The sequence below is a fragment of the Ornithorhynchus anatinus genome, chromosome X1, assembly GCF_004115215.2.
Source record: "Ornithorhynchus anatinus isolate Pmale09 chromosome X1, mOrnAna1.pri.v4, whole genome shotgun sequence".
Lineage (NCBI taxonomy): Eukaryota > Metazoa > Chordata > Mammalia > Monotremata > Ornithorhynchidae > Ornithorhynchus > Ornithorhynchus anatinus.
In genome coordinates this window covers 44,109,048-44,231,817 of record NC_041749.1, presented here as the reverse complement: position 1 = coordinate 44,231,817, position 122,770 = coordinate 44,109,048, and the positions used below count along the sequence as shown (strand labels likewise).

The following is a 122,770-nucleotide window of genomic DNA, read 5'->3' as shown; positions in this document are numbered from 1 at the left end:
AGAGCCCGCAAGGAACAATGCCGCTTACCCTCTCTCTTCCTGGCGGTCAGGTTCCTCCAGGGCCCATCTCAGGAATGGCTCCTTTGTCCCACGAGGCTTTCTGGGCCAGGGGTCGGCAGGAGGGAAGGAACAACATGCTCCGAGCCCTCAGGGAAAGGGGAACGGGTGGGGTGGATGTGGACTGTGCTAACAGCCTCTCCGGGAAAGGATTCAATCAGCATCCCTTGAAAATGACCTCCCACCTTAGGTCCAGGTTCCACCGCCCCCCCTGGCCCTGCCGAGGGTGTATGGACCCTAGGCAGGCCCCAGTCAGAGCCTCCCCCGATCGGGCCCCGACACGCTGCAGTATCTCTGCCAGGCAAGCCTAGCCGATCTTCGCTTGCCTGCCCTCGTGGCATTTAAACAATTACAGATGCCCTTGGTGGAAATCGCCACCCATCCTGCATACACATTGCTAATCGATCGCAAATGTCAGAAAAATGCTGAATCGCTCTCACCTGAGCTGAGGCTGAAACGGCATAAATGACAGGCAGGTAAGCCGGTCACTCCCGCCTGGCCTTCGGCACGGGCTCCGGGCCGGGCTCTCAGTTTGGCACGGGGATGCACGCCCACTGCAGTCTCGGACTGTCAGACGAGCAGGTTCTACTGGGCCGTTTGTAAATTCTGCCTCTAGTTCAAACAAGCAGGTTTTACTGGGCCGCTTATAAATTCTGCCTCTGGTTGGGTTTTAGTGGAGCGTGACCTCGCCGGGAAAGGCATTAGCTCCCCTCGGTTCCATTTAAGAAAGTCATTCTGTGCTTGAACGTGGGAGTGGTACTCCAGTGAAGCCCATCTTATGGCAAAAGTCCACTCAGATGGCCATCAGCTCAATGGGAGTTGATGCGCCTGGGGAGAGGGGTTTTGGAAGAGTCTGACAGGATTGACGTTTTTAAAAACAAATTTCTCTATTACCATCATATCCACCAGTAGCTGCATGGCCTCGTGGAAAGAGCATGGGGTTATTAGAGGCCCTAGGTTCTAATTCTGGCTTTACCAGTCTATCCCCTTGTGACCTTGGGCAAGTCACTGACCTCTGTGCTTCAGTTTTCTCAACTGTAAAAAGTAAGGATTCAATTCCTGTTCTCCCTTCTATTAAGCCCCATGTGGGACAGGGACTTCGTCTGACCTGATACCTTGTATCTACCCCAGCACTTAAAAAAGTGCTTGACACATAGTAAGCGCTTAACCAACACCATAATAATAATTAGCAGAATGTTTTTCACCCTTGCCATTCCTTGCTACTGTAAAATTGTCAGTGCACAAAGTCAATCAGTGGAATTTATCGAATGCTTACTTTGGGTAGAGCACTGTAGTATGATGCCTGGGAGAGTGCAATTCACAATCCCTTCCCTAAAAGAACTTACTCAAGGTTCCAGGAAGGCTCAGACAGAGGCTGGGAAAAAGGAGCTGCACGCTTTCAGTCGATCAGTGGTCTATATTGAGCACTTATTGGAGGTTCTGCCCTCTAGACTTGGGAGCACTTGTGGCCAAGGAACATGTCTACCAACTCGGTTGTATTGTGCTCTCCCAAGCACTTAGTTCAGTGTTCTGCACGGAGTAAGTGCTCACTATGTACCATTGATCGATTGATTGCAGAGCACTGCGTGTTTAGCACAAATGATTCCTCTCTACACTGGACTGGCACCCATGAACTTGTGAACCTTGTTTGCAAGTTTAGACTCTATGTGGAAAGAAGATTTCCTAATTCTTAGTATTATAGCTAAGTGGTGTAATGATAACCGACGTTATAGCAGAACTGCCTTGGATCTGTCTCCCCTCATTCCCTACACCTTCCAGAGCTCAAGGAGAAATTAGATGGAAAACACACACCATCAGTGGAAAAAGATGATGGGTGGTTAGACCTGCATTTGAGTCACAGCTCTGCTACCGGTCCATTCTATGACTCTGGGCAAGTCAACCATTTCGGGCCTTGGTTTCCTCACCTGTAAAATGGGGATAAGATACCTCCCTACCTCTTAGGTTGAAAGTCCCATGGGGGAAGGGACTGTGCCCAATCTGATTACAGTGTATCTGCCCCAGGGCTTAGCAGAGTGCTTGGCACATGCCAATGTTCCCTGGAAGGAAGACCAAAGCTAGGAGAGGATCTTCTGCTCCTGCCCCATCTGTACCCTCCCTGGAATCTGGGTCTCCTCTGAACTAAGGCTTTCCCTGTGCCTGGTTTGGGGTTCTGTCCATTTCTGTGGCCCTGCCCTTCAGTTTGTACTCAAATCTTTTTCACAAGATTCTCTGGGCCCTGGAAGGTACAAGACCACTAGAATTTCAGGGGCTGTGGCACTGAGACTGGGGAATGCTCCAAAGCCCCTAGACCCCTATTCCGACTCCCGGCCGGCCTCGCAGTGTTTGGAAAAGCCAGAGACACCAAGCTGAGGCCTGAAAAGTTTCCTCTGACCCCACCCGCCTTCTGTCTGGCTTTCAATCTGTCTGTGCCTGGGTCTCCCTTGGCCCCCGCTGCCTGCCATCCTCGAGGCCCAGCCTGACTTCTCTGGGCTGAGTAGAAGAGCGGGAGAGCAGGATGCTCTCACGTGCCATTTTGTGGTGGCATGCCGACTACTGGTGATCCTGAAGCATTTCTGAGTTGAGGGGAGGGTCCCCTGGCCTGGTGAGGTGGGGAGGTGGGTGTTTGCTGGCTGCCGTCAGCTGTGCCAGAGCCCCACCCCAGAACCAGGCCTTGAGCCTTTGGCTGAAGGGGCCACTCTGCTCAGAGCAGGGCAGCGGCAAACCTTTTCCTCATTGGAGGTCTGTCGCTCCCCACCCCGGGGGCTGTCCGTCCCCCACACGCCACCCTGTGACTGTGAAGAAGGAAAATAGGAACTGGCCCAGCTGGAGTCATCTGCTTAGTCACATGGGCGGTGTCTGGGGCCGCTCGGGCCGTGGGAGGAAGAGCAGCTGTGAAGGCCAGGAGACGGAGCTAAGGAAGGAGGAGGGGTGCCCCGGCCTGCCGAAGCCTCTGGCTCAGCACCACCACACCCCCTTCTTGCCCACCCCGGGACAGGCTCTCCACAGGAAAGAGGTGGGGCACCCAGGCCTGCCGAAGCTTCTGGCTCAGTCAGTCTGTCAGTCAGCCAGTCAATCGTAGTCACTGAGCATTTACTGTGTGTAGAGCACTGTAGTAAGCACTTGGGGTTCAGCTTCCCACACCCCCATCCTCCCCATGGGAAAGATGGGTCCTGCTGTGAGGCAAGCATGTGGCAGAAATGGCCACGGGCAGATCACTGGGAGCTGGCTACTAATCGAGTCCCAGAAAAGGAGACCATTAGCCCTGGATCTTGGAGCTGGATGGAGTGGCACTGGATGGGTACCACTGAACGGGTACCTCTGGATGTGTGCCGGTGCCCAAGAGGATAGCAGGGTGGTGGCTGGGAGAGTAGCAGGGGATAAAGGGAGAAAGACTGAGAGAGATCGGGGGGAAGGAGTAGATGGGAAATGACCGGCGGCATGATCCTCGGGAGGAGGGTCAGCTCCAGGATCAGAAGGGTGGCCTCGGGTCTGGGAGTCAGAGAGCCTGGGTTCTAAATCCCAACCGTGCCACTTACTTGCTGGGTGACCATGGGCAAGTCGCTTCATTTCTCTGGGCCTCAGTTCCTTCATCCGTAAAATGGGCATTAAGACTGTGAGCCCCATGTGGCGTGGACTGCATCCAAACCGATTATTTCACATCTAGCCCAGCGCTCGGTACAGGGCCTTGCACACCGTAAGCATTTGACAAATACCGTTTTTAAAAAATATTGTTTTGCCTTGCCCATCCATAGAAAAAGGGGCTCCCGGCTGTATCACGAAGGTGTTCGTTGTAATTATGGCTTTTATTAAGCGCTTTGTAGGTGCCAAGTTCTGGAATGGATACAGGCAATCAGATCGGATCCAGGCCCTGACCCCACAGGGCTCACAATCTAAAGAATAGGGAGAGCAGGCATTTGATCCCCATTTTACAAATGAGGAAACAGGATCAGAGAGGTTCGGCGTCTCACAGAAGGCCAAGGCAGAGCTGGGATTAGAACCCAGCTCTCAACTCCCAGCCCCATGCATTTTCCTCTAGAGCCCAGTGCTTCTCTATGGAATCTCTCAGCTACTGCCCTGGAGCGTGTATGAATTTATTCTGGGTGAAAGAAGAGGAGGAATACTGCTTATTTCCGCTTTGATTTCCAATATCATCCCCATAAGCAAGGGTAGGCTGGTAAATGAGAAGTGTGTGTTGCTAAATCAACTGTTTCTATCAATCAATCAATGGCATTTATAAAGCCATATATTGTACTTAGCCCTTGGTAGAGGACAATCCGGTAGAGTAGGTAGACATGGTCCCTGTCCATGAGGAGTTTACCGACTAGAGGGGGAGACAGACATGAAAATAAATTACAGATGGATCTGTACATAAAAGTTGTGGGGGTGGGGGGAAAATTAAAGTGCTTAAGGGGTACAGACCCAAGAGCATAGGTGATGCAGAAGAGAGGGCAAATAGAAGCGAGGGCTACGTCAGGGAAAGCCTCTTGGAGGAGATTATTATTTTAGATAGGATTATTCTCTCTCCTCTCATTTTCCTTTCCCTTTATCTTTCCCACACAAGGTTTCTTGGTTCACACAAGGTTCAATCTCGGGAGCCAGAGGAACGACTCGAGCCTCACCCCTGCGCATGGATTGGTATACTTTATTCACCTCCTCTACACTGTGAGCTGGTGTGGGCAGGTAATGTGTCTACCATCTCCGTCATTGCCCACCCACCTCCACATCAAATAGAAACGCTCGACTACAGCTTTAAAACCCTCAATCACCTTGCCCCCTCCTACCTCACCTCACTACTCTTCTAGTGCAACCCGGCCCTGTAACGCCAACCTACTCGCTGTACCTCGATCTCATCTATCTTTCAGCCAACCTCACGCCCACATCCCGCCTCTGGCCCGGAACGTCCTCTGTCATCAACTCCGACAGACAATTACTCTCCCTGGCTTCAAAACCTCACTGAAGGTACATCCCTCCTAGAAGCCTTCCCTAACTTCCTCTTTTCCCATCCCCTTCTGCGTCACCCAGCCCCACGGCACTTACATATATATATCCATAGTTGATTTATATGAATGTCTGCCTCCCCCTCTAGACTGTAAGCTTGTTATGGGCAGGGAATGTGTCCATTATATTGCCTTTTACTTTCCCAGGCACTCAGTATTCATCCAGTCTCATTTATTGAATGCTTACTGTGTGCAGAGTGTGCTGTACTGCGTGGCTCAGTGGAAAGATCCCGGGCTTGGGAGACTGTAAGCCCATCAAACGGCAGGGACTGTCTCTATCTGTTGTCGACTTGTTCATTCCAAGCGCTTAGTACAGTGCTCTGCACATAGTAAGCGCTCAATAAATACTATTGAATGAAAGGTCATGGGTTCTAATCCCGGCTCCGCTGCTTACCAGCTGTGTGACTTTGTGCAAGTCACTTCACTTCTCTGGGCCTCAGTTACCTCATCTGTAACATGGGAATTAAAACTGTAAGCCCCACGTGGGACAACCTGATCACTTTGTATCCCTCCAGTGCTTAGAGCAGTGCTTGGCACCTAGTAAGCGCTTAACAAATACCATCATTATTATTACTACTAAGCGCTCGAGAGACTACAATACGGCGAGAAACAGACACAATCCTGGCCCATGATGAGCGGACGTACGGTAGTGCCCGGCGCCCAGTAGGGGCTCAGTAAATACGGTTGAATGATTGTTACATCGTACGCTCCCAAGCTCTTAGTACAGTGCTCCAACCACAGTAAGCGCTTAGTAAGTACGATCGATGGATTGATGGAGAGCTGCAGCTGATCGACTCCTTCTCGAATCTGTGGCTTGTTTGGAGTTGGCTGGGGTGAGTGCGATGCTGGGTGAAGACCCGTCGCCACGAGGTGGCGCTGTTGCCCAGATTTCCCCGAGGCCTGGGAGGGGGCCGGGGGGGGGCCGGGGGGGGGCGGGGATGGGGGGACCTGGGATGGGGGGGACCTGGGATGGGGGGGTGAGAGGGGCCTGGGAGGGTCTTGGGGGGAATCCACAGCCCTGGGTAGGGATTGTCCACCCGGAAACTCCTGGACAGTGAATTCATCCTGGGGTCGAAGGGCAAGCCCCATCAATCCGTCAATCAGTCATACTTAGGAAGCCTGTCGTCTGCCCACCATCGTACTAGGCGTTTAGGAGACTGTAATAACAATAATGGCATCTGTTAAGCTCTCACTGTGTTTCGAGCACTTTAGCGCTGGCCGGGGGCATCCGGCCAGCAAATCGGGTCGGACACAGTCCCCTGCCCCACGTGGGCCTCATGATCTCAATCCCCATTTTACAGATGAGGGAACTGAGGGAAGTGAAGTGACTTGCCCAGCAGACACGTGGTGGAGCTGGGATCAGAGCCCATGACCTTCCGACTCCCGGGCCCGTGCTCTATCCCCTTACGCCATGCTTGTATCTCTGCAAGAACGAGATAAGTGGCGTGATCTAGTGGCAAGATCGTGGGTCAGTCAGAAGACCTGGATTCTCATTCGGATTCTGCCACTTGCCTCCTGGGTGACCTTGGGCAAGTCACTTACCTCCCTTGTGCCTCATTTTTCTCATCTTTAAAATGGGGATTGAGGCTGTGAGCCCCATGTGAGATGGGGACTGAGTCCAACCTGATTTGCTTGTATCCGCCCCAGTGTTTAGTACAGTGCCTGGCACATAGTAAGTGCTTAACAAATAGCATCATTAAAAACCTTTTTCTCTCCACCTTAGACTATGGTTCAGGGGCTGTGTTTGACCAGACCATATTGCTTTTCTCCCCAGCATTTGGGGCATGTAGTCCGCACTTAACAAATAACACATTTAATTATTATATAATAGAATAGACATAATACCTAATAATAATATCGTGGTGTTTGTTAAACACTTACTCCGTGCCAAGCACTGTACTAAACAATAGGGTACAGTCATGGTAATCAGGTCAGTCAAGTCCCTTTCCCTCATGGACTCCTAATCCAAGGGGAAGAATAGAATGTAAATAATATCTCTAGTTTGGAGATGAGGAAACAGAGGCACAGAGAAGTTAATTAACTTGCCTAATGCCCCAGAGCCTAGAAGGAGCGGAACCAGAATTAGAACCTAAGTCTCTTGGTTCTTGGACCCATGCTCTTTCCACTAGTCCATGCTGTTTCTCCCTGCCCTCAAAGATACTACAATCTAATTGGGGAGACTGGCACTAAAGTAAATTGAAGATTGGAAGAAGTAATACAATATAATTGTAGTATTTGTTAAGCTCTTCTTATGTGCCAAGCACTGTACTAAGTTTAGGGGTAGATTCCAGATAATTGAATTGGACGTATTTCCTGTCCCTCCTAGGGCTCGCAGTAGAAGTAGGAACCTGAACAGTATTGAATCCCAATTTTACAGATGAGGGAACTGAGGCACAGAGAAGTTATAATGGCTTACCCCAGGTCAGGCAGCAGACAAGTGGCAGGGGTGGGTTTAGAACCCAGGTTCTCTGACTCTCAGGCCTGTGCTCTTGCACTAGCCCCAACTCTCTCCTCCCATTCCTGTCCAAAAACTTCAAAAACCTCCAAACAGTGCCCATTCCTCTTTTCATCAAGCAGAAACTCTTGACCATCAGCTTTAAGCTTCTCAATCAGTTCCTCCCTCATACTTATCCACTTTCCTCTCCTACTAGAACTCAGTTCTCACTCCCTGCCCATCTAAAGTAACCTATTCATTATGTCTTGTTCTCATCTACTTTTTGCTCATGCCTGGAACTCCCTCCTCCTTTACAACCAACAGGCAACAGTTCTGTCCATCTTCCAAGTCCCTCCTGAAATCACGTCTCTTCCAGGAGGCCTTCCCTAATTAATGTATAATCTCCCAGTTTTATATCCTCTGCCTCCCACTCCAGTTGCCTCCTAAGCACTTATGTAATAATTGATAATTGTGGCATTTGTTAAGCGCTTACTATATGCCCAGCACTGTACTAAGCACTGGGGTAGATACAAGACAATCAGGTCCCCCATGGGGCTCCCACTCTAAGTAGTCTAAGTAGGCATTGCATCCCCAATTTATAGGTGCGGGTACTGAGGCACAGAGAAGTGAATTGACTTACCCAAGGTCACACAGCAGACAAGTGGCAGAGCCGGGATGAACACCCAGATCCTCTGACTCCCAGGCCCGGGATCTTTCCACTAGGCCACGCTCCTTTCCCAGTAATTGATTCAGCGCCTCGATCGGTGTGGTAACGCTTCAGATGGAGAGGAAGGGCAACTTCTGGAAATGTTGTGGAAATGATCATTTTAACCAACCAAACCCCTCCTGCTGTTTCCCTTCGGGCTGAAGCCAAAAAGGAATCTGTCACGGGGAAAGAAGGGTGCCGGGTGCCTCAAAATCAGGGGTTGTAGGGGAAAGGGAATTTTCAAACCTTTTTTTTTTTTTTGGTCTAAGTCACTATGTTAAAGGTTTTCCTTCCCACAAGATGGAAAAAGTAGAATCGATATTTGCCGTCATCCAGATTTGGTTTTGGATCTCCCTGCGGTATTGCCGAGTGCATCTAGGGCATTCGGGGAGAGGAGGGTTGTAATCCCAACCCGGCAGGTGGAATTGATTAGGGCAGCCCGGAGTTTCCCTCCCTCTAGATGCGAGGGGCTTTTGCAAGTAAACACGGCTGCCAGCTCAGCAAAAATGCAGAGACCCTGTTCTTCAGACAATTTCATTTCCCTGTAATAGCTTTCCAGCTATTGACTTGACTCCTCTATTATTTACATAAATATTTCCCACAGAACTGAGGCTCCCCTTGCTATCTTGCCTGCGCTCCTGATGGCAAACTAATGGGCTTCTAATGTCCCCATTAGGTCACTGACATCTGGCAGAGACCCCCACTTCCTTCCTCCCCTCCCCCCCCCAAAAAAACAAACCCCACAACACCTATCTGTCATAGCCAAGGGGCAGAAAGATCTCAAATACCTGTGTCCAGAAGCGTCCAAATCATATTCTGGGGTTATTAAACTGCATCGACTGAATCCATTCTCTCCAAGGAAATGGGTTAAGCCTGCGACACCTTGTTTGCTGGGCTTAAGGGGAACTGTTTTTAAATAGCCAATTCTCTTCCTCCACTCTATTTTTTTTTCCATCCAAGGGCAGTATTTTCAGTCGATTCGATTAGGGGGCAGGAGGTTTCCAAACAGACCCAGGTATTGGTGAATCAAGACCTTTGTTTTTTCTTTTAAGCACTAAACAGTTATTTCCCCAAATTCTGAACTGTTTCCTGCTGGGCCAGACACAAAGATTCTAAATTTGCTGGGAAGATTGGGAGAGAACCAAATTACCAAGAGAAGCACGCAGACTTGGGAGTCAGAGCACTTGGGTTCCATTCATATCTCTGCCAATTGCTTGCTGTGTGACCTTGGGCAAGTCATTTCACTTCTCTGTGCCTCAGTTTCCTCAACTGTCAAATGGGGGTTAAATCCTACTCCTAGTTAGACAGCGAGCCCCATGCAGGACAGGGACTGTGTCCAACCTGATTGACTTGTATCTACCCCAGCGCTTAGAATAGTGTTTGATATGTAGTATGGTATTTACAGTTAGTAAATACCATAAAAAGAAATGTTCCATTTCTGTCTTTGCCTGACCCTTGGGTCAGTCCCTGCCTCAGGAAAATGGTGAGGAACGGCCTCGTGTTGCCTCAGAATGCCGAGACAATGTGCGGCTGAAGGCGAGACTGCATCCATGATGTCTCACACACTTATAATCAATCAATCAATTGTATGTACTGAGTGCTTCCTGTGTGCTGCAGCACTTGGGAGAATACAGTACGACAGGGTAGCTTACAAGGAGTTTACAGTCTTACACTGTGACCGTGAAATACAGTAATAACAAAATAATAACAATAACTGCAGTATTTGTTAAGCACTTACTACATGCCAAGCACTGTACTGGGGTAGGAACAAGATCATCAAGTCCCACACGGGGCTCACAGTCTCATTAGGAGGGAGAACAGGAGGAGGGAACTGAGGCACGAAAAGTGAAGTGACTTGCCCGTGGTCAAAGAGAAGACAAGTGGTGGAGCCAGGATGAGAACCCCAGTCCTCTGACTTCCAGGCCTATGCTCTTTCCACTAGGCCAAGCTGCTTCCATACAGTAATGTCTCTTTCTGGACCCTGTCTTCCCATGACTCCCAAGGGGAGTCATGATTGAATTGAACTGAATTGAATTGTGCCTGCAGGCTTCCAGAGAAGTCCTGGAAACATCTGTAAAAGGACTAGGAAGGTGCTTAATATGAGAACAACATTAAATCTCTGTTCTATTGGACACTGAAGGGAGACGGGCAAGGAGGAGCATAGGGAAGCGAAAGGCCCACACAGGAGCTATCCTTTTCTACTTCAAACACCAGGTCTGAGACCACCTCTTCCAGGAAACCTTCTTCATGTGTTTTATGATATCTGTTAAGCATTTACTCTGTGCCAGGCATGGTACTGAGCACTGGGGCAGATACAAGTTAGGTTGGCTCAGAGTCTTAATCCCCATTTTGCAGATGAGATGACTGCAACACAGAGAAGTGAAGTGACTTGCCCAAGGTCACCCAACAGACAAGTGGCAGAGCCAGGATAGAACCGAGGTCCCTCTGACTCCCAGGACTGTGCTCTGTCCACTAGGCCCTGCCCCTTCTGGAAGAAGGCACCTGGAAACACGAACTGGTTTGGTTCCACAAACAAATAATGAGGCGTAATTATATATTAGGCAGAGATGTTAATCAAATGTGACCTAGTTCCTAAAAGCCTCTTGGAGCAGGAATAAGCAATTTCCAAATTTCATTTTTAATCAATAATCTCTACTTCCTGAGGTGCTTGTTTTCAAGAGTGAACAAATAGAAGCCTCTTGGGGATAGAGCGCCATCTGAATAGCAATCATAGGCTTAAAGCTCACTGTGGACAGGGAATATTTCTAACAACTCTGTTATACTCTCCCGACTCCTTAATACAGTGTTCTGCACACAGTAAGTCTCGATAAATACGTTGATTGATTGATAGACTTAATGAATGGGTCTTAAATCACCACTCACCTTTAGCCTGCAAGCTTCTTGTGGGCAGGGATCGTGGCTACCAATACCAATTAACTCGACTCTAGACTGTAAGCTCGTTGTGGACAGGGAATGTGTCTTATATTGTACTCTCCCAAGTGCTTAGTACGGTGCTTTGCACACAGTAAGCGCTCAATCAATATGACTGAATTAATATTGTATTGCACTCTTCCAAGCACATAGTAAAGTGTCCTGCACACAGTAAATGCTCTATACCATTTGTTGACTGATGATTGATCGATCCAGGCCTCGTCTCCCCCTTCCTTAATCTTCCATCTCCATTTACTACTATTACTAATAATAATAATGGCATTTGTTAAGCGCTTACTATGTGCCAAGCACTGTTCTAAGCATATTTACTAAGTACCAGTGTATTCAGAAAGTAGGCAAACACCCACATATTACATTATGAAAGCCCACCATTATTTCTCCATTGGGGCATCTCTGACTCAAGCCCTATCTTTGGGGAAGTTTTCCCACTCACAAGTAGCATGGGGTTATATGTAGTAAAGTTCCCCCTTCATAATTCTCATTGGCACCACACTATGGCTAATGAGCCCTTAAAGGAAAACTCCAGTAATTACTCTTTCCACTGTGGCTTCATAAATATTTACTGTTTCAGTAATCTGCACTGTGTAAGACTATTTCTGCCCAAAGAGATGGGGAAGGAAGGGGGTCAGAGAGAGAGTAATGATCAATGTGTTTGTCCCAGGGGGAGTTTGAGTTTGAGGAAAAAAATGAGTTCTTGGGGTGAATTAGCCACTGTCTTGAGAATCAGCGTGGCCTAATGTAAAAAGTCCTGGGAGTTGTAGAACCTGGATTCTAATTCTGGTTCTGCCACTTGCCTTCTGCATCGCCTTAGCCAAGTCACTCTACTTCTTTGTGCCTCCATTTCCTCATCTGTAAAATGGGGATTCAATTCCTGTTCTCCCTCCTACTTAGACCGTGAACCCCAAGTGGGTCAGGGACTGTCAGACCTGATTCAATCAGCTCGGCCCCACCCTATGTCACCTCACCTCTCCACACTAATCTCCTTCTACAGCCTAACCTGCACTCTCCACTTACTCACTGTGCCCCGATCTCGTCTACCTCGCCCCCGACCCCTTTCCCACATCCTCCCCCTGGCCTGGGACTCCCTCCCCCTCCATATATGCCAGACCACCACTCTCTCTACCTTCAAAGCATTACTAAGGTCACATCTCCAAGAAGCCTTCCCCAATTAAGTCCTCTTTTCCCCGGCTCATTCTCCATTCTGTATTACCTAAAAGATGCTATTTCTATCTAATAATAATGATAGTACTTGCTAAGCACATAATAATAATAATAATGGCATTTGCTAAGCGCTTACTGTGTGCCAAGCACTGTTCGAAGCGCTAGGGGGGATACAAGGTGATCAGATTGTCCCATATGGGGCTCACAGTCTTAATCCCCATTTTACAGATAAGGTAACTGAGGCCCAGAGAAGTTAAGTGATTTGCCCAAATTCACACAGCTGACAAGTGGTGGAGCCGGGATTAAAACCCATAACCACTGACTCCCAAGCCCGTGCTCTTCCGCCTGAGCCACACTCCTTCTCAGCAGCTTCTCAGCACTGATCTAAGTGCTGGGGTAGGTACAAGTTAATCAGGTTGGACACAGTCCCTGTCCCACAGGAGGCTCACAGTCTTAATCCCCATTTTCCAGATGTGGGAACTGAGGCCCAGAGAACCGAAATGACTCATTCAAAGTCACACAGGAGACACATGGCAGAGTAGCGATCAGAACCCAGGTCCTTCTGACTCCCAGGCCCGGGCTGCAGCCACTAAGCCACCCTGCTTCCTGAATCGACTTGCTTAATGTCACCAGCAGACAAATAGCAGAGGCAGGTTGAGAACCCAGGTCCTTCTGACTGCCAGACCCACGGTCTACCCATTAGACCGCACTGCTTCTGAGAGCCAGGATCATAATGGGGGTAGGGAGACGAAGCATCAATGGGAGGATTGCCAGGAGGGGCTGGAGCTCTTCTGCTCACCCACCCATGCTCAGTAAGTATTACTACTTAAGGAGTTCACATTTTATCACCTAGAAATAACTTAAGAAATACCAAAATTAATCCATTAAATTTCCTAGCCATTCTTGACTGCTCTGTCTTGGATTTTCTGACGGTAGTCATTTTAGGACAGCACTGTTTTCATTCTTCTCCCCTAGAGACAAGACACCGTGACCAGGCTTTTTCTCTGGGAAATTGAAAATTGGGTCTAAATTTAGTTTTCAAAGCAGTTTTCAATAGATTAAGCTACATCAACTCCCATTTCAAGAGATTTACCTTTTCCAAAATGGAGGGCCGCCCGCCCCCGCACACCCAACTCCGGGATTGGCAACAGAAGGAAGGTGCGGCTATTTGAACTCCATTAACCCCTCCAGGAAATGTGGTCACTTCCTTCTTGAGGGCAGTGAAGGCAGCAAGCTTTAGGTGAGCTGACCCATGCTGCCTCGTGCCTCTACCAGGGTGGGAGCCAATCGATCAATTGTGTTTATTGAGCGCTTACGTGTTACTGTGTGCAGAGCATTTGTACTAAGCGGTTGGGTGAATACAATAACAGAATTTGTAGATGTGTTCCCTGCCCACAAAAAGTTTACAGTCTAGTAGGGGAGGCAGATATTAATATAAATTATGGATATGTACATAAGCGCTGTGGGGCTGGGAGGGGGGATGAATAAAGGGAGCAAGTCAGGGTGATGCAGGAGGGAGTGGGAGAAGAGGTAAGGAGGGCTTAGTCACGGAAGGCCTCTTGGAGGAGGTGTGCCTTCAGTAAGGCTTTGAAGATGGAGAAAGTAACTGCCTGACGGATATGAAGAGGGAGGGCGTTCCAGGCCAGAGGCAGGATGTGGACGAGAGGTCAGCGGGGAGATAGACAAGAGTACAATATGATAGAGTTGGCAGACCCACTCTATGCACACAATGAGCTTCTGGTCTACAGGTGGAAGACAGTCGTTAATATAAATAAGTAAATCATGGATTCCCCATCTCCCCTGGCTCCTCTGTAGGTGGAGAAATGTGAACCAGCATCTCTCTCCCGCCAGCCGAGACGTACACCCACCTCGGGCTCTTCCCCGTAAGTTTTCAGGACGTGCTTCTGGTGAAACGGGTGAGGCAGACCACCTACCCCGCTCCCGCCTTATTCGGGAGGCCTGATCCCCTCAGGCCAGGAGCTAGAGTGAGCCAACTTGAATTTGACCTCTTGTCTTGCTCTGCCTCTGGTGAGGATACCAACAGCCACTGAAAGCAGGTGGCCTCAGTGGGCGAGAGAAGCCAGGATGCTGGATAACTCCCAAACTGGACAGGCGGTCCTTGACTAATCCAGACTGGGCAGTTTTCTTTTACTAAGTTGGGTGGGACGAGTAATGCTCAATTATGAATAATGCATATGCAGCACCGGTGACAGGTGAGGAAGGGTCCCTGCTGAAGATCTAAACTAATAGATGATGGTGGTATTTAAGAGCTTACTATGTGCTGAATGTTGTACTAAGCGCTGGGATAGGTACAAGGCAATCAGGTTGGACACAAGTTCCTGTCCCACATGGGGCTCTCAATCTGAGGGGGGAAGGAGAACAGGGATCTTATCCCCATTTTAAAGGTGAGGCAATGGAAGCACAGAGAAGTTACGTGACTTGCCTGAGGACACGGAACAGGCAAGTGGCAGCGCCGGAATTAGAACCCAGGCCTCCTGCCTCCCAGGCCCGTGCTCTTTTCACAAGGCCACAAGGCTTCCCTATGAAACTACAAACCAAAGATTTCCTCCTTTCCCAGTTCAAAAATAAGGGACAAAAAGATAACTCTTTTGCACTGAAGTTATGTATTTAACAGTTTTACATGTAATATTTATATATAAAAAACCTGTAAGTGCTTTTCTCCAATTTAAAAATCTAAAGAATTCAAAAATAAGGCATTCAATATTTGAAAAAAGTACAGATTTACAAAATGTGTATATTCTGTCATGAAAACTCCACACCAACATTATACACTTGGAAAAAAAATACAAACAGGATATATTACAAATTTATGTAGCAATAACTTAGTTCAGACCATGCAATAAAAAGTACATTAATCAAGATACACAAGCTTTTAAAGGTTCTAAAATGAAGGGCGTTTTTTATACTCTTTTTGCAGACTCATTAGGTATGCAAATCCTTAAACCTGTGGCACTTAAAATTTCCGGTGGCCTTCCTTTCTATTGGGAGTTAAATTATGCACAATGACGAGGAGGATGAGCAGAGCGGTCGGCTGTCCATTAAGAGTCATTCCAGCTTTGTTCGACAATAGCTGAAACTCTCTTTTCGTACTCCCGTTTATTTTCCTGATAAAGCTGGGCCGCCTGGCTGTTGGCAGGGCTGTTGGGATTCGGTTCGTCCAGCAGAGACTGAGGAGGAGGAAGAGCATGAGGAGGAGGAGGAGGGAAACAAAGGGCATAGGGTTAAAGTCAAATCTGATTCTGGGCATCCAGGTGGCCCGGAAGACCAAAGGCAGCAGGAAACAGATTCTGGGGAGGGGGACGAGATGGTTTCAGGCCTAAAACTGGCTCCAGTCTGATCGCTCTAGGAATCTGCCTAGAAGCCGAGAGTCAAAGGGGAGGGGAGATGCTCCCTGCTTATGGAATCCAGCCGACCCACTTCAGCTTCAGAAAGCTAGTAATAATCATCATGGTACTTGTTAAGCGCTTGCTGTGTGCCACGCACTGTTCTAAGCGCTGGGTTAGATACAAGTTAATCGGGTTGGACACGGTCCCTGTCCCACATGGGGCTCACTGTCCTAATGCCCGTTTTACAGATGAGGGAACTGAGGCAGAAAAAAGTGAAGTGACTTGCCCAAGGTCACACAGCAGACATGTGGCGGAGCTGGGATTAGAACCCAGGTCCTTCTGACTCCCGGGCTCGTGCTCTCTCCACTAGGCCACGCTGCTTCTGTTCGAGGGGGCCCAGTTGGAAAATCCCGAAGACCCTCTCGCGCTTCGGAAGCCATCTGAATAGAAGGGACAGCCCAGCGCCCCAAGTTTCCACGGCTTGGGAAGGAGCCGATACACTGTTAAAGATACCCCAGCTATAAATAGCCGCGTAAACATTTTAAAGGTTAAACCCTGCTACGGCGTTGATTCTCTTCAGTTTCTCTCACAACAATGTCTTCTGAGCAGTGAGCTAGGAGGAAGCAGGCCAGGGTTTGGAATAGAGCGGGGCAGATGAATTATAACAAAGGGAGGCATTCGATTCTGCCCTATGTGTTTTCCCTCTAGGCCGCTAGGGAAATGGAAAATGTCTTTCCGACGACGAGACTCCGTCTGACTAGAACGCGATGCGGCGTCTGAGACACGGCTGGTGTTTCAGCCGTGCGTGGGGTGTCTGATGCAGGGTAAGTATCAAGCACAAGTGCTGCTTAAGGCAGGGTTTTCACAAAAGGCAACGTCAGCCTTCTAGGACAAATGGAGGTACTGGGAGAGGTTAGGCTGTAGAGGGGCTATTAGCCACTCCCATCCCCTCTCAGTCAGGAGAACCGGCCACCCCCAGTGAACCCGCTTCCCAAAAGAAGCACAGTTGCCTTGCCCGCCACCTTCCCGCCTCCTTAGAAAAACCAGGGAGGCCTCAGCGTTTCCCCGTCACCTTCGGTTGTCCCTCCCGAGCCCGGGAAACCATCTGGTAGCAAGGGATCTGTGCCCACACACTCCACTCAGGGAACCCTCTCCTCGACTCCATTTTGCCGCTGAGGCCGGAAGGATGGTCGCTTACCTGAATCGAAGTTAAAATAGAAGACACGTCATACGTTGGGCTCCAACGGTTCTGGAGGATATCTAAACATATGCTTCCGTCAGCATACACTGTGAACACAGCATTGAAATTGGTTAAGCATTCGACCTCCTCTCTCCGAGTCAAGCTCCTGTGTTCCCGGGGTGGCGGGGGAAGAGGGAGGAGGGCCCTGCTGCCGACGCCAGGTCAGCGGGGCAGCTCTAGAGCTCACAAGTGCCCCTTGACGGGGTGCTCGGGATCCCGCTTTCCCGGGGGTAAGGGGGGTAGGTATCGTGGAGGGGTTCTCCCGTTGCTGTTGCTCTGGCGAGAGAGAGAAACTGAGTCTCAAAGTCTTGTGGCTGCTGAAGGGATTTGCCAGGCAGAGGGGAGAGGGCCCGGCAATCCAGAAGGAGCCAAAAGGAAGTAAGCGGGCAGGGGAAGGTATGGAGGAAAACATGAATTCTGACAGCAGGAGGACGTTGAAGGATAGAAAAGTTATCCTCTGGCTCAAAAGAAACTTTTTGGAATGAATTGCTCTTGAGCTCTCTATTCTTGATTGGGAGAATGGGGAAGGGGTGGAGGAGGGGGAAAGAGAGACAGACACAGGAGACCCTCCCAGGTTAGTCAGCAGCTAAAACTCAAAATAAAAACCTCCTAAAATATGAGCTGATCCCTTCTCCTGAAAGGTAATTAGCTCTGATATTTATCAAATGCTTACTGAGGTAGCCAGTACTGTGCTAAACACTAGGGTAGATAGGAGATAATCAGATCAGGCTGGGAGCTCACAGTCTATGAAAAAAGGAAAAGAAAGGCAGGGCGGAGACTTGAAGTTTAAAACCCAGGAAGTCTTCAAAACGCACTCTTGCACAAGCACGAGAAAAGACTAGGGAACCTCTGCTTTCTTTGGGTTCGTAGCCAGGCTGGTCCCCCTTAGAACTCAGTTGGGATTCCAGACAGAGGTGATGCGGGAAAGAAAGGGCAAAGACTGAGGGTCCCTGGAGCACATCCTTCAATACATCGGGATCCTTGGATCCCAGTTCTCCCTCCTTAGACTGGGAAGCCCCATGTGGGACAAGGACCCTGCATCCACCTCGATAGCTTTCCTTGACCCTAGCGCTTAGTAGTGTTTGCCACGTACTAAGCACTGAGTAGCACCATCATCATCACCACCATTATCACAGTGGCTCCGAGCAGTTCCCCAGAGGATTGAAGAGGGAGGTGGGGTTCGACCTTCCCAGGATTTTCAGAGCCCGTCGAAGAGTTGTTACTTACCATTCGGATGAAACATCTTTGATAAAAACCTAACAGTGGGAGGTTTATTCGGGTACTCTTCGGAGAATTCGATTACTAACTTAAAGGTACCTGAGGGGGAGATTGAAGGAAAAAAGAATAAAAAACTCAACCAAACAATTACTGTGAGATTGGGATCAAATGTTTCAGGTTCAATGGTGTTCACTGGCGGTTTCCCCAACGGAGACCTCTTCTCACCCTCTGCCACAAAGAGAGGCTGGTGGGGTGGGAAGGGAGTTTAAGCTAACCATCGACTTCGATGGGTGCCACAGCCAAATTTTCACAAGACGCCAGCATTCCCACTAGAATCCAACAGCCCACTTCAGATCCTCATTTCCCAAGAGGGTAGGATATTATACGCTTTAAACGCCACCCTTCCTTTCCCATAGCCCTCCACTAGAAGAGGAGGGCACCCAGTTGGATGAAAAGTGGGTGGCCTTCCCCCAGACCCAAACATCGGGAAAGTCATCACGGGGTCAGACCAGTGGTCCATCCGGCCCAGTGTTCTGTTTCCAACAGTGTCAGCAAAGGATCTTTATACTCTATTATTTCCCTAATTCAATTTTACGTCCACCTCCCCCTGTAGAATGTAAGGTACTTACGGCGAGGGATTGTGTCTACCAACTCTATCACGCTGTACGTTCCCAAGCGTTACTTAGTTCAGTGCTCTGCACACAATAAGCGCTCAATAAATACCGCCGATTTACTGATTGAAAGGATGCTTGGCGGAGCAGTGTGATGGACGGCTCTCCGGGACACCCAGCTACCTGATCAGATGAACCATACGCCATCCCTGACTTCACTTTTTTTAATGGTATCTGTTACGTGCTTACTATGTGCCAGACACTGTACTAAGTGCTGGGGTAGATAGCAGATAATCAGGTTGGACGTAGTCCATGTCCCACCTGGGGCTCGTCTTAATCCCCATTTTACAGATGAGGTAACTGAGGCCTGGGGAAGTGAAGTGACTTGCCCAAGGTCACACGGCCCAAATGGCGGAGCTGGATTAGAACCCAGGCCCCATGTCCTCTGACTCCCAGGTCTACACTCTGTCCATTAGGTCATGCTGACTTCCTTCTGCTAACTGATTAGGGCCCTCGTTCTCATGGATTTAATCCAACCACCTACTATGGGACGAGGCTTCCTCTTGTTTGCTTCAAACCTACCACTTTTAACTTCAGTGAGGGTCCCCTGGTCCTCCAGTCAGAAGCCTTGGGGAACAACACGCTTACGCACCGTCCACACCCTTGACGATTCTGGAGATTTCAAACCTGTCCCCTCTCGGCCGACATCGTTCTAGTTTGGAGGGCTCTAATCTTTAGATCGAGCCTCCAGGGGCAGCTGCTCCAGCCTCCGTCCTCCCTCGGCCGGCCTGAGATGGGGTCTCTGCCTTTGTCTCTTCAGAAGATAAACTCCTTGAAGGTAGGCCCAACTCACTTTTGTCCTCTAGACTGTAAGTTCCCTGTGGGTAAGAAACCTATCTACCAAGTCTGTGGTGTTGTATTCTCCCGAGTGCTTAGGACAGTACTCTGTGCACAGTAAGTGCTCAAGAAAATACCACTGATTATCAGCTCTCTCTGCCGTGGCCATGCCGTGTCTGTTCGGAAGAGGTCAGGTTGCGAACAGGGAAGTTGATCGGATGAGCCAGGTGATATGTCAAGGCGGAGATGCTCCTGCAGAATTTTGGGCTCAACAATAGCCCACAGCAAACCAAACTATCACACTGCTCCCAGGGGACGGCTACACCTGAAACAGGTCGACTTAAGAATGCTTGCACCTGGGCAAGTGTCCTGCGGCCATCTTCCATACCATGGACTTCTACAAGCTGCTTTCATCCCTCCCCCGTCCCCAGTGAATAAGCAAACCCACTCTGTAGACTCTCTTTGGAAGCCAGATGACGTTTGCCTTTGCCTCCGCTGAGAGATTAGAAGCTCCTATTGATTGCAGACTGTAAACCCTTTGCCAGATTATGTTACAGGCCTTCCGTTTATGGCACTCTAAAATCTCTAGACTTCCTTGTTGACTTTTTACAATTTGGGATCTTTCCAAGACGCCCAACTCAGACTACCGGCAAATCAGTCCAAGGGCGATATTTCTTCACGCTGGGGGCCCAAGGTGTTGACAAGCCAGTCCAAAGGAAGATAGGAGAAATAGGGAAACAAGGAAAGATGTGTTCTGGACCTCACTCTCTCCTCTCTGCAGCATCATGGGAGAAGCTGGAGATTTCTGACCGTGCTAATGATTTTGGTAGCGTTTTCCCCTTCTATGTCATTTTTTAAATTTTCGCAGTAAGTAGAAAAATGAAAATATCCCCCCTTGCCATCGGGAAGAAAACCCATGTGCTGCCTGAAGATTAACTTGATGAGTCTGGTTGGAGAATAGGAGGAAATTTTACATTCCCCTTGCTCTTTGAGAAAAACACTCCACAGATTCATGTGTGAGGGAGAAATGTTAGCTGCCACTTAGGAGCGCGAAAGGCTATCGCTGAGGAAAAATATTCCCTACCAAGTGCCTGGCAGGATTTGTTTCAAAACAAATTCTCCCCCATGCTGGACCAATATAGACAGCCAAGTAAAGAACATGGCCAGCTTCACGGTGTTTATCTGCGGGACATCTCCAGCCCGTTACCAGGACGGCTAAATATAAACCATTCACGAAATGGCCTCTGCCTCCTAGGCTTACAGTCCGGTCACAAAGGGGGGAGTTGCCAAGAGGGTCTGTTTCACCCAGAACCCGTTCGGGAGAGAGCCTCTGGGGCGTTGTTTTAGTCTTCTCTCGAATCGCCTCGAAACGCTGCCGGCATCAGGGAAAGGTTCTACGCAGGTTGCGTTCAGGGTAAAATGCTCCTCTTTAAACATTCTGTGTGTGCGTTGGGAACGGCGAAGGAAAGAACTGAAGGACCACTTACCATCCTCAAAAGGCGTCCCTTCCGGCCTGCAAGCAAATGGAGACAGCTCCAATTAGAAGTGAGTCCGCTTCTGTTCGGGTGGGGCCAGGGGGAGGCGGGAAGGGCACTCAAGAGTCCAAAATCATAACTGAGCTTGTTGCGAACAGGGAACGTGTCTACCAACTCTGTTGTATTGTCGTTCTCCCAAGTGTTTAGTACGGTTCTCTGCACAGGGCAAGCACTCAAATTTGATTGACTGACAACTGTGGCACAAGGTTGACTCTTCCAGACTTGCAGAAACACGCAAGAGCTTCCTGCACTGGCTTCACTGGAATATGACGGGTGCAGTAATGGTATTTACTGAGCACTCCACTCCGAACAAGGAACTCTACTAAGCCCTGGGAAAAGTCCAGCCCGAAGAAATGATGTTTTCTCAAGGAACTTAGCTCAGCATGTCCGGGGTGGCACCTTGGGTCCCTTCCTATATTAGCCCCAACTTTTCCTTTATCAACCACTTTTTAAAATGATATTTAAGTGCTTCTGCTATGCTGGGGTAATAATAACTGCAGTATTTGTTAAGTGCTTACTATGAGCCAGGCTGGGGTGGAGACAAGCAAATCGGTTCAGACATGGTCCCTGTCCCACACGGGGCTCACGGTCTCAATCCTCACTTTACAGATGAGGAACCTGAGGCACAGAGAAGTGAAGTGACTCGTCCAAGGTCACAAAGCAGACAGGCGGAGGGGCAGAGATTAAAACCCAGGTCCTTTTAAGGCCTAGGCATGTGCTCTATCCACTAGACCATGCTGCTTCTACACAGCCTTCCCGAGAGGCGCCATGGGATTTCATTTCGTATCAGATGCTCAGGAGCAGAGAAGGCCTAAAGGACACACAGCTGTACCATAGGACAGGTTTTCGCTCAACAACTTGGGAGTTAGGGAATTTTCTTCTGCCAACACAAGACTGTTTGGGCTCAGCATGCCACATTAACTTGAAGGTGGCATTGGGACAGGTGAGTTATGAGGTTTCCTTGTCCCGAGGTTCTGCAAGAACACCTCCCTCCACCCTGGCCCCACTCACGTGAGAAACGGGTGAAACTTAAACCCACATTTAAAATTTGGCTTTGCTAGAGGGCTCTGCTGAGAGGGAGAAATTTCCTGATTTCACTTCATCAAGATAATGCCTCTGGAATCCGTCATGAGAAACGGAGGAATTGAGAGATCTGTGCTGATGGGCCTTTCAAAAAAAATGGGCTCCCAAAATTCAGGTTTGTCTACAAAAGTCAAATTGCCTTCTTTTTTCCATTCATACCACTAATATTTCAACAGCCCAGGCTGAGAGAAGGCAGTGTCTACAGCTGCAACAGACCCCCGGGGAAAAATTCAAAGATTTGGATTTGAAAAATCCAAAATGGATAAAACTAGAAGAAAGGACAATGGACTAAACCAGTGCCGGAGGAAATGGAAACAAATTTCAAGGTAAAAATGGATATTGCAGTCTTGAATGTGTTAGGTTTCAATAACCTAAGATGTGTCTGGAAGTGTGAGGACGAAGTACAATTTGTACAATTATTTCTCATGCGGTTTCAAATGGAGTCATTCATTGACAACAGAATTCCACTCTAAACTACGCTGGGCTATGAGGCACTGCATCTGTAGCGACTGCATCTGCAGACATATTTAGACTCTTCCTGGAATGAAGAGCTCTAATCTTCCTGCTTTTAAGCTTTCCTTCAGTTAGCCAGTGGTATCGACTGAGCGCCTTCTGTGTGCTAGGCACTGAACTAAGCGCTTGGGAGAGGACATCACGAGCAAGATCTACGTTTCCAAGCTCACAATCTCTGCCTCCTGGTCCCTGCTGGATTCCAGCCTGGTTCAGTACATGGAACTGTGCTGCTTCCTGCACAGAACCTCAACTCATCCATACATCTTCACTCTGTTTCACACCATTCCCCAATTTTTCTTGGGTGCTTTTCCCCAGTCAGTCACCACTACCACCACGAGGAAATTCACCAAATAAATCCCATCAGAAACCCAACACACACAGAAACGTTCTCACAATCAACCACAGTACGGCCAGGATTCCCCCCAACCCACCCACACCCTCCCATCTATAGCAAGGTACAGCCCTTTGACCTCTTTCTCCAGTTCTAGATCTTGACATGCATAAAAACCCTGCTGCTCCCTTCTACTCACCCAAAGATAACTGCGTTCCACTGCATGATGTTGTTCTCCGACGGCGCACCGCTGACACCCACTGGGGGGTCCTCTTGCAATCTAGGAATTCCAAGTGACAAGACACAGTTCAACCTTCAAAAGCCCGAGGGGTTTGCCATGAGGCGACCCTAAACAGATGTCCTCCAGCTCCAGCCATCTAAGTTTCCCTCGACTTGGAACCAATCAAGACTACCAACCGACAAGACTCAAGATTACGATGGAGGTGTGCGCGGGCCCACCCGCTATCTCCTCCATTTAAAGGAGGGCTCAAGGAAGCAATGTGAGTTCTCCATGACTTCCCTACTCAGTGGACGAACAGTAAAAGTCTTGTGCCCCTCGAGGACTCGACCGGATCAACATGCACTCGAAGATGGACGAGGACAAGTGCCATGCAGTGGGGCAGCACCGGCGCTTGCTGCCGGGCGCCTTCTGGGGCGGGGCAAATGTCGCCTCCGGCCACCAGGCAAGGTGGAAGAGAAAGTCACGAGCGGCCACCACGGCAAATGGAGACAGCGCCGCTCCTCAACCATACCGCGAGTCGCTCGGCTCGATTCACAGGAGGAAGAGGAACTGGCTTCTACTCGGCTCACCACAGAGAAGACACCGCATAGGTCACGTGACAGACAGACAGAGCCTCCACAAGGTGCCTATGTCCCACCTTCCCTTTTCATCTCGTCCCTGTGCTCTGGTTTCAACGAACATAAAAGTCAAGGCTAGAAAGCCCGCGCAGAAACATCCCTGATTTTGGAAAGGAACCTGCCTCACGATCCGGTTCTTGGGCAACCAGCTGCCCCCAAGGGCAGAACCAAGTCTTCTCCGCTCCTACGGTTTCTCGGCCAACTTGCAAATTTAATCTGGCATAGGTGAGCCTCGAGTGGGTCGGGAAGCCATTTCCCCTTTGGCGAACAGAATGACCAAAGCGGTGCGGTGTGACCGTCTCACAGGGAGTCAGATTCTTGCGCGCAGAGATTTGTCTCCTCCATCTACTGCACTCTCCCGAGCGCTGAGTCCTGGGCTCATGCCCAGTGGTAAATTCCGGTCTCTCACTTAAAAGGCATGACAACCCAGTTGTGCGGCAGGGCGCCTGCGAACCCCAAAGGAGGATCCCAGACCCACGTCAAGCTAGAGGACAGCCTTCCGGCCGGTAGTCTCCCAAACGTGGCGGGCCTCCTGTCGGAGGTGAGAACGAGGGGCGTCTCTCTGACCTTGAGGAGTGAAGTCAAAAGTGGGAGTAATGAAGAAACTACTGTTTTCTGCCCCACTTGTGCCCGAGGGTTGCAGCGGGGCAAACAAAACCGAGCGCCTTCAATATACTGAAGTTTCCGTTCGCCTGACGGCAAGTACTTTCGGCTTCGAGACGGTCAACGTCGGGACAGTCGGTCTCCCCTCAAGTCTCGACATATCGCAACCCGAGTCCACTCAGGAGTAAGTCCCGCCGTGATCGGAATGCTACTTTCCACAGTAGTTTCCGAAAATCGACTTCTCGTTACGTTCAAATTCCCAGGCTGCTGCCGACACACCGGTTCCGAGCTTTCGGAAGCACTACGGAGAAGTCGATTTGAATCCCCCAATTAAGCTGGGCCCGGGGCAAGTGAGAGATGGGATGGAACTGAGATCAAACCTGGAAGGTTTCCAGGGCTGGACTACTCAACATGGAGCATCTATCATTTTGAGGGACCAAAATGCATATGCCGGTTTAAAAAGATTGATATTTTACATCTGAGAAGCATCACGGCCTAGTAGAAAGAGTCCGGTCTTGGGAATCAGAGGACCTGGGTTCTAATTCCAGCTCCACCACTTATCTGAGAAGCAGTGTGGCTCAGTGGAAAGCACACGGGCTTGGGAGTCAGAGGTTGTGTGTGGGTTGTAATCCCGGCTCCGCCACTTGTCTGCTGTGTGACCTTGGGCAAGTCACTTCACTTCTCTGTGCCTCAGTTACCTCATCTGTAAAAATGGGGATTTAAAAATGTGAGCCCCATGTGGGACAATCTGATTACCCTGTATCTACCCCAGTGCTTAGAACATAGTAAGCGCTTAACAAATACCATAATTATTATCTGCCATGTAACCTGCCTTAGTTATCGCATCTGTAAAACGGGGATTAAGATTGTGAGCCCCAAAGTCGAACACGGGCTGTGTCCATCCCGATAATCTTGTATGTACCCCGGCGCTTAGTACGGTGACTGGCACCTAGTAAGCACCTGAACGCCACAAGAGATTTTACGAGCAAAATCCAGAATTAGCAATACCGATAATACATTACGTCTATTATTTCGCTATTGTCTGAAAAAGGCCTAGTCAGCGTGCAGTTTCCAAGCGAGAGGAGCTGCCGTGAACAGGGAGGCCCTGCAAACCTGAATCCTGACGGTAAATTCCCTTCGCTGCGAGAATCACCGGCTCAATCAGAGAACTCTGCTTTAAAAAACCTAAAGGGGTCTCCAGTCAGAGAAGGGTCGAGTTTCGACCCACTGCAATCACCGCGAGTAGTTTGAAGGCTGACTTAAGAGGGAAGGGGGAGGGCGGAGATTTCGGTCCCGAAACTGAGTTGGGGTTTGGGGTTCAACTAGGTGAGTGGCTTCAAAATGGGCAAGTTTTCCCGGGCCTTGGAAGTGCTTCTCTTAAAACGAGGCCAACGAAAGGGGAAAGCTAGGTTCGGCAGGCCGGTCCGGCACCTCCAGGTGTCAGCAAAAGGTAAACACAAACCTTGGGAGGTGGCAATCTCCCCCTCTCCCCCCTCGCTGAACCCCGACAACGCCCCCCTAAAAGGGGGGAGGACGAAAGATGGCGGCTCAGTGGCAAGAGCCCGGGCTGGGGAGTCAGAGGTCGTGGGTTCTAATCCCGACTCCGCCGCTTGTCAGCTGGAGGACTTGGGGTGGGTCACTTCCCCTCTCTGAGGCTCAGTTCCCTCATCTGGAAAATGGGGATTCAATCTATGAGCCCCACGTGGGACAACCTGATCACCTTGTATCGCCCCCCCCCCCCCCCAGCGCTCAGAACAGTGCCTGACACGTAGTAAGCGCTTACCAAACGGCATCGTTATTAGGTGGGGGCGGGGGGGGGGGGCGCGTCCGTCCCGATCCTCGGCCCCCGAGGAGGCTCCGGGGGCAGCGGAGTCGTTCCAGCCTATTTGCGGAGCGCTTCGGCACTGTACTGAGCGCTTGGGAGAGTCCGGCAGAGCAGCCAGAAAGAGTGAGAAGCCGGGCCCGGAAGGAGGTGGCAGTGTGTAGGGGCTGCGGCCCGGGGCAGCTCCGGGGCACATCCTGCGGGGTGGGGGGACGGACGGGGGGGACCCTCCCCCATTTCCCGGGGGGGGGGGCTGAGGAATTGTGACCTCCTTCTTGATGGGATGGGGGGGGCAGCGTCCTCCTTCCCCGCCCCCACCCGGGCAGAGCCTGGGGGGGGGGGGAGAGCGGAAACCCTCCCCCCCCCCGGTGGGCGGCTCTCTGCTCCCGCGCCGGGTCTGCAAGGGCTCAGTGGGACAGTGGGGTGCGGGGGCGCCCTGGGCGGCCGGCCGGCCCTCCCCCTTGCCCCGCGCTGAGGTCCGGGGGACAGTTACCTCTTGAAGTCCCGCATCAGCCTCCTCCTGGCCGGGGTAGACATGATCCCCCCGCCGCCGCCCCGCGCTCCGTCTGAGAGAAAAGAGTCCCGCTCCCCCCCTCCCCCGGCCCGGCCCGGCCCGTCCCGGCCCGCCCCCGAGGCTCCGCGGAGGATGACTCCGCCTTCCTGCGGCCACCGCCCCCGGCTCTGCACAAACAAGGCCGCACCGACTGCTCCCTCCGCCAACGCCGCTGCCGCCGCCGCCGCCGCGTCGGAGATCCCTCCGCCCGCCGACCCAACCACCGCGTCACGGCCGGGGGGGGGACGACGACGAGACTCCGCCTTCCGCCTCCCTCAAACCCGGCCGGCTCCTGAGCCCCTCTCCTCGCCCGCCCCGACGCGCCCCTCGAGGGACCCCTGAGCATCGTTCTCGGTTGGGCTGCCTTTGGGGATGCGCCCCCGCAGAGAACACCCCGTCGGGGTTCCCCCTCCTCCCTTTTGGATTGGTCCGGGCGCAGGCGCTAGCCCGGCGCCCGACATTTCTCGCCAGAGGGCGGGGGCGGGGGGGGGGGGGGGAAAGTGAGTGACGTAAGACCACGTGACCCCCTCCGCCTCTGTCAACAATCCACCTCCCTAAGGGAGGGGCCGAGCCACGTGACCCCGTGACGCAGGCAAGCCGGGTCACGTGGCGGGGCGGCCCCCAGTTGAGGTCGCCTCCCTGGTGGTCGACCTCGAGCTGCCTCTCTTCCGGGCCTGTTCATCTCCCTCCCGACACACCCCGGCGGAGGGAAACGAGGATTCGAGATCCTTTTCTAATTGAAATCCTTTAGGGGGCTCTTGCAACGAAGCTGCAAAACTCAGCTCTTCCAGGAAGCCGGCCCCGCCGCACCCCTCTGGCCAAGCGATTCATTGGTTCGAGGGGCTGTACTGAGCGCTTACTGTACGCGGGGCACTGTACTGGGTGCTTGGCAAGTGATTGTCCCTTCTGTGTCTGCTGGGTGACCTTGAACAAGTCATTTCACCGCCCTGCGCCTCAATAGCCTCGTCTGAGAAGCAGCGTGGCTCAGTGGCAAGAGCCCGGGCTTGGGAGTCAGAAGTCATGGGTTCGAATCCCGACCCTGCCGCTTGTCAGCTGTGTGACTGTGGGCAAGTCACTTGACTTCTCTGGGCCTCAGTCACCTCATCTATAAAATGGGGATTCAGACTGTGAGCCTCACGTGGGACTACCTGATTGCTTTGTATCTACCCCAGCGCCTAGAACAGTGCTCTGCATAGAGTAAGCGCTTAACAAATACCAACATCATTATTATTATCTGTCAAACGGGGATTAGGACCGATAACCCCATGTAGGACGGGGACTGCGTCCAACCCCATTTTTTTGGTACCCAACCCAGTGCTTAGTACATTCCCCAACACATGGTAAGTGCTTAACAAATACCACAATTATTATTATTATGAGCAAGTATGTATGTATTATTGGTCACACAGCCTATGGCATTCATCTATGTTTTTTTGGTTTTGATCGTTTCTTCTTGTACCCTCATTGATTCATCCAGTTTTCCCCCTTCTGCCTGTCCCCCCCCCCCCCACTAACCTCTCTACTTTACATCTCTTTCCATCCCTCCTGCCTCATCCTGCTCTTTCTGCCTCTCCATTACCGATACGTTTCTCTTGGCCTTCTCTTCTGGGCCCAGAGAGCCCTACAGCTCTATCTCACATGCTCCTGGCCTAATCCCAGTAGTGCTACACACACAGTAACTGTTCAATAAATACGATTGGAATTATCAGTGGTAGTATTTGAGTGCTTACCGTGTGCAGAGTAAGTGCTTTACTAATTGCTTAGGACAGAAGAGTACCGCAGAGTTGGCAGACCAGTATCCCTGCCCACAAGGAGCTTACGGTCCGAAGGGGTGTGCAGACATTAAAATAAATTGTAGATATATACATAAGAGAGATGAAGGTGGGGTGAATATAAGGGCTTAAAAGGTACAGATCCAGGAGCATAGATGAGAGAGTGCATCACTTATGATGATGATGTTATTTAAGTGCTTACTATGTGCCAAGCACTGTTCTAAGCACTGGGGTAGGTATAAGGTAATCACAATCACAATCACAATCTTCATCCCCATTTTCCAGATGAGGTAACTCTAGGCACACAGAAGTTAAATGACTTGCCCAAGGTCACACAGCAGCCAAGTGGTGGAGCTCAGATTAAAACGCATGTCCTCTGCCTCCCAAACCTGTGCTCTTTCCACTGAGCCAAACTGCTTCTCAATAACAATAAACGGATGCATTCCCTGCCTATAACAACAACAACAGAAGGAGAAAGATATTAATATAAATAAATTACAGATATATACATAAGTGCTGTGGGGCTGGGCAGGGGGATGGATAAAGAGAGGCGACACAGGAGTGGGAGAATGGGAAAGGAGGAAGTAGGGAAAGCCTCTTGGAGGAGATGTGCCTTCAGTAAGTCTGTGAAGCAGGGCAGAGTAATTGTCTGTCAGCGTTGGTAGAGCACGGGCCTGGAAGTCAGAAGGACCTGGCTTCTGATCCCAGTTCTGCCACTTGTCTGCTAGGTGACCTTGGATGAGTCACCTCACTTCTCTGTGCCTCAGTCCCCTCATCTGCAAAACTGTAAGCCACATGTGAGACAGGGATTGTGCCCAACCTAAATAACCTGAATCTACCCCGGTGCTTAGTACAGTGCCTGGCACAAAGTACATGCTTAAGAAATACCACTAAAAAAATTTCCTAGTGCTTGAGTATTGTGTTCTGCAAAATGGCTGCTTGAGGAGCCCACAAAAGAGACGTAGAATGAGCAGAGAGATTGGAGGAGAACCAAGAGAGGACAGTGTCAGGGAAGCCGAAGAAGGATAACATTTCCAGGAGAAGGGGGTGGTCCACAGTGTCAAAGGCGGATGAGGGATCGAGGAGGATTAGGGTGGAGTTAGAGGCCACTGGATTTGGCAAGAAGGAAATCTTTGATGATCTTTGAGAAGGTGGTTTCTGTGGAATGAAGGGGACAGAAGCCAGATTGGAGGGGGTCAAGGAGAGAACGAGAGGAGAGGAACTTGAAACAGCGGGTTTAGACAACTCACTCAAGGAATTTGAAGAGGGGTGAGAACTGGAGGGAGCCATGGGCTCAAGGGAAGGGTTTTTTTAGGAGAGGGGAGACATGGGTGTTTTTCAAAGCAATATCAAACATTCAATGAAAGCAGTGTATGAAAGCTGAGGCCAATATCATGAATGGGGGGGGTGCCCAATAAAGCTTCAAAGATATGATGCTGATCCCGCAAAGCCCGTGAATGTTAGGGGCAAGTGAGGGTAAGAACAACAGAAACCTTGGAGGGGAGGTGCCTTGATAAACTTTGGTGTACTCCCCTCCCATGTGCTTCCAGGGACCCCCGCCCTCTCCTTCCTTTCCGCACCACAGCTGCATCCTCTGCCAACTCCAGCCCGTGGCCCCGTGGGTTCCCAGAAGCCTCGTGGAATGGACCTTTCCTAATTTATTAATTAATTATGGTATCTGTTAAGGACTTACTTTATGTCAACAACTGAGCGCTGAGATCAATCATGTGGGACACAGTCCCTGCCCTATATGGGGCTCCCAGGCTAAGTAGGAGGGAGAACGGATATTGAATCCCCATTTTATGGTTGCAGAAACTGAGGCCCAGAGAAACAAAGTGACTCACCCAAGGTCATACACCAGTCAGGTGGCAGAGCCCGTGGCCTTTCCTCCAGTTCAGAATGTCGGAAGCTGAACTCAACCAAAGGTCAGGGACAGGACACTGCAGGCCCTCAGGACCAAGGACTTCCCCATGACCTCCCCATCCCACCCTCTACTCACCACATCCCCAACTCCTGCTCTCGCCACCATGCCCAACTTCCATCCCCAGCAATGAACCCCTCCTCACATCCCCGCTCATCTCGGGGTATCTTCTGCCACCCCCAGCCCACCTCTCCAGTGAAATGTGGCCCATGGCAGCCTGGCTTCACTGTGGACAAACTTCTCTTTATCTTCGACCAGTTCCCCGACGCAGTCACTGCTCCTCTTTGTCACCACCAGACCTGGCTTCCTCAACGTCCCCCTATCGCTTCCCTGGGGGTGGGGGGGGGGCTTCACTTCCCGAGTCACTGGGAAAGAGGCACGAGACAGCCCGGTCCTCGCCGTCCAGTGCCGCTCTGGCCCCATCCCAGGCCTCCCCACCCCGGACCATCTCTTCATTCATTCAATCGTATTTAATGAGCGCTTATTGTGTGCAGAGCACTGTATTAAGTGCTTGGAAAGTACAATTCAGCAACAGATAGAGCCAATCCTTGCCCATAACGGTCTCACAGTCTAGAAGGGGGGGAGACAGACATCAAAACGAGTCACTAGGCATCAGTAGCATCATTATATATAAATGGAATTATAGATATATGCCCATTATTAATAAAAAGTCAAATTATAATTATAAATATGGACATATATACACAAGGGCTGTGGGGCAGGGAGGGGGTTAGAGCAAAGGGAGTGAGTCGGGGTGACAGGGAAGGGAGGAGGAGCAGAGGAAAAGGGATGCTTAGTCTGGGAAGGCCTCGGGAGGAAGTGAGCTTTCAGTAGGGTTTTGAAGTGGAGAAGTGTGCTAGTTTGGCAGATTTGAGGAGGGCCTTCCAGGCAAAAGGGAGGAGGTGGACCAGGGGTGACGGCGGGACAGGCGAGAACGAGGCACAGTGAGAAGGCTAGCACCAGAAGAGCGGAGTGTGCGGGCGGGGCTGTAGAAGGAGAGAAGGGAGGTGAGGTAGGAGGGGGCAAGGGGATGGAGAGCTTTGAAGCCAATAGTGAGCAGTTTTTGCTGGATTCAGAGGTGGATAGGCAACCACTAGAGATTTTTGAGGAGAGGGGTGACATGCCCAAACATTTCTGAGGAAAGATAATCCGGGCAACATAGACTGAAGTGGGGAGAGGCAGGAGGCTGGGAGATCAGAAAGGAGGCTGATCCAGTGATCCAGTCGGGATATGATGAGTGATTGTACTAACGTGGTAGCGGTTTGGATGGAGAGGAAAGAGCAGATCTTGGCGATGTTGTGAAGGGGAGATCTGCAGGTTTTGGTGAGGGATTGGATGTGTGGGGTGAATGAGAGAGCGGAGTCAAGGATGACACCGAGGTTGCGGGCTCGTGAGTCCGGAAGGATGGTAGTGCCGTCCACAGTGATGGGAAAGTCAGGGAGAGGACAGGGTTTGGGAGGGAAGATAAGGAGCTCAGTCTTGGACACGTTGAGTCTGGCGGGCAGACATCCAGGTGGATACGTCCTGAAGGCAGGAGGAGATGCGAGCCTGGAGGGAGGAAGAGAGAACAGGGGAGGAGATATAGATTTGGGTATCATCCTCTGAAGCCCACATCACTATCATCTACTTCCCGCTCCTACTTCTAGTTACAGTGATCTACCATCCCACTGGCCCCACCTTCGGTTTTCTGAGTAGTTTCGATGCCCTGTTGACCTTCCTTCTCTCCTCCTCCCCTGCATTGGTCCCCAGCCACTTCAACAACCAGTGGACGTTCCTGAAGAGCCCTTGGCCTCCCGCTTGGTCTCACTCTTCAACTGTGCCTATCTCCTGCTCCACCCCACCTCACCTCACCGACCCAGAAACCCGGCCCTGATCTGCGTCTCACCACCACCATATCGAATCTCAGCAACTCTGAAGAGACCCTTCTAACCCATCTTTTCGGCCATATTCCCTACTTCCACCACCCACCGCTAGACTGTTCCTCCCCCAGAGACCTCTGACACCTGCAACCCCAGCCCACTTACCTCAGGACGTCGTGCTTTATTTGAATCCCCTTCCCAATTGCCCCCCATCTCTCGTGTGCGGATTCAGCCCTTCGACTCCAGCCTCTCCATCGAGCAATTCCCTCAGCCCGCTTTCCTTCTATCAGGGATCAGTGGAGATGGTGCAGTTGGCAGAAGTCCAGACATCAGGACAACTTCAGTCACTTCAAATTCATTCTTACCTGCTGTAACTCTGCCCTCTCTTCTGCTCAACAATCTGATTTCACCTCCCTCACCGTCGCCCGTGTGCACAGTACTCACTTACTATTCCATCCTCACCTCACCTGCACCCAATCAGCAATGTGTGCAGAGCACCGTACTAAGCATTTGGGAGAGCACGGTACGACAGAGTTGGTGGACACATCCCCTGCCCACAATGAACGTATGGTCTAGAGGGGGAGACAGACTTCCAGACTTCTAATTCTCTCCTGACACCCCCAAGCTCACCCCTTTTGCTTGCCCTTCATGACCCTGCCCACTACTTTGTTGACAAAATCCAAATCAATCAATCAGTGATATTTATTTATTGGGAGAATATAATACAAAGGAGTGGATAGTTGTGTTCTCCATCGACAAGAAGCTTACAGTCCAGAGTCCGAATCGTTAGGCGTGAGCTCCCCCCAGTCTCCCCCTCTCCTCCCGAGTTCCACCCACTCCCACATTTACTCTTTCACCTTTCTTGGTCATCTCTAAAGGGAAAATCTCCCAACAGCTTTCAGAATGGCCCACCACTCCCTGGTGCTTTGACCCCATCCTTTCCTACCTCTTAAAAGCCTTTCCTCGTATTTTTTTCCCGTCACCGCCATTTTCACCCCCTCACTCTCTAACTTCTTCTCATCTGCCTTAAAATAAACCCATGTCTCTTCTCTCCGAAAAAACCTCCCCCCGGCCCCAAAGCACCACTTCCTCCTCTCTCTCCCTCCACTCTGGCCAAGCTTCCTTCAACTTCTTCTCTTCCAACTCCATCCCTGATCCCCTACAATTAAGTTTCTGTCTCTTTCACGCCACTGAGACCACCCTCTCCACGTTCAATCAAGAGCACAGGCCTGGGAGTCAGGGAAAAGCCCCCCTTTCCCTCCACATCACCTCGCCCCAAATCGCTCCCTTTGCTCTACACCCCCTCTCTCTGCCCCACGGCAGTCATGTATATATGTACGTATCTATTATTCTGTTTATATCGATGCCCGTTTACTTGTTCTGATGCGTAGATATCTATCATCCCATTTATTTATATCGATGTCTGCTTACTCATTTTGATGTCCGTCTCCCCCCTTCTAGACTGTAGGCCCGGTGTGGGCGGGGATGGTCTCTCTTTATTGCTGAGTTGTACTTTCCAAGCGCTTAGTGCAGTGCTCAGCACACCGGAGGCGCTCAATAAAGACGAATGAATGAATGAACGAACGAACGTGGGTTCCAATCCCAGCTCTGCCACTTGTCTGCTGGGTGACCTTGGGCAAGTCACGTCGCTTCTCTGGGCCTCCGTCTCCTCATCCGTAAAATGGGGATTAAAAATGGGAGCCCTCTGTGGGACGGGGCCCGGGTCCAACCCGATCACCCTGTATCCACTCCAGTGCTTAGGATGGCGCTTGGCACGTGGTAAGCGCTTAACAACTACGGCAATTAGTATTATTATTCCTCCTAATTGGAGGGAAGTTATACGTCATTTTATAACGTATAAACCCAGCCCGCCCCATCCGACCGTATCGGTGTGAAAACGGAAGACCCAAGGCCGCTTGGTTCGAGGGGTGATTGACAGCAGCCTCGCTGATGGAAAAGCTTCAGGCAGGCCATCGCCGCCTGACGTTCCCGCCCCGTCACGTGCCTCCCTGCGCGCGCGCTCTCTCGGCCCTCGCCCCCCGTCACGTGTCCGCCCTCCTCGCGCGCCTGCGCTCTCTCGGCCCTCGCCCCCCGTCACGTGTCCGCCCTCCTCGCGCGCCTGCGCTCTCTCGGCCCTCGCCCCCTCCCCCCCCGTCACGTGTCTCCCCCTCCTCTCCGCCCGCCCGTTTCACGTCCCATTGTTCGCTCGGGCCGTCTCCCCGCCGCCCTTTTCCGCTTCCACTTCCGGGTGAGGGGGCGCGGGCGGCGCCGTTGCCATGGTAACGGGCGGAGGCGGGAGCGCGCTGGGCCCGGCCGGCCGGGCAGCGGCGGGGAGAGAGGCGCCGCCGGCCAGGTCGACGACGGGACGGGGCCCCCCGGGACTCCCCGGGACCCCCCGGGACCCCCCGGGACCCCGGCGACCTCCCCCCCAGACACACCCTCGCATACACCCCAGCATTTGGGCCCCGGAGCCCCTCTGGGTGGGGAGGGGGCCGGACAGCGGACAGTCAGTCCATGCTATTCACTGAGCGCCAGCTAGGTGCAGGGCGCTGCACTAAGCGCTTGGGAGGCAGTCGTATTTTCAGGAGTCTCAAGAACTTCCTTCCATCAGTGGTATTGAGCGCGCATCAATAATAATAATGATGGTATTTGTTGAGCTCAGTGTGGGATCTATCTTAATTCATCAACTGACTAATGATAGTATCTGTGAAGCTCGTTGTGGGGATTTGTTGAGCTCAATGTGGGATCTGTCTTAATCAATTGATTAATAATAATGTCTGCGAAGCTCGATGTGGGATCTATCTCATTCATACATTCAATGGTATTTATTGAGCGCTTACTATGTGCAGAGCACTGGACTAAGCGCTTGGAATGGGCAAATCGGCAACGGATAGAGACAGTCCCTGCCCATTGACGGGCTTACAGTCTAATCACGGCCTTACAGTCTAATCTATCTTAATCAATTGATTAATAATAGTATCTGAAGCTCGATGTGGGACCTATCTTAATTGATTAGTAATGGTATTTGTTAAGCACTTACTATGGACCAGGCACTGCTCTAAGCGCTGGGGTAAATACAAGGTCATCAAGTCGTCCCACATGGGGCGCACAGTCTCAGTCCCCTTTTACAGATGAGGGAACTGAGGCACAGAGAAGTGACTCGCCCAAAGTCACTCAGCTGATGTGGCGGGGTGGGGATTAGAACCCACGACCTTCTGACTCCCAAGCCCGTGCTGCTTACCACAATCAGTAATGATGCTGGTATTCGTTAAACACTTACTATGTGCCGAGCACTGTTCTAAGCGCTGGGGTAGATACAGGGTAATCAGGTGGTCCCACTTGAGGCTCACAGTCTTCATCCCCATTTTACAGATGAGGTAACGGAGGCACCGAGAAGTCAAGTGACTTGCCCAAAGTCACACAGCTGACAGGTGGCGAAGCCGGCATTAGAACCCATGACCTCTGACTCCTAAGCCTGTGTTCTTTCCCCTGAGCCACGTTGCTTCGCTGTGTACACAATCAGTACAGCGCACTGAACTAAATTCATTCAGTAATGTTTATTGAGCGCTTACTGTGTGCAGAGCACTATACTAAGCATTTGGGAGAGTACAATTCAGTGCTTGGAAGAGTAAAACAGAATTAGAGGCCCGTCCCCTACCCACCACGTGTGCCCATTTATAACCGTTTCTCTTTTTCCATGAAGAAATAGGACCCAGGCTTGAAAATGGAGATGTACGAGACCCTTGGAAAAGTGGGAGAGGGAAGCTATGGCACAGTCATGAAGTGTAAGCATAAGGAAACCGGGCAGATAGTGGCCATAAAGATATTTTATGAGAAACCAGAAAAATCTGTGAACAAAATTGCAATGAGAGAAATAAAGTTCCTAAAGGTTTGCTTCTTTTGCTTTAATTGCTCTATAAATCAAAAGAGAAATTGCCGGGAAAGAAAATTTGCATCGTTATTAGGATATATCAATAATTCAAGCACTATTAAACGCAATAGAAGGAAAACAGGTTTCACGCCATGCCTATTTTATTGCTGAACTTTTACGATTTTAAAGCGATAAAACCTTTGGAAATAGGTTTTAATGGAAAGGTAAACGATGTGTCTAATCCTTTTGAATCTGAAGCCCCTTCATATGATTCGTACATAGACTGTAAATATACATGAAGCTGTTTTAACCTAAAAATGTGGCCTATTCTATGAACCAGGTGTCTTTACTAACGTCACTGATGTTAAAACAATTCCTAAACACTCAACAATGCATTACGTTCCCTAGGATGGAGGAAAAAGAAAAGAGACCTCCTCGAAAACTTGCTTCACGGTGTTTGCCCCTGTTTTTATTTAAGAATGATTTAACACCGACTGTCCCATTTGGATAATCTGGACTTGGTTTAGTTCAGACTATAGCGGCAGTGCCTGCCCACTTTAAACAGATCTAATCTCTATACTGTAAATTCACTGTGGGCAGGGAATGTGTCTGTTGTTGTACTCTCCCAAGCGCTTAGTACAGTGCTCTGCACACAGTAAGCACTCAATAAATACAATTGAATGAATGGTCCATGTGGTTCTCTGAATTCATCTAATACTAAGAAATTCAAATATAAAATAAATTCTTATTGAGCACTTACTGTGTGCAGCGCACTGTACTAAGCACTTGTATGTAACCTCTGCCTACTTTATAGATCAGTAGGGCTTAACTTACATTCATCTGTGGACATGGTTTGCCCAGGCCAGTGGGTTAATCCCAGAATTATAATGGATGTGAGGGCTTCTTTGATATTTAATTACTGCATTTGTTTTATGAGTGAACTGCCCAGTGCTGTGTTACTACAGATAAGTTATTACTGCTATGCAGTCTTGATGGTGATCTACATTTACGTTTTATCCAGTCTCTTCGGGGCTCTTCAGTCACTTTGAAAACATGATACATTTGAAGTATGATAGGTGTGTGTGGGGAAATATGTATTGTCAAAGTTGTGGCTGGTAATATAAAAAATGTTAGTCTCCAGGTTTGGCTTTCCTATTTTAATTAGGATCGTAACTCGTTATCAGCAGAGTGCTCAAAATCCCTCTTCTGATTTGACTGAAGTTCAGCTCACTGGATTTTAAAATTTAGTTTCCTGTAAACTATCATTTAGTGTGTCATTGGAGAGTCCTGAGCTCTCTGCTGTCCACCATCAGCTCCCAACTTGTGCTGTGATTTGATGATATTCAGAAAAATGTGGCAATGATGAAGCAGCGTGGCCAAGTGGAGAGAGCATGGGCCTGGGAGTCAGGAGGACCTGGGTTCCAATCCCGTCTCTGCCACTTGTCTGCTGTGTGACCTTGGCCAAGTCACTTCACTACTCTGGGCCTTCAGTTACCTCATCTGTAAAATGGGGTTTAGGACTGTGAGCCCCACGTGGAGCCGGGGCAGTGTCCAACCTGAGTAGCTTTTATCTACCCCAGTGCTTAGTGCCCGTACAGTGCCTGGCATGTAGTAAGCGCTTAACAAATACCATAAAAAATAGGAAAAGAGATGTGATGTGATAAAAATGCTTGCAGACAGTAATACGGACATTTATTAAGTGCCTACTGTGTGCCAAGTAGAGCTAAAACAATCAGATTTAAACTCCACCCTTGTCTCTTGCAGGACTCACAACACAACCTAAAAGTAGTGAGAGCAGGTATCTTATCCTCAATTTATAGATGAGTAAACTGAGGCTGTATCTTATCCTCAATTTACAGATGAGTAAACTGAGGCTCACACGTTAAGCCCCTGACAGAACGGGGACTAGAACTGAAATCAGTTTACGCCCCTGTCCCCATGCTCTTATTCATTCATTCATTCATTCAATAGTATTTATTGAGCGCTTACTATGTGCAGAGCACTGTACTAAGCTCTTGGAATATACAACCAGGCCACACTGCCTCCCTCCAACATCTTGCTCCCAAGACCCTTGATTTTTTTCCCCCCTCAGATGACTCACCTGGGATCTTATTGAGCTGCCATTAGTTAATTTTTCAATTTTTTTTTTTTTGCTATATGCAGAGCACTATAGTAAGTGGTTGGGAGGGTATAATGCAATAGAGTCCTTTAACCCTATCACTGCTCTCGTCTTTCATATAAGAAAGACTAAGCAGGAAGCCAGTGACATCCCTAAGTTTGAGAAGGTAATTCTGCAGCGTCCAAAGACTTCGTAATGTCAGCTTGGTGTCTCTGCACTACACCCAGATCTTGCTAACCTAGGGTTCAGAAACAGGAATAAAAAAGGACACTGGCATGGGGATTTGGGAATGTTTATCTATCAGTCACCTTAAAAGGACTTTGAGAGAGAAATTGCAAAATGCATCAGTTGAGAGTCAGTGGAAAAATCCATGACATTTGCCAACCAGAGTAAATCCAAGGTTTTTGCTGTTCTATGTTTAATAAACTTATGAATGCAATCTTATAAATACATCCACCTTTGTTCAGTTGAGTGTAATGTAAAACTCAACTATTTTTTGGAGAAGGAAAAAGGAGAGAATAGGACAATTAAACCCAGTTTATCTCCCTTAGAATGCATATAGCTTTACCTTTTGATATAATTCCAGAACAATGTTTTTTATAGAGCAAGAAATCCCAACAATAAGCCCAGGACCATTTTAAAGTACAATAAGGTGTCATCCTGAATGTTTTATTTCTAAAGTCATTCTGATAAAATTAAACCCTGTAAGCATCTTTCCCCCAACCCCACAAAAGGTTTTCTGTGAAGGAAACCGATGTCTGCAACTGTCTCATTTTTCCAATAATAGCTGAACCTTGGAATTAATTAGGGAGTTGTGGCCAGTGACTCAGGACCATAAATCATCCAACATGGATTTCTGTTTGTTTTAATTGATGTCCACTGTAAAATCCTGAAATAATTTTACAATGAGGAGTTTTAGAACTAAGGAACAATTTTAGAAATCTTTTATATCATCCCAAGCTGACCCAGAGTTCTCTGTATTTTTTGGACAGTGCAGTAAGGCAAGGCCACCTCTCTCCAGCCCCAAAGATAAGTACTGTACACATGCTGTCATTCAGTTCCTACTGCGATCAGTTCGCTCTTTCAATTGTATTTAAAGCGCTTACTGTATGCAGATTACTGTACTAAGTGCTTGTGATCAGTTGCAATTAAATGCCCAGTTGACTGATGGAATAATGTGTCCTAGGGAAGTTCTAGATGATCTAGAGTCACAGAAAGCCAATTATCCAGATGTTGGCATGCCAAATAGACTGATTTACACTCCCCTCCCCCCGCCAAAAAAAACACCCCAAACTTATTCTGGGTGATTAAAGAAAGTCCTAATATCTGAATCTTTTGGGCCCGCCCATCTAAAATAACTAAGCCCAGTATTGTCTGGATATGCACATGTACCTGAAATGGTATCATTTCAAATAGTTGGGAGAATCATCATTCAGAGGAAGTTGCTTCATTTAGCTGGTTGCCCAAGATGTACAAGATAAGGTGGTTTGTGTTTCCTTTCTGTTGCTCTTTAGAATTTAGGTAATGATGAGCCTGTGGTAATTCTGCAACTTGCTTATCTTTTGTCCTTCAGAGGTAAAAGGAATTAAATGTTTTGCTCTTGGGCTGGGTAAAATCCCGGGCAGTGTTTGGGCATCACCATTCCTGATTCCTTTTAGAACGGTAGAGGTTCTGAAGCTTTTTCATGCTGTCCTGTTGTTGTTAAGAAAAAGATCTTTGTACTTAAAAATCATTTCCAAGAAATGGCACTCATTATTTTTTTCTTTTGTCAATAGCAATTTCGTCATGAAAACCTGGTCAATTTGATTGAAGTATTTAGACAGAAAAAGAAAATTCATTTGGTGTTTGAATTTATTGATCACACAGTTTTAGATGAACTACAGCATTACTGTCATGGATTGGAGAGCAAACGACTTAGGAAATACCTTTTCCAGATCCTTCGAGCTCTTGAATTCCTTCATAATAACAACGTAAGTACTACTGAGAGAGCGGAGAGATCAGATGTTTAGAATCAATAGAATTTCAGAGACTTTTAAATGGTTTTTGTTAAGCGCCTGCTATGGACAGGCACTGAGTCCTCGGGTCCACATGAGTCCACATGAAGCTCATAGTCTGAATCCCCATTTTACAGATGAGGTAACTGAGGCCCAGAGAAGGGAAGTGAATTCCCCAAAGTCACACAGCAGATAAATGGGGGAGCTGGGATTAGAACCCAGGTCCTTCTGACTCCCAGGCCTGGGCTATAAGCCACACTGCTTCCCGTGCTTCAAGAGACTTGAAATTAGTGGAAATTCATCTATTTGCCTAAATGTCATACTGAGAGGAAGCGGTGTAGTGAAGGGGAAGGAGTGGTGCTTTTTTTTCCTATAAAAAATGATCCCCGTTAGCTTCTGGATCCAAACTTAAAAAAACCCTCCTCCTCCTCCTCCTTCCACATAGATTCTCTTAGCCTACAGGTTTGCTCTCCTGCTGTCAACTGTTGTTGCTGTTTGTCGGGGACTTGTGATACATTACTCACCTCCTTCCATTAATATGGCACAGAAATGCCATTCCCATGCGCGCCTTCAGAAGTGAAAGTTCTGGAAAACTTTTGCCTGAGGTTACTTGGCTTCTGGCATTGGTTCTTTTTCCTTCTTAGTTTTGATTTGGGGGAAATTCCCTTAACTTGCTCCACCTCCAGGGATAAAAGAGAGATGCCTTAATAGTACTTGTCCTTTACCTGTCTCACAGGAGTTGGGTTGGTGATATTTTAATGTAAAAATATTGGTTTGGGATTTGCTGCCTCTTTTCACCCCTCAGCCCCACAGCATTTATATACACACCCATAATTTACTTATTATATTAATGTCTGTCTCCTCCTCTAGACTGTGAGCTCATTGTGGGCAGGGAATGTGTCTGTTTATTGTTGTATTGTAGTCTGCTTAGTACAGTGCTCTGCAAACAGTATGCACTCAATAAATATGATTGATTAAAAGATGTTAAAATGGGGATTTATGGGCAGCTATTTAGACTCCTTGGACTAAAGGCACTACAGTTGATTGCAAAGTATGATTATTCTAGTTCTTCCCTCCAGCATATCCTACTTGGCTTGTACACACCAATGCCTTTTCCTCATTGGTAACAGTTTTCTAAGTAAACTCGGTCAAACATATTGTTTCCAAAAGGCTAAAAGAAGCGTGTTATTTTGAGCCCTTAGAACAGCTAATTGTTTCAGAACGATTTCCACCATTATTGGAGAATATGGAGGAAATCCAGGCATCTAAACTAAGGCTTTCAAAAATGATTACATTAGAATGAAGAAAGTGTCTGTGGCCTGAATGTAAAGAAATTGCATCTCGTAGCTTGCATCTGTTCCAGCGCTTAATACAGTGCCTACTGTGTAGAAAGCACTTAAGTACCATTTTTTTTTACAGAATTAAACAATGGTATTGTGTGCTCACCGTGTGCAGAGCACTGTAATAAGTGCTTGAGCCAGTACAATACAAAAGAGTAGGTAAGATGCAATCCCTGCTGAGAAGGAGCTCACAGACTAGCGGGGAAAAGAGACACGAAAAATAATTACAGATAGATAATAATGATGGTATTTATTAAGGGCTTACTATGTGCCTTCTTCTTATGGGGCTGGAGGAGCAGGGGTGACTATCAAAGTCAAACCAGATCCAGTTTCTGGGCACTGCCTTGATCTTTGATTTTGGAAGTTGAACTCAATTATATAAGCTATTTTAAAACAAATTACCAATCTTAGAGAAAATCAAGGTCAATCAATTGATTTGTGTGCAGGCAAGATGCAGTCAGGCTGTTAAACCAGTTGTCGCGGCTTCCATCTTAACCATCCTAAGATAGCATCCTCAGCCCATAAGCTTGTTTGTAAGGGTCCAGGCTAGCAACCAGTTATCTCCACCTTGCAGGGTTGGCAGTGGTTTTGATAACCAGCTGAAATGTTTAGCTCCCTGTTTCTTGGCAGGCTGCCAGGACATGTGCAGCATCAGCTCTTTGAGAAGCTGGCGTGCTAGGCAAGGAGAGAGAGGCGGAGAAATGAAGGGACATTTAAGTGGCGTGCCAGGGAGGGCTAGGTGGGGGAAATGGTTTGGCCCAAAGCCTTGGGCTTTGGCTTCTCCCCCGTAGCCAAGGGCAAGTTTCTTAGGAGGGAGGGCCAATGGTGCCTCATTCTGCTGAGTCTGGGAATGAGACTGGGGAAGGAGGTGGGGCTGGGATGGGCAGAGATGGTGACAGCAGCAGCCACATTGATTCATGGCCCCAGGAGGCAGATCACTGCCGTGGTCACTTGGGAAATAAAACAGACGTAAAACACTTGGAGAGGCAAGATGGCTTGGTTACCTTTAGCCCGGGAGCCAGGTGAGTAGTCTGTGGGATGTACAACTCTCATGCTTTCCCCGGGACTGTGAAAATTTGTCTTATAAGGAGAAATCCAGTTCACACCAAGACCTCTTGGATTATTGGCTTTGAAGTGCAGCTCCAAATCCTCGTGTTTAAAATCTGTCCTGCCTCTAACTTCAAACAAGCCTGGTATATCTACCTATGTATCTGTGGATGACATTTGTTGAGCCCTTACTATGTGCCAGGCACTGTACTAAGCACGGAGTGGTTACAAGCTAATCAGCTTGGACACATGGGGCTCAGATTCTTAATCCCCATTTTACAGATGACGTAACTGAGGCACAGAGAAGTTAAATGATTGCCCAGTGGTTGCCCAGCAGACAACTGATAGAGCTGGTATTTTAACCCAGGTCCTGACTCCTAGGCCCATGTTCTGTCTTTTAGGCCAAGCTGTTTCTCCTGAGACCCTGTGGCCTGCAGTGGGGGTTTAGATGGGAGGGAGAGGAGGAAGCTGTTCGTTTACTTATTTTGATGTGTATATATCTATAATTCTATTTATGTATATTGATGCCTGTTTACTTGTTTTGTTGTCTGTCACCCCCCTTGTAGACTCTGAGCCCACTGTGGGCAGGGATTGTCTCTATTGCTGAATTGTACTTTCCAAGTGCTTAGTACAGTGTTCTGCACACAGTAAGCGCTCAATAAATACGATTGAATGAATGAATGAATGAGCTAGGTGTTAGAGAGCTTGAGGTGCTCTTTGACTGTCAGGTCACCAGTTTTCCTGGACCTCCTTGAGGCATAGCAGTGCATTCTTCACAGGTGTGGAAGGTCGCTGGCCCATACAGAAACATGGCAGGTTGTTTTAGCTTCTGAGAGTTTACAAGCATCTGAGACTGATGACACCGAATCCATCCCTGAATGATTTACACAATGCCATGTGGTTAAAAAAACATTTTTTGTACCTGGTCAGCCTTTGTATATTGTCAAGTTGTCTTAGCAGCAAGATGCTTAATTCATGGTATGCCTAATGGTACCTAATGGAACCTAGTTCATGGTAAGGGTATGCCTAATTCATCCTCGAAGATTTTAACATTTTGAACTTGTGAAAGTGGATGAGGGTGGAATTGGGCAAATTTGCCTAGACATCAAAAGTGGAATTTCCTTATGAAGGCGTTGCGTTTAAAATTGGAATCTGTCTCATGCCATGCTTTGGCTTAAAAAGGAATGTTCACCTACTCAGTTTGCGGCACTTTCATAAGCAGACTCAGTGAGAACCACATTTGACCGCATACAATTCCCTTCGTCTCCTTTATTTTTCCGGCATGTAAAGGCTAACTTTATGTTCTATTTTCAGTGTTTCCAGAAGGATTGCTATTTTAAATCTGAAAAGATAAGGTCCCAGAAGAAAGCTCAGGTTACAAATAATAGGTACAAATTACAAAGAATACAGAGAAGCAGCATGGTGTAGTGAGTAGAGCATGGGCCTGGGAGTCAGAAGGTCATGGGTTTAATCCCACTCTGCCACTTGTCTGTTCTGTGACCTTGGGCAAGTCACTTCATTTCTCTGGGCCTCAGTTACCTCATCTGCAAAACGGGGATTGAGACCGTGAGCCCCACGTGGGTTAGGGACTGTGTCCAATCCGATTTGCTGGTATCCACCCCAGCGTTTAGTACAGTGCCTGTCACATAGTAAACACTTAACAAATGCCATTATTACAATTATGTGATAAAGCACCCACCTCAAAGAGTCCCCAAGATGCTGTCTGGAAGAGGGAGAATGATATTGGTTTCAGGTCCTTGCCTTGGCCAGCAGCCAAAGAGTGTCCTGGGAAGGTGCGTGGGTGGACTGAAAGCAGTGATGGGAAAGGCGACTGAGAGGAAGAGAGAGAATGACTTCTTAAACAGGAATTGCTGCTAACAGATAGAGGTGGAAGTCAACGTAATATCAGGATTCCAAGGTCTCGGTTCAAACTTGTCTCGGCACCTCTTTTTAAGGACAGCAGCATAGTGTGGTGGAAAAAGGACTCAGCCGGGAGTTAGGACACCAGGCTTTATTTGAAACTCTGCCACTGGCCTCCTGTGTGACCTTGGCAAGTTACTCAACCAAATTGATCTTCAATTTCCTGTAAAATGGGGATAGTGTGGACCTTTTCCTGCAGCTCACAGGGACGTTGCGAGGTTAAATTGAGATCATCGATCTGAAAGAGCTTTGGAAAAATAAAAGCAGCGTGGTCTAGTGGATAGAACATGGGCCTGGGAATCAGAAGGATCTGGGTTCTAATCCCAGCTCTGCCACTTGTCTGCTGTGTGACCTTGGGCAAGTCACTTGACTTTTTTGGGCCTCAGTTACCTCATCTGCAAAATGGGGATTAAGACTGGGAGTCCAATGGGGGGTTGGGCTGTGTCCAATTGATTAGCCTGTGTCTACCCCAGCTCTCAGTACAGTGTGTAGAACGTAGTATACACGTAACAAAAAAGTGCAATTAAAAAACAAACTGCACGGACTGGGACTTATCTTCAAGAGAGCATAGGTATCCATTGAGTAATATGTCCAGGAGCTGAAGACAGTTCAGCTGTTTAGGGAAGCAACGTGGCTCAGTGGAAAGAGCACGGGCTTGGGAGTCAGAGGTCATGGGTTCGAATCCTGGCTCTGCCACTTGTCAGCTGTATGACTGTGGGCAAGTCACTTCACTTCTCGGGACCTCAGTTCCCTCATCTGTAAAATGGGGATTAAGACTGTGAGCCTCACGTGGGACAACCTGATTACCCTGAATCTACCCCAGTGCTCAGAACAGTGCTCTGCACATAGTAAGTGCTTAACAAATACCAACATTATTATTATTATTATTGTTCTCCTCAAAACTTGTAAGACCCATATTGGATCGTGGAATTAAAATACGCCACGAACAGCAAATGGGGGTTTCTCCAAACTACCTTTTATCAGGCGAGCCTTCAGACACTGGCCATAGCTAATCGAGGACACCCAAACTGACAGTGAAAATGACTCAGAGTTGAAAAGACTATTGGTTTTAAAGGATGAATCAGTTTGCCCCTTTCTACTTTACTTTCCTGATTTCCTATGCAGCCCAGCTTGTACATGGGAAGCAGCATGGCTTTGTAGCTAGAGCACAGGCTTGGGAGTCAGAATATTGTGTGGGGCAATATTGTATCCACCCCAGCGCTGGACAGGGACTGTGCCCAACCTGATTAACCTGTAGCTAATTCTGTTGTTGTGTATGCTCCCTAGCCCTTAGTACAGTGCTCTGCACATGGTAGACACTCAATACCATTGATTGATCTACCCCAGTGCTTAGTACAGTGCCTGGCACATTGTAGGTGCTTAACAAATACTGTAAAAAAAAAAGTACTATACACCAAATAAGATAGATTGTAGAATGTCCAGTTTGAGAGATGGCAGCTTCAGGGGAATCCGTTAACAGGGCTATGCTGCTGTGATTTTTTTTTTCCACTTTACAGATGGACATTGAAAGTCGACCAAGGTCCCTCAGCTAGCCGAGTGGAGAGCCGCTGGAAAACCCTGGGCTACTCAATTCCAGGTTCCTTCCCTTTCCCATTCTTTCCTTTGTATCCTACTGTTGAGAGTGCCTGTGCTCTGTGGCAGTTTTGCTCGCTCCAGACTCCTCAACAAGATGTTTCTCTTCCTGTGTGGAGGTGGAGAGAACGGGAGAGCATCACCGCAACCCTGCATCGTCAGGAAAAAAGGCCTACCTTACCTGGCAAGAGGTGCCCCGCGCAAATTGGGAAACACTGGATCTCTTATTTACAGCATGCCCAACCTTTGATCAACAAATCCTCTGTATGTGGTTTGTTCGTAGATCATTCATCGGGATATAAAACCAGAGAACATTTTAGTTTCCCAGTCTGGGATCACTAAACTCTGTGATTTTGGCTTTGCTCGGACATTAGCAGCCCCAGGGGACATTTACACTGACTATGTGGCTACACGGTGGTATAGAGCTCCGGAGCTGGTTTTAAAAGACACCACTTATGGAAAGTAAGTATCCGTTTGAGTTGCTGCTGGTGGCAGCTTCCCACTCTTTTTTTTTTTTTTGTAAATGGTATTTGTTGAGGACTTTCTGTGTGCCTGGCACTGTACTAAGCACTAGGGTAGATACAAGGTAATCAGGTTGGACACAATCCCTACCTCACATGGGGTTCACAGTCTTATTCCCCATTTTACAGAGGAGGGAATGGAGGCCCAGAGAAATGTAGTGATTTGCCCAAGGTCACACACAGCACACAAATGGTGGAGCCGGGATTAAAACTCAGGTCCTTCTGACTCCCAGGCTGGCGTTCTACCCATTCATTCATTCATTTGTGTTTATTGAATGCTTACTGTGTGCCCAGCACTGTACTAAGTGCTTGGAAGAGTGCAAATACAACAATAAGCAGAGATGTCCCCTGCCCACAATGAGCTTACAGTCTGTGGGGGTGGGATGAGAGAGATATCAATACAAATAAATAAATTACACATATGTACATAAGTTCTGTGGGGCTGGGAGGGGGAAAGAGAAAAGGGAGCAAGTCAAGGTGAGGCAGAAGAGAGTGGGAGATGAGGAAAGGTGGGACTTAGTTTGGGAAGGCCTCTTGGAGGAGATGTGCCTTCAATAAGGCTTTGAAATGGGGGAAAGTAATTGTCAAATTTGAGAAGGGAGGCTGTTCCAGGTCAAAGGCAGGACATGGGCTAAGTGTTGGTGGTGAGGTAGTTGAGATCAAGGCACAGTGAGAAGATTAGCACTAAAGCAAAGTTGGGCCTAGGTTACAGAAGGAGAGAAGTGAGGTGAGATAGGAGGGGGCAAGGTGGTGGAGTGCTTTAAAGACAATGGTGAGGAGGGTTGTTGTTTTTTATGTGGAGGTGGATGGGCAACCCCTGGAGTTTTATGAGGAGTAGGGTGACATTTCTTGAGCATTCTTATCGAAAAATGATCTGGGCAGCAGAGTGAAGTATGGACTGGAGTGGGGAAATTCAGGAGGCTGGGAGGTCAGCAAGGAAGCTGATGTAGTAATCCTATCAGGATAGGATGAGTTATTCTATTTACACGGTAACAGTTTGGCTGGAGAGGAAAGGGCGGATTTTAGCGATGTTGTGAAGAGAGGGCTGACAAGAGGCCATGCTGCTTCTAATTCCTCACTCTCCTTACTAGACTGTCAGGCTGGCACTGGAATCTTTCTGCATGGGCATTGGTTTCCCTCCCTCTCTCTCTGTCCTGCCTAGTCTCAGCCTGCCGGGGCTGTGGTCAGACCAAGAGCTCCTTAGCCTGAGCCCTACTGGTGGCCCCATCAGGCACATGTTCCTGGCTGCTCTGGCCACCATCGTGTCCTCAAATACCAACATTATTATTATTATTATTATTGAGCACATAATTCATTTCACTTCCATAAGGTGGCCACTGATGGCCCAGCCGGACAGCAGGCGGGCACATCATGGCATCACTGGTTAGGTCAGGCATGCAGCATAACTTAATGAAGTCAATTAGATTGTAAAGTTGTTGTGGTCAGGGTGCATGTCTGACTACTCTGTTGTACTGTACTCACCCAAGCACAATCCCCCCTCAAGTGTACGTGCTCCCCCTCTAGACTGTAAGCTCATTGTAGGCAGGGAATGTCTGTTTATTATTGTACTGTACTCTCTCAAGCGCTCGGCACACAGTAAGTGCTCAATATTTACGATTGAATGAAAGCACTTTAGTTCAATGCTCTGCACACAGTAAATGCTAAATAAATAGGATTGATTGGGCCATTTCAAGTGGGCCATTTCGTGGAAGCCTGCCCTAGACTGCCAGAACCTAGAGGGTCTCTTCAGGAGGACACCTCTTCAGGAGGACACCATCTCCCCCAACAGCTCCAGAGCCATTACGGGTCCCCATGGACACGGGCGCTGTTTCTTGGCTGCCGGGCTGAAAAATACCAGGCAGAAGGCATCCGTTTCATACTCAGTGGGAGACGGACCCGCCAAAACCGGTCTGTCCATTGTAAAGTCACATGAATGTGGACCCTCCTTGCCAGCATAGTAAACACTTCAGAGCAGAGGCTGGTTGAGATATTTTGATGCCCAAGGGAAATGTTGAACTCCATTGGAGGAAGGAGGTGAGAAGTCTCTCTTTGCTTAAATGGCTAATGGGCAACTCGTTCCACTCAAACAATCTTTGAGTGTGTGCAGGTGAACAAAGCAAGGAAACAGCAGGAAAGGGAGAGGGCAACAGGTATGAGGGACTACAGAAATCCTGAGAAACAGAGATGGGGAACATGTCTATCAACTTTGTTATATTGCACTCTCCCAAGCACTTGGTGGAGTGCTGTGCACATGGTAAGCACTCAATAAATACAATTGACTGATTGAAAGCATGATACCCTCTTTTCTCTCCGCTTCTCCCCCATTCGTATGTAGTCTCTCTTCAATAAACTCTCCTCCCTCCTCCCCTTCCACCTCTCTCCAAGGCAAGCTTCTTCAGATCCTCCTTCATAAACACCCCACACCCTTCTCTGCAAACTTCCTTTTCCATTGTCGCCCTCTGTAATCCTCCCCCAATTTCCCTTTCTCTTCCTTCCCCACCACCCTAAGGCTCTTCTACTGCCACTTCTCTCTGTGGTTCCCTCCCCTCCTCCTCATCCCACTCTCAGTCCTCCCCACTTGAGGTAGGTGACTATAGTTTGGGGAGGCCAAAGTGATTGAGAAGGAAGGAAATACAGGGGAAAAAATAGCAGGAGAGGGAAAGAGACACATTCAGAGGAGGAAAAACAGGAAGAAATAGAGAAGAGGCAGAAAAGGAGAACATGAAGAAAGGGACAGAGGAGACCCCCACAGACACGCAGACCATACTCCTGTTTACCTCCTGCAGCACAGCGGCAGGCCTCTTGCTTTCATCCTGGATCATACTGCTCACCTGCGTAGCTTGGGACGATTCACCTGAGAAAGCTTCTTGGGGGCGATGAATTTTGAGCTGAGTTTTGCAGGAGGGGAATTGGGGGGCATGGTCTGGTGGGAGAGAGCCTTGCTGACAAAAGAGGAAGCGGTCGCTCTCATTAATTATTGCTGCCAGGTTAGTTGCCAACTCTAATTGCAGTCTCAGTGGCTTTCCCTATCTCTCTGAACACCTTGGAATGCCCTGGCTGGGCAGAGAAGGCCGGGAATTTCTGCCCCATTTCGCCCTATGTGAAAGCCAGAGGGACCTCAAAATATGCTACTTCTACATTTGATCCCTTAGTGGGATGTGTCCCAGTGGCTAGTTTCTCCAGACACGAACTTGAAAAATGATATTTCACATGAGATGAGAACTTGCTGATAATACTTATGAGAAGCAGCGTGGCTCAGTGGAAAGAGCCCGGGCTTTGGAGTCAGAGGTCATGGGTTCGAATCCCGGCTCGGCCACTTGTCAGCTGTGTGACTTTGGGCAAGTCACTTCACTTCTCGGTGCCTCAGTTCCCTCATCTGGAAAATGGGGATTAAGACTGTGAGCCCCATGTGGGACAACCTGATTCCCCTGTGTCTACCCCAGCACTTAGAACAGTGCTCGGCACATAGTAAGCGCTTAACAAATACCAACATTATTAACATTATTATTACTTTCCACCGATGATGTCTGCTCACAGTATTTGAACCCTATTCATCTCCCTATCAGAACAGTGATGCTTTTAGATTGGAAACTCAGTCTCCCCTTGATCAGTCACTGTGGTGATAATAGAGCATTTAGCTTGTGTATTTTTCACCTCTAACATCAATAACCGGAACAATTTTTTCAGAAAAAAATTGCCTCCTGTTGTACTACTGGGTGGTTGAAGGCCAGTGTCTCAATACATGGAGTAAATAATATTAAGTGATTGCTTTCCAAGAAAGCCAGAACACCATGAGCTACAACAGCCCAATTAAATCCATCCTGGCTTACTTATCTGCAGGTAATATTCTTCTTACCAGAGTTTGAGAAGAGACCCAGGCACCTTTGATCTGCACTTTTCTCTCCTCCTGTACTTGGATGGGCAGTAATGGCAGAAGTTTAAAATGAGACCTCACAAGGATTCAGAGAAAGGGGTCTCCACTAGCAGGAGAATGGGGTGGTAAGAGTGGAGCATAGCCAGATGTGGCTCTGAGCTCACTGTAACACTGTTCCATCAAAGATTCTAGACAAAAGCTCCAGGCGCATGGATGGGGTTGGACACATGTAAGGCACAAGAGAGGAAGTGAGCTTTACATATCGTCTTTTATGGGTCTCTAAACCCCGGCTATTGCCTGGCCTATTGGAAAGAGCACCGGCCTGGGTGTCAGAAGACCTGGTTTCAAATTCTGGCTCCTCCGATTGCTTGCTGTGTGACCTTGGGCAAATGATTTCTTTGTGCTTCAGTTTCCTGAATGTAAAATGGGGATTCAGGCTTACTCCCTCCTACTTAGAGTGTCCTTGTGTCCATGTGAGTGTCCATGTGGTACAGGGACTGTGTCCAACCTGATAAAACTTGTATCTACCCCAGCACTTAGAATGGTATTTGACATGTAGAAAGTGCTTAACAAATACCACAGGGGAAAAAAAAAGACAATGTACTAGTTTATGTTAGATTTTTGTTATTTATTCTTTCACATTCTGACCTAATTTATGATTTTGTGGTTTTCCCCTTTAAGATTGTAATAATAACAATAGTGATATTTGCTGAGCATTCTTATAGGTCGAGCACAGAACAAAGTGTTGGGGTAGATACAGGATAATCAGGTCAGTCGGTCCCAGCCCTGCGTGGGATTCACAGTCTAAGTTGGCGAGAAAATAGGTATTTTATCCCTATTTTTCAGATGAGGTAACTGGATTGGAAACTCAATATCCCCTTGATCGATCACTGTGGTGATGCTGGAGCATTTAGCTTATGTGTTTTTAGCCTCCAACATCAATAACCAGAACAATTTTTTCAGAAAAAAATTTCCTTTCAGAAAAAGGTCACACAGGTAAGTGGCAGGCCTGGGATTAGAACCAAATCCTTTGACTCCCAGACCCATGCTATTTCCACTAGGCCATACTGTGGATCATGTCTGATTTTGTATTTCCCCTCATTTCCTGGTACCCATGTTGAGAACGAAGTACTCAATAAATGCTGTCAGTGATGTTGATGATTGTGATGAAAGTGTGGTAATTGCCCCATTTAAGATTCTCTAAATAAGCCTTGTTTGCTGAGGTGAGGACTGCGGCAGAACGGATAAGTGACCTGAGTTGTCACGGTAGGCCCTTGACAGAGCTGGGGCTAAAATCCAAATCTTCTGACTCCCAGACCTGTGCTCTGTCTCCCAGACTCCACTGTATCCAGTGTTCGGAGACATGGTAAGTTCACTCTCTCCCTTGTGCCTTATGTGTGCCCAACCCCACCCGTGTTCTGGGGGCTTTTGTTTTGAATCTCCAGTGGAACAGTGTTACCATATGTTCAGAATCAGCACTCCACTCTCCGCACCCCATTCTCTTGCTAGTGGAGACCCCTTTCTTTGAATCCTGGTGAATTTTCATTTTAGCAGCATGGCTTAGTGGATAGAGCATGGGCCTGGGAATCACACGGACCTAGATTCTATTCCCAACTCCGCCACTCGTCTGCTCTGTGACCCTGGGCAAGTCACTTCACTTCTCTGTGCCTCAGTTACTCATCTGTAACGTGGGGATTAAGACTGTGAGCCCCACGTGGGAAATGGACCGTGTCCATACTGATGAGCTTGTCTTTACCCCAGTGCTTCGTACAGTGCCTGGCACATAGTAAACGCTTAACAAATACCAAGAAAAAAAAATTTACTGCCCATCAAGGTACAGGAGGAGGGAAAAGTTCAGGCCAAAGGTGCCTAGATCTCTTCGCAATCTCTGGTAAGAAGACTATTACCTGCAGATAGGTAAGCCAGGATGGATTTCATTGGGCTATCGTGACCCATGGTGTCCTGGGTTTCCTGGAAAGCAACTTGTTAAATATTATTTACTCCGTGTACTGACATATTGGTCTACATCCAACCACCCAGTAGCACAACACAGGACAATTTTTTTCCTGAAAGAACTGTTCTGGTTATTGATGTTGGAGGTGAAAAACACACAAGCTGAAAGCTCCAGCATCACCACAATGATGGATAGGGGCATCAGCACCAGGCTAGGCCCAGGTCATTGGAGGGAGGGTGGGTCATTTCAAAGAGCGACTCTGCTCCTACCTCCATCAAGCAGCTTGTTCAGAAATGTTCCTCAACCTCCCAAATCAACATTTATCAAGCAATCAATGGTATTCATTGAGCACTTAAACTGTGTGCAGAGCACTGTAGTAAGCACTTAGTGAAAAATCTTACTCCTCCACCCCAGTAGTCAGACTTGCAGGCCATAAGCCGAGTAGCCTGGCCCCATGTTTATGGACGAAAAAAAGCACTGCAAAAATCCAATTAAAAAAACTGACTTCTTGGCACCTCTGAATTCAAAACAAGCTTCTGACTCCTCAGTATTACCTTAGCAAATACACATTTGGGTCTCCATGCTGGCTCAGGCTTTACTTAGCAGGCATCATTTAGGCTGCTCCTGTCGCTTACTCAGAGTTAAGCCGCTTGGAAATTTGGTAGATGGCGCAAATGATTGTTGACATTTGTCATGGTGTTCTACTTTTAATAATAATCCTGTTAAATATGGCTCATGCAGATAACTAACCATGATTCTGTTTCATGAGATGAGGCTAATGTCTGATTCTTACAACAAAAGGAATGGATTAAGATGAATAAATAAGGCATGAGAAAAAGTACTTAGGAAAGCAGAAATATGCTAACGAACCGAGGGGTGACTTGAAGACCAAAATTGTTCTAATTCATCAAGTAGAACAATTTCTCTTAGTCAAACCTCGAATAATTTTCGTATAGAGAATTCTTTTTTTATATGAATTGCTACAGAGTTTCACAGACTAGGTAAATTAGAGGATATTTTTTATAACAAAGGTGGCGAAATATTTAGACTGTGCCCTAAATATTAGATATTCTAACAGCTTGCACTGGACTCAGGTGAAATTCATCATTTTGTTTGAAGACTAGTATAAGTACATTGTATTTCCATTGCTTTTAAATATGTTTGAAAAATCTTGTGTCTTTTTAAAATGAGTCCTTGACTTGAAGTGTCTGTACATTTCCCCTATTTGTTCTTTTTCTGATTATAGACCAGTGGATATTTGGGCTCTGGGCTGTATGATCATCGAGATGGCCACCGGAAATCCTTATCTTCCCAGCAGCTCTGACTTAGACTTGCTGCATAAAATTGTGATTAAAGTAGGTGGGTATTTCTGAAATATTCTGGGCAACCCTCATAGAAGAAGAAAAAGCAGGCCCCATTCATTTGGTTTCCACACCTTTTGTAAATACATGTTGCATCAGCTATTCAAAAAAATTACTGCTTATTCTTGGTAAACACACCAAGAATCCATCAGTCATATTTGCGTGCGTACTGTGTGGTGAGTACTACGGCTAAGCGCTTGCAAATGTACAGTGGAATTAGTAGAAGAGATTCCCTGCCCTCAAGGAGTTTACAATCCAGCAGATTGTAGAAGGACCTTGTTGTGTGTAATTTTTAAAAGTAATCTTCACTCCATCAGGATAGCAACAACTCTGCCTTGGGATGCTAAAAAATGGTATGTGGAGGGTTGATTTAATTTTGGGTGAAAAAATACACATTAACATATTTTTCAATTACGGAAAAGAGACTTGTATTTTCCAAATTGAATCAGTTTTTCAGAGCAAGTTAGCCTGAAAACAGTTACTCCAGAATGTGCCAGTCAACAAGAGGCAGCTCTAAAAGCAAATAATTCCAATTGCAAAGAAAACTTAATTTTAGGTAATGATACCTAATGTGTTGCAAATGCCTCTCAAATAAACCTTTAATTATCTTCTTCCTCTTTGTCATTTGCAGAACCAAAAAGCATTGATTACCTAAGTGGAGAACAAAAGTTAACACTTTTGGCTTTTGTATGCATATGTTCACTTAAAAACAGACCCCTTATTATTTTGAAATTGGGTAGAATAATTATTATTGTAAAGAATTAAAAATTCCAGGTATGATAATCCAGCCAGAGTTCATAATCCCCTCTTCGCCATTTGTCAGCTGTGTGGCTTTGGGCAAGTCACTTAACTTCTCGATGCCTCTTTTACCTCATCTGTGAAATGGGGATTAAGACTATGAGCCCCACGTGGAACAACCTGATGACCTGATACTTACCCCAGCGCTTATAATAGTGCTTGGCACATAGTAGGCACTTAACAAATACCAAAAAAAATAAAAATTGCAGGCTGATAGAGTGATTCTACAAGAGATTTTGTCATAAGCAATACACAATTTCTAGGGATGTTAACTAATTAATTTAAGCAGAATATAAATACATCCGTGTCCCACTATCTGTCTCCTGAAAGTTCTCTCAATTCATCAATGAATAAAAATAGATTCTGATGGTGAATGTATTTCTTGACCCATTCCGTCACGGCACCTTGCCACTGAACACCCAGAAATCTGATGATTACAGTAACTTGTTGTTAGTGTTAAAGGACTTAAAGCTATTTTATAGATGAAAAATTATAGTGTGCTTTTGTAAATATCCATATATGATACCTCCAGGATTATTTTTTCTGAGGAAGAAGAGCTAAGTTGTTTGGTACTCAAAATATGTTCAGTTTGCAAATTCATATTTTAAACAGTGATCTGGCAACAGGACATTCATTTATTTTATAATTTCCTTTATGAGGCCTGGAAAAAATTTCAGTGACAATTGAACATCAATTTCATCATAATTTTAACCGTTTTAACCATGTGATTATTTCATGGAGTGCTTGTATACCGATTAGCATATACAACACCCTTGTAAATGTTGCCCTTTTTTTCTTTCAGGCAATTTGACACCTCATTTGCAGAGTATTTTTCTAAGGAGCCCTATTTTTTCTGGAGTGGTCCTTCCTCAAGTTCAGCATCCAAAAAATGCACGAAAAAAGTATCCCAAGCTCAATGGATTATTAGCAGATATCGTTCATGTATGTTGGAAGAGCTCAAGAATGCTGCCTCTTGTTTTCCCTTTTTGGGTAGAAAGTTCTTACTTAATCCCTTTAAGATACCCATTTAATGGAAATTAGGAGGGCTGATGAGAAAAGTTATTTGAGAAAGATTACCATGTCTTACCTAATGTAGAAAGCAGGGACAGCAGCAATAGTAGTAATTGTGATGGAATTTATTAAACGCCCACTGGATGTAGTATACTGGGAAATCACAACAGAAGTCCTATTCCTACCCACAAGGAGCTTACACTGCAAAGGGGAAGGCAGACGTTAATGGTTTTTTTTTTAGAAATAGGAGAATCAGAATAAGTAATTGACTGTACAGTTGATTGTGTGTATGTGTATTTGTGTGTTTGTATATTAGTATGGAGGAAGGGCATAAATAAATACCCAAGTACCAAGGTGGCTGATGGGTTGATATGATTCGGGGGCCTGGGAATTTATCCAGGAAGGTGAGATTTTAGTGCCGGGGGCTTTAAAGATGAGGAATGCTGTAGTCAGATTAGGGAATTCCAGGCTGGGAGAACGGAGTCAGTGGCGGGGGGGATGGCAGCAGAATTGCTGAGAACAAGGTACAAATAGAAGCATGGAGTGAAGAGAGAGAGTTCATTCATTCATTCAATAGTATTTATTGAGCGCTTACTACGTGCAGAGCACTGTACTAAGCGCTTGGAGGGCTGTAGCTGGTGAAGAGAGCCAGTCCGGTAGCAAGGGAAAGGGAGCATAAGTATTAGTTATTTCCATTCTTTTGAGAGCAGATTGAGAAAACTGGAGCCTGGGAATTATTTTATTTTATCCCTGATTTTCTTAGGGGCTTATTTTGGGTACTCGTTTTTTCCAGTTGTAAAACTGTTCTTGGGTGGCAGTTGCAAGACTTGGGTGGCTTTAGAAGAGCGTGCTATTTTCTACACTCTTGTATTTTCACCCCTTGAGCCATGACGATTTCAGATCTAATGGGCCTCGACTCTAAGTGTTGAGTTCCTTAGCTTTGATTGGTGCCTGTGATTGAAAGAATTGAGGCCTTTCCAGAAAAAGAAATAAAATCTATTGAACTGGTGGCACCCGCTGGAAAGAGGGTGAGCAAACAGCCATTTGGTAGCCTGTGTAATCTATCTTTAGATACTTTGCAGCTCATGCAAATATTGTCTGTTACTTGTTAATCTGCCCTGACCCTAGTGGCTAGTGCCCACACCCATGGGAGCCTGAATCCAGGAGAGAGGCGATACTGCTTTGAACCCTTGTCCCGGCTGTCTCTTGCCACCCTCCCTAACTCTTGGAACACCTGCTTGCCGTTCCAGGTTCTGCCGTTCGAAACCATATTATCTTTTTGGTTGGCAGCTCTTCCATTCCAGAGTAATCATAATTGTGGTATTTGTTAAGTGCTTACTACGTGCCGAGCCCTGTGCTAAGTCCTAGGGTAGATGAAATCCGATGAGGCATGGTACCTCTCCCACATGGGGCTTGCAGTCCAAGGGAATGTGTCTGTTTATTACTTTATTATACTCTCACAAGCACTTAGTAAGTGCTCAATAAATACGGTTGAATGAATGAATGAAAAGGGGGAGGGAGGACTGGTATTTCATTCTCATTTTACAGATGATGAAATTGAGGCACAGAGAATTATTATTAATAATACTGGCATTTGTTAAGTGAGTTGCCCAGTGTTCCTTGACTGGGTTGTTGATGGGGAAGAGAGCGGCCCAGGCACCCTAAACTCTACTTGACCATTCCATCGTGAAGTAGTCAAAAGGTTTTGTAGAACCTCTCAGGACGTGTCAGAGTCTAGTTGAGATGATCATGGCAATTGCTTCTGTCAGGTCTAAGGATGCTCTCTGGAGGTTTGGATGGTTTTCCCTGCTCTTGTTTGGTGTCTGGTGTGTGGCAAGGATCGTGTCCTGTGTTTCAAGTTGCAGTGCTAAGCCACACTGGGATTCCTCGAGTGCATAGCCAATATACTCTTCAGTAGTCAGTCCAGAAGGACTCTGGCTAGGTCCTTGCCAGCAAAGGAGAGCAATGAGAGGCCAAGATCATTTCTGCAGCCATTTCCTTACCTTTCTTTGTGAAAATGGCGATGATTTGAGGAGGTTTATAAACCCAGGATGGGGCTGCTTCTATGAAAGATAGGCCAATATAGATGTCTGAGCTGTACACTCCTTCCCTCCTGTTAGACCTTAGCATGAAGGCCGTCGAATTGGAGAAGCTTTTCCATTCAGAGTTATATGGCCCTTCCAGCCGAATCACACATCTCAGTTTCCAGCCTTAACTCTTCAACCCCTTTCTCCAATCCCGTATTTCTTCCTGTCTCCAGGGCATCTCTTTTTTCACGTACCATCACCACCTGTCTTCCACACTGCCTCAGAGTGCATGGCCCAACCTTCATTCATTCAGTTGTATTTATTGAGCCCTTACTGTGTGCAGAGTGCTGTCCTATGCGATGGGAAGAGTACAATATAGCAATAAACAGACCCATTCCCTGCCCACAGTGAGTTTATAGTGTACAGGGGGAGACAGACATTAATAGAAATAAATAAATTACAGATATAATAAATGAATTACAGGCATAATAAATAAATTACAACTTCTAGCTTCCTCACCACCATCAGAGGTATCACTATTCAGTCTTTTTTCCTCACCCTCCTAGTAGAAGAAGATTAGGGATGCCACACTGGCTCAGATCAGTGGCTCCCTGAATAATACTCTGCCTTCCACTGTAGTTCTGCCTAGTTCTAAAAAAGTACTTTGTGGGAAGCTGTGATAGAGCCATCTTCCTCTTTAACACCTGCCATTACTTTCCCTCTACCTCCAGTAATAACTCTTGGATCCACCTAGCTACTCCATTCCTAGCTGAGGCCCTAAATACGTCTTGCCTAGATTACCTTCCTGGTCCCTCTGCCTCTCCCCTCTCTAGTCTGTACTCCACACAAACTCAAGAATCATCTTCCATCAAGGTTGCTCTTTTCACGTCACTCTTAGTGGTCTCAGATCTCGGGCAACTGCCCTCATCTCCCCTAAAAGCCTGCTGTCTGCTGTAGTCAAACTAATCTGCTCACTATCAAACACACTCGACTCTCCCTGTACCCCTAAACCATTGTTCACTCTATTCCCTTGGCCTGGAATTCTATCCCAATTTCCTGCCACACCATTTCCCTCCCTGTCTTCAAAACTCTGATGAAGAACTACTTTTTTAATGAAATCATTTTCTGTTTCCTAATGGTATTTAAGCATTTATTATTCATTCATTCATTCAATTGTATTTATTGAGTGCTTACTATGTGCAGAGCACTGTACTAAGTGCTTGGAATGTACAAATTGGCAACAGATAGAGACAGTCCCTGCCCTTTGACGGGTTTACAGTCTAATCGGGGGAGATGGGCAGACAAGAACAATGGCAATAGAGTCAAGGGGAAGAACATCTCATAAAAACAATGGCAAATAAATAGAATCAGGGTGATGTACATCTCATTAAACAAAATAAATAGGGTGATGAAGATATATACAGATGTAATAAGTACTCCCCCACGCACTTGGTCCAGACAATATACGCTATTGATGAATTAATTGCTGAGCCTCCCTCTTGACTCTCCTACTTCAGGTCCTGGCCTCATGCTCTTTCTCCTGCCCAGCACTCCATTCCCTGACTTCCAATCCACTAGACACAGCTACATCAGCTTCAAAGCCCTTTTAAAATCCTACTCCTTCCAAGAAGAAGCTATTCCAAATTAATTTTCTCCTCCTCAGATTATGTCACTCCAACAACCACGTCCATATCTACAATCACCCACAGCACTTGGGTCCTATTATGTTCCAGGCAGTACTCTAAACCCTGGGTTAGATACAACCTGATCTGGTTGAGCACAGTCTACACCCAACATGGCGCTCACAGTCTCAATCCCCATTTTACAGGTGAGGTAACTGAGGCATAGAGAAGTGAAGTGACATGCCCAAGGTCCTTCTGACTTCCAGATCCATGCTCTATCCACTAGCCCACACTGCTTCTCTACTCAGATTAACTCATATTAACTCATCTCTTCCCAGGTTAATCCCCTCCACCCAAAGTTTGACCCACACATCACCGCAGCTTGGAGGTGAAGCAGCCAGAAGTAGGCTACCGCCTCCCAGAATTGTCATCAGTGATGATTTATGGTGACCAAAGAACCACTTGTTATTATCATCATCATCATTGTCATCACTATTATGTTTGTTAAACACTTATTACATGACAAACACTGTCCTAAGCGCTGGGGTAATCCAAATTAATCAGCATAGGATGTGCCTCGTGGTGGACAGACTCAGCTGGAATCCTGAAATGTTCATCACCCAAGCAAATTGTGGCTTCCCTAATTCTCTTCTCACTCATCACCCTCCAGGGCCCCAAGCAAGAACCCAACTGGTAGGGATGGGAGAGAGTGTGAGTGATTCCTCTCAAACCACTAATCACCTTGTCAACAATTCCTTCCCTCAAGTTCTCAGTCCCAAAGGCTTCATGGCCGGCCCGAGGCACATCCACCATTTATGAAGGGGGACTCCATTCAACCTGACTCTGAGAACGCCAACCACTTTTAGGTTTCCAGGTGACATTTTGCCTCTGCCATTTTGGGTAAAGTGCCTTTTGGAATCTGCACATACTATATACCTTTAGTGTTTCCATGCTTGACACTCGGGGTTTCTAGAAGCTGCATGGAAAGAGCACGGACCTTGGAGTCAGAAGAATCTGGGTTCTAATCCCGGCTGCACCCGTCTTCTGTGTGACTTCTGGGAAGTGACTTCACTTCTCTGCCTCGGTTATCTCATCTGTAAAATGAGGATTAAAACTATGAGCCCCATGTGGGACATGGACTGTGTCCCACCTGATTAGTTTGTGTCTACTCCAGTGCTTACTACAGTGCCTGACACTTAGCACCCAACTAATACTATAAAAAAATGCAACCACTGCCAATTGTTTTCTGTGACCTTAGGAAAGTCAATTAATTTCTCTGTAAAATGGGGATTCAATCATCTGTTCTCTCTCCTACTTAGATTATGAGCCCCATGTGGGACAGGGATTGGGTCCAGGCTGATTAACATGAATCTACCCCAGCACTCAAAACAATACTTGACCCATAGTAAGTGCTTCATAAATATTATTATTTACTTCCATGAGGGTCGTTGCTACATTTCATATTAAACATATTCCTCCTCTAGACTGAAAGCTTCTTGATCCACCATATTGCCCGGGACAGTGCTTTGAACCCAGTGATGATGATGGAGAAGCAGTCTGGCTCAGTGGAAAGAGCATGGGATTGGGAGTCAGAGGTCATGGCTTCTAATCCCAGCTCCACCACTTGCCAGCTGTGTGACTTTGGGCAAGTCACTTAACTTCTCTGTGCCTCTGTTACCTCATCTGTAAAATGGGGATTAAGACCATGAGCCCCACAACCTGATCAACTTGTACCCACCCCCAGCGCTTAGAACAGTGCTTCACACATAGTAAGTGCTTAACAAATGCCATCATCATTATTATTATTATGACTCTCTCAAAAGTTGCAATGGTCAAGCCTACAAGTATTGACTAATAGGTTGCCTGTCCTTTGCAAAACCTCATTATCTTTGGTGGAAAGTGCATTTAGAAGATTGTTGAGTTGTAGTTGTCTACCCCACCTTTGTTCTCTACTTGTTTTTGTTTTGCTGTCTGTCTCCCCCTTTCAGACCATGAGCCCATTGTTGGGCAGGGATTGTCTCTACCAGCTGCCGAATTGTACATTCCAAGCGCTTAGTACAGTACTCTGCACAGAGCGCTCGATAAATACGATTGAATGAGAGAATGAATGATAAGGGTAGTGTCACCTATATACCTTCAGCAGTGATATGGTAGAATATTTGGAGCTAAGGATAATAATAATAAATAGTATTTATTCATTTATACTATTTATTCATTCAATCATATTTGTTGAGCACCTACTGGGTGCAGAGCACAGTACTAAGCACTTAGGAGAGTACAAAATAAGAATAAACAGACACATTCCCTGCCCACAGTGAGCAGGCTGGGGGTCCTTAGTGTTGTGGTGGTCTATATGTCCTGAATCTTTTCAGCCTTGGCATTGTCCCACTTAGACTCTCCTATTCCTTCAAACGATTTGATTGCCATGATATAGGCTTCTAGAGGCAGTCCTCCAGATTGTAAGCTCCTTGTCAGCAGAGACCATGTCGACAAACTCTATTGGATTATACTCTTCAAAGTGCTTAAGACAGTGTTCTGTACATGGTAAGTACCCAGTAAATACTTTTGATTTTTTGAGCCCTTTTTGTCAGTTCTGGGAGGAGTGCTATATAATGGCATGCATTCAACTAGGTGCTAAGCATGAAGGAAGATCCAAAGTAATCAAATCAGACACAGTTCCCATCCCACACAGGGCTCACAGTCTATAATGGAGGGAGAACAGGTATTTTATCTCCATTTTACAGTTGAGGAAACTGAGGCCCAGAGAGGTTAAGTGACTTACCTAAGGTCATACAGCTAAAGGCGGAGATGAAGCTAGACTCCTAGACCCATGACCTTCCAACTATGCCATTCTGGAGAGACATTGCTTGCTTTGCTGCAATTAGCTGTGTAGGTGACATTTTATCTTCTGAAAATCTTTATGTTGGTTTAATTCACTGAATCATTCAGAGTGCCTCAAGAATCTCTGCGCATTTCCTGTAGATATAAGCAATAGAGGTTGTCTAGACTACCTTACTAAATCTAAAGTCACTTAAGTTATAATTATTATTATTATACTTGCTAACAACTTACTGTGTACCAAGCACTGTAGTAAGTTATAGTTAATCAGGTTGGACCCAGTTCCACATGGTGCTCCCAGTTTAAGTAGGAAAGAGTAGGATTTAATACCCATTTAACAGATGAGGGAACTGGGGCACAAAGATGTTAAATGACTTGCTTGGGTCACACAGCAGTCAAGTGGCAGAACCAGGTTTAGAACCCAGGTCCTCTGACTTGTAGGCCTATTCTCTTTCCACTAGGCCACGCTGTTTCCGTGCTCAGCATTTGTTGTGATGTTGATATGAAGAATGGAACACCTATCATTTGTAGATGATGAGGGATTTTGATAAGTGTGTGTTGCCTGGGCACTTCTGTCTATAGGAAGACTGTAAGCCCCTCCATGTGCTTGGAAGGACCTTGAGACGGTGGAGCCTATTGGAAATCACACGAATCCGGGAGTCAGGAGACCTTGAGTACTGACACTGAACTTGAGTACTGACACTGGTTTGCTGGGTGACTTTGAGCATGTCACTTAACCTCTCTGTGTCTCAGTTTCCACATCTGTAAAATGATGAAAATACCTGGTTTTCCTTCCCTCTTAGATTGGGAGCCATGCGTGGGATAGGGATTGTCTTCAATTTGATTCCAGCTCTTAGCTCAATGCTATGGAACCTTATAAGTGCTTCATAAATATCATCATCATCATAATTATTATTGGCAGCTACCATGTATTCTACTTTTATGGTGTGCTCCCAAGCATCTAGCACAGTGCTCTTCCCTTAGCAGGTACTCACTAAAGACAAATAATGATGATGATGAAGACAGTGACATGGTCTTTTGGGCATGAACTTTACATTTTTCCCTATCATTATAACTAATAGATCTCTAGTAGAAGCAATGTGGCCTAATGGAAAGAGCAGAGGACTGGAGTCAGGAGATCTGGGTTCTAATTCCAACTCTGCCACTTGCCCGCTGTGTGACAGTGGCCAAATCACTTTACTTCTCTGTGTCTCAATTTTCTGATTCGTTAAAGGAAGATGAAATACTTGCTCTCCCTCCCCCATAGACTAGGCCATAGGTGAGAGAAGGCCTCTAATGCCAACCTTCTCACTGTACATCAATCTCATCTGTCTTGCCACTTGCCCGCTAGCCTACATCCTGCCTCTGGCCTGGAACTCCCTCCCTCTTCATATCCAACAGACTCTCCCCAGCTTCAAAGCCTTATTGAAGGCACATCTCCTCCAAGAGGCCTTCCCTGGCTAAGCCCTCCTTTCCTCTTCTCCCACTCACTTCTGTGCTGCATTAACTTGCTTCCTTTATTCATCTCCCCTCCCAGCCCCACAGCAGTTATGAACATATCTGTAATTTTATTCATTTAAATTAATGTCTCCACTTCTAGACTGTAATACTGTTGTGAACAGGGAATATATCTGTTATATTGTTATAGTGTACTCTCCCAAGCGCTTAGTAGAGTGCTCTGCAATAAGTACGATTGACTGAGGGGGACCCACGTATATTGTTTATATCCTAGGGCTCGCTACAGTGTCTGACACATAGTCAGCGCAAGCATACTATTATTATTATCTCCATCATTTAAGCAATCACTCCACTTTCGAAAGCAGTTGCTTAAGGATGTGGGTATTTTCACATTAATAAAAAGGGTACAGTCTCCCAATTCACTTCAGGTTATGACTCAATTCAGGCTCGGGCCTTCTGAGGTGAAGAGTGTGTCATTCCACCACACGACCTCTCCTTTGAGAGAGAGCTTTCCAATACAAATACAAAGTCGGGCATTTTTCGTCCGCCTCATCCAGCGCGGAAAATGAAATATAAATCTCTAAGCAGAATGACGGCGCCCTCTACTCCCCTCTCCCCCATCCCCACCATGCTCGCCACCCCAGAGTTAAGTGGGTTTTCAGGGTCAGGGCGAGCGTACTGGTTGTGGCGGTGAGTGAGGGGGCTTTTGGGGGGCTGAGGGGAGTGGCCTGCAGACCACTGAGGAGGATGCCAGACATGCAGAGCAGGGCTCTGGGGTGGAGGAAAGTGAGAGAGATGGCCTGGTGGCTGCTGGCGAACAAGAAACAGCCCGGCTCCATGTGGTGCTGCCCCTCTGTCACCGCCATGCCTCATGCCCTCCTCATCCCCCACCCTACCCCTTCTGGCATCCACTCAGTCCTCGCCGTGCCAAACCCCCAATCTGAGACTTGTGCTTATTTTAGAGCCGAGTTAGGTCCACTTCCCGCTTACTGCCAGCAGTAGTGTCTGCCTTTTATACGTAGAGTATTAAAATTCTAAGTAGTCAATTTTGCAGAGACCTCTTGCCTCCCTCCTTTCTTCCAACTGCCGAACTTTTGACTGTTTCTCTGGGTTATGTTTGTCTCCCACTCTAGCTCGGTTGTGGGCAGGGAATGCATCTCCCAACTCTGGTATTGCACTCTCCCAAGTTCTTAGTACAGTGCTCTGCACGGAGTAGGAGCTCAGTAAATACCGTTGATTGATTGGTTGATTGAGTGGTAGTACTCCTTCCAAAGGAGAGGGAAAGAAAGGAAGAGGAGATGAGATTTAAATCTGAAAAACATTGGTACTTGTCAGTAGCTCTGATGAAGTTGTGGTGAAGAAGGAGGTCAACCTTCTTGGCTGTAATGAGGCTTTAAATCATTTAAGTATTTATCCTCCACACCACCTTCCTCCCACCCTGGATTACCACAGGTGATTGGCTGATATCTCTCTCCCGGCCAGGACTTCAGAGTCAAATAATAATAATAATAGTAATAATTGTGTTATTAAATGTTTACTATGTGCCAGGCTGTACTAAGCACTGGGTTGGATACAAGCAAATTGGATTGGACACAGCCACTGTCCCACAGGGGCTCACAGGCTCACTCCTCATTTTACAGATGAGGTAACTGAGGCCCAGAGAAGTTAAGTGATTTGCCCAAGTCACACAGCGGACAAGTAGCAGAGCAGGGATCAGAACCTTCTGATTCCAGGCCTGTGCTCTAGCTGCTACTCCATGCTGCTTCGGTTCGATACTACGGCTCAACGAGTTCAGGCCCCTTAAAATTCATTGTTGCTGGGATCAGAGGGTTCTCAGGACAGTGGTTTGCTCTGTCTCTGCTGCTCTGGCCTCTGTCTCTGCCCCCCTCAGGTTCTGGTGCAGGCAGTGAGCAAACTGACAGAGCACTGCTTACAGTATGCATGCCAAGGGAAGAAAAAGCTCCAAATTTAGAACTGGAAACAGCAGACCTTAAATGTCAGCTCCGAAAAGGACAGCCCCAAGGAACTTGCTGAATGTTGTCCATTTCTTTTTAAAAGTACTCTCTCAGTTTACATATTGTGGTATTCCAGGCCTGTTTACAAATTGACCCTGAGGACCGAATCTCATCTACAGCTCTCCTGCACCATGACTATTTTACCAGAGATGGATTCATTAAGAAGTAAGTCTAGGGAGGGTTAGTTTGGGGATTTTGGGTTTGGTATTAGCCAACATTCTAGTAAACAGGGTTTGTTTGGAAGGAAATGATAAAAAAATGAATATTTCATGAGAAATGGAGGTTACTGAGACCACACAATTACCAACTGGCATGACAACTAGATTGAATGGAAAAGCAAGTCTCTTGAGCTTCATTCCCCTCTGCTGTCTATGAGAGCCACAGAACAATGGTGATTCGCTTACTGGCCTCTTCCATTTGAGCTCTTTTTCATTCTGAGAATTACCTAGGGATTGCTAAAATGAGTCCCTGAAGACACCCAGTAAATACTGATTCTGATAACGATGATGAAAACGCATTTGTCCAGGAATAGCAAAGACTCAAGATGTCAGTTTCAAGTATAATGAAAGCTGAGTCACCAAAATTGGGATGAAGATGTGAATACCTCTTGGAGATGCAGTTGGAGGTGGACTTGAGCAGGAGATTGTCACTTTTCGCTTTTGGTTTAGAAAGATTGAAAGAAGATGAATGGGAAACTGAGGGTGCATGATCGAACTGATTCTCCAGTGGGATAGAAGTTCCTAGAAGAGGTCAGAATTTGTTGTTCTGTGGTAGAATAACTAGTGGAAAGTACGGAATCCTGAAACCGTTATTACTTTGTCTGTGCTTCAAAGTAATGTAGTGATTAATTGCTGTTTGTACTGGGATGAAGCTCATCCATTGTTTAGGGTGAGAGACTCCATTATTGTTTGGAAAAATTTGTGTGAAAGCATTTGGCTCAGCCAGACAAATTAGTATGAACCATTAGGCCAAAGGCTGAGAGAGATCAGGCAGCTTTTAAGTAAAAATGAGAATGCAAATGGAAAATAACTTGCATAACATCAGCCATGTTTTTTCTTTAGATGCCATTAATGTAACATTGCTATGCTACATGAGAAACAGGGTGAACTAGTGGAAAGATCATGGGCCTGGGAGTCAGAGGACCTGGGTTCTGATTCCAGCTCTGCCACTTGTCTGCTTGTGTGACCTTGGGGAAGTCACTTCACTTCTCTGGACCTCATTTTCCTCATCTGTAAATTGGAGACTAAGTATCTGTTCTCTCCATCTCTTTGTCTCTCTCTCTTTTCAAGGCTGTAAGCCCGATGTGGGTCAGGGAGTGTGTCTGACCTGATTAACCTGTATCTACCTCAGTGCTTAGTACAGTGCTTAGCACATAGTAAGCACTTAACAAATATACTACTACTACTAATAATAATAATAAAAAGAGGTTAGCTTTGGAAGACCTGACAAAAGTTTTGCGGACTAGAGACATATATGGGGAGGCTATTAGAATATTTTTGACTCTGCAATACTAATATGGTCCGAGTTTATGTCGAGAGAAGATTGCTTGCAAGGAAGAAATATAAAAGAGAACATAAAACTTAAATCAATCTGTCTTCAAGATATGCTACAATAGAAGTACAAGGAGGGAAGTCAAGGGAGCACCAATTTATCAGAAAAGTGGGTTGACAATATCCATGGTCAGAGAGAATGCAGTAGCCATTTATAAAACTGTTACAAAATGCTATTTGGGTCCACAAATAAGATGTATCTTTCTTTGGGAATTATTAGCCGATTGCTTTAGAGGATGCAAATTGAACTTGATCTACTCCACCTCTATCTGACATGGGTTGGTGTGAAATTCTAATTTGCATCTTCTAACTGGCCTCAAGTATTTCTAACATGGAACAAAATAATTAAGTTATTAAGTGCATAACCAACTGGGAAGATGACGTTATGGTCATATCAACTAAACCTTCCCAGGTTTTTGTCAATTTACAGTGCCAAAATCATCCTTCAACTCTGGTGCCCAGTAAATTGAATGGAATAGTGTTTCTCAAAGCAAAAAGTGAGTCTTTCATTTGAGAACATTTTAGATCATTAATTATAAATGTACATGCACAATTTGTTTTAAAACTTTTTGTATTCATTAATTCTTTGCATCATTTTTTGGCATAGCCACCTTGTTTATCAACAGCATAGATACAGGGAGTGGTGTGTTGCGCTACAGCTGGGAGGTCAGTTTGTTAATTAATCAAATGGCACGAGGAGATAAATTCTTTCGATATATAAACAGAAAGGTCATTTTTTTGTATATTTATCAGATTCATGCCAGAATTGAGGGCTAAGTTACAACAAGAAGCAAAAGTAAATTCAATTAAAAAGCCAAGAGAGAATTTTAAAGACAACGAACCCATAAAGGAGGAAAGGAAAGCAGTACATGTAAATAAAATAGCAAATAATTTGACAGTGGGAAAGGTGAGCATTTTGATTAAAAAATGTTTATCCTTTTGGGAATAAAAAAGATCTTGAAGGAACATTTGGGTTTGGACTGGACTTCCTAACTTCAAAGTCATGATCTGGATCTATCTTTTCAGGATACGGACAAAGGAAAAAAGACCAAGGATGGAAAAGCCAAAGTGAAAATAAAAGTAGGGAGAGGAGAGATTTCTGAGGCTCAAAAAAATGACCATGGAAGTGTGCATTGTCATGGCGATGTGTCTGAGAATTTTCTCCCTCTTCAAGACCTTAAGCCTGCGGACACTGAACTGTTACCCAGCCCCGCAATTCGTAGCGGTGCTATCATCACTGGTCACTTGAAGGAAGAAATGCATCTTGGAGGTTGCATGACAATGCCCCCGATCAATCCCAACAGTAGTAATTTGACAACCACAAGTTTAAATTACCCACACAGCAGTACCAGGTCGGTAAAAATGGTGGTTTGGATGGAACGTTGAGTGAAAGAGGGAAAGGGGCCGGTTCGGGTCTCTTGTCAAAGGTTAATTTGCGTTCCCAAGACTTGTGCAAAGATGAAAAAAGTAGCATGCAATAAATTCCGAGGCCAGAACCTGTCCAAATGTGCTCTGGTCAATCAGTCAATCATTAGTATTTATTAAGTACTGAACTAGGCACTTGGAAGAGGACAATACAATTTATAAACATGATCCCTGACCTCAGTGAGCTTCAAACAGTAAAATAATTTACAGATAGGAGGAAAAGGGAAAAGAAAATGTGATGGTGAATAAAAGCTTTTGGAATTGTGTATGTAAGTTGATATGTTCAGAAGTGCTACGGGTGATTATGAGTGCAGAACTGTGTGGTTGGCACAGAAGCACCGAAGTGGGGAATATAAATTGGGGAAAAGAGAAATTACTTGGAAAAGGCCTCCTGGAAGAGATGTGATTTCAGAATAGCTGGGGAGTGCAGTAGTTTGGTGGATTTGAAGGGGGAGGGAATTCAGATAGGAGGAAGAGAGTGAGCAAAAGGTCAGAAATGAGACAGTTGAGAATGAGGCACAGGGAGTGGGTTAGCTTGAGACTAACAAAAAGTGTGAGTTGAGATGTAGTGGAAGAAGGGAGGGGCTGAGGAGGGTGAAAGCTCATTAGATGCCTTAAATACTCTGTTGTGCTCTCCCGATCGCTTAGTACAGTGGTCTTCACACAGTAAGCACTCAGTAAATATCGTTGATTGACTGATTAAAGCCACTGGTTGGGTGTTTTTTTATGTATACTCTTCTAAGCAGCAGGGTAGATACATGTCAATCAGGTTAGGACACAGACCCCGTCCCACTTAGAGTTCACAATCCAAGTAGAGAGGACAGTTATTCAATCCCCATTTTATAGATGAGGCAGCTGAGTCACTAAAAAGTCAAGTGACTTGCCCAAAGTCCCAAAGCAAAGAGTAGGCAGAGCTGGAATTAGAACTCAGGTCCTGTGATTCCCAGAAATAGGTAAGCAATGAAGATTTTTCTGCAGTATGATATTTTAGAAAAATAAACCAGGGAGCCAAGTGAAGTTCAGCCCGGAGAGGCGGAGGCAGGGAGGTCAGCAAGGAGGCTGATGATGCGGTAGTCAAAATGAGATTCGACAACTGCCATTTGGATAGAGAGGAAGATTTCTCTCTCCCCCCCAAAAAAAGACAACTTGGTCTTCAGTGTTCAATTACTTTAGGAGGAAGTACTGTGAGTGTATTATGGCTTAACTTTTTTTGTCCTGCACAATTTTTCCTTTTACCCACCACTCAGTAATAGGCTACCTGACAAAGGCAAAAAGAGACGAAGCCCCTGGCAGACTGGGTGCAACATTAAGCAGGAGGATGGAACCTTTACTCAAGTAAGTTCCAAGAAATGAAATGATTCCTCATTTCCATTATTTTCTCCACCTGTGGCCTCAGACTCATTAGACATGTGTGTTCAGGGCAAAGTCGTTTTCCCATAGAAGAGCTAAGCACCAATACAGTCCTCTTAACTGTAAGCTCAGCGTAGGCAGGGAATGTGTCTACCAACTCTGTTGTGTTGTATTCTTCCAAGTGTTTAGTGTAGCGTTCTGCACAAGGTAAATATATCAAAATATATCATTAGTAGATTGATTACAACCTGCTGAGGGGGGCTTGTTTACATGAGTTGCCTCCAATTCTCTTACGACGTCTTCCTGAGTTCTCTATATTCTGACTTCTGCCCCCTCCTCTCCTTTGAAACTGCTATCTCCAAGGTCACCAGTGACCTCTTCCTCACCAAATCTAATGGTCTCTATTCCTTCTGGTCCGCCTTGGCCTCTTGGAAGGTTTTGACACTCAGGACCACCACTTCTCCCCAAAACACCATCTAATGTTGTCTTCACTGACACTGTCCTCTCTTGGTTCTCCTTCTTCTCTTGGCTGGTCCTTCCCAATCTCTTTCACTGGCTCTTTCTCTGCCTCCCGTGCCCTAACTGTTGGTGACTCTTTAGGCTCAGTTCTGGGTTCCCTTCTATTCTTAATTTACACTTCCTTCCCTGGGGAACACCTGCCTTTAACTACCCCCTCTACACAGATGATTCCCACATTGTTTTCATCATCTTCATCAATGGTATTTATTGAGCGCTTAGTGGGTGCTAAGCACCATACTAAGCTCTTGAAAGAATACAGTACAACAGAGTTGGCAGATATGTTCCCTGCCAACAAGGAGTTTACTTCTACCTCACTAGCCCGGACCTCTCTTTCCATGTGATCTTGCACCTCCTCCTGCCTCTAGGACATCTCTATAGGCTTGTCCTGCTGGCAGCTCAAGCTCACCTTGGCCAAAATTGAACTTGTCATATTCCTTCCCCAGTCCTTTCTCACCTGCTAAGTTTCCTGTGTCGGCTAACTCCATTATATTGTAGTCTCCAGGTGCTTATTTGCTTTAGGTTTCCTCTTATCTCTCTGGCTGCTCCCTCTCAGTCTCTTTCGAGGGCTCCTCCTCTGCCTCCCACTCTCTAACTGCGGGAATCCCCTCCAGGCTCAGTTCCGTTCTTCTGTTCTCCACCTACACCCACTCTCTTGGAGAATTCATTCACTCCCACGGCTTCAACTACCATCTTTATGTGGATGATTCCCAAATCTACCTCTCCATCCCCTATCTCTTTTCTTCTCTGAAGACTCACATTTCCTCCTGCCTTCAGGACATCTATACTCGAGTGTCCCACCGATATCTCAAATTTAACATATCCAAAATAGAATTCCTCATCTTCCAACCTAAAACACCTGACCCCTCTCCTACTTTCCCATCACTTTAGGCAGCACCTCCATCTTCCCTGTCTCAAAAGTCCATATAATCTTGGCATTACCCTTGACTCACTTCTCACATTCAATTCACGTATTGAATCTGTCACCAAATCCTGTTGGTTCTACCTTCATAGCATCTCTAGATTAGTCCTTCCTCTCTTCCCAAACTGCTACCAAGCACTTCTCATATCCTTCCTTGACTACTGTACTGTCCTCCTCACTGGCTTCCCTGCTATCTGTCTCTCTCCTCTCCAGTTGACAGTAATAATAATAGTAATAATGATGATGGCGATATTTGCTAAGTGCTTACTAGGTGCCAAGCTCTGGGAGAGATGCAAGATAATCAGGTCCCACACAGGGCTCACAGTTCAAGTAGGAAGGAGAACCAGTATTGAATCCCCATTTTACAGCTGATGGACCTGGGCACTGAGAAGTTAAGTGACTTGCCCAAAGTCACAGCTGATTGGTATGTGGCAGAGCTGGGATTAAAAAGCTAGGTCCTCTGACTCCTACGACTACACTCTTTCCTCTAGGCCACTCCGCCTCTCTACTTCCCTCTCTACCCTGATCATTTTTCTAAAGTACCCTTAATTCCACAACTTCCCACTCCTCCAAAACCTCAATGGTCGCATATCGACTTCTGCATAAATGAAAATCTCTTCATTATTGGCTTTAAGGCATTCAGTCAGCTCTCCCCCTCCTACCTTAACTCACTGATTTGCTACTTCAACCCAGCTCTCTCACTTTGCTCCTCTAAAGCCAACCTACTCAGTGTACCTCGATCGGGCCTATCTTGCTGCCGACCCATCACCCATGTCCTCTCTCTGCCCTGGAACTCTCTCCCGCTTCACATTTGACAGACTCCCACTCTCTCCACCTTCAAAGCCTTACTAAAATCACATCTCCAAGAGGCCTTCCCTAAGCCCTCATTTCCCATATCTGCCCTCCCTTTTGTATCATTTATGAACTTGCGTCTGTATTCCTTAAGGACTTGATATTCAACCCACTCCCAGCCCCACCTCACTTACATACATTCCCAGCACACCATAAGGTAGAGGCTTATCAGCTCTTTAGAGCTCTTAAGTATTTATACCCATCATCAGCACTTTTGTATATGAAGTGTATTCAATTGTACATTAAATTTTATTTATTTTGTTTACTCTACTTGTAAATCTTTACCTCCTCTGTTGGTGTGTAAGCTCAGAATGTGTCGTTTCTTTGTTTGATATTTCCCAAGGGCTTAAAGACAGTGCATTGAACACAGTGGTTCTGGCAGAATTGTGTACTTCATCTGGAAAGACTTAAAGAGAAAGGTGAAATGCCTGAAATCTGCAAAGTCATGAATCTTTATTACTGTTACCACTGCAGTTTATGCTAAAACTACAAAATGCATGACTTTTGGGGAAAAAAATGTTATTCTTCATTAATTTTGCTTCATTCTTAGGCCAATATTTAGGGCTGAAATTTCAAAGCATCTCTTCTAAAATCACCTACCGTTGAAAAAAATTTCTGGCATAAATTTGATTAGATGACTAAATGTCTGGGTTTGGAGAATAATTTTAAACTGTCAACTTTCATAATGGTCCTGATCCTATTGGCCGAAGGGGTATTGCTTCATTTTGGAAAGTACATTCATTCTTTTGTATCATAAACATCCATTTATAAATTTTTATCTTCCAAGGTCTAAATGATTTGTTCATAAACCAAAAGAATAAATGCACCTCCAGAAAATGAAGTATTTGTTTAGTCTTCACAGGCAGGACTTTCAGCAAAAGATAAGATACCCAAAAATGAAGTTTTTTCTCAACTTGAGTCTGTAAAAGAAAAGGCAGAAACTTAGAAGTATTATTAAATCTCCATTGAGGTAAAACCTTGCTTTTTAAACTTCTGTGGCAGCTTGGATCCCTATGTATTTTTAGTATACTTGTCATAACAAACCAGAGAGCAAAATAAGAATAGACAACCCATTTTGTGGTTCAGCCCTAAGTGAAGAATGAATAATTACATTGAGTATCAGCGAATACTTAGAAAACACACAGTGCACGGAGGGAAAAATATCGTGGTTTCTTGTAAGGGAAAATGATAAAGCCCCATTAATCTGCTGAAGTTCTTCTAAAGGGTCAATAAACATGGATAGAGGGGAACCAGCGTACTTTGAGTTTTGAAAGGCCATTTACAAAGTTTCACACCAAAGGCTTTCAAAAGACCTGAATAATCTTGGGATTGGAGAAAATGTTCTGTCACGGCTAGAAAGCTGGCTTAAAAATAGGGGAAAGGGGCAGGGATAAATGGCCTCTTTGCAGGATGGAAAAGATTAAATGATGGAATCTGTGCTAGGAGCAGTTTTATTTACTATCCTTATAAATGGTTGGGGAGGAGAAATGCATGTGGGGAAATCTCAAAATATGCAGATGACGATAGGCTCTCCTGGGTGGTGAAATTCATTCATTCAATAGTATTTACTGAGCGCTTACTATTTGCAGAGCACTGTACTAAGCGCTTGGAATGAACAAGTCGGCAACAGATAGAGACAGTCCCTGCCGTTTGACGGGCTTACAGTCTAATCGGGGGAGACGGACAGACAAGAACAATGGCAATAAATAGAGTCATGCCATGAAGGAGGTGATCAACCTCATAAAACTGAGTGAGTGGGCTAAAAGATGGAAAGATGAGCTTCGGTGTGGGCAAGGAGAAGGCCATGCACCTTCAGAAAGATGATCCAAAATGCAACTACAAGATGCTGCTCTCAAAGCTATCTTTGACTCCTTAAATAATTGACAATGAGGCAGCTCCCACAAAGGTCAATCAAATGTCAGGCATCATCAGGAAAGGGATCAAAACCAAATCCAAAGATATTATGTAAAGCCTTGGTGCCTTCTCACCTGGAATACCGTGTGCAATTCTGACTGCTCACTGCAGCCTAAGAACAGTATAATAGAAGTGGGGAAGATAGAGAGAAGGCACAGAGATGATCTGAGGAATATGAAGAAGCTTTTCCGAATGAGAACAGGGCCGGTCCTCTCGTAACTCAGGAACTGCATTCTTGCAGAACCCCATATGAAGAAAAACTCACACTGAAGTGTTTGCCCATTCTGGCAGCAGGGGTCTTGGATCACACATTCTGGCAGAGGTGGCTGTATTTTAATGTAGAAAGACTTAGACAGGGAAGGGACAGAGTAATATCAGTTATTGTGTTGGTTAAGCATTTATTATGAGCCAAGCCCTGTACTAAGCTCTGGAGTAGATACAAGATAAGCAGGTTCCACATGGGACTCACTAAGCAGGAGAGAGAACAGCTACTGAGTCCCCATTTTGCAGATGAGGGAACTGAGGCACAGAGAAGTTGGAGGACTTACCCAAGGTCCCACCAGGTCCTCCGACTCCCTGGCACATGCTCTTTCTATTAGGCCACCCTGCTTCCCTGAACATGACTGAAGTCTGCTAAATCGGGAAGAGTGTGAATAGGTCAACAGCTATTCACCAAATCCCTGAAGTTCAGAATGAGGGGACATCCAGTGAAGCTTGAAAATGATAGATTCCAAACCAACCTAACAAAACCCATCTTCAGAGGTGAACATAGGGTAAAAATATGGAATATGGAATTCTTTACAGCAGAAAGTTGTGTAGGCAGAAAATAACTGTGAGTTCAAGAAGAGTTTGGGTCAGTCAGCCGACTGAATTTATCGAGCACTTACTGTGTACAGGGTAGTGTACTAAACACCTGGGACAGTTCACTGTAACAATATAACCGAGACATTCCCTGCCCACGCTGAGCGTACAGTCTAGAGGACGAATTTACAGTCTAGAAGGTAAATTCTTGGGCATGTAAAGGAGAAAAGTTAGGAATGTTAAATGACACATCCTTAAAAATTAGGATGGATGTCCAGGAAAGTAACCTTCACCTGGTTCCCGTAAGCCCCTCGTTGACACAGGCAGAAACAGAAGACTGAGCTGTATGGACCATTGACCTGATCCAGCAATGGGCCTAATTTTGGGGCAGCATCTTTGAGTTCTTCCCTTTCCTCTGTTGCATTGGGAGTCTCCTCCCTACAAGAAGATGCTAGAGGCAGCCCAAGTCCTCCTGCCGCTCCCCTGAAGTCAGAAAACCAAGGCCTACGATCCGGTCTACGGGCCACAGCCATCCACTCCACCTGGGACTCCCATCTGGCCTGGCTCCAAAGCAGTGGGGCGAAGCAACAGCCCCACATTACAGCTCTGAAAATGTTGGGAGGCCGGAGGCTGCTGTTGTGATTCTTGTGACAGTCGCGCTTCAAAACACTCAGTCCCAAGCCCTGGGGAGCCTTGGAATGCTGTAACTTCAGTCAATCAATCAATTGATCAATCAGTGGTATTTATTGAGCGCTTACTATGTGAGGAGCACTGTAGTAAGTGCTTGGGAGAGCACAGTACAACAGAATGAGCAGACACCTTCCCTTCCCATAATGAGCTTACAGTATAAGTCCCGGTGTTTTGCAACTATTATTGTATTTATTGTTGTCCTTGACTTGTCACATTACCTGTTGGTTTTTCTTATTTCAATATTTCCTTCTGGGTTTGTTGCCAACCTCCTTCCCTTTACCTCTTTATTCTTCAATCATGAACCACTTGGAGCCAGGGATCATATCTGTTTCTTGTCTTTGTATTTTTCCTGACATTTAGCTCAGTGTTTTATCTGCCTTAAGCACTCAATCACTTTGCCCTCTCCTACTTCACTCTTCTGCTCTCCTACTACAACCCAGCCCACACACTTCGCTCCACTAATGCTAACCTACTCACTGAACCTCGATCTCATCTATCTCACCACCGATTTTTCACCCACATCCTGCTTCTGGCCTGGAATGTCCTTCCTCTTTGGAACCAACAGAAGATCACTTTCCCCACCTTCAAAGCCTTACTGAAGGCACATCTCTTCCAAGAGGCCTTCCCTGACTAAGCCTTCATTTCCTCTTTTCTCACACCCTTCTGGATCACCCTGATTTGCTCCTTTTTTTCACCCCTCTCTCGGCCCCAAAGCACTTATGTACTTATCTGTAATTTATTTGTTTATATTAATGTCTGTCTCCCCCTCTAGACTGTAAGCTAGTTGTGAGCAGAAAATATCTATCAAATCTGTTACACTGTTCTCTCCCCAGTGTTCAGTAAAGTGCTCGACACACAGCAAGCACTCAAGAAATACAATTGCTTGATTAATTCCTTTGCTCCAAGTAATGAGCCGACGAATGAAGAAGCTTCCCTGCAATATTAATTTCTTTTTTTTCTCTTTTAGGTCCAAACAGAGAAGGCTGCGCTTTATGAACGCACAGGTCAAGTCGACCAAATGGGAAATGGGAACAAAAGAAAATTGAACATTTCAAAGCCCGACAAGAAAGAGATCCATTTCCCAGAGCTGCCATTAACAGCCCAGTCAAAGGAGCTGAAAGGAATTGAAGGTAGAGCTTTGTGTTTCATAGAAGTAAAATGAAATTCCAGGGCATTATTTATATAATAATAATGATACTGATGATGATGATGATGGTATTTGTTAAGGTCTTACTTCGTACCAGGCACTGTACTAGGCGCTGGGATGGATACAAGTAAATCAGGTTGGACCAAGTCCCTGTCCCATATGGGGCTCACAGTCTCAATCCCCATTTTACAGATAAGGTAGCTGAGGCCCAGAGAAGTGAAGTGACTTGCCCAAGGTCACACAGCAGACAAGTGGCGGAGGTGGAATTAGAACCCGTGACCTTCGGACTCCCAGGCCTGTGCTCTATCTACTGTGCCATGCTGCTTCCGTTTATATGGAAAACAGTGGAAGAGGAGACAGTGTCACGTAGTGAAAAGAGCATGGGACTGGAAGTCAGGAGACCTGGGTTTACGTCCCAGATATGCCAATGGCCTGCTGGGTGTAGTAGAGGAGAATCTTTTTTTATTCTGCTTCCTCCTCTAGAATCTAAGTTTCTTGTGGACAGGGAAGGTGTCTACGAACTCTGTTGTCTTGTACTCTCCCAAGTGCTAAATACAGTGCTCTGCACTCAGTAAAAGCACAATAAACACGATTGATGGACTGATTGAAAAGCCAATTGATTTTGCTGGGCCTGTTTTCCTTTTTGTAAAGCGATGTTAAGATTGACTGTGAGCCCTGGGTGGGGCAGGGACCGTGTCTGATCTCATTACCTGGAATCCACCCCAGGTGGATTATTTAATAAGTAATAAGAGCTTATTTAATAAGTGGCATAATTATTAAAGTTGTGATGCCAGGTGATTCAGGACTTTTAAGTAATTGTATTTTCTCATTTACAAATAGGAATAATAATAATGATGATGGTATTTGTTAAGCGCTTACTATGTGCCGAGCACTGTTCTGAGCGCTGGGGTAGATACAGGTTGCCCCACTTGGGGCTCACACTTTTAATCCCCATTTTAAGGATGAGGGAACTGTGGCACAGAGAAGTGAAGCGCCTTGCCCTAGGTCTCATAGCAGACAAGAGGCAGAGCCGAGATTAGAACCCACGTCCTTTCTCAAGCCCGTGCATATGTCACTGGACAGTTATTATAAATAGAGTTACCTAACTTTTAAAAGAGAAATTTTTAATTAGTACAACCTTTTGGGCAAAGGCAAGCCATGTAGGTGTTGGAACGGGAGGCCTGGTTTTGATTCAGCCCATGACCTGGGACCAATTCATTGGCACATCACTGCCTGTCTCCCCCAGATGAAAGGGGATGAAGTAGTTTTTCACCTTATTCCAGGTGGGTCCTGAATTCGTTTGTTAACTTTTAGGGGATTATTTAAAAGGAAAAACGTCTTTTAACCTAGAGGCTCGGAATTACATTTGATTTCTTTGCAAAACGCTGACATCTAGTGAGAGACTATTTAAACTGCAGGAGTGGCCCACTGGACCATTTCATGGGACTTCAATCAACAGGAATGGTGACAGTCTTTATAGTAATTAACCAATCAATCGGTCAATCAGTGCTATTTATTGAGCGCTTACTGTGTGCAGAGCACTATCCTAAGCGCTTGGGAGAGTTCACTACGGCAGGATTAGCAGACACGTTCTTTGCCAATAATGACTTTACATTAAGCAGCCTACTGTTCATTCGTTCATTCACTCAATCGTATTTATTGAGTGCTTACTGTGCACAGAGCAGTGTACTAAGCGCTTGGGAGAGTACAATATAGCATAATAACATAATATAATGGCTCAATAGAAAGAGCACGGGCTTGGGAGTCAAAGGTCATGGGTTCTAATACCGGCTCCTCCACTTGTCAGCTCTGTGACTTTGGGCTGTCACCTAACTGCTTCAGTTACCTTATCTGTAAAATGGGGATTAAGACTGTGAGCCCCACATGGGACAACCTGATCACCTTGTATCTACCCCAGTGCTTAGAACAGGGCTTGGAATATAGTAATTGCTTAACAAATATTATTATTATTAATAACAATAAACAGACACATTCCCTGCCTATAGTGAGCTTACATTCTAGAGGATCAGTTTACAGTCTAGAGCATGGCACGGAGAGCTGAGAAAAATTAGCCAGGTGAGAAACAGATGTGGTCCCTGATCCTTCAAGTGTCCCCAGTCTAAAAATAAGATGTGGAGGGATTTGATGATGGACACGATAAGAAAGACAAAAAGATATAAATACAAAAGCAACATGAAAGACCAATCTCAGCGTCCAACCAGCCTGCGGGGAAGGAAGACCAGCAGGGGCATGTGGGTGCTGCCTCATAGGTTATTCAGGGGCCAGTTAAAACCAGATCTTCCCAGGGCTCTAAAATGTGTAACAGCCATGGGCTGATGATAATGAAAATAATAGCAATTATTATTAGCAATAATAATGATGATGATGATGTTTGTTAAGTGCTGATGAAGCATCAAGCTCTGTTCTAAGCACTAGGATGGATTTGAATTAATTAGGTCAGCTGCAGTTCCTGTCAAACTCTAATTAGGAGGGAGAACAGGTACTGGTGCAGCTTAAATCCCTCATGGCCTCTCAGGCAGAGGGCATATAGAGAACGGTGACCATGGGTGACGCCGTGGAAACGGACGAGGTTCTCAGAGCTTCGCTCAGCTAGGAAGGGTGCTGATTCATAGCTCTGATTAAGCAACTACTCTGTGCAGAGGACTGTTTTCTTGGGAGAATCCCGTAGACTTAGTAGAAATCATTCCCGCCCTCCAAGTGCTTACAATCTAGTGAGAAAGGGAGAGACATCAAAGTAAATTTCAGATAAGAGGAAATAATAGTGCGTAAAGATTTGTACCTAAGTGCTAGGGGAGACTGGGAATTCTAAAGTGCTTAGATGGCAAAGAGGTGCTGAAATGGCAGCTGGTGATATAAAATGGAGAGATTAAAAATCATTTAAGGAAGGGCTCCTGAAAAAGAGAACTGATTTCAGAAGGGCTTAGAGGCCAGGAGGAATGGTTGCCTGACAGATCAATCAACTGTATTTATTTTTTTACAGTATCTGTTAAGCACTTACCGTTTATCAAGCTGCGTTCTAAGCACAGGAGTAGATGCAAATGAATCAGATTGAACACAGTCCTTGTCCCACATAGAGCTCACAGTCTTAATCCCCGCCTTACAGATGAGTTAATTGAGGTACAGAGAAGTTAAGTGACTTGCCTAAGGTCACACAGCAGACAAGTAGTGGAAGCGGGATTAGAAACCAGATCCTTCTGACTCCCAGGCTCCTGCTCTATTCACTAGGCCACACTGCTTCACTGAGTGCTTACTGTGTGCAGAGCACTGTACTGAGTGCTTGGGAGAGTATTCATTCATTCAGTAGTATTTATTGAGCGCTTACTATGTGCAGAGCACTGTACTAAGCACTTGGAATGTGCAAGTCGGCAACAGAGACAGTTCCTGCCATTTGAGGGGCTTACAGTCTAATCGGGGGAGACAGGCAGACAAGAACAAGAACGATGGCAATAAATAGAGTCAAGGGGAAGAACATCTCATAAAAACAATGGTAACTAAATAGAATCAGGGTGATGTACATCTCATTAAACAAAATAAACAAAATAAATAGGGTGATAAAGATATATACAGTCGAGCGGATGAGTACAGTGCTGAGGGGGTGGGACGGGAGAGGGGGAGGAGGAGAGAGAAAGCGGGGAGAAGAGGGTTTAGCTGCGGAGAGGTGAAGGGGGGGGTAGAGGGAGCAGAGGGAAAAATGGGGGAGCTCAGTCTGGGAAGACCTCTTGGAGGAAGTGAGTTTTAAGTAGGGATTTGAAGAGGGGAAGAGAATTAGACTGTCTGAGGTGAAGAGGGAGGGCATTCCAGGACCGCGGGAGGATGTACAATAAAACTGAGTTGGTAGACATGTTCCCTTCCCACAATGAGCTTACAGTCTAGAGGGATGTGAAGGGAGAGGGAATTCCAGCCAGAAGGAGCAGTGTGAGAAAGAGGTTGGAGTTTGGAGAGACAAGAGTAAGGTACAGTGAGTAGGTTGGGAATATTAAATTGGTAATTATTAGTATTGTTATCATTGTTGTTAAGGAGTGAAACAGTAGGCAAAGAGACTGAGAGGGACGGTGAGAACTTGGAAAAACTCTTTCATAAAAACCAAGATTAGATAGTATTTCCAGGAGGCAGGAGTGGTCCTCAGTGGTAACAGCAGTTGAAATGTCAAGGAGGATTAGGAAGAAGAACAGCCTGTTAGATTTGGCAAGAAGAGTGTCATCGGAGCCCTTGGAGACAGGAGTCTCAGTGGAGTGAAGTGGGGAGGAAACATTGGTAAAAGGTCAAAGAAGGATGTCGAAGGACAGGGAGCGGATGGAGCTGCGTACACAACCTGTTCGAGGACTTTGGGTAGGAAAGGGATGAGGGAGGTCGGGTGATAGCTGGACTTTGCAGAAAGGTCCAGAAAAAGGTTTTGAAGTTAGGGGATGAAGGCAAATTTGAAGACAGGCAGAAAGAAGCCATCAGAGTGAGCAGTTGGAGAGGGAGGTCTTGGGGAGAAGAATAATAGGTACAGGGGTTTTTAGAGAGGATGGGGTTGGAGTTACAGATGAAAGGAGTAGATTTTAAAAGCAGGTGAGAGATCTCTTGAAAGATGGTTGAAAAGGATGAGCGAGTGAATCTTGGCTTGAGAGGGAGCTGAGAAGGTGAGGGAGATTTGGGAGAATTTAGGCCTAACGGTTTCGATTTTGTTACCATAATTGGCAAGTCAACAGAGGCAAGAGAGGGGAGGTTTGGTCACTGGGAATCTCAGGAGAGAGTTAAAGGCCTGGAATAACTGATGGGGGAAAATGGGCATGGAAATTGATGAGCCAGAGAAAGGGTAGAGTGTAGCAAGTCAGGAAGAATTTGAGACGACCAAATTTGGCTTATTGCCTGGATTTCTGGCAATAGTGCTCCAGAGTATGGGTGTAATAATAATAATAATGATAATGATAATTATGGTATTTAAGTACTTAGTATGTGCGAGGCACTGTGCTAAGCGCTGGGGTGGATACAAGCAAATCGGGTTGCACACAGTCCCTGTCCCTCATGGGGCTCACAGTCTTAATCCCCATTTTACCAATGAGGTAACTGAGGCCCAGAAAAGTGAAGTGACTTGCTCAAGGTCACACAACACACAAGTGGCTGAGCTGGGATTGGAACCCATGACCTTCTGACTCAGAGGCCTGTGCTCCATGCATTCATTCATTCAGTCATTTTTACTGAGCAGTTACTTTGCAGAGCACTGTACTAAGCACTTGGGAAGTACAATACAGCAATAAAGAGAGACAATCCCTGCCCACAGTGGGCTCATAATCTAGATGGGGGGGAGGGGTAGTCTATTCACTACACCATGCTGCTTCTCCACTGAAGGCCATGCACTATAGATATGATCCAGGTCTGGATCCAAGGTCCCTATCAGTCAATTGTACTTATTGAGTACGTACTGTGTGCAGAGTACTGTACTAAGCTCTTGGGAGAGTACAGTATAACAGAGTTGGTAGACACGTTCCCTGCCCACAATAAGCATACTCCATCCTAATCCTCCTTGACTGCTCAACTGTCTTTGACACTATCTACCATCCCCTCCTCACTGACACTGTCCTCTCCTGTGACTTCTCCTATCTCTCTGGCCGTTTACTCTCAGTCTCTTTCGCGGGTTCTTTTTTTTAATGGTACTTGTTTAACCCTTACTGTATGCCACGTACTGTATTAAGCACTGGGAGTGATACAAGATAATCATGTTGGACACAGTTCACGTCCCACATGGGGCTCACAATTTTAATTCTCTTTTTTCAGATGTGGGAACTGAGACACAGAGAATTTAAAGTGGCTTTCTTGCTTGTCACAAAGCAGGCAAGTTGTAGAGCCGGAATTAGAACCCATGGCTCCTCCTGTGCCTCGAACCCCCTAACTGTGGGAGTCTCTCAAGGCTCAATCAGTTCTTGGTCCCCTTCTGTTCTCCATCTATACCCTCTCCCTTGGAAACTTCATTCATTTCCACGACTTCAACTACCATCTCTATGTGGATGATTCCCAAATCTCCCTCTCCAGCCCTGATCTCTCTCCTTCTCTGCAGTCTCCTATTTCCCCCTGACTTCGGGACATCTCTATCATGGGTGTCTCCCCAACACCTCAAACTTAGCATGTCCAGAACAGAGCTCCTCATATTCCCATCCAAACCCTGTCCTCCCGCTGACTCTCCCATCACCATAGACAGCACCACCATCCTCCCTGTCTCGCAAGAGTGAATAGGCTGGCATTAGAGGAGTGAATTGTTGAAGCTGGGTTGTAGTAGGAAAGCAGCGAGGTGAGTCCTCTAGACTGTAAGCTCATTGTGGGCAGGGTGTGTATTTGTTATATTGTGTTGTATTCTGCCACGTGTGTGCCCTGCACACAGTAAACACTCAATAAATATTATAAGCACTCAATAAATATTATTGATCGAATGATTGATTGAGATAGGAGGGGGCAAGGTGATTGAGTGCTTTCAAGCCTATGACAGGGAGTTTCTGTTTTTTGCAGAGGTGAATGGGCAACCACTGGAGGTTCTTGAGGAGTGGGGAAACAAGGACTGAATGTTTTTGTAGAAACATGATCTGGGCACAGAATGTAGAATGGACTGGAGTTGGGAGAAACAGGAGGCAGGGAGGTCAGCAAGAAGACTGATAGGAAAAATGGTTGGATTAACAAGGGAGCAGTTTGGATAAAGAGGAAAAGGGTGGATTTTAGTGCTGTTGTGAAGGTTGATCTGACAAGATTTAGTGATAGACTGAATATGTGGGCTGAATGAGAGAGATGAGTCATGGTTAACACCAAGGTTATGGCTTTTGAGACAGGAAGGATGGTGGTGCTGTCTACAGTGATGACAAACTCAGTGGAGGGAAGGGTTTGGGTGGGAAGACAAGGAGTTCTGTTTTGGACATGTTAAGACTGGGGTGGTGGCAGGACATTCAAGTAGAGATGTCTTGAAGGCAGGAGGAAATGCAAAACTGCAGGGAGAGAGAGAGATCAGGGCTGGAGATGTAGATTTGGGAATCATCCTCATAGAGGTGGTAGTTGAAGCCATAATTGTGAATGAGTTCTCCAAGGAAGTGGAAGTATATGGAGAATAGAAGGGGACCCAGAACTGAACCTTGAGGGGCTCCCACAGGTAGGGATGGGAGGCAGAGGAGGAGCCCATGAAAGAGACTGAGTTGCCGGAGAGATGGAAGAGAACCAGGAGAGGATATTGTCAGTGAAGCCAAGGTTGGATAATGTTTCTGGCAGAAAGGGGTGGGCCACAGTGTCGAAGACAGCCAAGAGGTCGAGTAGGATTAGGATGGAGTAGAGTCAGTTGAAATGGGCAACAAAGAAATCATTTGTGGTCTTTGAGAGGGCAGCTTCTAGGGAGTGAAGGGGCGGAAGCCCAATTGGAGGGGGCCGAAGAGAAAACCGAAAACAGCGTATGTAGACAACTCTCTAGAGGAGTTTGGAAAGGAGTGGTAGAAGGGAGATGAAGTGATAACTGGAGGGAGCTGTGGGGTTAAGGGAAGGCTTTTGTACGATAGGGGAGATGTGAGCATGTTTGAAAGCAGTGGGGAAGAAGTCATTGGAGAGTGAACATTTGAAGATGGAGGTCAGGAAGGGAAAAAAAGAGAGGCAGGTGAATTGATAAGGTGCAAATGGGTGGGGTCAGATGCTCAGGTGGAGGGGGTGGATTTTGAGAGAAGGCAGGAGATCATCTCTTGAGATACTCCTGGGAAAGATGGGAGAGTTGAATAAGGGACAGGAGGAGGGAGGGACTGGAGAGGAGCAGGGTAGATTTTAGGGAGATCATGCCTGATAATTTTAATTTTCTCTAAACTAGGTGGGCCAGATCATTAGGGGCAAGAGATAGAGGAGGCAAGAGGACAGGGGGTTTGAGAAGGGAAGTCAAACATCTGGAACAGCTGGTGAGAGCAATGGGCATGGGAGTCAGTAAGGATGAAGAAATATTTTTGCTGGGCACAGGAGAGGACAGAATTAAATTATGCAAGCATGAACTTAAGGTGGATGAAATTGGCCTGATATTGAGATTTCTGCCAGTGGTGCTCTGCAGCTCGTGCCCAGGAGTGAAAGAAGTGGACTGTGGAGGTGATCCAGGGCTGTGGGTTAGTGGTACGAGATTGACAAAGGGATAGGGGAATGAATGTGTTTAGTAGGGAGAATGGTGTTGAGGGTGTCAATTTGCTCATGAAGAGAAGAGAGCTTGAGAATGGAGGCTAAATGGTATGATAACTTGAGAAATTGGATGGGGTCAAAATATTGGAGGTCTCTGAAGAGAAATAGGACAGATTTGCAGGGAGGAGGTATGCAGGAGAGAAGGCAGGTGAGGAGGTTGTGGTCAGATAAAATGATTTCAGAGTTGGTGTACAGTGACTAGAGATGATGAGATTGAGTGTTTGTGTGTCCAAGTTGGTGAGTGGGGGAGGTGGGGTGGAGCAGGAGATCAGAGAAGTTGAGGAGTGATAGAAAGCGGGCAGCAGAAGGGTCGTCAGGAACACCTTTGTGAATAATGAAGCCCCAAGGATCAGTGAAGGGATTGAATAAGAGAGAAGGAATGTGAGAAAAGAATTAAAACTGCTACCAAGCACTTATCCTATCCCTCCTCCACTACTGCATCTGCCTTCTTGCTGACCTCCCTGCCTCGGGTCTCGCCCCACTCTAGTCCATTCTTTTCTCTGCTGCCTGGTGATTTTTCTAAAGAAATGTTCAGTCCATGTTTCCCCACTCCTCAAGAACCTCCGATGGTTGCCTATCCCCCTCCGCATCAAACAGAAACTCCTGACCTTAGGCTTTAAAGCACTCCCTTCCCCTTCTTGCCCCCTTCTACCTTACCTCCCTGATTTCCTGCAACAACCCAGAACACTCACTTCACTCCTCTAATCTGTATCATTAACTCATCTTTCTCACCATCAACTTCTCACTCATGGCCTGTCTCTGACCTGGAACGCTATCCTTCTTCTTATCCTCTAGATGATCACTCTCCCCATCTTCAAAACCTTATTGAAGGCACATCTCCTCCAGGAGGTCTTCCCCAACGATGCCCGCATTTTCTCTTCTCCCACTCCCTTCAGTATTACTCTTGCACTTAGATTTTCATCCTATTTTCACCCCTCCCTCAGTCCAACAGCACTTGTGCGCATATCTGAAATTTTATGTATTTATTCACATCAGTGTCTGTCTCCCCCTCTTGACTGTAAGCTTATTGTGGGCAGGGAACGAGTCTCCCAACTCTGTTACAGTGTACTGTTCCGAGTGCTTAGCACAGTGGTCTACACAGTAAGTGCTCAATAAATCTGATTGACTGTTTGATTGGTGGAGTGAGGTAGACAGAGAGACAGGATGGGCTAGAGGATTGAGTTTGGCAGAGAGGGAAAAGTTGAAAGAGTGGATTTGTGCATCGAGAGAATTGGGCAGAGAATTCAAATGGGGCATGATGGCCCTGGAGAAGTGGAGAGAATCTAGAGATTGATGGTCTCTGTTGGTAGAGAGGAGACGGTTTTACTGGGAGTGCGATGGGGGCGAGAAATCAAGTTAGGGGAAAGCAGGAGAGACAGCATGGTATAGGGGAAGCAGCCTGGGATGGGGTAGACCCAGTTTCTAGTCCTGGCTTTGCCACTCGACTGCTGCGTGACCTTGGGTGAGGCACTTAACCTCTCTGTGCCTCAGTTTCCTCATCTCTAAAATGGGCTTAAAATATCTGTTCTCCCTCCCACTTAAGTGAGCCTATGTGTCACAGGGGCAACATGTATGTGATTAATTTGAATCCACCCCAGGGCTGAGCTCAGTGCGTGGCACATGGTAAGTGCACATTGCATACTATGATTATTATAAGGTTGTGGGTGGAGAGAGGGATTTCAGAATTGATGAGGTTAGAGATGGCACATGATGAGTGATGAAAATCAGCATCTGCCCAAGTTGATGAGTGAATGAGATGAGATGGGGCAGGAGGTCAGTGGAATTGAAGGGAAGAAGCGGGTGCCCGGAGGCTCATCAGGAACATCTACATGGATGTTGACACCCTCCCCCCTGCCCCGCCCCGACCATCCCAAGCAGCAGTGGAAGGGAGAAGCAGGAGAGACGGAAGGGGAGAAAGATGTCAAATTCATGAAGAGCATTGGAGGAGGGGCTGGGAGGGAGAGAAGGTGACAGGTGGCTATAACTACTCATGCAAGTGGGTGGTAGTGGCAGATGACATAGGTTTCATAAGGAGAGAAGGCAAACGGTGGAGGCCTAGGGATGGTACAGAAGCAACATTGGAGGGTGAGAAGTAGGACATCTCCCCCTACTTCTGGGAGATGGGAGGGAGAGGGAGAAGGTGATTGGGAGAGGGCAGCAGCGGAGTTTAGATCATCTAAGGGGGGCCTGGTCCCAGGGATGGTAAGGAGGAAGAGTGGTTGAGTCAGAGACCCAGTTAAGGAGGAAGGAGAGTTTCCCCACAGTGGAGTAGGGTGTCCACAGCTTGCATTTAGACAGGGTTGTGGGGTGAGGAGGAAGGAGAGGATGGGAAAGGGAATAGCTTGAAGGGTTTTTATCTTTTTTTAAATGGTGTTTGTTTAGCACTTACTATATGCCAGAACTAAACTGAACTAAAGATTCAAGCTAATCAGGTTGGATACAGTCCATGTCCCTCTTGAGGCTCACAGTCTAAATGCCCATTTTACAGATGAGATGACTGAGGCACAGAGAAGTTGTGTCTTGCCCAAAGTCACACGGCAGAGCCGGGATTAGAACCCAGGTCCTCTGACTGTTGAGATGGATTGGATGGGAGTGAGCTGACAGGTTGCAATGCTGGGGAGGGGCGGTTTGGGATAATGGTGAGAGAAGTGGGGAAGGGAGATGGGGAGCAGAGAGAGGGGTGAGGGCTGTCAAAGTGAAGGCCTGTAGCACCCTGTCCTTGATCCCAAGAAACCACTGTTCCTGGCCTAGCCTGGTGTAACCACAGCTTTCCAATCCCTTGTCCCGAGTGACCACATCTTCCGATCCCCGGTCTGGAGTGACTACAGCCTCCAGGCCCTGGTCCAGAGTAAGCACAGGTTCTCAGCCTTCTTAAGGTTGTGGAGTGTGCCCATGTAACTGCTTGAGACAAAGTCAGGCTGATTTATTTGGTTCTTTTCCTACCAATGTAGGAATCACACACAGAAATAAAATGGAGAGCAGGCTGTTAAAGGCTCTTGGGACTGTTTCTGGTAAAAAAAAAAATCTCCTATCTTTAGTATATTTTACCTCAGGATTCAGAACTTTGTTTCCAGTTCTTTTCAGCAGTGATTGACATAAACTGAAAAACTGAAAGTGAAGGGGCTTTTTCATGCCCCTATAAAGCCCCTAATAAAATCTCTGAGAAAGAAAATAAAGTAATAAAGAGTAATTGGTCTGTCTTTCTGTTAAGCTAAACAGATAAAGGTGCTGAAACGGGAGCTGAAGAAATCAGATATAGCTAAAATACCAACTTTACTTAATGTGGATCAGAATCAAGAAAAACAAGAGGTAAAAAAGTGCTGAGAATTTATTTGTTGATAATGAGGTTTTGTTGAAATCTAATGATTCAGTTCTGCAATTTAATCAGTCCCACTTGAAAAACTGGTTAAAAATCCAAAAATTATGCCTCTCTGAAAACCAGGAACTCGTCTACATTTTCTGAGATCAATAAATTACCAGTGGATTCATTTAGAAGCCTAATTATAGTTCTAGTAGTGGGCAGCAATTACCAACCTAATTATAACTGAAGAGTTATTATACCGACTCAGAACATACATAATACCCAAAGCAAAAATACATATATGCACTTCGAATCTCGGAAGAATAATTTTAAGAATTTAATATCAAATATGATTTGTATACATATCATATACAAATATATGTATACGTATCACTCAGATAAGTGATAGCAGAAAGCACCCCACAAAATAAATGACCAATAATCTGCAATGTTCTGTTTTCAGTCTCTTCACTTGGATTCACACCTTAGAGGTTTTGTGGGGTTTTTTCCACTTGAGATCCATGGGCATTTCCTTGAACTGTTTTATTAAGAACTTTGCAAGTGAAAATGACCATGAAAACAAGGCTTAGTCAGGGAAGGCCTCTTGGAGGAGATATACCTTCAATAAGGCTTTGAAGGTGGGGAGAGTAATTGACTGTCAGATATGAGGAGAGAGGGTGTTCCAGGGCAGGCTTATGAATCAGAGAAGATAGTACTGTTGTCTACAGGAATGGGAAAGATACTGGGAGGACAGGGTTTGGATAGGAAGTTGGGGAGTTCTGTTTTGGACATGTTAAGCTTGAGGTCTAACCATGACATCTAAGTAGAGATGACCTAAAGGCAGGAGGAAAGATGAAACTGCAGAGAACTAAGTGCTTAATACAGTGCTTTCCCCACAGTAAGCGCTCAATAAATACGACTGAATGAAATACAGTTGAATTAAAGATAGTTCAGGACTGGAGAGGTAGATTTGAGAAACATCCACATAAGCGTAGGTAGACATGGTAGTTGAAGCTTTGGGGGTGAATGAGTTCTCCAAGGGAGTGGGACTATGGGGTGGGGTGAAGACCCAGCAACATCCTGAGAAGACCTTCTCAATTGAGGAAGCAGGCATGAAGACACACTCTCACTAGCCAAGGGGGGGCAAATCTAGGACCCCTGGATGACGAAACACAAGCTGGCTGAGGGTACCCCCAGTCTTTCCTCAGCAGTGTTGGAGGGGAGAAGGTAGTGGGGGGTGGGGAGAGGTTACTCCCAACACCACATTTATTTCCGGCTCCTGCCACTGCAGCCCCATCTCAGCTTAAACCTTTCCAACCCTTCCAGCACAAAGTCCGAGAAGCAAGTCCCCGCTCTATCCCACCGTTTGCTAACTAGTCCTGACCTGTCTCATTAATGCTCAACCATAGCGAGGTTTCATGTCATGTGCCCAATCTGCCATTTTGTTGGCTCACGCAGACCCTGTCAGGTGACTGGTTAGTCATGTACCCCCACTGACCCTCAGGTTTCCTCTCTATAAAGCAGCCGGGCCAGATCTGCCATATTTGATTTTGGTGAGGAGGCCCTATTTTCTCAGCCATATGGGCCCTAGAGCAAAGGAGCCAACGTTTAGCTGTATCACCTGGGCCAAAGGAGCAGGTTTTCTCATTTGACTTTCTCTTTCTGTTTGCTTTATAGAATTCAGGAAATACACAAACTGAAAGGAAGCTGAACATACCAGATGAAGAGTAGAAAGTGCAGTTTCTGGAATCTCTGGGAACCCCAGAGGCATTGTAGAGATATTTAAAAATCCTTTCTCATTATTTCACCTACATACAGCTTTGAGGCCTGGAAAATTCTGCGACATCTTTTATAATCTTTTATAACTAATTGTATTTTACCTAAAGTAGTTAACATTTAAAACGATTCACACTTTGTCTAATTTGAACATTAATTTAAGAAAAGTGCCGGAAAGGTGCAGTCTATCAAAACTGCAGCCTTTATTATGGTTCAGAAGTGGATCTGTTCCACTTTTCTTAACTAGTTCTAATTAGTGACCACCCTTGGGTTTGGTTCAGGTCTTTAAGACTGCGGAAGGTAATGTCCCTGAGGAAAGTTTTGTCTTAAGAAGTTCTGGAACCATGCAACATTGCTGAGCAAACAATAAAGGTGACAGGGTGGCAGTGCCCATTCATAAGTGGAAATATATAGCGAACAAAACAACTCTTTGTCCGTGATGGGTGGAGCGTGGTCCTTGTTCTGGCCACACTCCTCAGCTCACACATCCTTTCAGAATCTCCAAGCAATTCAGGAGGGATCCAGCAGAAGTCTCTGAAGCACATAAGCTTGGTTTTTAGCATGAACAGAGACAAGGTCTTTAGGATGAGAGGAATTTGAAGAATAGGTTTTATCTTTTTTTTCCTTTTTCTCCCCTGAAAAATGAAGGCGGTGTGAGCTAGAAAGATCTCCACCGCATTTAACCAACATTTTCTTTCCATGGGTAAAATGTTATCTGTTTTTCTTTCTCCCTCCTAAAAGTTCCCGTGATTGGATGCTATGAAATGAAACAATAAAATCGTTTTCTCTTTGGCTGTTTATGTATTTATCACGGTTACCTCTAATGTTCACAACCTGTGTCTGGTTTCAGCCCCAGGCACTCAAGCAACTAACTCCAAAAGGCCAATTCTGCTCCAGCCCAGGAAGTTCAGGGTCCCTGAAATGTGACCGAGGACCCGATCGAGAGGAGATGGTCCCATCAGGGGAAATCAGGAAGTTTCCTGGCCCCAGTTTTCTCCCCACTGGCACTCTCTGAAATGTGGATGAACTTCTATCTGCATTCTCAATCATCTGTCCCCAACACCAACAGGGTTATTTGGGGCTTACTCCATGGGTAACAGTGACAATAAGATGGAAATTGGAGGTGGGGCTGCTACTGGACTTCCATGGCACCTCTGACAACCAGAGATGAGTCTCCTGGAGGCAGGGGTGTCCTGAGCAAGCATCCATTCTACCCGAAAGATACAGTAGCTCCGGCATCCCCTGGTCCAATTATTTTATTCAAGATCATTAATTATCATTATGGTGATTACAATTGTTCTGGTGTTCAGTACTGAAAAGTGACAAATGACTAAAAAGATTTACCATGACTATGCTCTTCCAATGTCATTTTAATGCAGGTATCCATTTCCCAACATATTTCACTGCTCCCTAATCTCTCTAGACTAATAGTCAATGAATCGTATTTATTGAGTGCTTACTGTGTGCACAGCACTGTACTAAGCGCTGGGGAGAGTACAATATAACAATATAACAGACACATGCCCTGCCCACAGTGAACTTGCAGGCTAGAGGGGAAGACAGACGTTAATATAAATAAATGTTACGGATATGTACATAAGTATTGGGGGGCTAGGAGGAGGGTAATGAATAAAGGGCAATGCAGAAGGAGTTGAAAAGGAAAAGAGGACTTAGGAAAGGCCTCTTGGAGGAGATGTGCTTCTAATAAGACTTCTAAGGTGGGGGGAGAGTAATTGTCAGATATGAGGAGGGAAAGCATTCTAGGTGAGGGACAGGATGTGGGCAGGAAGTTGGTGGTGAAATGAGCTAGAGGTACAGTGAGAAGATTAGCATTAGAGGAATGAAGTGTGTGGGCTGGGTTGTATTAGGAGAGTAGAGAGATGAGGTAGGAGGCAGGCGGGACGAGGGGAAGGGCTGGTGACTTTAAGGATCTATATTAGGGGTTTCTGTGAAGAAAATCACCCTAGAAACCCAGGACTGCCCCATTTTCTGAAGCTTAATGGTTTTCGAGATGGTGTCTGACTATGCCAATTAGATCCCGTGAGAATCTGTTTGGAATAATGAACTCTGGTTTGATTTGCCTTTTCTTCCTTGGCTCTTGGTGCACTTGCCATGATTTATCATTGCCCTTCAAAGTAAAATTCATCCACCTTTGATCCTTCCCCTTTTTCCCATATTCCACCCATCATCAACATCAGTCAAAATTCTATGTCAAGTCCCAATTTATCAAATTTCAGTACAAATGCACTTTGGGACCTTGGGCAAGTTATTTAACTTCTCAGTGCCTCAGTTACCTCATCTGTAAAATAGAGATTAAAACTGTGAGCCCCATGTGGGACATGGATTGTATCAAACCTGATTAGCTTGTACCTAATCCAGCACTTAGTACAATTCATGGCACATAGTAATGGCACATAATGGCTTAACAAATGCCATTTTTTAAAGAAATGGCTGCATTTCTACTTGGGCTGAATTGTCCATGGTATTCATAGCCTAAGGATTAGTCATTGTATTTAATGAATTTATATCACCTGGTTCTTCTTCATTCCAAGATCACCTGTGAGTGGAGCAACTAATTTTATTAAATGGTATTTAAGTGCTTACTAAGTGCCAGGCACTGCACTAAACACTGGGTTAATAATAATGATGTTATGTTTATTGCTTACCAAGTGCCAAGTACTGTTCTAAGCACTGAACACTGTACTGGGGATAGATACAAGCTAGTCAGGTTGGATACAGTCCCATGTGGGGCTCACACTCTTAATCCCCATTTTACAGATGAGGTAATTAAAGCACAGAGAAGTTAAGTGACTGCCCAAGGTCCCACAGCTGGGATTAGAACCCAGGTCCTTCTGACTCCTAGGCATGGGCTCCCTCCACTAGGCAACTCTGCTACTATTAATTTAAATAGTAGCTTTGGTAGTAAATGAATGGTAGTTAGTGAATAATAGTTAGTTAATGAATGGTTTCACTAACTATAGAAATGGCCAGAATTGATTGAACAGGGAAGTCTAGAATCCAGGTAAGAGTCTGTGTATTGTGATAGAGAGGAAAGAAGAGCAGGGCCACCAGGGCCACCAAGAGCACTGAGCATCCTGCATCAGGCTTGAGTTCGCCCAATCCAAGAGGCTTGCACATGGAAAGCTCTGTCTTGCACATCTGCTGCTCCATCCCTATCTGTACTGATAGGAAAAGCAATGTGGCTCAGTGGAAAGAGCCTGGGCTTGGGAGTCAGAGGTCATGGGTTCGAATCCTGGCTCTGCCACTTGTCAGCAGTGTGATTGTGGGCAAGTCACTTAACTTCTCTGTGCCTCAGTTACCTCATCTGCAAAATGGGGATTAAGACTGTGAGCCTCACATGGAATAACCTGATTACCCTGTATCTACCCCAGAGCTTAGAACAGTGCTCTGCACATAGTAAGCACTTAACAAATACCAACATTATTACTATTATTACTGACTTGGGGTTCCCAGAGCAACTTAACTTCAGTCATTAGCCACACACCCTTGATATTACCCTTGATGCCGTACCCTTTTTCAGCTCTCACATTCAATCTGCCATTAAGTGTGACAGACTTTTCTCCCCAAGATTTCCTGGAGCCACTCCTCTCCATCCAAACCCTGGTCCAGAGAAGCAGCAAGGCGTAGTAGATAGAGGACGGGCCTGGGAGTGAGAAGGTCATGGGTTCTAATCCCTACTCCATCACTTGTCTGCTGTGTTACCTTGGGCAAGCCACTTCAGTTCTCCAGATTTCAGTTTCCTCAACTGTAAAATGGGGTTTGAGGCTGTGGGGCGTGTGGGACAGGGGCTGTGTCCAACCCGATTTGCTTGTATCCATGCTTAATGCAATGCCTGGAGCATAGTAAGCGCTTGAACAATACCACAATTATTATTATTATCATATCCAGTCTTTACTACTGCACCCCAACCCTCACTGATCTCTCCCTCCAGTCTGCCCGGTACAGGCCAGATCGTTTTTATAAATTCTGTTTTGCACAATCTCACACCTCAGAAACCTCAAATAGTTAGCCATTCCTGGCCACATCATGCAGAAGCTACTGACAATTGGCATTAAGGCACTCAGTCATCGCTCTCCCTCCTACTTAGTCAATCCCTTTCTCCCGTTATACCCCAGTCCTTAGTCTTCATTCTTCTCCAGCTGGCCTGCTTACTCTGTCTTGTTCTCATTTCTGCTGCCTCTAACCAAGCAAGCGCTTGTACCTTCTCTTCCAGTGCTTAGAACAGAGCTGGGCACATGGTAAGCACTTAACAAATACCATCATCACTATTGTTGTTATTCTTCCTGGAACTCTCTCCCACTTCAAATCCACCAGACCACAGCTCTCCCCATCTTCAAAGCCCTTCTGAAAGTTCATCTCCTCCCAGAGTCCTTTCTCCATTAATTTTCTCTACTTCCTCTAACTACTGCCTCAGCACGTCGGCATCAACTACACACTTGTTTACTCTCAACCACTTGTAGCACCTCTATACATATCGTTTTACATCGCTTATTACGTAAGCAATCACGCATTTACATATTATCATCAGTGTATTTATTGAGCACTTATTTAATGCTGAACATTGTACTAAACGCTTGGGAAAGTACTTGGTAGACATGTTCCCTGGCCACAGTGAGCTATGTACTTTTCCTTTTTTCTCCTATCTGCAAATTATTTGAGTACCTACTTTCCTTTCTAGGGTTTCAAGCTCCTTGAAGGCAAGTGTTGTGCTTACTAACATTATTATACTCTCCCAAGGACATGTCAATGCTCTGCATAGAGTAGATAATAATAATTACTATTCATAAAAATAATAATAATGGTATTTGTTAAGCAGTTACTAGGTGCCAACCACCATTCTAAGCACTGGGAGAGATACAAGGTAATCAGGGTGTTCCACGTGGGGCTCACAGTCTTAATCCCCTTTTATAGATGAGGTAACTGAGGCACAGAGAAGTTAAGTGGTTTACCCAAGGTCACACAGCAGAGAAGTGGCAAAGTCGGGTCTAGAACCCACATCCTCTGACTCCCAAGCGCGTGCTCTTGCCACTAAGCCATGCTGCTTCTCTAATGTCCATGTAGATGTCCAAGTAGTACTACTAATGAATGAATTAATTGATCAATTAAGCATTATCTTCGTCTTGCTTGCTCTGTCTGGCATTGACCTGATGGTCAGTGAATAAGCATAACTCTTCCCTAATGTGAACGGCTTTGTAGAATTTCAAGTGCCAAAGTGAGGGAAAACACATAAATTATCACAATTTGGTCCACCATAACTTTATGTAGTTGAAATGACACTATTATGCAAATATGGGAGAGACAGTCTTAATAATCATTCTATTTGTTCATTTGGTCCCTTCGTGAGTATTAATTTCCCTAAAAATCAGATTTTGGGGGGTTATATTTTTGAAAATGTCAATGGAAGGAATGAGCATTCATAAGTTTTTCCCTTGAATTCTGAGAGGAAAACAGAAGGTTTAATTCAATACAATGTCATGATCTCTTTTCAGTAAAAGTTTTTGCCAGACTTGAAGAATAGCTGAAATGGAAGATTGTATAAATATTTGAACAAGGGGGTCTCTGGTTTGTTATCTTTAATTGTTCGCATATGCTTGGAAATGGAAATCCCTTCCAAGCAGATGCACACAGACAGTATTATTAAGCCCAAAGGAAACTGTTAAAGATATATGTGGCTCCGGGATATTGGAAGCTGCTCCCTGTGGTGGCTAGAGTATGGGTCTGGGACCCCCACCTCATCCCCTCCCACTGAAACTTCACTCAGTGCAGCATCATGACCGCAAGCAGAGAATTAATTCCCTTTGGCGCAAAACATTCCATTAAGCCAAGAGTTTTGTGGGTGGTGGCTGAAAAAACAAGCGTTGATCTTCAAAAATATTTTTTTCCATTTTTGTGTTGCAGTTTCAGACTTGTTCTAGATCAAAAGATCCCTGGCTGCCTCGAAAGATGGGGTAGCTTAGAGTGTTTGCCAAGGAATTCCGACTCTATTTTGCATACAGTCTTCCTGGAGATGACACATTAGAGCTTTAAACATTTACTGTGGCTTTGGCTTCTAATCTCAAAGTGCCTGCACCGCTATGAATTCACCCACTCCTCATGTGAGAAGCAGCATGGTCTAGTGGAAAGAGCACAGGCCTGGGAGTCAGAAGGACCTGGGTTCTAATTCCTGCTCTGCCCCTTGGCTGCTGTGTGACTTTCAGCAAGTCACTTAGCTTCTCTGGGCCTCAGTTACCTCAACTGTAAAATGGGGATTAAGACTGTGAGCCCCATGTGTGACAGGGACCTTGTCCAAACTGATTATCTTGTATCACTCCTATGCTCAGTAGAGTGCCTAACAAACTTTTATTGTTAATCAATCAATAAATAACATTTATTGAGTTCCCATTATGTGGGAGATTACATGGTCCCTATCCTCTGGGAGATTGCAATCTGATGGGGCAGACATAGATTACTTACCAACTGTGATAGTAACAAAAGAATGGAAAGGAGAGAAAATATGTGGACTAGGTGAATATGTATATACATAGGTGTTAAGGGTGGATTTTGAGGTGATACCACCGGGGTGTTGGGTCATTTGTTAGGGGATACCTTCTGGAGGTGAGTTTCTGGAGAGCTGCAGATTGGAAGCAGCAGGGGGAGGGAATTCCAGGCAGGGGAAGGGCCAAGCTTTCCTTCAACCAGGAAGCAATTTGTTAAAGGCAAAATTAGATTTTGCCAGGCTCAATTGATCAATGGGCCCCCATGTGTGCCTGGTTCACAAACAGCTGATTTAAGCAGAGGAGGAGGAGGTAGTGAAGTGGGGGGTGGGGGGAAGAGAAGAAAGTGGGGGGCAAGGGGGGGAAGAGAAGAAAGGGGGGGAAGAGAAGAAAGGGGGGGAAGAGAAGAAAGTGGGGGGAAACGGGGGGAAGAGAAGAAAGTGGGGGGAAACAAGTGGAGGAGAAAGCAGAGGAGGGAAAAAACAACAAAAAAACCCCAAAACCTAGGGGTTAGTTCAGTTCTCACTTGCTTTCTCTCTCTCCCTCTCCCCTTTCCTTTTCTTCTCTCCTCTCCTCCTCTTCCCAGTTTTCCCCTTATTACCCCAGAGCTTAGTACAGTGGCTGGCACATGGTGAGAAGCAGCATGGCTTAGTGGAAAGATCCCGGGTTTGGGAGTCAGAGGTTGTGGGTTCTACTCTTGGCTCTGCCACTTGTCTGCTGTGTGACCTTGGGCAAGTCACTTAACTTCTCGGTGACTTTGGGCAAGTCACTTTGCTTCTCTGTGTCTCAGTTACCTCATCTGTAAAAATGGGGATTAAAAAATGTGAGTCCCATGTGGGACAATCTGATTACTCTGTATCTATCCCAGCACTTGGAACAGTGCTCTGCACATAGTAAGTGCTTAACAGATACCATAATTATTAATATTATTAAATTCCAGCTCTTACCAACCCTTCCCTATTCCCCTTCCCAGTGTCCCTTGCTGGCACTACCGTGGTGGGAGAGTTTCTCCTGAATTGGTCCCATGGACTGGGCAGGAGAGGGAGGAGAAGAAAGAACAGTTGGGGTTGGAGCTCAACTTTTCACCTGCCTCCTTCCCTCCCTGTTGGGTCACTCTTTGAACCTGAAGTAGAAAGGAGGAGTTGGGGATCAGGTGGCTGCAGCAGAATATGGACCATGTCCAACCAGATCAGTTTGTAGCTACCTCAGTGCTTAGTACAGTGCCCGGCACAAGGTAGGCTCTTAACAAATAAATTAAAAAAGAGAGGGAGAGGAAGGGCAGGAGTGAGGGATGAATGGAAAGCTGTGGAGCATGCAGGACCATCCAGGGTGAGTGGGCATTACCTCTCTCCACCCCGGCTGGCATGAGAAGGGGTTTTCTGTTCCCTCCCAGAGTAGGCTGGGACAAGGATCTCCAGGTCAGAGCAGCAGGGGTCTCATCTGTGACCTCTGGGGGGTTCAATGCCCACCTACCCCATGGGTGGGCTGTCTTTTGCTCACATGTCTTCTGAAGGTGCCTGACTCCCTCCCCCTACCTCCTTTCTCTTCCCCTCAGCCCTTCTTCTTCTCTTCCCGGATTTTTCCTTTCCCTTCCCCCCTAGCAGCAACAGCATAACATCATCATATTGTGCCATGCACAGCATGAAGTAATGATGTCATGTGCCACATGGTTGGGAGGTGGTTGGGAGGAGGGGGAATAAATTGTATGGCTTTTTGAGCATTAAGCTGCATAGAGGCTTCATTTCTTATGGTCTCTGCCAAACAAGGTTGCCAACCCCTGCTTTAGAGAAAGTCACAGAACCAAAGTCTACATTTTGAGAGCCTAAAAGTTCTGCTCTGGGCTACCTCACTGGGACAGTGGGTGAGAAGAAAAAGAAATTGTGGTATTTAAGCACTTACTCTGTGCCGGGCTCTGTACAAAGCACTGGAGTGGATACAGGCAAATAGGTTTGGACATAGCCCCTGTCCCACATGGGACTCAAAGTCTCAATGCTCATTTTACAGAAGTGGGAATTGAGGCCCTGAGAAGTGAAGTGATTTGCCCAAGGTCACACAGCAGACAAGTGGCAGAGCAGGGATTAGAACCCAAAGGCCCTTAGAAGAGAGTCAAAGGCAGAACAAATTAAAACTCTCGACCAGAAACAGGGGTGAAAGTAGTCTGGGATTCTACCTAGTTCCAGTAAAACAATAAGTACTGGCACAGTGTTATAATAATAATAATTGTGGTACTTTAGATAGAGCATGGGCCTGGGAGTCAAAAGGACCTGGGTTCTAATCCAGACTCTGCCAGTTGTCTGCAGCATGGTTTAGTGGAAAGAGCACAGGCTTGGGGCAAGTCACTTCGCTTCTCTGTGCCTCAGTTACATCGTCTGTAAAATGGGGATTAAGACTGTGAGCCCCACGTGGGACAACCTGATTACCTTGTATCTACCCCAGAATTTAGAACAGTGCTTGGCAAATAATAAGTGCTTAACAAATACCATCATCATCATTATTATTATCTTGGGCAAGTTACTTAACTTCTCTGAGCCTCAGTTACCACATCTGTAAAATGGGGATTAAGACTGTGAGACCCATTTCGGTCAGGGACTCTGTTTGATCTGATTAGCTCATATTTACTTCAGTGCTTTAGAACAGTGCTGGACACATAGTAAATGCTTAACAAATACCATCTTATTGTTATTATTATTATGTGCCAAGCACTGTACTAAGCACTGAGGTACTGATAAGGCATCCAGGTAGACACAGTCCCTGTTCCACCTTGGTGAACTCATTCGCTCTCATGGCTTTGACTACCATCTCTACACAGATGACATGCTGATCTACATCTCTGCCCATGTCCTCTCCCCTTCCCTTCAGGCTCGCATCTCCTGCCTCCAGGATGTCTCCACCTGGATGTCTGCCCGCCACCTAAAACTCAACATGAGCAAGACTGAGCTCCTCATCTTCCCTCCCTAGCCTGGTCCTCTCCCAGACTTCCCTATCACCGTGGATGGTACAACCATCTTTCCCGTCTCTCAGGCCCACAACCTCGGTGTCATCTTTGACTCGTCTCTCTCGTTCACCCTACGCATCCGATCCGTTACCAAGACCTGCCGGTCTCACTTTTACAATATTACCAAGATCCACCCTTTCCTCTCCACCCAAATGGCTACCTTACTGCTACAGGCTCTTGTTATGTCCCGGCTAGACTACTGTGTCAGCCTTCTCTCTGATCTCCCTTCCTCCTCTCTCACCCCGCTCCAGTCTATTCTTCACTCCGCTGCCGGCTCATCTTCCTGCAGAAACGTTCTGGGCATGTCACTCCCCTTCTTAAACACCTCCAGTGGTTGCCTATCAACCTCCGCTCAAAACAAAAACTCCTCACTCTAGGCTTCAAGGCTCTCCATCACCTTGCCCCTTCCTACCTCTCCTCCCTTCTCTCTTTCTACTGCCCACCCCGCACGCTCCTCTCCTCTGCCGCCCACCTCCTCACCGTCCCCCGTTCTCGCCTATCCCGCCGTCGACCCCTGGGTCACGTCCTCCCGCGGTCCTGGAATGCCCTTCCTCCTCACCTCCGACAATCTAATTATCTTCCCCTCTTCAATTCCCTACTTAAAGCTCACCTCCTCCAAGAGGCCTTCCCAGACTGAGCTCCCCCCTTTTCCCTTCTGCTCCCTCTACCCCCCACTTCACCTCTCCGCAGCTAAACCCTCTTCTCCCCCCTTTCCCTCTCCTCTTCCCCTTCTCCTGTCCCACCCCCTCAGCACTGTACTTGTCCGCTCAACTGTATATATCTTCATCACCCTATTTATTTTGTTTAATGAGATGTACATCACCCTGATTCTATTTATTTGCCATTGTTTATATATGTTCTTCCCCTTGACTCTATTTATTGCCATTGTTCTTGTCTGCCTGTCTCCCCCGATTAGACTGTAAGCCCGTCAAAGGGCAGGGACTGTCTCTATCTGTTGCCAATTTGTACATTCCAAGCTCTTAGTACAGTGCTCTGCACATAGTAAGCTCTCAATAAATACTATTGAATGAATGAATAAGGGGAAGGGAGAACAGGTATTGAATCCTCATTTACAGATGAGGTAATGGAAGCTCAGAGAAGTTAACTAACCTGCCCAAGGTCACACAGCAGATATGTGGTAGACCCAGGATGAAAACCCAAGTCCTCTGAGTCCAGGCCCATCCTTTTTTCACTAAGTCACACTGCTTCTGGTATGAGTGATCCAGAAGCTCTGAGCTTCCTAATAATAATTGTGGCATTTTGTTAAGCACTTACTATGTGCCCAGCATTGTACTAAACGCTGGGTGGATATAAGCAAATTGGGTTGGGTACAGTACCTGTCCCCCATGGGGCTCACACCACGACTCCTGTGGCCAAGATCTGCAGCTGAGCCAGACTTCACTCTGACCTGGAAGGGAAGGCAGAGGATCCGGAGCAATTTGGGGCCTGGATTCAAAACCAAATACTCCTGGGCTCCAGGGAAGTTCATGAAATAGGCTGCAGTGAGGTAGAACCTCCCTCTGGTCCCTGCTGTGAACCTGGCTTGGCTTCAGTCACAGAAGCTCCTTGAGGGCAGGGATCGTGTCTACCAACTCTATGTGCTCTTGCAAGTGCTGAGTACAGTACTCATGTAAATGCTCCATAAATGCTATTGATTGATTGGGGTAAAGCAGGTAGGGGTCTGGGAAAATGTAGGGGTCTGGGAAAACTCCAGCCTGCAGTTCCTGCTGCTTCAGTGAGGGCCAACTTAAGCTATGGGTGAATTTAAACAATCCATCATATTTATCGAGTGTTTACTGCATGCAGAGCACTGAACTGAATGCTTGGTAGAGTACAATAAAAAAGAGTTGGTGGACATATTCCCTGCCCACAACGAACTTACAGTCTAGAGGACGATTTTACAGCCTCTTAGATTGTGAGCTCCCTATGGGATAGGGAGTCTGTTTCATCTCATCGTACCCCATTTAGCTGCTATACCCTAACTTGTCTTCTCTTATGCTGTCGAGTCGTTTCCGACCCATAGTGACACCACAGACGCATCTCTCCCAGAACTCCCCGCTCTCCATCTGCGATCATTCTGGTAGTGTATCCAGAGCGTTTTCTTGGTAAAAATTTGGAAATGGTTTACCATTGCCTCCTTCAACACAGTAAATTTGAGTCTCCGCCCTTGACTGTCCTCTGTTACTGCTGCCCAGCATGGGTGAGTTTTAACTTGTAGCAGACTGCCTTCCACTCGCTAGCCACTGTGCTTCCACTTGCTAGCGAATGGAATGGGTAGACCTCTGCTTGACTCTCCCTCCCATAGCCGAGACAGGTAGTATAGAGCTCTGCACTCAGTAGGTGCTCAACAAATTGAATGAATGAATGAATAAATGAATCTGATTATCTTATATCAACACCCGTGCTTAAGATATAGTAAGGGAAACAGTGTGGCCTAATGGAAAGAAAATGGGCCTGAGAGGCAGAGCGTTCTAATCCTGACTCTGCCAGTTGCCTGCTGTGTGACCTTGGACAAGTCACTTCACTTCTCTGTGTCTCAGGGTCCACCCTAATAAACTTGTCTCTACCCCAATGCTTAGATCAATGCTTGGTACATAGTAAGCGCTTAGCAATTACCATAATTATTTAACAATTATTATTACCCCAGTGCTGGGCCAATAGTAAGCACTTAGTAAATATGATAAGTATTAAAAATTAGTATTACCTTAGTGCTTAGACCAGTGATTGGCACATAATGCTTAGCTATTACTATAAAAATACTGAAATTATCATTATCTTTCATCAAGAATAAGTTTCCAAGGGCCCCATCCTGCCCCACCAAGAGTCATGTCCCATTATTCAAATATCCTCCAGGGGGCGTCTCAGGCCCAGGGGTTAACAAACAAGTCCCGCCATCAAGATTGTGGGTGTTCCTGCTGTCAGGCCTAACCCCTGTCTTCCCTCCTTTCTAAATCAGGTGGTACTCTGAGCGCCACGTTGATGGAGTGATGGTCTGAGTAGCCCAGGGAGAGAGGCAGTCTTCCCATAAGGCCCAGAGAATGTAGTTTCAAGTGAGTTAGCTCCAAAGCGCTTACTGTAGTGCTTTGCACACAGTAAGCACTCAATAAATATGATTTGAATGAATGAATGAATACCTCGGTGGGTCAACTTGAGTGCCTTCTGGACCTGCTGAGCCCCAGCGAGTGTGAGGAGCCGGCAAAAACCGAATTCCATCTCAAGCACCGGCAGAGCCGGGTAGCATCACCAACAAGCGTTTCCTTTGACTCACTTCTCTGTGATGGCTAATTATCATATGGAGTGATTTTATTGCCTTTTGAAGGAGCATCAGATGCCCGGTGAGAAACTGTAAAGATGTTTGGGGAGCAATATCCTCCGTGGTCAAGGAAGTGGACTTCCTCAGGACATTGGCTTGGAAGAGTTTGGCTTCCTGAAGGCTTCTCTGAGCAGACATAGGCAGAGCCCGCGAGGGGCGGTCGGTAGGTGCCTGCTGAGGACACGTAATACCAACGCAGCCAGTGGCATCTGGGCATATTCAACACAAAGGGGATGGGTGCCTCTACAGGGGTTGGGCTGGCCACGTTTTCTGTGCCTACTGGCCTTGGCTCAGAATGGGCCTCTGAATTTTGGCTCTGAGTTTCCACCTCTGGTCTTATGCCCTGGCAGTGGGATGAATGGAGCTGGCAGGGGAGTCTAGCAGGAGAGCCATTAAATGATCTCAGAGGCTGGAAGGTCAGGGAAGAAGGAAAAGAGAAGTTCTACATAATTCTGAGAAGCAGAGGACCTGAGTTCTAATGCTGACTCCACTATTTACTGTCACATTTTCTCATTTTTAAAATGGGGATAAAATATGCAATCCCCAAGTGGGAAAGGGACTTGGTCCAACTGGACTGTCACATATCTATCCAAGTGCTTTAGTACAATGTTTGGCATACGATAAGCACTTAACAAATATTATCATCATTATCATTATTATTACGGCCTTTTCGCCAAGAAGCTAAATATTTAGCTTTATCTCTTGAGCAACAGAGCCCAGCGACCAGATGATCTCCACTGAGGACAGAACAGGAAATAAGACAAAAAAGCAGCGAGAGGGATTGAGATTAGACTCTCCAGACAGACAGAGGTATTAAAACATTGGATTTTTTGGCGGGAGGGAGGGGATGGTCTTTAAAAATAGGAATGATTCTTATATCTAAGCTCCTTGCGGCCTGGATTTTTTCTAAATGCAGAGAGCAAACTCACTGTGGGCAGGGACTGTGTCTGTCAGGTCTGTTGTACTCTCCCAAGTGCTTAGTACAGTGCTCTGCCCATAGTAAGCATTCAATAAATAGGATTGCTATTAAAGTGCTATTATAAACAAGGGGTAGGCACTGGGTACAGTGTTCTGAAAGAACAGAGCCTGGGAAGAGTGCTTGCATGCAGGAAGGCTGTAATAATTGTTGTTGGCGGTGCTGGTGATGATTAGTTTGGATGGCCTAGTTGAGGCCTGAGAACTCCATCAGAGGTAGTACTGAGACATTTGTTGAAGGGGCAGCACTGGGGAAATGAAGAGTGCAAACTGGTGGAGGCTGGAACAGAGACCAAGTGAGGGCCCCTCCAAGAGAATGAACTGGGTCAATTTGAAACAAAGAAGCAAAACAGGCCCCAGTTTCCATTCTACCTCTACACTGCACCCAATTCCAGAGCACCCTAAGAAGTGGGTCACTGGGGTTTTTTTTATGGTATTTGCTAAGCTCTTACTATGTGCCAGGCACTGTATTGAGTGCTGAGGTAGGCACGAGTTAATCGGGCCGGACACGGTCCCTGTCCCACATGGGGCTCATGGTTTTAATCCCCATTTTATTAATAATAATGTTGGTATTTGTTAAGTGCTTACTATGTGCCGAGCACTGTTCTATGCGCTGGGGTAGATACAAGTTGAGGCTTACAGTCTTAATCCCCATTTTACAGATGAGGTAACTGAGGCACCGAGAAGTCAATGACTTGCCCAAAGTCACACAGCTGACAGGTGGCGGAGTGGGATTAGAACCCATGACCTCTGACTCCTAAGACCATGCTCTTTCCACTGAGCCAAGCTGCTTCTCTAACTGAGGCCCCAAGAAGTTAAGTGAATTGCCCACACAGCTGATGAGGGACGGAGCTGGGATTAGAACCCAGGTCCTTCTGACTCCCAGGACCATGCTCTATCCACTAGGCTGTGCTGATGCTGTTTTTTCTGACTTAGCCATGGAGGTTGCTAGGATCCATTCCCAAGATAAGGGTGGGTCTGTGACTATGCCATAAAATAATTATGGTACTTTTAAGCACTTACTATGTGCCAAGCACTGTTCTAAGCTCTGGGGTATATACAAGGTAATCAGGTTGAACACAGTCCCTGTCCCATATGGAACTCACAGTCTTAATGCCCGTTTTACAGATGAGATAGCTGAGGCACAGAGAAGTGAAGTGACTTGCACAATGTCACACAGCAGATACTTAGGAGAGCCAGAATTAGAACCCACATGCTCTGACTCCTAGGCCCCTGCTCTTTCCACTAGACCATGCTGCTTCCCTGCCTGACCCACCTATTCTAATTGCCTTTACGGCCAGGGCTACTGAGCTCAGGTAGCCCCTGAGTGGCTGTCCCAGAGGCCAGCAGCTCTATACCTCAAGATCCGATTTATAAACGTCCTCTAACGAGCAGATCTCTACCAGTTCACCGTCCCGGCTATTTGGGAGACCAGTGTGGGCAGGGATTGTCTCTGTTGCTGAATTGTACTTTCCAAGCGCTTAGTACAGTGCTCTGCTCACAGTAAGCACTCAGTAAATATGATTGAATGTATCTTCAGGGGAGGGTAATCTTCACTGGCATTCCTTATGGCTTCTCTGAAATCTTTCTATACCTGTAGACTGTAAGCTAGCCCTCTAGAATCTAAGCTGGTTATGGGCAGGGAACGTGCCTACCAACTCTTTAGGAAAATGGTAAATATGTATTTATTGAGTAAATAAGTTCTAAGAGTGGCTGTTGAGTTGTTTTTTGTTTTTGTTTCTTTTAATGGTACTTGTTAAGCACTCACAATGTTCCAGGCACTGTGTTCCTAAACTCAGGGGTAGATGCAGGCTAATCAGGTCAGACATAGTCTGTGTCCCACATGGGACTAACAGTCTAATCACCATTTTACAGATGAGGTAAAGGAGGCATAGAGAAGTGAAGTGACTTGCCCATGGTCACCCAGCAGAGAGCCCCATGTGGGACAACCTAATTTCCCTGTATCTATCCCAGTGCTTGGCACATAGTAAGCAATTAACAAATACCATCATCATTATTATTATTATTAGATTGTAAGACCCTTAAAACCCAAGGTGCCATGTTGAACTCTCACCTGTGCAATTTTATCCCGCCTTTAGTACAGTGCTTTCCACACATTAGGTGCTTAAGAAATACTTCTACTCCTTCTAACACTACTGCTGAACCAGATCTGAGGCCTTGTTCAGAGACCTCCTCTAGCCTGGCTCACTTTCTCAGCAGCTGGTAATTCCGTGACATCACCTTGCTGTTACTTACTCATTCACTGACCCTCAAAGAGTAGGGTGAGTAAGTAGTAAAGAAGTTGGATGCCGTAGATTTTACCTTCTCATTGCCTCCACTGGGAAGCAGGGACAAGTTTGCTTTAACCACTGGGCAAGAAAGGCAGCCACCCTAGGCCACGGCCTCTTTGGGGGTGTTCCCCTGCAGAAGGGGCGGCGGGGGGTTGTCCCTAGGCATCTGGACAGGGCCCTCCAGTCCTGAATTGGCTGGTTCTCCAGCGGCAGCTCCCCCCACCCCGAACCTAGCAGCAGATGGGCAGAGCCTGGAGCTCTGGTTGAGTCAAAATGAATCCCTGGGGCTGGACCCCTCCTCATTCGTCACCCTGAAACGTTCATCCTTGAATGGTTTGGTTTGATCGTGTGCGCCCAGTTTGCCCAGCTAAACTATGTGGTTGGCCTGCATTGTTCTCCCTGCGAGCTGTAGGCGTCTCCTGGTATTTGGGTGAGGTTGAAGTATGCATAGGCCCACACGTGAAATCTGACTATTGCCGTTGTGAAACCGGAGCTGGCCCCAGCTCAGAGCCCCAGTCGGTCCCTATGACACAGTGGTTCCTTTTTCCAGTCCCCGTTGTCACAGAGTAACCCTTTCCTACGGCTTGAATTTCTTCACATCGGACTTTTCGGGAGCAGAAGAAGCCCCATTAGAGTGAAATTATTTTGCATCGGAAGCACCCCGTAGTCAAGTTTAATGGACGGCTGCTTTAAACAAAACTTTGCCGTCAGTTCTGCCTTTTCATTACCAATGCATAAAGAACCCAGTTCAAGGTGTCACCATAAAAAGCAGTAGAAGAGGAGTGCGTCTTAGGCCTGGGCATTCTTTAGGCCCAGCACTACCTGTGTCCATTTGGGAAAAGATTTCAAATGAAAGGAAGTTATCGATGTGTCGCACTGGCCCTTCCTGACCAGACTGTCTCCCTAGAGTGTGGATTCGGTGCTCCGTCGCTTACCTGCTGTGTGACTTTGGGCAAGTCACTTTACCTCCCTGTGCCTCAGTTCCCTCTCCTGCAAAATGGGGATTCAATACCTCTACCTCAAACTACCTGCAGCCAACCTCTTGCCCTCTGACCCAGAACCCTCTCCCTCTTCATATCCGACAGACAATGACTCTCCCCGCCTTCCAAGTCTTAGTGAAGGCACATCTCCTCCAAGAGGCCTTCCCTGACTAGGCCCTCTTTCCCTTTACTTCTACTTCCTCCTGCCTTGCTTCCTTTATTCGTTCCCCTCCCAGTCCCACAACACTTATGTACCTATCTGTAATTTATTTCTATTAATGTCTGTCTCCCTCTCTAGACTGTAAGCTCTTTGTGGGCAGGGAGTGCATCTACCAACTCTCTTGTATTGCTATATCATACTCTCCCAAGTGCCTAGTGGGTTCTGCACACAGTAAGCACTCAATAAATATGACTGATTGCTTGTTCTACCTCCTACGTAGGCTGTGAGTCCCACGTGGGACTCGATGATCTTGTATTCATTCATTCAATCATTTATTGAGTGCTTACTGTGTGCAAAGCGCTGTACTAATCTACTCCAGAGCTTAGTACAGTGCTTGGCACATAGTAGACACTTAACAAATGCCACAATTATTATTTATTCGACCATGTGGGAATGATTTGGTTGCTGACATTCCAGGGAACATACTAAAATTCTTCAGGAGTGAGTCATTCATCAGCGCATCTCCAGTGTGTGGAACAATGTATTAGACCCTTCAGTGTGTAGAACACTGTACTGGACACCTCCTGTATGCCAAGCCCACAGGTTCCCCCTCCCCAGACCCATGCACTGACACTGCTCCTAGGAGAAAATCGGAAAATCTGAAGAAAGAGGTGGGATAGTTTGAGCTGCTCACCAAGACCAAATCCCTTCCCTGGAAAGTCATGCCATTCTAGATAAGGAATCCAAAGTGGCCCGTGGCTATGGTGTCGGGAAGTGCTATCTGCCTTGCAGAGAGGCTCCCTCCCAGGCTGAAGTTCTGGAGTGCAGGTGGACTGGTCATGCACATCCTTTTTCTTTCCTTGTAGTCCAGGTCTTTCCAGGTCCCGATGCCCAGGAAGCAGGTGGGGCGCTGGCACAATCAAGAAGGAACTCATTGGTGGGTGTGGCTGGAGTCAGCAGGGCCCCACAGGTTTTCCGCTTGGGCATGACCGGTCCAGCCACTGCGCTTCCTGTGACTGGGCTTCCTAGGGGAAGCCTCTGGTCAGGGTTCGGCTACAGGATTGATCAATGGTATTTATTGAAAGCCTCATCCACTCCTCATCTCTTTCAAATCCACTCCTCCACCCGACTTCCCCATCACTGTCGAAACGCTACCATCCTCCCCGTCTCTGAAGTCCGCAATCTTTGCTTTAGCCTTCTCCCTCTCTTTCAAGCTGCATATTCGGTCTGCTTCTAAATCCAGCCATTTTTTCCTCCCCGAATTTCCAGGATCCACCCCTTCCTTTCCATCCAAATGGCCACCACGCTGTTCCAGTGACTTGTCCTCTCCCAACTGACTACCGCAGCAGCCTCTTCGCCGGTCTCCCTGCCTCCAAGCTCTCCCTTCTCCAGTCTGCACTTCCCTCTGCGGCCCAGGTCATCTTTTAAAGTGCTATTCCGAACACATCTTCCCACTCCTCAAAAACCTCTAATGTTTATCCATTCCTCTGCATCAAAACAGAAAGATCTGACCATTAGCTTTAAAGCACTCAACCAGCTCTCTCCCTCCTCCTTTATCCACTCTCTTCTCCCACTACACTCCAACTTGCCTTCTTCATTCCCCTCAGTCTAACCAACTCACTGTAACTCTTTCTCTTCTCTCCTAATCTCTTGCTCATACATTTCCCTAACCTAATATTCCTTCCCCTCACCTCAAATCCACCAGACTGCAGCTCTCCCCATCTTCAAAACCATTCTGAAATCAAATCTCCAAGAAGCCTTCCCTGATGTACTCACAAACACCCATAGCATTTCTGAACATATCACCTTATATACTGTACTGTTTAAGAGTATGAAGGAGGCCTTCCCTGATTAAGACCTCTTTTCTCCAACTCTCTCTCCCTTCTACATCATTTATGTACTTGGATCTGTGATCTTTGGGCATTTAGTAGTCACCCCACCCTCAGCCTTACAGCACTTACGTATATATTTATAAAATATATATTATGAATTATTTATTTATAAATTATTTATATTAATGTCTGTCTCCCACTCTAGACTGTCAACTCATTGTGGACAGGAAAAGTGTCTTCCAACTCTGTTATAGTGTACTCTCCCAAACGCTGAGTACAGTGCTGTGCACACAGTAAGCGCTAAATAAATATCACTGATGGATTGATTCTGGAGAGAGAGGTGGGAATGTTAGCATCTTTGGCATATGGAGAGTGAATTCTGGAAGGTGTTTTCTCTCTCCCATTGTTAGTGCGCTATATGCGGACACGTGAAACTAGAGCTCTTGAGGGAGAATAGTCACTTCTGTCCTGAGGTTAGAGCAGTAATCCTAATTTCCCATCAGTTTTGTGGAGCTACGTGAGTCCCAGCAGCAGAGAATGGGTTCCAGCACTGGATGCAGGACTCCAGGTTTCCCTCCCGCCACTAGTGGAGGTGATTCTGGACCCCATAGGAGGCTCATCTTTACCCACATCCACAGAGAGAGGAAGCGTTCCTCGGCCTGGTCAGGAACCCCAGCGAAATCCCTCTTCTTTCGACTTCTTTGTCACCAACACTGGGGCTGTTGAGAGGGAACTTCATTCCCTCGGGTCTTCCTTTCCCATCGTGCCCCACAACTTTTTTTTATAGTATCTGTTAAGTGCTTACTATGTGACAAACACTGTTTTAAGCACTAGGGTAGGCACACGTTAATTAGGTTGGACACAATCCCTGTTCCGTATGGGACTCAGTCCAAGTAAGGAGGGAGAACAAGCATCCCCACCTTACAGTTCAGGAAACTGAGGCACAGAGCAGTTAAATGACTTTCCCAAGGTCACACAGCAAGCACTAAATCTATCCACTAGGCCATACTGCTTCTCTGGTTCTCTACAGTGTCCTGCTGGATTCAGGAAATGGGAACCAGGGAGGAACATTAATAATAAACAATCATGAAACACTCAAGATGTATTTCCTTGATGGTCTCTGCCGCTCCAGAAAATTCCGATCTGCAAAGCAAGACCTGCCTCGGTTGCAAAATCTCATTGCCCTGGGAGGACATCGCCTCTTCCCTGCACCTCCTCTGCCCAGTGGCAAGGGCCCACAGAAGCATCTCATCCCGTGGGAAGGCCCTCACCATCCCGGGGAGGGGGGCACCGTCTGGACTGCAGGTAGCCACCTGATCTTCCCTGATGTCTGCCGAGATGGATGACTCAGGAGTCGGGATGAGCCGTTAGGTTCAGCTGGCACTGGCCAGCTGCCTCTCATCTGTGATAAGTCTCTGGGGCAAAACTCCGCACAGAATTTCCTTGGAGACAAGGAGTAGGTACATCCTGAAAACTGTGTCTGGTAACCAGACTGGGTTGTAATTGTTCTCTGCCAAGTACAAGTGGATACCAGATGGAAGGGGAGAAAACTTAGGGGGTTCTTTTAAAGCAGTTTTTGAAATGGTGGCAGGGAAGGAGTTTCCCACTGGCACCTCAAACTCACTAGGTCTAAAACAAAATTCCTCCTTTTCCCCTCCCAAAGCCACTCCTAATAACAATAATAATGTTATTTGTTAAGTGCTTACTATGTGCAAGACACTGTACTAAGCACTGGGGTGAATACAAGCAAATTGGGTTGGATGCAGTCCCTGTCCCACGTGGAACTCACAATCCTAATCCCCATTTTACTGATGAGGTAACAGACACAGAGAAGTGAAATGAATTGCTCAAGGTCATACAGCAGACAAGTGGCGGAATCCAAATTAGAACCCAGGACCTTCCAACGCCCAGGCTCAGGCTCCTTCTCCTTAGCTTTTCCATCTCAGTCAACAGTATCACTAGTCTCCTTGTCCCAGAAGCCTGCTATAGCGTGGCCTAGTGGAAAGAGCTTGGGCTTGGGAGTCACAGAGGTCATGGGTCCTAATCCTGGCTCTACCACTTATCAACTGTGTGACTTTGGGCAAGTCATTTAACTTCTCTGTGCCTCAGTTACCTCATCTGGAAAATGGGGATTAAGACTGTAATCCCCACATAGGACAACTTGATTACCTTGTATCTACCCCAGTGTTTAGAACAGTGCTTGGCACATAGTAAGCGCTTAACAAATACCATCATTACTATTATTATTACGGTCCAACAGAGTTTGATAGATCTGATCCCTGCTCACAAAGAGCTTACAGTCTAGAAGCGAAGGCAGAAATTATAATAGATTACCAATAGGGGAAATAATAGAGTATAAGAATACTTACATAAGTACTGTGGGGCTAGGGAGAATGTCAAAGGGCTTAAGGGAGAGCCTGAGGGGATCACTTGGAATTTCTCTAATTAAGGAATGTGTGTCAGCATCTCGGGAGATGGCCTAACAGGTAGCAGTGTATTATGAGAGGATAAAATAGCTGAAGAAATAAGGGGGGGGGGTTCTGTGAAACCTTGAGACCCGTGGAATAGATTCAGTATACAAAATTCAAGCCCCAGATGTTGTCGTGCCTGCCAGTTCTGTTTTATCTCCCAAGTGCTGAGTACAATGCTCTGCACATAAGTGCTCAATAAATACCAGTGTTGATGAAGATGATGATGTAAAGGACCATAGAAGTTGCCTGGTCTTGTTACATATAATGAGAAATAGTATTGTGCTGAAACTCCTCATTGAGTTACCTTGTTCTGATGTGAAGAATTCAGAGATGGTTGGGACAAGGGAAAAACTAATTTTGCAAAATTATCAAGGTAGATTTTTTTTTTACCCCGACATGCCTCTGGTCCAAGTCTCCTTCATCAACACCAGTATTTATGGAAGCCTCTGCCTCATCAGCATCAACAGTATCGTATAGCTGGTCCTGACTGCCGCGTGCCGTGCCAATCTGTGTTGCAGGAGTCTCCCGACTTCCAGCTGTGATGCCACATTGTCTGCTTCCTTAAGGCATTTTCACTGGTCACTTTGTTTTCAGTTACCCCGTTTCAGCTCACCAGAGAGCGGTTGTTAGGCTATTCCACTCTCATCCATTCTTCTCACAGTTTCCACTCCGTGAAGCTGATTTGAGGGGCGTATAGAGTTAAAGTTCAACAATTGATTGAGTTTCAGGATTCTGTTGTTTGTCATCATCACTTAACATTTGATGTCGAGTAGGGCCCGTAAATTATTATTATTTTGATCATCATCGTCATCATTATTAGTGTGGTATTTGTTAAGTGCTTAGTATTTGTCAAGCGCTGTTCTGAACACTGGGGTAGATACAATTAATCAGGGCAGACACAGTCCCTATCCCACATAGGGCTCACAGTCTAAGTAGGAGGGAGAATAGGCATTGAATCCCCTTTTTCCAGTTGAGAAAACTGAGGCACAGAGCAGTTAAGCTGCTTGCCCAAAGTCACACAGCAGACAACTGAAAGAGCAGGGATTAGAACTCAGGTTCTCCACTAGGCCACACTGCTTCTCTTATTCTCTATTAGGCCTAGCAGTAAATATAAGATAATCAGATGGGACAAGCATCCAGTCCCACATGGACCTCCCAATCCAAGAGGCTGAATTCACCCTTAGCTTGGGCTGGCCCTGGCTGGAGCAGCAGGAACTACAGGCCAGAGTCCTCCCCGACCCTTTTCCAAGGTCACGCAGAGCGGGGTTGAGAACCCACGTCATGTGACTCCCTAGGCCAGTGCTCTTTCCATTAGGCCACGTTGCTCCCCCTGATGCTGATGGAAACAGCTCGAGAGCCTGAATGTGTTGTCTATTTGGGTGTCCAGGTCTCACAACCCCAGAAGAGTCAGACAGCGCAGCAACTCTGTCCACCCTCAGCTTGGTCCAAAGCCTGCAGTCCTGCCACCTCCACCCTCAGTGTCTACCTCGATGAGGGGATTTGGGAAAATAAAGGAGAGAGAGAGAGACAGACTAAGCCAGCATGGGAACTTCTTGATTCAGTCGGGAGCTCATGCACCGACTCGTAAAACTCACCATTTGGAATATCTAAACTCTGCCTGCCTCAAATTGAACGCTGACCGATTTCCATCAATTTGTCCGTCAGGCAGTCAGTTGTTTTTATTGAGCACTCACCATGTGCAAAGCACTGAATTACACACTCAGGGGAGTATTCATTAATTAATTAATTCATTCATTAGTATTTATTGAGCGCTTACTATGTGCAGAGCACTGTAATAAGCGCTTGGAATGTCCAAATCAGCAACAGATAGAGACAAGCCCTGCCCATTGACGGGCTTACAGTCTAATCGGGGGAGGTACAGTATAATAATAAAAACAATGGCATTTAGCATTGCAGGCCGAGCGCTGCTTGGAAAAGTCCACTAGAGGTGAAAGACAAAACACCTGCCCGCAAGGAATTTATAATCAGGGAAATGTTTCTAGTGAGAATGCCAGTTGGAGAGGTAATGGGGAGGGGAAGGGAAGGCATATCTTGGGGTATGAACCTTCTAAGAGTTGCTGGAGTGCCATGGATAATCTTCATTAAGTATCGGAGTCCAGGAAAGCCTTGAGTCAGTTAGAATAAAGGCACTCAATAATCCCAGTAAATAAACAAACAAGGCAAGGCCTTTCAAAGACCCGGGCAGGAGGGTGGGGGAAGACGAGGCTGCACAAGAGCCTACATCGACCTAAATGCCTGGTACAGTGCCCGGCTCACGGTCGGCACTCGGTAAATCGGTCGATCCTGACACTGAATGAGCAATCTCTCCCCTGGAGGCTGGGACCCCGCCCCCTGGACCTTCCAGAAGCCAAGGAAAGGCAGGCCCCAACAGCCCCGCACAGAAATCCAATCTGTGCTAAGGTGGATTTGGGCTGCGCAGAAATGGAGAATTAGGAAGGGAGCCAAATCGCAACAAGCCTCTCTGCCTCTCAGCCAGGGTTAATTGGTGTTTTGCTTGAGCAATTGCAGATTAATGAGGAGCTGGGCATTAAAACCATTCAGGGAAGACGTTCGGTTTGGAAGTGAAATGCACTTAGATCTCATGAAGGTGGGGCGTCGGGTGGCCGTTCATCCGGTTTCGTACCGGATGGACCGGTTTCCAGCCGGTCGGTCGCCAGTCTTGTGGGGAATCGGCCCCGGATGCCTTCGAGTACGGTGTTGGTATTTTAAGCCCCCGGCTCCCCTCTGACGCCGACTCCCGTGGGTTGGAAGCAGCCAGCCTGTCCTTACAGGGACCTGGGAAGGGAAAGCCAAGGCTCTGGGGTGTCAGAGGGTGTTGGGGATCCCCCCCCACAGAGAAACACCCTAGGTTCTGGGGAGCTCGAATGGGCTTTGGCAGGATGGTGCGCATGACATCTTCTGTGTGATCTGGAGCAAGTCACTTCAATTCTCTGTGCCTAGGTTACCTCATCTGTAAAATAGGGATTGAGACTGTGAGCCCCACGTGGGACAGGGACTGGGTTCAACTGGATCTGCTCGTATCCACCCCAGGGCTTAGTACAGTGCCTGGCACATAGTAAGTGCTTAAGAAATACCGCAGTTATTATTACTACTACTTCATTATATAAGCCCCAGCGTGCCTGGGGCAATCCACATGACATCATTGGCTTCTGCCTGTCCATGAGGGCCAGCCGTGGCCATCGTAGCAGGGAATCAGTCAATCAAGCAGTCGTATTTATGGAGCTCCTTAATGCGTGCAGAACACTGTACTAAGGGCTTGGGAAAGTACAGTACAACAAGAGTTGGTAGACACCATCCCTACCATCGGTCCTTCAGTTATATTAATTGAGCGCTTACTATGTGCAGAGCACTCTACTAAGTGCTTGGGAGCATACAATGTAACAATATAACAGACACATTCCACAAGGAGCTTTCAGTCTTCAGGGGGAGACAGACATTAAAATAGATTAGGGATAGGGGAAATAGGAGAACTTCATCTTCTAGCCAGGACACTTTCTAGCTGGGTTCACCTGAAATTTGGGCCACTGCTAGCTTTTGCGGCAAAAGGAGCCCTGGGCTCCACTTGGGGTCAAGGATAGTTTTGAAATTTGTGACTTCTTTTGATTATATTGCTCTGACGTTGCGTTTAAATGTCAGGTATTAATCCTGCCTTGATCACATCTGTGGTTTGGGTGGCAAATCGTTTTCTGGATCCAGATGTGCATGTGTTCTCAGCGCAACCCATTTGCCCATTTGTAGCTAATAATATTAATACTAAAAATAATAATAATAATAATTGTGGTATTTGTTAAGCTCTGACTCTGGGCCAGGCACTGTGGTAAGCAATGGGGCAGATACGAGATAGATCAGACACAATCCCCGCCCCACATGGGGCTTACCGTTTCTGTGTTTGGCTGTGCTGGCTCTCACTACTAAGCCCCCTGTGCTTTATAAATAGATATCAAAGATAATTATAATTATTCACATTTGGGGTGGTTTCTGTCCTCATATAATAGTCTGTTGTCACTAAGAGCTTCACGACAAGGACCGAAGGGCAATAGTCATTTCATAAAAATGATGTGGAAACTTAATAAGACCCTGCTTCCTGGAATCCTTTCATGTAGAGGATTTCAAAGCATCGTACGAGGAGGCGTTAATTGAACCTTACACAGCCCCCTGGGAGAGGTGGCCAGCAGGATTCAACTGCAGCCCCGGAAACTGAGGCACCTCGCTTTGCTTTCCCCAGGGGTTATTAGTGGCCCAGCCAGGACCCAGCCCCAGCCCCACTGACTCCTCTTCCCTTTGGTCTAATTACCAGGTAGGCCTCTCCTGGGCTCCTCTCAGATAATCCTGCCATCTAATGCCATGGGGCCACCCCCAGTTCTCATGGCGACCATCCTCGGGACCAGCTAGCACCGCCACCGTGCAACCAAAATCATCCTGAGATTCCAGGCCTGGGTAGTTTTCTCTAAATCCGAGTGACCGAATGGGGGAGCTTGTCCTCATACCTGGTATTGGCTAACAAGTGGCCCTTGGAGGGTTGGTGGATCGGGCCACGCTGCACCAGGCGCGGGTTCTGTGGCTGATGCTAGCGTGGCAGAGTTGTAGAATCCCAGCTGGATGTACAGGTGACCACTCCGGGCGCCGACTCCCCTGAGCCGCAGCTGGCTCTGCCCCCAGGCCTGCCTGTTCATTCCCACGTTGGTGCCACCTGGAGTAGGCTGTTGCTGTTTGGGAAATAGGCAGGGTGGGGCTGGGCCCAGGGGCCGGGGGATGGTGGGGAGGACCAACTCTTCTTTCCTGCTGCCCTTAGAATGTGAGGTGGGGAGGGCGCTCTTTTGAGGAATTATGGGAAGAAGGGGGTAATTATTATTGTTTTGATAATTATGGTATTGGTTAGGTGCTTCCTATGTGTCAAGGACTCTTCTAAGTGCTGAGGTAGATAATAATGACATTATTATTAATGATAATAGTATTTATTAAGTGCTTACTATGTGCTAGGGACTGTTCTAAGTGCTGGGGTAGATACAAGATAATCGGGTTGGACACAGTCCCAGTCCCATTTGGAGCTCACAGTCCTAATCCCCACTTTATAGATAAGGGAACTGAAGCCCAGAGAAGTGAAGTGACTTGCCCAAGGTCATGCAGCAGACAGACAGTGGAGCTGGGAATAGAACCCAGTTCCTTCTGACTCCCAAGCTTGAGGTCTATCCACTAGGCCATGCTGCATCTCTGGGCTTATTGAAGCCCAGGATGGGTCAGAGCAGCCCTAGTCACCCAGAGCTCTGGGACATTTCCCGCCAGTTTGAGACTAGACACCCAGTTTCCAGCAGCAGAGTCGTAGCGCCTACAGCCATTTACAGCTGGGGTGGGGGCTCTCTCAGGTGACCCCAGCAATTTGCAGGCACCATGCTGGGCCTCTGAGACTTGGTGTCTTTCCAGTAGCATGAGAAGCTTTCTGGATTCAGCTTGCCAGTTCTGCACCCATAAGGGCAAGCTGCTGAGAGGTGGAAAGAATGCCACTCTGCCATCCGTCCCCTCCCACTTGCAATTGACTGTCTCTAGCTGCTGTCACCAGGTGGCTAAGTGCAATCCCACGCCCAAGAGCTTTCCCTCTGTTAGGCATCCTGAGGAGCAAGGAAATTCCCTTCTCTAGAAAGCACCTCTGTGCCTCTTCCTCTTCACCTCTAGCTGAGGTTCTGGCTAAGCATGAGATCAGTCAGTCAGCCAGTCTACTGTATTTACTGAGTGATAACTTTGTGCAGAGCATTGTACTAAGCACCTGGGAGAGTACAATATAATAATGTAACAGACACATTCCCTGCCCACAACGAGCTCATAGTCTAGATGAGGGGATAGCCATTAATATAAATAAATAAAATTACTGGAAGGTAAAAAAGTGCCATGAGCTGGGACTGGGGATAAATAAAAGGAGCAAGTCAAGGCAGTGCAGAAGCAAGTGGGAGAAGAGGAAAGGAGGGCTTATTCAGGGAAGACCTCTTGGTGGAGACGATTTTAGTAAGGCTTTGAAGGAGATGAGAGTGTCTGTCGGATATGAAGAGGGAGGGCATTCCAGGCAGGAGGCAGAACGTGGGCAAGAGGTCAGTGGCAAGATCGATGAGATGGAGGTACAGTGAGAAGGTTGGAGTGAAGTGTGTGGGCTGGGTTGTAGTAGAAGAGCAGAGAAGTGAGGTTGGGGGACAAGGTGATTGAATGCTTTAAAAGTGATGGTGAGGAGTTTCTGTTTGATGTAGAGGTTTCTGAGGAATGGGGAAACGTGGCCTGAACATTTTTGTAGAAAAATGATCTGGGCAGCAGAGTGAGGTCTGGACTGGAGCGACGAGAGACAGGAGGCAGGGAGGTCAGCAAGGAGGTTGATAGAATAATTAAGGTGGGATAAGATAAGTGCCTGGATTAGCATGGTAGCAGTTTGGATGGAAAGGAGATGGTAGATTTTAGCTACATTGTGAAGGTTGAACCGACAGGATTTAGTGATGGATTGAGTATGTGGGTTGAACAAGAGAGAGGAGAAAAAGGATAATGCCAAGGTTATGAGCTTGTGAGACAGGAAAGATGGTGGTGCCTTCTACAGTGATGGGAAAGTCACGGGGAGGACAGGGTTTTGGTGGGAAGATAAGGAGTTCTGTTTTAGACATGCTAGGTTTGAGCTGATGGTGGAACATATAAGTAGAGATGTCTTGAAGGCAGGAGGAAATGAGAGACTGCATAGAGGGAGAGAGATCAGGGCTGGAGAGGTAGATTTGGGAATCATCCATATAGAAGTGGTAGTTGAAGCCATGTGAGTGAATGAGTTCTCCAAGGGAATGGGTATAAATGAAGAATAGAAGGGGACCCAGAACTGAACCCTGAGGGACACCCACAGTTAGGAGATGGGAGGCAGAAGAGGAGCCAGCAAAAGAGCCTGAGAATGAGTGGCCAGAGAGGTAGAAGAATCAGGAGAAGACAGTGTCAGTGAAGCTGGGTGGATAGTGTTTCCAGAAGGAGATGGTCAGTGTCAAAGGCAGCAGAGGGGTTGAGAAAGATCAGGATGGAGTAGATGCTGCTGGATTTGACAAGGAAATCCTTTGAGAATGCAGTTTCTGTGGGGTGAAGGGGATGGAAGCCAGATTGGAGGGGAGTCAAGGAGAAAATTGGAGGAGAGGAATTTGAGATAGTGGGTGTAGACAACTTGCTCATGGAGTTTGGATAAGAATGGTAGGAGGGAAATGGGGTGATAACTGGAGGGAGCCATGGGGTCAAGAGGGGTTTTTTTAGGATAGGAGAGTCTTAGGCATGTTTTAAAACAGTGGCGAAGTAGCCTTTGGAGAGTGAACAGTTGAAGATGGCAGTTAGGGAGGGAAGAAGAGAAGGGCCAAGTGTTTTGACAAGGTGCTCTTATCAAAACACTTGGTAAGGTGCTCTTTCTATTAGGCCAAACAAAGCAGTTTGGCCTAGTAGAAAGAACACCGGACTGTGAGTCGAAAGACCTCGTTTCTAATCCTGGCTCTGCCACTTGCCTGCTGTGTGACCTTGGGCAAGTCTCTTCACCTCTCCGTGCTCAGACTCCTCATCTACAAACTAGGGATTCAATACAACTGTAAATTAGGAATTCAGTGCCTGCTTTCCCTTCCATTAGACTGTGAGCCCTATGTTGGACAGGAACAGTATCATGGTACTTGTTACATAGTAAGGACTTAACAAATACCCAAATAACTGGTGTTTGCTAGATTGTTGGATTAACCTCTTTGCTGGTCTCCCTGCCTCAGGTCCCTTCCCCCTCCCATTTACACTCCTTGCTAATTGGCAGATCATCTTCTCGAAGCATCACTCGGAACACATTAGTACTATCATTATTGTCCTTATTATTACTATTATTACTCCAGCCATGCAACTGGAGGTGCTGCTTCTGGGCAAGCCCTTCACCCTTGCCCATCTCCAACTTTTCTACAGGCTTGTGGAGGGAATGACAAGAAAGGGATGTCAAGAAAGACAAGCAGCAGAAACAGACGGAGGCCCAGTTGGGAATATCAGTGAGAAATCTGTCTGATACTACGTTTAACCAAGCATGGGCAGAAGGGAAAGTTCTTCCATCCATTTCAGCCACAGAATTCTCCATGGGCCTGGGACAGGTCCATTTGCTTGGAACAACCTTCTGAAGCAATCCACGGTCCTGACATCCTTGCAGGCTTTTGAGGAAAAGATGTAGAACCATCTTTTTGGGGATGGTGAATTGTTGTCTTGCCTTGAGACAAGGGACTGGACTAAATGACTTTGAGGTCTCTTTCCCCCTCCAGACCATAAAGTCATTGTAGCCTACCAACTCTGTTGTACTGTGCTCTTTCAAGCGCTTTGTAAAATGGTCTGCTAACAGGAAGTGCTCAAAATATACCATTGATCGATTGATTTCAATATAAACGTTCGGTGATATGAAGCAGAACTGACTGCTCTTCAGTTTTATGGAGAATTTCTCAAGCTATTATTATTGTGGTGTTTTTTCTTGCTATGTGCAAAGCACTGTCCAGAGGGCTGAAGTAGATAGAGGATAATCAATCAATCAACTGTATTTATTGAGCGATTAGTGTGTGCAGGGTGCATGGCTCATTGGAAAGAACATGGGCTTAGGAGTCAGAGGTCATGAGTTCTAATCCCAGCTCCGCCACCTGTCAGCTGTGTGACTCTGGGCAAGTCACTTAACTTCTCGGTGCCTCAGTTACCTCATCTGTAAAATGGAGATTAAGACTGTGAGCCTCACGTGGGACAACCTGATTACCCTGTTTCTACCCCAGCATTTAGAACAGTGCTCAGTGCTTAACAAATACCAGCATTATTAACATTATTATTACTAAGTGCTTAGGAGAGTACAGCACAGTGATATAACAGACACATTCCTTTCCTACAGTGAGTTTACAGTCCAGAGGGGGAGATTGGATAATTAGATTAGCTATAGTCTCTCCCACTCGGGCTCTCTGTAGAGAAAGCAGCTAATTCCCATTTCTCAGAGTCACCTATAACAGAGTTCATGTTCAGTCTGCAGGTTCTTCCTAAATCTCCTGGATCTGTTCCTTACTCTTCACCCAAGCAGTTTCTATTCTAGACCAAATTCTGACCGTATCATGTCTTAGACTAACAGATTGCTTTCTTAGCTGGCCTCCCTGTCTCCAGTCCCTTTTTTTAATGTTATTTGTTAATAGCTTACTATATGCTAAGCACTGGGGTAGATACAAGGTAATCAACTTGAACATAGTCCATGTCCCACATGAGGCTCACAGTCTTATTCCCAATTTTAGAGATGAGAGAACTGAGGCACAGAGAAGTTAAGTGACTTGCACAAGGTCACATTGCAGACAGGTGGTGGATCCAGGATTAGAACTCAGGTCCTTCTGACCCCCAGGTCCATACTCTATCTAGTAAGCCACACTGCTGCTAAAATATCTCCAATCTACACTAGTGTTTTGCACACAGTAAGGGCTCAATAAACACAATTGAATGAATGCTTGTTTATTGCCGGATCATAAAAACAATAATAATAATTGTAGTATTTAGGGAGACAAGACAAGATTTGTTAAGAACTTACTCTGCACCAGGCACTGAACCAGGCACTGGGGTGGATTCAAGCAAATTGGGTTGAACACAGTCCCTGTCCCATGTGGGGCTCAATCCCTATTTTACAAATGAGGTAACTGTGGTCCAGAGAAGTGATGTAACCAAGAGCACACAGCAGACATGTGACAGAGCCAGGATTAGAACCCATTTAAACCCAGGTTCATTTAAAGCCTGGTCAAATAGGAATTATTAGTCTTAGTCCTCATTTTACAGATGAGGTGACTGAGGCACAGAGCAGTGACGTGACTTACCCAAGGTCACACAACAGATGAGTTGGCGGAGCTAGGATTAGAACCCAGGTCCTCTGACTCTCATGCCAAGGATCTTCCCAACAGGCCACACTGTTCTTGTAGTTGTAGACAGGAACCCCAATTCCCCTTTATCTTGGGGTCCCCCAACCCCGACTTCTGCTATGTTGAGAGAGTGGTAGCCTGGTAGACGCAGCCGGCACTGTTGAGTTGCCTTCTTACCTGGGGGCGTTGAATAAGATCCAGGTCAAATTCAGAGTCGGTGTCCTGTTTTCCTTTGTGAATTTCAGGTTTTGCCACCTGCCCTCGCTCAGGAACTCTGGTCTCTCACGGATCTGGTCTCCTTAGTTCCTACAGCCCCGGGTCACAGGACGCAGCCCGAGAGGCTCTAACAAACCATCATAGAAGTCGGCTCTAAATCCTTTACTTCTTCCCCGTCCGTCCAAAGCACAGTCATTTCTTTCTGAATGTAGAGGTTCTAGTCTTGAAGAATCTCGTATTATCAGAAAATAGCATAAAAAGAGGAACCATCAATTCAGTGGGAACTATTGGGCTAGGGGGAGGTGGTTCGAGGTTTTGCTGGTGACTGACAATTTTGGAGACCAACTCTGATGTTATTGTTCTGTCTGACACCAGCTTTCCTCCCTTCAATCAATCAATCATTCAACGGTGTTTGTGGAGTGTTTCCTATCCACACTAAAATCGCTTGGGAGAGTACAACAGAGTTGGAACCTAGGTCCTCTGACTCCCAGGCCTGTGCTTGTTCTGCTAGGCCATACTGCTTATCTATAAAGGAAGATTTTTAGCAGTAATCAACAAGTTTGAAGTGCAGTTCAATCAATTGTATTAGCCTAGTGCCAGCCATGGATCAATTATGATCAAGTCCAAAATACCGGGATGTAACAGAAGGAAGGGTTCTTGAGAACTGTGGAGTGGAATCAGGCAGGCCACATCATGTATGCTACCTAATTAGGTTAAAATACTTGGCTAAAAATCTCAGGAGGGGTCATACTCTGTAGTCAAATGGGCTGTATTCTGGCTGTCCCTAATATGATTGCTATAGTCAGTCAATCAGTGATACTTAACAGGTGCTTACTAAAGAAGCACTGTGGCCTAGTGAAAAAAACACAGGCCTGGGAGTCCAAGGACCTGGGTTCTAATCCTGGCTCTGTCACTTGTCTGCTGGGTGACCTTGGGCAAGGCACTT

The 122,770-nt window shown here is 46.5% G+C and overlaps 2 protein-coding genes and 1 long non-coding RNA gene across 11 annotated transcripts; 1 reads left to right on the top strand and 2 right to left on the bottom strand.

Moving 5' to 3' along the window:
* Window positions 1-14,911: 14,911 nt before the first annotated feature.
* UBE2B (ubiquitin conjugating enzyme E2 B) lies at window positions 14,912-26,891 on the bottom strand. Of its 2 annotated transcripts, none has more exons than XM_029051431.2 (6): window positions 26,799-26,891; window positions 23,222-23,302; window positions 21,048-21,073; window positions 18,122-18,211; window positions 16,853-16,941; window positions 14,912-15,495 (listed from the first exon to the last, which is right to left on the bottom strand). In XM_029051431.2, exons 1-6 carry the CDS (start codon window positions 26,840-26,842, stop codon window positions 15,367-15,369), a joined length of 459 nt encoding a protein of 152 aa, XP_028907264.1. In that variant the 5' UTR covers window positions 26,843-26,891; the 3' UTR covers window positions 14,912-15,366. The 2 variants fall into 2 exon arrangements, with proteins under 2 accessions (XP_028907264.1, XP_028907265.1); XM_029051432.2 differs by lacking the exon at window positions 26,799-26,891 and adding an exon at window positions 24,003-24,359.
* Window positions 26,892-32,058: 5,167 nt separating this feature from the next.
* Window positions 32,059-33,881, bottom strand: LOC103170580. The gene is made up of 3 exons (XR_486279.2): window positions 33,842-33,881; window positions 32,576-32,693; window positions 32,059-32,099 (listed from the first exon to the last, which is right to left on the bottom strand). It is a non-coding gene; the product is annotated as an uncharacterized LOC103170580 (long non-coding RNA).
* A 756-nt stretch (window positions 33,882-34,637) lies between these two features.
* CDKL3 (cyclin dependent kinase like 3) lies at window positions 34,638-119,694 on the top strand. Of its 8 annotated transcripts, none has more exons than XM_029051495.2 (13): window positions 34,638-34,658; window positions 36,114-36,299; window positions 40,176-40,370; window positions 46,578-46,756; window positions 53,890-54,002; window positions 55,605-55,792; window positions 65,850-65,938; window positions 68,053-68,230; window positions 68,350-68,675; window positions 69,996-70,083; window positions 76,761-76,923; window positions 88,336-88,433; window positions 90,103-90,999. In XM_029051495.2, the coding sequence occupies exons 2-13, from the start codon at window positions 36,135-36,137 to the stop codon at window positions 90,154-90,156; spliced, it is 1,836 nt and encodes a 611-aa protein (XP_028907328.1). In that variant the 5' UTR covers window positions 34,638-34,658; window positions 36,114-36,134; the 3' UTR covers window positions 90,157-90,999. The 8 variants fall into 8 exon arrangements, with proteins under 8 accessions (XP_028907328.1, XP_028907332.1, XP_028907331.1 ...); XM_029051498.2 differs by lacking the exon at window positions 34,638-34,658 and adding an exon at window positions 34,686-34,763 and having other exon boundaries at window positions 55,605-55,744; window positions 68,077-68,230; XM_029051497.2 differs by lacking the exon at window positions 34,638-34,658 and adding an exon at window positions 34,686-34,763 and having other exon boundaries at window positions 55,605-55,744.
* Window positions 119,695-122,770: the final 3,076 nt, after the last annotated feature.

What these genes read in the sequence shown, in the direction of transcription:
- UBE2B (XM_029051431.2), bottom strand. Translation starts at nt 26,842, where the DNA reads ATGTCTACCCCGGCCAGGAGGAGGCTGATGCGGGACTTCAAGAG. An exon ending in AGGGACGCCTTTTGAGGATG is followed by an intron (nt 18,212 to 21,047) that starts GTAAGTGGTCCT and finishes TCTCCCCCTCAG; the next exon opens with GTACCTTTAAGTTAGTAATC. An exon ending in CTATTTTAACTTCGATTCAG is followed by an intron (nt 15,496 to 16,852) that starts GTAAGCGACCAT and finishes CCTCCTCCTCAG; the next exon opens with TCTCTGCTGGACGAACCGAA.
- CDKL3 (XM_029051495.2), top strand. Translation starts at nt 36,135, where the DNA reads ATGGAGATGTACGAGACCCTTGGAAAAGTGGGAGAGGGAAGCTATGGC. An exon ending in GAGAAATAAAGTTCCTAAAG is followed by an intron (nt 36,300 to 40,175) that starts GTTTGCTTCTTT and finishes TTTTGTCAATAG; the next exon opens with CAATTTCGTCATGAAAACCT. An exon ending in CTCTTGTTTTCCCTTTTTGG is followed by an intron (nt 55,793 to 65,849) that starts GTAGAAAGTTCT and finishes GTGGTATTCCAG; the next exon opens with GCCTGTTTACAAATTGACCC.